This window comes from Scleropages formosus, chromosome 5, assembly GCF_900964775.1.
Source record: "Scleropages formosus chromosome 5, fSclFor1.1, whole genome shotgun sequence".
Lineage (NCBI taxonomy): Eukaryota > Metazoa > Chordata > Actinopteri > Osteoglossiformes > Osteoglossidae > Scleropages > Scleropages formosus.
This window is the reverse complement of record NC_041810.1, coordinates 33143044-33252164: the sequence shown is the minus strand read 5'-3', so window position 1 is coordinate 33252164 and position 109121 is coordinate 33143044. Positions and strand designations below refer to the sequence as shown.

General features: G+C 43.7%; 2 protein-coding genes across 3 annotated transcripts; one reads left to right on the top strand and one right to left on the bottom strand.

The window, feature by feature from the left end:
• The first annotated feature begins 27680 nt into the window (after positions 1–27680).
• Positions 27681–43565, top strand: LOC108932987 (glucose-6-phosphate isomerase-like). Its single transcript, XM_018749758.2, has 18 exons — positions 27681–27885; positions 30604–30694; positions 31328–31396; positions 32458–32577; positions 32914–32997; positions 33114–33260; positions 36607–36678; positions 36795–36839; positions 36933–36986; positions 38278–38338; positions 38633–38676; positions 39439–39591; positions 39760–39889; positions 41839–41915; positions 42296–42424; positions 42778–42853; positions 42986–43052; positions 43207–43565. The coding sequence occupies exons 1-18, from the start codon at positions 27767–27769 to the stop codon at positions 43328–43330; spliced, it is 1662 nt and encodes a 553-aa protein (XP_018605274.1). The 5' UTR covers positions 27681–27766; the 3' UTR covers positions 43331–43565.
• Positions 43566–56974: 13409 nt separating this feature from the next.
• wtip (WT1 interacting protein) lies at positions 56975–97646 on the bottom strand. Of its 2 annotated transcripts, XM_029252369.1 has the most exons (8): positions 94548–97646; positions 79158–79259; positions 66117–66184; positions 63555–63617; positions 62897–63027; positions 62134–62185; positions 61903–61971; positions 56975–59096 (listed from the first exon to the last, which is right to left on the bottom strand). In XM_029252369.1, exons 1-8 carry the CDS (start codon positions 95830–95832, stop codon positions 58950–58952), a joined length of 1917 nt encoding a protein of 638 aa, XP_029108202.1. In that variant the 5' UTR covers positions 95833–97646; the 3' UTR covers positions 56975–58949. The 2 variants fall into 2 exon arrangements, with proteins under 2 accessions (XP_029108202.1, XP_029108203.1); XM_029252370.1 differs by lacking the exons at positions 62897–63027; positions 63555–63617 and having other exon boundaries at positions 59020–59096.
• Positions 97647–109121: the final 11475 nt, after the last annotated feature.

The window sequence follows — 109121 nt, the reverse complement described above, 5'->3', positions numbered from 1 at the left end:
CAAATCAGCCAGCCGTATAAAAGGCTAAATCGTTGTAAGAGGCTTAACACTAAGTTGCTTGGGGGAAAAACAAGAGTCAGATGAACCTATTTCTAATATGACACTCAACTCTCTACCTGAGCCTTAGTCCAATCATGCGCCCCTTACATAACCATATATTTATGGACTATAGTCTAAAACGTTAAGCTTTATTCGGGCCAAATTTCTGATTTTCCAATTCACTACATGATACTGTTGATAGTGATAAAAGGAATTTCAAGCTTTCAAATGAAACCTGTTTTTCCACTTCTTTTTTTTTTTCCCCCCATCGCATCAGTGGTCCTTTTGAGCTGAAGAGGTTACAGGGTTCATACATCATTCTCCCCACCACAACAGCACTTCAAAATACTTATCCTCGAGCAGGTCGAGAATATCACGGTTTGTATCCCAGCAGTCAGTACTCCAGTGTGATTAATAAATATTTGCACAAGAACTGAACACACACACACAGTTACGCTCGCAGGACCATTAGAAACAATTACGAGGCAGAACACGAAATGACACGGACCGACAGAGTTAAACGGGCTGTTTACACGCAGGAGCCGAACACTCATTTTTCAGCCATGAGCTCGCGAACAGCACGGCCTGCAGTAACAATCCTCGGTGGAAAACAAATTTGTGCAAGCTCCTTTCGCCGCATCTGAAGACAATACTTCTGGACTTCCTGCTTGAAAGGAAATGTTCCACCAACATTGTTATACATACGCCGTATAGCGGGGCTCTTGCACTCATTCCCCGGAGCACCGCGCGAGCGCAGCTTTCCACTCCACACCTTTCCCCTTGGCCAAAAGTCACTCACTTGTATGCAGCATTTGCTGAAAATCACTATTGGGAAATGCGTCATTTATTAGGAACAGTTTACATCTGACGTGTGATGTACATTGTCACTGGATTAAAAAAAAAAAAAAAAAAAAAAAAACTGCACAGTAATTTCAAACATGGACTGGATACTGACCTTAACATCCATGGAAAATTGCTCAGTCTTGACCCCTGTAGAAGTCTGTTTTATTCTAGAAGTATCACACTGGTTCCCCATCACCACATTAGAATGCCCAGGAGGACTGGGTACTGGTTTCTTGGATCCCCAGATGTGTATCTTTCTTTCCTTCTTTGCAGTTTGGAGTTTTTGTTTTCCTCTCCTCAGCTGCCATCTGTCTTATCCTAACAATGATAAGCACAGCCACTAGCTGTAACTCTGTCGGATCTTTCCCTGGAACTTTCTTTAGCGCTCTCCGTCACCTTGGTGAGAAGGCTGCTTTGTGAAAATACAGTAAAGTCTCATTTATCCGACTTTAACAGGAGCAACAATAGGTTGGATAATCAAAAACACTGAATGATACAGAAACGTTGTATGCGAGACAAAAGAAATCCCTAAGTCCAGCATAGGTTTGAAAATTTGTTCATTATTAATCACTTGTCATAGTGATTTGAATCGAGTTTATCTGTCTACTTTTAAGCTTCACATTTTTGATCAAATGAAAGAACCACTTTTTTTTTCCTCCCCCACTTTCACCTTCGATGGTTTTTAGCACCCAAGACACACCAAACGACGGTATTGTTAAGCTGTTAATCTCAGCACCGAATCATTATCGGGCTAAAAAAAATTAAATGACCTTCAACTAAATGATGCCACGTGGTGTGCTAGGCATGTTGAATATTCTGAAAGTTAATAACCAAATGTTGGATAACTGACATTTTACTGTACATTGAACTGAAATTGATTAACAAGGCTGTTTAAACCAAACACCTATGCGTACGCAGCTCTTTGGGTCCGACAGCCTTGCCATACAGATTGCAGAACGTCGTAGTGCAGATTGGGGAAGCTACAAAGAGCTACGACTTCAGCTGCCTGCAAGCATCTCTGTGCTGTGTGTCACAGCCGCACTGTCGCACATAACGTGGCCATTGAGCTCCGCGAGGCACGGACGCGTACGCGCCGAGTTCGCATATTTGCCGCCTCTGTTCCTCTGTCGCCGTGCAAATCCACATCCTGTCGCGATTTGCACGGCGAGGGAACGCAAAAAACTTCACCTCAGGATGAAAGGAACTTGGTCAAAATTCACTTTGTATCTCGGAGACATTCTTAAAGCAGTTCATAAATCGCTTAAACTCCGTCCATACAAGTACCGCCCGGTTCGGCATCAGAGTGGATGGAAACAAACAGAACCTTCTTTCTAGATTTCTCACTAAAGCAAATTATGTAGAAAGCTAAACAAACACTTCATTCTGATGTGGTGTAAAAACTGAAATGCAAAAAGCTGTAGGTTTACACGAGATCACCTCTGGCATGTCATGGCAACGCTCGTAACGGTTCTGCCTTTTGTTGGCACTCTGTGTACCGCCGTACCCCGCCGACCTTTACGTTCCATTCCCCTTCTTCAGCGAAGGAGGGGGGCGTCATCCCCGGCGACAGGGACGGCCCCAAGGGGCAGGGGTTTGTCCACGGCACCAGCAGGGCACTAGGCTGTCGCAAGCACAGCCCAGCAGGGAACAAAGAGGCATTTAATGAAAACACAGCCACCGCACTTGTAATATAATAGGCACTTAGTGGATAGGCCCACTCCCTGGGAACAGCACATTCACGGGCAGGCCCAAGGAACGCTGCGCTCCATCCCAAATCCTCGGATTAAAGCCACTATTTAAACCAGATCGTCGCAAAGTCGGCTGTTTACGGCGGCAATTAAGAGAAACCGAGGACCAACTACTACACAAGAAGACTACGAGGACTGTGACTGGCTTTGGGTGCATTAGTTGCACTCTTTGTGTATCGCTGACAGGAAGGGAAGTGACCGATCACTGAAAAGAATCATTTACGTTACTTCATTTAGCTGACACTTTTCTTTAAAGCGACTTCCAGCGAATGCTACGTAACGTTACCAGCCCACACCTTACTTGCCTACGGTCACTTACAGCGCTTTACACGCTACTTGCAACCGGTCACTCGTTGTTACACAACTGAAACACACTCTATCATTCACACACTACGGGGGAACCTGAACAGCATGTCTTTGGACTGTGGGAGGAAACCAGAGCACCCAGAGGAAACCCATGCAAACTCCACACAGACTCAGCGGGGATCAAATCCACATCCTCTCCCGCCACCCAGGCGCCAGGTCAGCAGCGCTACTCGCTGTGCCACCGTGCCAAATGCTCTGCTGTTATTCACCATGTCTAAATAAAAGCATTAATAAGAAGACTTATGTTACCGAATCATACTAAATATTACAGCATAGGTAAGTACCGTTCGTTAAGACACATAAGTCGAAATGAGCAGTCAATACGCTCTAAGTTTTATTTTTATAAGTAAGAGAATCACAACAATTTATTTCAAGCAGATGGATGGGTTAGGACTGAGGCTTGTCGGGGATTCACAGGCTGACAATTTTTTTTTTTTAGAAAAGCTCATAACTTCAAAGTATACAAACAACTTGTACTAAATGCAGACACTATACTAATATATACATAATATAATCAGTCGTAGCAACCATTAATGACACAAACAATTAACAAATTAGTGTGGGAGTGACACAGAGAGAGAGTGTTTCACTGATGTATGGATGAGTAGTCCCTTGTAAGTAGTGTATCTAGCAGTGTAAGTCACCTTGGTGAATAAGGTGTGTAGGCTGGTAACACTACATAGTATCCATTGTAAGTCGCTTTGGAGAAAAGCATCTGCTAAGTGAATAAATGTAAATGTAAACAAATAAACAACCTGTACAATATCCAAAACAACACAATAACAATGTAATCCAGGTAATGCTTACCCCAACTCTTCTGCTATAGTAATACATCTCATAACAGGACAAACTAAAATCACTGCAATTGCAGAAATGAAAAATAGGCAATATGTTAAGTTTACTGACAGCATTAAATACATCCGGATGTTCACCAGATATGATTTTTACATACTTTAAAGCACTTGCACAAATATGAAACTGCTCAAAAAACATTCATTGGACATTACTACTTTCCAAAGGAGACTTCAAAGGTAGGGGAATAGAGCATCTTTCTACTTCATCCAGACACACCCAACAACCTGTCATTAATCTGGGGGGGGTTAGCTGTGAGACTCCACAATTAATGGTGGCACAGCGAGTAGAACTGCTGTCTCACAGCACCTGGGTGGTGCGAGAGGACGTGGATCAATCCCCGCTCAGTCTATGTGGAGTTTGTTACCTCCGGGTGTTCTGGTTTCCTCCCACAGTCCAAAGACATACTGTTTAGGTTCACCCATAGTGTGTGAGTGACAGAGAGAGCGTGTTCCACTGATGTATGGATGAGTGACCCATTGTAAGTAGTGCATCTAGCAGTGCAAGTCACCTTGGTGAATAAGGTGTGTGGGCTAATAACACTACGTAGAGTTCATTGAAGTCGCTTTGTAGAAAAGTGTCTACTAAATAAGTAAATGTAAAAATAAAGACTGATGCCTGTGTCACCTGAAGATTTATTTATTTACTTCAGAAAGCAGGCACATCCATATTATCAGCAGTTGTCAAATAAGGGTTCACCACTCACGCGGACAGCAAACACAATCCACTTCTCCCCACAGCGGCCAGGCTAGCTGTACGAGCATCCGCTCTCTTCCCACTTCACCACCAGAAGAGAAACAACTTCCAAGAACCACAAACTCCTATGCAAAAAAAATCCCCTTGCATGCATAAACATCATTAGGCTCAGAATTTGGTCTATGAAGAAAGAAACGGCAAGTGTGTCTGGCGTGCAGACGTTTGCTTGATAGCAGCGCATCACCCGTAAACTGGAGAAAGTGTAGTTCCTAAAGCTTGGCTGTTACATTTGTTATGTTTAATTCACAGCTGAAGGGATGTCTCAGAGAAAAATTAAACACACTCAGAAGATCATCATTAATTATGAGACACATTAAAATGGGAGTTAGATGTAGAACATCTCGTGAGCTAAGTCATCGGCAGATGTCCATAATCTGAGAACTATACAAAACAGGCCAGCACCTCAGATGTCTACTATACATGAACAATAGGAGCTGCCACCTGGGATGGAAAAAAAAACCACTGAAGTGCAGCAGGACCTTATTTAGTGTTAACACCACACAGGTTCTGCTGGAGGGTGTGTCTCAAGCATTAGCTATGGCCAGGACCGCACCATGGGAAGACAGCCACAGTACCTTTCCTATACAGAGAGGCATTGCGCGGTCCGGCTCCAGCGGCGACATGGCCGAGGGACCGCGTACAAATTGCACCTTGGGGCAACACAGCTCTCGCGAGCAAGCAGCTGTCTGAGCGCTCCTTCTTCTGGCAAGTGCAAGTACCGTTTCACAGGAAACTTCTTGACATCTGTTGCCAGGAAAGCAAGTAATTAATTTCACCATAACTCGTTTGCATTTCTGCAAACAAACGAGCGAAAACGGAAAGCTTCATCGAAAACCGCTCATCGCGTTACGAACACTATTTTCTTACAACCGTGACCGTTCCGGGCCACGGAAAGCAAAATAACATGAGGTCAGATTCGAGGGCATAAACACCCAACCGGACAGCAAATCTTATTGATCTGATTATTGTCATTTTCACTTTCGGGAATACCGGTGGACAGCGCGGTGGCACAGTGAGTAGCGCTGCTGTCTCACAGCGCCTGGGTGGTGCGAGAGGACGTGGGTTCGATCCCCACTCAGTCTGTGTGGAGTTTCCATGTTCTCCCCATGTCTGGATGTATTTCCTCCCGCTGTCCAAAGACATGCTGTTCAGGTCCCCCATAGCGTGTGAGTGATGAAGAGAGTGTGTTCCACTGATGTATGGATGAGTGACCCATTATAAGTAGTGTATCTAGCAGCGTAGGTCACCTTGGTGAATAAGGTGTGTCGGCTGATAACACTACATAGAGTTCATTGGAAGTCGCTTTGGAGAAAAGTCTCTGCTAAATAAATAAATGTAAATAGTATGAGGTTTTCCGCCACATTTTATAAGTTTGTAGAAGTCCGAAGTGATCAGAAACAGGACAGGGTAACAGCGCTGTTCACACTCACACGCTGCACAATGGGTCTCACTGAAGAAAAGCAGGAAACGGGCAGGCTCACTGATGTTCAACCACAGCCCAGGCAGAGAAAGGGCCTACATACGGTCAGCTTGTCCATACTCCACTGCTGTTATCTGCCCAAACGCTCACTGAAAGGTCAAAGGTCAAGTCAAGCAGAGGTTTAAAACACGTGCTTGTTTTTTTTTTTTTTTGCCCCCATTAAAGCACCAACCTTCTGAAAAGCACCCTGGAACACTGTGTTAAATTCGATGAAATTTCATTGCCGGACCCCAAATTCATTATGGGAGTTCATTTAATTGCTGAAATTAATGCATGTTCATTAATGCAAGAGAAAAGTTAAAAGCTGACAATGAAATATTTAAAAAGAATGCTTACGCAAGCTCACCCTCTCACTATCCATCTAAGCGTACAGCAGCCTGCTGACGTTAAATCCAAGTCCGTTCACACCGTGCGCCTTTCACCACAACATCTCAAACCCTTTCCTGTGAACGCAGGAATATTTCTACTCTCCGATAATAAAGCGCTTCAAAACAAGACCAGAACCCTTCTGAAAAGGGACTCTCGGCACCAGGCTTTCCAACGCATTTCCTCAGCCACCCTACTTGTTCTTCGGAAAGTGGCATCAAACATTTTTTTTAAATATATAAAGGCATGTCAACATTAACTGCTAGCGAGAAGCTCGGATTTAAACATTCCATTCCGACGGTGCAAAATAAAACTCAGTTTACAGTAATAAAGCAACGCACAAGACGGCAGGGAAATTGATATTGTCGTGGAAAATGCTGCACTGTGATTATAAGTTATCTGAATAACACTTTCTGGCCAAATGAATTTAGTATGCATTCTATTGCAAAATCAGCATCTTGGATCAGAGTTTTGCATTTCCCAAGATTTTAACCTGATTAATTAGTATGCACTTCATTTTTTTCCGTTTCAAATGTGTATTTTTACCCGTACAGCCTTACAGTTTGGCGTTATTCAGAACGCGTTATCATCATTCTCTGTCGATAGTTGCCCCTCTGCTTATGTAACTGTATGCAAATTGTGCAACTTCACGCCAATGAAGCTTGAAATGATCAAGCACGAAAAAACCAGATGGTTTTCCAATGATCCTTCCACATTCTAAACAGTCCACCTGAATTCCACTAACAAACAAAACCGCAAAAAAATCAAAAATAACAAAAAAAAAAAAAAAAAAAAAAAGCTCTCGCTTGGAAGCCACCAGCAAAATTTTCAACACGCAGATGTGTTCCCAGAAACAGGTGTAAAAACACTCGGTGCTTTAATATTTTCCTTTCCTGTCAAAATCTGCAGAGACCACTTTCCAAGGCTGTAGACAGAGCACCAATCATTCAAAACAGGAAGAGTACAAATGCCTCATATTAATATTACTGACAAACGTTCGCTTTTGAAGGAAAGCAAACACTGAGATTAGCGAGTAAAAATTAAAGCGACAAAGGCTGCCTCGAACCCTGCATTCTCGCATGGGCAAATTTGCGATGTAGAGACATGAGCTGAGTGCAGACACTGAGCTGGTTTCCACGGTAACCCAGGGCCGAGTTGCTGCACTGCATAACACCACGCCGCTTTGGTACAACACACAATCCACTCCGGAACAATGTCTGAAAATGGGACTGTGCGGCACTCACGATGCCCCCCCTCTCCTCCACCAGCGTGACTCTGCCGCGGACCCACGCTCTTCCACCCTGTTTACCGCACCGACTCCACAGGAGGCGCCATCATCTTCCCAGCAGCCCCCTGCACAACATCAAAGCACATTTGCTTCCTTATAATCCACTCCTTCTTGATGTCAAACTGACTTCGCTATTTTCTGAAGAGTTCTCCGATTTCACACGCTTCCGCTAAATCCTGAATACCAAAGGTTACCAAATTTCATAATACACCAATCTTTCATTTTACAGAATTAATTTGTTCCTGAAAATGGCATGGATACCTAGATTTCAGATACCAAAAGCCCATTTCACAATATTTTTAAATGGCAAAAATAACACGTTTCCATCCCATTTGAAAACACCAAACCAATCCTGCGAAATACCACTAAAATACCAACAAACCCTATCAACCCATCCTTTCATCGTAACGTTATTCATTTACCTGACACTTTTCTCCAAAGCAACTTAGTCTTAAACTACTTACTATTATTTATTCAATATTACTCCTGTTCTGTGCTGCACCATGGTCTCCAGAGAATTGACATTTCATTCCACTGTATACAAGCTATATAGAGGAATGACAAAAACGACTTTAACTTGATTACAGCTGTGCAGTTTTACTGAAGCAATTTAGGGTAAGTACCTTGCTCAAGAGTACTACACTTGGCGGTGGGATTTGAAGCTGCGAACTTCAGGTCCAAAGGCAACAGCTTTAACCACTATGCCATCAGCTACCTCATAGAAAATGTTTAATGATTGTTATATATGCAACACTTACTGAGGTCATTAAAAGGTATGTTTCAAAACAATGTGTTATTATATCCAGTAGAGAGAAAGCATTCATTAATGAAATTTATATTAAAAATTAGTGCAAACAACTTAAAACTGGCAGTCATTCTTGCACTGCCACTGCACAAACATGTTGAACCAAAGCAAACATGAGAAAGAAAATTAACAGGAAACAGGATGGTGCAGTAGCGCCAATTACAGTATGTTACTGCACTTCCACTTCACCGTGCACAACTTTCACTTTTTTTGGACACACTTTTAGATGACTTTTGTAGCAACGATTTTCCATTTGAAAAACCGAAATCAAAAATTGGATATCAAAAGCTGATCCGTTATACCAAAACTTTGGATAAAGAGCCTGTAACTCAAGGGATGCTACTTTCAACATTTTTCAAATGGGAGTGTCTGTGTGTACAGAGAGAGTTTGGAACAATATCATCAAGGCATATCATGAACATAATTCAGAAAGTAAACCAAAAATTATTAAGTGGCTAATAAAAAAACCTGCTATCACACAACACGGGGTGCTAGATTAAAAGTCAGGGTGCAGATAGCTACATAAAATATATACATAAAAATAGAAGGGCAATAAAAAAAATCCACTTAATTTTACGCCATACTAGTTGCGCTCTGCTTTTTTTGAGAGAAGAAACAGAAATATTAACCACTTAAAATGAGTGGAGTAAATGTTACCAACACGGTGATTTTTTTTTATTTTTGGTGAGAAGTAGATCTTCTGGTCACAAGTGCAAATCCATGACCACCACACTACAACTACTAGAGTTGTTACTGTTCAAACATTGGGGACAAGTCTTAAGGACATTTCCTGTGCAGTTTGTATGAAAACACTAGTTTAATAATTTACCCTAGTGCAGAAACCTCCAAGTCAGGGACTCAGACCTATAGTTGAACTCAAAGTTTACGCTGCACTTGCAGCATAGGATGTCACCATCCAGGCTACTCTGCATGCTTGTTAATGCTGATTAGAATGAAAATAATGAGATTAGAAGGCAGGAGCATGTTCTCAAAGCACCATCAGATCAGGACACGTCTACCGAGCAGAACAAGATGAGAAGAAGCATCACCGCCTCCAACTTCTACCAGCAGATGCCTGGTAAGACCAAGGGGGCCTATGGTCCAAATTCAAATTACTTGTTATATTACACTAAGCGATTGCTTGGGTTTTCACCTTTATACAAAATAAGGAGCTTCTCCCTTATGGTTTGTGCAGAAGTAAAAGGCTTTCAGCATTTCAACAGAATTTTACAAATCATGATATGGAACTTCTGAAAACTTCATAACATTTGTGTCCAGGGCAAAAACCAGAAACCCAAGCTGCCACGGGGGCACAGGGAAATAATTCCATTATTACCTAAAACCACACAACCTCTGAAATTATGTATTATCCACCCATACCCTGACCAGCTATTTAGTGCCCTTACTACACCCATAGTGGAGTAATTTTTAGTTACACTGACAGCGCCATGGAGAATACGACTTATTTGACACACCACAAATGCACTTTTATCAGGCTGTGAAGTTTGCAGTCATTAAAGCAGAGTCAGGAGTGCTGAACGGAAAGGTAACGAATCTCTTGTGGATACAGGTTAATATATCCATCACTCCTTTAAGTCCGTAGGCTAATTAAGACAGATGGGAACATTATGATTTAAAACAAAGTAAACGTTTTCTTTCAATGGCCTCAGAACCCAAAGGAATTATTATCGATGGAGAAAAGGAGTGTTGTCGTGTTATTCTAACAGTCAAGAGCGCTGCTTTTAATATTCTGCCGAAAAGTACTGGTGACCAAACGCGGCTGTTCCAGACCTCAGGCAAGATGACTGCCCAAGACTCTTACATTACTCAAAGCTTTGCCATATGTGCACCAAAAACAAAAAGCAACACAAATGGACTGCGAGAGCCAAAAGGAGCACAGACGTGCCACAAAAATCCCACAAATTTAAATTCCAGTCCAGCAGCTTCTACGATACTCTTTCCCAGCACACAGCAAACCCTAAATAGCAATCTGGTACAAGAAGTGGCCATCATGGTGTTTCTGGCAAACATTTCTATTCAAAGACAAAACAACAAGAGATACGATTCCAGCTGCACAAAAAACAATGCCAATAGTCGAATATTACAACCTGAGTGGTGTGCATCATGCAATCAGACACAGACTACAAAAACAGACTTAACTATGACACAGCGGGTAGCGTGGTGGTTAGAGCTGCTGCCTTTGAACCCGAAGGCTGCAGGTTCGACACTTACCTCCAGCTGTAGTAGCCTTGAGCAAGGTACTCACCCTAAATTCCTCAGCTGTCTAAATAGGTAAATAAATAAGTAGCTTCATGTTGTAAGTCGCTTTGGAGAATAGCGTCTGCTAAATAAATATAACTCGCATGTGACGTCTCTGTGAAAATCCATTGTTTGGCTCAACCGACATCATTTACTTAAAGTCTTAAAAGTTAAACACGTTCGACTGTGAGGATGAGCTCCGGTGGCTTACGAAAATTACTATACTCACATACGTACCCAAAAAAAAGGTGAAGGAATACTCCACATGAAGTCTCGTTTTGTGAGTTTTTTTTCCCGGCCTTAGTTGTGTGCTGAATTGTCACAGTGTCATGACTGGTTTAATTCTGTTTGGCCTTAAGCTTTTTTTAAATAAAAATAAAAAAACACAAATAATGATTACTGCATTAAGGTTCAAAACGAACAAATGAAAAGACTGTAGCTTTTTCTTTCACTACTGAGTATAAATCTATTTCCAAACAGAAATGATACTACATATTCTCATGTATTATTGGGTTTTTTTTTTTTTTTTTTTTAATCCGGCCCACTACCATTCCCATTTAAGCTGGATAATGGAGACTCTACTACGTATGCATTATACCGTATTAAACTCAGACATTCTGAAAACCACCTTGCGTACATATTTATTCATGTTTGCCCTGCACATGATATCCATAAGACCACCACTATTCACCACAATGGACCAAAGGTGACGAAGAAGCCAATAATAAAGAGAACAATACTGACAGACTTCAAGGGAAAGCGTAAAGAAAAAAAATCACAAAAGGAAAAAAAAAAAAAAAAAAAAAAAAAACTTGTTTAACTATTAGAAAAAAGCATGTAAGTGAAGAGCAGCCATTCCCACTAGTGCCGTACCCAGGAACACTCCTCGGTGTGTTTGAACACAAGGCCGAACCCTTTTCTTATCTGCCTGGAGCAACCGAGCATTTTTACAACAGCCAGATAAACTTCCTGTTGCACCTGTTTAAGGGCACACCCAGCGCCACGGCTCACAAGCGTTCCGGCGACTGGGATACGATCAGACCCCAACAGGAATGACGAAACCAGCCGAATGCAAAAGAACAATTCAGCGAGTCTCACCTGAATCTGCTGTGTACCACACTCACACCCTCTGGAACACACATTTATTTATTTAGCAGACACTTTTCTCCAAAGCGACTTCCAATGGATACTATGTAGTGTTATCAGCCCACACACCTTATTCGCTGTGGTAACTTACACTGCTAGATACACTTCTTACAATGGGTCACTCATCCATACATCAGTGGAACACACTCTTTGTCACACACACTATGGGTTAACCTAAACAGCATGTCTTTAGACTGTGGGAGAAAACCAGAGCACCTGGAGGAAACCCACACGGACACAAGGAGAACATGCAAACTCCACACAGACTGAGTGGGGATCAAATCCATGCCCTCTCACACCAACCAGGCAGGGTGAGAGAGCAGTGCTACTCACTATGCCCTGTGCCACCCACTTACCCCATCATCGGTGGGTCTGGGGTTCGAGTCCCGCTTGGGGTGCCTTGCGACAGACTGGCGTCCCGTCCTCGGTGTGTCCCCTCCCCTCCAGCCTTATGCCCTGTGTTGCCGGGTTAGGCTCCAGCTCCCCGCGACCCCGTATGGGACAAGCGGTTTCAGATGATGTGTGTGTGGTTCCCTACTTGGTTTAATCCTCATCTTACAGAGAACTAGTCAATCAAAAAGAAAAGTAGGAATTAAAAGGAGTGTGTAAATGTGTAAATGATAGTTACGTTGGTATTTTAGTGTTCTAGTGATTTCTGACAAAATTTGGGCTTTTTTTGATGGGATGGGAACACATTATTTTTCCGTATTTTTCCTTATTATTATTATAATGGGAAATAAGCTTTTGGTAGCCAAAATTCCAATATCTGCACCATTTCAGGAACAGACTAATTTCGTAAATCAAGGGATCCCTGTAGGATCGGGACAACTCCTCAAGTTCATGGCTTTACATTTACACGTATTCACTGAGCACATTCTTCCTCAAAGAGACATACAGCTCAGAGTAATCAAAAGTGCATTTCACAGCAAAGAGTTGCAGAAGCAGAGACATGACTGTTGAAGCTCCATCCGTTTGTCCAAAACCACATTGCATATAAACCTACAGAACTGATAGGAAATACAGATACAGGCAATCCCTAGGTTACGAACGTCTGACTTACGTACAACCCGTGGTTACAAACCACTCCATTACTGGCCGGAAGTGAATTTTTTTCTCACTCTTAAGTAACAATCAAATGAAAACTTCATAACTGAGCCTATTAAGAATTTTACTTACAGTACATACAATAGTTGGTAAAAACAAATGGGCACTACTTTGCGACGCTCAAAACATTGCACATCTATGGCAGTTCGTTGGCTCGTGGCCGGGGCACGTGAGCCCAAGGTAGGACAAAGACTTCCTTCTTTTCAGTTGGACCACACTGCTGTTGAGTGTCTCATGTTACTGTATTTGGCTTTAATTTTTTTTGTTTTTACCCTCCTAACCATGGCACCAAAGCGTAAATGCTATGCACGTGATGGTGATGCAAAGGGAAATGATAACCCCACACACACACACACACACCATCTGAAACTGCTTGTCCCATACGGGGTCGCAGGAAGCCGGAGCCTAACTTGGCAACACAGGGAGCAAGGCTGGAGGGGGAGGGGACACACCCAGGACAGGACGCCAGTCTGCCGCAAGGCACCCCAAAGCAGGACTCGAACCCCAGACCCACTGGAGAGCAGGAACTGCTCCAACCCACTGCGCCACTGTGCCCCCCACAATTGAAACTAAAGTGGAAATAATAAAGCGAAAGGCGAAATGCCAGTGAATGTTGGGAAAAAAAAATATTAAATTTTCTTTAATGTACACACGCACGCGCACACACACTCTCTCTCTCTCAGAGAGCACTCAGCTATAAAAGACACTTCTCAACCTCTTCACAGTTGTGGAATCTCACCCGACAATTCCTCCTCTGCATTCTTAAATCTTTTCTCTTCCAAGTCCTGTCCCTCATCGTTCCCCAGTCCTGTTCCACATCTCTTTGATAACAACCACCCGCCTTGTCCCTCGACCATGATTTCGGATCCTCACCTCTGTTCAGTTTCGCCGATCGACCGACCGACCGACCACTCGCCCATCCCCGACCACGAGAACACGTCTAGTCCTTTGACTCTGAATAAATGATCCTGCACTAACTTGGATCCAGCCTTCTCCGTGTCCTCTGTTCACCATGACGGTAGTAACATTTATTATCTTTCTATGTCTCTCTCTATTATAAATACTGTAGTTAGATTTATTACGTTGTTTTATTATTACTGTATTGTTATATTAAAGATGTTTTAGTGTATCCAAAAGTGTTTATTCAATGTTTTTTATGAATAGAAAGGTACACAATATACGATATACTAAGAAACGCTTGACAAACTGACGTTACTCACCATACCTAACTGCTCCGACTTACGTACAAACCCGACTTAAAGACAGACTGAGGAATGGAACTCGTTTGTAATCCGGGGACTGACTGTATGATCGTTACAGGTTGTGATGGAAGTTTAAGGAAACATTAGATGAGGAGAGAAATAAGTGAGAGCTGAGTTTTAAGACCCTTCTTGAACAGGATTCAGCAGCTCTGAGGGCCAGAGAGGACTCGCTCTACCACACTGGATCTGAAATTGAAAACATACACACTTTCAATTTTGGACCTCTGTTAAATCTGCTCACTTTTACCTAGAGTAAATTACATCAAATAACCCAAACTTGGGGCACAGAGGTACTGTTTCAGACACTGGTCACCAAGTTAAACTCCAAAAACAAATTACTGGCTAATTCTGATAAAAACATGTGTTTGTCAAGTGCTAAACAAAACACACACCACCCAAGGGACTGCATCGGCTCCAGAGAGGATCTATGCTCCAGTAAAAGCACGATACAAACAAACACAGCCCAAAAGTAAGACCTGCACATTGACAGAAGACACATACCGAAAGAGACACCAAAGTCCTCTCCACTTGAGCTCTTGACGTCGCAGATCCCCAGCCTCCTTCAGGAAGGTGAGCTTCCCGCAGATGCACAAATTAATGTCCAACTGACAAACATGCACCTTTAGAACATGAGTACTGTCATCAGTGAAGGTAAAAAGGAGCTGCTGGAGAACAAGGGCCAAGTGTACACCTCACACCAGTGACTGAACTGGCTGTAATTATGTGTGTCAGACAACTTGTGATGGATACAGAAACTACCAAGAATTCGATGTGACACATTTCTGAACTCATATGAGCCAAGAGAAAGGAAATCCATGGCTGAAGAACAGCTCAAAAGTGGGCTCAAGTTCACACCACAAACAGCCCTGTGCCATCATGATCCTAAAGTCACAGGGGACAGCAGATTGAAGTGCTTCTCCCGTGGGTTTGTGGTCAACAACGGCAGTCAATAGGGACACGAAAGAGATGGATCTAAAGGTCTGCCTGAAGTCCCGGACATCAAGTAAAAACACAGATCTGTAGGTCCAGCGCAAGGAGATGCACACCTGGGAATACCTGAATCCATCTGGGAAAGGGCCGTGGCTCCGCCCATTTCACAGAGAAGCAGGAATTGTGCACTACGCATCATTACCGTGGAAACAAGCCATGTCTGCCAGCAATCAACCCAGCAGGATCTGTCAACATGTGGTGTCTGAAGGACAAGACTAAAGGTGAGTGTCCTGGCATATCCAATCATCAGGTTTGTCAAATTTCCAAAATTATACAGAAAGGGAAATCTAATTAATAATAAATAACGAGTGAATCAATGACTCCATGAAATTGTGTTTAAGGAAATTAAACACTCATCAACACCATCCTGTGCTTGATTAACTGCTTTTGTGTCCCACTTTTTTACAAAAGTAACTTGCAAGCAAATACCAATATAATTAGGTCACTGGGTTATTAGGAAATGGATTATGGAATAATAGCATCACTACCAAAGCTACGAGGGCCCGTTGCGCAGCTATTTCCTCTGCCGGAAGAGAGGACAACATAATACAGATATATTTAGAGAGCAAAAGATGCATCTAAAGTAGCCCTTTGCTGCATGGAAACTTACTGTACAAATACTGACCCAAAAATGAAAGTGTTCCATTTATTTATCTGACATTTTCCCTCCAAAGCAACTTACCATGTTAAGGTACTTACAGCGATTTACCCATTTAGACAGCAGGATAATTTTTACCGTGGTAATTCGGAGTAAGCGCCTTGAACGAGCGTACTACAGTAGGAGGTGGAACTCGCACCCGCAAACTTGAGATCCAAAGGCAGCCGCTTTAACCACTACGCTACCTGCCGCCCCCGAGCATGAGGTGCTGTGTAACTCTGGGCCTCGACCACTAACCGTGTGTCCACCTGTGGACACCTCCTGTGAAAGAATGTTTGTTTTTACTGCACTTCAGAGCCCATGTTCTGTTGCCTCCCGCTTCTCCTGGAGCACTAACTGAGCAGCGAGGTATCAAATAGCAGGGCACATTTTTTCTTACATTTCCCAGCATCGGGGACCCAAACAGGAAATACATTCCACAGCACTAGCTTCGAATACACACAAGATGCTGGTGCTGTGTGGTACACACCATTCCTGAGGGGGCGGCAGTGTGTAACGGCAGAAAACATGCCAACACACACACACACACGACCCCAAGGAAAAACTATGCATAGAGATACTCAGCAAATACCAGCATTGTGATATCACCATGGTAAAGGATAAGAAATTATCCAAAAGGACCGTGCACTCCGAACATGCTCCTTAAACCCCTTACATTACATTTATTTAGCTGATATGTACATCAGTGGAACACATTCTTTCTGTCACTCACACACTATGGGGGAACCTGAACAGCATGTCTTTGGACTGTGGGAGGAAACCGGAGCACCCGGAGGAAACCCACGCAGACATGGGGAGAACATGCAAACTCCACACAGACTGAGCAGGGATCAAACCCACGTCCTCTCGCATCACCCAGGCACTGCGAGACAGCAGCACTACTATGTTTCTCCAACAAGACTTACGGTGATGAGCTACTTACACTGATTTACCCATTTATATAGCTGGGTAATTTTTACTGCATCAGTTCTGGGTAAGGATCTTCATCAAGAGTCCCACAGCAAGGGTGGGGATTCAAACATGGGCCCTTTAAGTCCAAAATCAGTGGCTCTAACTACTACGCCATCTGTTGCCCTACAGGGCCATAAAACCTCATGACCCTTCACTGTGTGACCATGGTAAATATGGAACTGGGTTCCAACGGTTACGCCAGGACACGTGTGTTTGTGAAAAAACAGAAAAACCATACAGCAAGAGCCGCTTTTCATTTATGAAACAGACACAGTATTGTGCCGCTTTACAAACCCACACCGATACTGTAAACGCAAGGACACAGATGAGTCATTTCTCAGTGCGGACCGGGGGATAACCAGCTGCACTTCTTTACAGATGGGCCCAAAAACTATTCCGTTACATTTTACATTTATTCAATTCACAATAACACCAATCAGGTTAATTTAAAAGTATTCATCTAGCTGAAGCTCTTCTTTAATGTTAAGTTACTTAGAATGATTTACCCTTTTATAGAGCTGCGGAATAGTACCTTATTCAAGGACACTACAGCATGAGGTGAGAGTCAAACCTGTAGCCTTTAAGTCCAAAGGCAACAGCTCTAACCACTATGCCTCCTGCTGGCTTTAAACTGATACTGCAGCTGCCGGGACATTAAATCGGAAGGAACCGTTCGGCAGGACAGGTACACAATAACACACTACTCATTTAGGTAGTTAAGGGCTCAGTAAGACACAAGGGACTCCCAGAAGGCGCCAGCGCAGCGTCCGGGCGAGATGCCGAGAACCCGTGGCCCCTCTCGCAGGGACGCGGCAGCCTACCTGGGATTTGCAGGCACGGTCCTACACTCACCTCTGCGCTGGCTGTCACACTGAACTGAAGACTGACTGAATAAAACATTAGTTATGAAGAAAGGGGGAGGGCTGCAGGAAAAGCTCAACGCTGCTGTCGCTGGTACTACTTACCGAGCCGACCTGGGGAACGTCCCCTTGCTGCTGGCATTAACAACGGTACAAGGTGCACCCTGCAGTCCTTCTTCACTACCTCAGCCCCCAACAATCCTCCCAGTCCACCCTGAGTCCCCCAACAGTCCCCCAGCCCCCTAGTATTACAGTATCAACAACCCTCCCAGTCCACCCCCCAGGCCCCCAACATAACATCCAACATTCCTGCCAGTCAGCCCAGCAATCCTCCCAGTCCACCCTGCAGTCTTCCGAAATCCTGATTCCAGTCCACCCTGCTGCAGTCCTCCAGCAATCCTCCAACTTCCACCCCTGCAGTCCTCCAACAATCCTCCAGTCCACCCTGCAGCAGAGCAGTCCCCCCAATGTACCCATCATCAGTCCCACCCAGGGGTTCCGCGGCTCTCTCTCCGTCCAGCTGCACTGACACACTGCGATCCCCGCGCGCACTACTCACTGACTGCACCAGTGGGTTGTCGACGCCTAGGTGCGTCTGGTCTGTCAGCGCTGGAGCCCGAGTCAGTGTGTCACACGATTTTCCCCGCATTACCGTGCACGCGCGCACCGCTCCCAGTGTCACCTGTGCGGCGGAGCGCGGCGGCTCGTCCGTCCGCGCCTCTCCTCGCGAAGTCCGTCGTGCGTTCCGCTCCAGCGCGCTACCAGACGGCGGAGAGCCGCATCTCGCGTACCCGCGGATCCCACCCTCCTGACGGCGAATCCCTGCCCGAGCGCGCCGGAAGTGACGCAACTCCGCATCCACTCCGGGTCACGCGGGCAGGGGCCCCGAAGGGGGTTTCCCAGCGTCTGAGAGTGAGGCGATTCTGACGTGCGCTGAGTTCGCTTCGCGCGCTTAACTGTCGGCGATGTGAACATTTCACTCTGGTAAAAATACAGATCACAAACTGGGTTCACCAGCTTCTTCTAACTATGGTATTCACGACTCCTCCCTTATTTTATTGGACCGTACTTTTAGTTATTGTTGGGTCCGATTTAAAAGTACGCGAATAGTGTCCATTCGGAAGATGACAACAGTAAAAGTAGAAAGAAATAAATACTATGCCCGAAGTGCAGTTAAACGTTTAATCGACAGTAAAAAAAATGTGTTTTTTTTTTCCAAAAATCTGACAACGTCCAAAAGTAGTGGGTTACACCGAATGTAAAGACAAAAATGTAATCCATTCTGTAAAGTAAGACGTAGGATATATATGTCAGGTTATTTCTGCAGTGTTACACCACTGACATCCTCGTATTTTATACTTACATTAAATAATACTTGCAAAACTGTCAATCATAATGTTAAAGGAAAGGAAAGAATAATAACCACCTTGCCTCCTCCTTAAAATATTAACTTCACTGTCATTTCAGATTGCAAAACCCAGGGCTTACACTGCTCAAATATGTCGTGAAGCACTGCATTACACTTGCATGCGGTGTAATATCTTTTAAATGCCGATTTCTTACTTTAAACACAAAGCCTACCAGTAAATCAGTGCGGCTGAAAATCCCTTGTAATAAAAAAATATACCTAAAAAAAATAATAATACCAGGCATCAGGACACATTGTCAAGAAGAGGTGGGAGAGCAGCGCCCTCTATTGGTGGAGTTTGGTAGTGACGTCACTGCATGCGTCCTTGCTTTTCTATTTCTATCTCGATGCCTGAAATTAAAAATATTTCTTCAGTGATAAAGACATTTCTGTTTACGCGTAACGCTTTTAATCAAAATGTGTGTTTTTATGAAAAATAAATCTGTGTATAATCTTTGGTAAATATCTTATCCACAAACAAAACTGGCCAAATACTAGATTTAGGATTACCTTATCGAAAACTGAATTGGAGTAATATATGGTAAGACAACATGTAAAGAATAACAAAGGAAGCTGCAACAGATTACAGTTGTTTGAACTGTATAATTTGTCTGGAATATGGTTGTAGAGCCTGACAAAAAAGGAAAAAGGAAGTCATTAGAGCTGTACACATGTTATGTTTACAACGTTATTGTTGATTTATTTATATTTAATTATTAGAGAATCAGAATCAGAACGAGCTTTATTTGCCAAGTATGTTCACACATACAAGGAATTTGTCTTGGTGACAGAAACTTCCACAGCACAGACAGGATGACAGTGACAAGACACAGATGAGAAGATAGAATATGTGAATAAAGGATAAAAAATATATAAAAAATATAAAGTACACAATATACAAAAATAGTCACTAGACATTATATGTATGTACAGGTATGTTCTATACAAATGCAAGGGAATGTGAGTAAGAGATATGATGTGATAAATAGATATAAATATAAACAGCGTTATGTATTGCACTGGTTTACTCTCTAGGGGGGATTTAGCTGTTCATGAGGTAGATGGCCTGAGGAAAGAAACTTTTCTTGTGCCTGGCTGTCGTGGTGCTCAGTACTCTGTAGCGCTGGCCAGATGGCAAAGGTTCAAAGAGGAAGTGGCCTAGATGTGAGGGGTCTAGAATGATTTTGCTAGTGCTTTTACTGACTCTGGATGAGTACAGTTCTTGGAGAGCCAGGGGGGGTGTGCCAATGATTCTTCCAGCAGTCCAAACTATCTGCTGTAATCTTCTGATGTCTGATTTCATATCTGAGCAGAACCAGACAGTTATAGGAGGTGCAGAGGACAGACTCAAGGACTGCAGAGTAGAATTGCATCAGTAGCTCCTGTGGCAGGTTGAACTTCCTCAGATGGTGAAGGAAGTACAACCTCTGCTGGGCCTTCTTCACAATGGAGTCTATATGGGGCTCCCACTTCAGGTCCTGTGAGATGGTGGTGCCCAGGAACATGAATGACTGTTGCCACAGTGCTGTTCATGATGGTGAGTGGGGATAATGCTGAGGTGTTTCTCCTAAAGTCCACAATCATCTCAAACATTTTGAGCGTGTTCAGCTCCAGGTTGTTATGACTGCACCAGACAGCCAGCTCTTTAACCTCCTGTCTGTAAGCAGACTCGTCACCATCCTGAATGAGGCCGATGAGTGTGGTGTCGTCTGCGAACTTCAGGAGCTTGACAGAGGGGTCTTTTGCAGTGCAGTCGTTGGTGTACAGGGAGAAGAGCAGTGGGGAGAGCACACATCCCTGGGGTCACCAGTACTAACCGTGCAAGTCTTGGATGAGAATTTTCCCAGCTTCACCAGCTGCTGCCTGTCTGTCAGGAAGCTGGTGATCCACTGACAGATGGAGGTGGGCACAGAGAGTTGGGTTAATTTGGACAGGAGGAGGTGTGGGATGATGGTGTTGAAGGCCGAACTGAAGTCCACGAACAGAATCCTCACATAAGTCCCTGGTTTGTCCAGATGTTGCAGGATGTAGTGGAGTCCCATGTTGACTGCATCATCCACAGACCTGTTTGCTCGATAAGCAAACTGCAGGGGGTCCAGCAAGAGTTGTTTTTTATTGCTTTAAAATAAAAAATAATATTAAATATTACACGTATAAAAATATAGTAAATGTAGAAGTCATGTGACTCGTACTCCTCAATAAACATGATGCAGATTTTCTTTTTAAAAGGTAAAGTTTGATACACTGTTTTAGAGCTTTACAAAATAGCCTTACAAAATTAAAAAAATAGAAGTGCTTTCATAATTATTACTAAAGCACTACTACGAAATTATAACTAAGGCTTAGTTTAGATAAGCTCACCGATTGAAATGTAATTCTTAATGTCTAGGTCTACCTGTGTTTGTAGTTATGACAAAACACAATCAGATTCAGTCATTTTGGACACATCTACCGAGCTTTGTGCAGGAGGGAGAGAGCGTTCCAGGTCACGCACGTGGGCGCGGCTTTATGGGTTCTAAGTGGGGTGAAGTGTGAGATTGGAAGATGTTATGTTAGCGGATGTGGGAAAACAGCTGCAGATGCCACAGTGCATTGCAGTCACAGCATTGAGACCCGATCTTGTACTGTACTCTGAGGGCGCACGGGTACTGTACGTCATTGAGTTAACACCTTTCAAAGACGCGGGATGCCTTTGAGAGGAAGAAATTGAAGCACGCTGAGTTGGCCGCTGAGGTGAGGGAGCGAGGTTGGCAGTGCGCTGTTTAGGTGGAGTTGGTGCAAGAGTTTGTTGCAAAATCAACTACGTCGCTGCTGTTGGATTTTGGTTTCAGGGGTCGGGCGTTAAAAGCAGCGGTTAAAAACTTGTCGGAGGTAGCGGAAAGATCCAGTCAGTGGTTGTGGATAAGGAGGCAGCAGTTTTGAGGGATGCAGACTTGAGTTGGGGGGTATTCGCATGTGAATATCAAAATAGTTAGTGTTGTCGCCTCCATGTGCTGATGTGGTGTGTTGGTTGGTATTGGTTTGTTGGTGGTTAACGGATGGCCGGAGTGGGAGGTTTCTTGGGAGGAATCACCGGGATTGCACCATGAGCATGAGGGGGTGGGTCTGGGACTCCAGATCTCGCCGTTGAGCCTGGAGGTGTCGTGGGTTCAATTCAATGAAACATCAACGAAGGAAGGTGCCCACTTGACAACCCCAGCAAAGTGCTTGCGGTGGCCGGTGAGGAGGGTAGTACCTGTCCATGATGTGGGCAGATTTGTAGGTGGAGGGAGATATCCTGAGGTGGGCTGGGTGGTATATGCCATATAATATGGTTTTAGGAGGGATGGAGTACTAATAGTGGCATGGTTGGTTTGTGTCCAACCCTCTTAATTTTGGCACAAGGGTTTGAACATCTTTCCCTGTGTATTATTGTATATGGTAGTTAGGAATACTTACGTTACTGTGTTTTAGCGGAAAATGTGTTTGATGTAATGGGTTAGCGTTTGGTGACGTACAGGGAATATAAGGGGGTGTTTGCGTCTGCCGAGGAGGAGAAAGAGAAAAAAGCCTGGGGGCGCTAAGCAGCCTGGGAAGGCTGGCTGGACGTGCAGGTCCTGGAGGAAACGGGGTCTTCGGACTGAGAGCGTTATTTTCCTGTGCGTCGGTGTTCGAATAAAACGTTCGAAATGAACGCTGCCTCTGCGTCCTTCTTCGCCCCATCCAAACCCACGACACTGCGCTCCCTAATACTTTACATTGCTTGAGTTAACAAGATAACTGTAGTTTAAAGAACCATAAAATGCATAGTCACAGCAGTGTGGATAGTGACAATAGCACTGAGCTGTTGTTCCACACTTATATAGAGTAAAATATAGTATTTCACTATAATAAGCTACAGAACAGTATGTCTCATTGGGTATCATTTAAGTAAACCCCCGTTACTTCAAGTTGAGACATAACAGGACTTGTTTAGCAGTGAGTGACTGAACGAGCTCTGAGCTGTCTGCTTATTCATGCATATGTTTTCCAAGGGTATTATTTCAGTGAAAATAGAATTTAAATATAATCTGTAAACATACACTTTGAAGTGTGTGATCAAGTGGTAGCTAAGATAACTGATAACAAGAATGTTTATCACGCAGCAGGTTTCTCAGATTCATTTGAAACTCAACTTAAACATGCAGAAAAGGTTTACTTTAAGTAGTATTGCAGTGGTGCTGCAAAATGTGTAACATGGCTGAATACATTCTCATACCCAATTATTAGATTCAGTCTTCTCAGTTGTGGTGGAATGAACTCCCTCTCTCATTCAGAACTGCTGAATCCCTGCAGTGTTCAGAAAGAGCTTGATATCGATCTCTTTCAAACCTGCTTCTCTCCTGATCTCCTGGCATGTTCCTTAATTTGGATCACATAATCTGCCATGATCATCTATGTATTTCCCACCTGACAACCATTTCCTTAAGCACCTATTTGAGAGGCGAATGCCAGCATAGCAGGGGATAATCATACAAAGAAACAGAGACAAAAAACATAGAAACAAACTTTGATAATTTTGTGTCTCTATCGAGAGCTCTTTATCTGTTATCAGTTGCTCACTGATATACCCTAAACTGTGTCACAGTGCAGAAAACACACGCACACACGTTTTCTGAACCGCTTGTCCCATACAGGGTCGCGGGGGAACCGGAGCTTACCCGGCAACACAGGGCGTAAGGCCGGAGGGGGAGGGGGCACACCCAGGACGGGACGCCAGTCCGCCGCAAGGCACCCCAAGCGGGACTCGAACCCCAGACCCACCAGAGAGCAGGACCCGGTCCCACCCACTGTGCCACCGCACCCCCACAGTGCAGAAAACGATCTCCTTAATGAGTAAGTGTAATGTCAATATAAGGTTATTTGGTTTGAATCCCATACAGATCTGTTGCCTTCAGGAAGTGACCATGCAAACAAGCGGATATAATAACTGTGCCTTTAACATACAATAATCAGCTTCCAGCACTGAATAGATCACTTTTTTAGTAAGGAGCTCCCAGGAGGGTGGCATGGTGGTGCAGCAGTTTAGTGCTGCTGCCTTGCAGCACCTGGGCTCTTTGACTACAGATTTAAATCTGGCTTCATATGGCAATGTTCTTTGAGAACTGTTTTAATCTTTAGAGAATTACTTACAAAAATGTAATGAATCGTGCTGTCAGTCGTATCTTTTTAATGATAATGAATGAAAATAAAGAAATATTAATAAACAAGAATAACTACCATAAAGTCCATTTGTGGCACACTAACCCTGACAAAATAAATTGTAACCAGAAGATAACACCAACCCTTTTTTGAGATTGAAAGAATAGGGAGATACTTTCCAGAAATTATTTATCATCTGTCATGTCTTTGTGTATATGTATGAGCTGCTGCAACTTCACGGGAGCCACCAGGCTTCTAAATTTGTAAGTTTCTTTGGAGAAAAGCGTCAGCTAAATGAATAAATGTAAATGTAAATGTAAATTTCTGCTGGCTTTTGAAAATTCATCTCTGTATTTGTAATCCAGGAACTCTCTAAGCATAAATTCTGTGTTAATCAAAGTATTTTTCATACTCCCTCACTGTGTTCTCAAGCCTAGTGTCTTTGTAGTAGTTTGCCTCTACTATTCACCTGTTGTACTTGCCTTGTTTAAAATTGTTTCATAAATTTTGCTGTTTACCCTTAGGCTGATCTTGTGCTACACAACATTTCACAATATTCCAACCAGGATATATCATAATCTGATTTTTCTCTTGTGATTGTGTAAGAAGATTGTATTGGATTAACCCATCCATCCATCCATTCATCCATTTTTTTTCCTGCTTCTCCTAGTAGGTCGCGGTGGCAACAGGGAGAGCAGAGAGGCCCAGCCGCCTCTGTCCCCCCGCAACTTCCTCCAGCTCAGCCTGGGGGATCCCCAGCCATTCCCAGGCCAACTGTGAGATATAATCCCTCCAGTGGGTCCTGGGCCAACCTCGGGGCCTCATCCCAGTTGTCTGTGTCTGGTATACCTCCAAAGGGAGGCACCCAGGGGGCATCCTTATCAGATGCCCAAACCACCTCAGCTGGCTCCTCTCAATGTGGAGGAGTAGCGGCTCTACTCTGAGTTCCTCCCATATGTCCGAACTCCTCTCCTTATCACGGAGAGTGAATCCCAGCACCCTGCACAGAAAACTCATTTCAGCTGCTTGTATCTGCGATCTTATTCTTTTGGTCATTACCCAAAGTTGATTACCATAGGTGAGGGTAGGGATGTAGATTGAGCAGTAAACAGAGAGCTTTGCCTTATGGCTCAGCTCCCCCTTCACCACTGCAGTCCGGTACAGCAATCGCATTGCTGCCACTGCTCCCAGTCTGTGGTAAACTGGGGTGGTGGTCCCTATCTTTAAGAAAGAAGACCAGAGAGTGTGTGCCAACTATCAGGGTATCACACTTCTCAGCGTCCCTGGGATAGTCTATGCCAGGGTGCTGGAAAGGAGGCTCCAGCCAATAGTTGAACCTCAGATTGAAGAGGAACAATGCGGATTCCGTCCTGGCCGTGGAACACTGGACCAGCTTTTCACCCTGTCACAGATAATTGAAAGGGCATGGGAGTTCACTAATCCACTCTACATGTGTTTTGTCGACTTGGAGAAGGCCTATGACCGTGTTCCCTGGGAAATTCTGTGGGAGGTGCTTAGGGAGTATGGAGTACCGGGGTCATTACTGCGAGCCATTCGGTCTCTGTACATACGGAGCGAAAGCTGTGTCCGCATACTCGGCATTAAGTCAAGCCCGTTCAGCGTGGGTGTTGGTCTCCGCCAAGGTTGTGCCTTTCTCTCCACTCCTGTTTGTGGTCTTCATGGACAGGATATCAAGGCGCAATCAAGGCCAGGAGGGCATTCTGTGTGGAAGTCGTAAGGTGATGTTTCTGCTTTTTGCAGATGATGTTGTCCTTTTATTACCGTCACATGATTGCTTCCAACACGCACTGGAACGGTTTGCAGCTGAGTGTGAAGCAGTTATGATGAGGATCAGCACCTCAAAGTCTGAGTCCATGGTTCTCTCATGGAAAAGGATGGCATGCTCTCTCCAGGTATGGGGAGAGAATTTGCCCCAGGTGGAGGAGTTTAAGTATCTTGGGGTCTTGCTCACGAGTGAGAGGAGAAGGGAGCGTGAGATCGGCCGCAGACATTGGGTTAACCGAACATGGTAAATGGTCTTGGATTAATATGGCACCTAAATAAATGTAAGAAATAGTGTTCTAATAATCAGACAGAGTAGTATTCTAATAATAAGATGGATGGATGGGTTGAACAGTATTGCACTAGATGAAGATCAATAATTTATTATGAGGATAATTATTTCAGAATCAGAATCAGAACGAGCTTTATTGCCAAGTATGTTCGCACATACAAGGAATTTGTCTTGGTGACAGGAACTTCCACAGCACAGACAGAATGACAGTGACAAGACAGATGAGAAGATAGAGTATGTGAATAAGGGATGAAAAATATATAAAAATATACAGTACCCAATATTATATACAAAAAGTCACTAGTTACAAATGCAAGGGAGTGTGAGTAAGAGATATGATGTGATAAAAAGTTATAAATATAAATATAAATGTACATAGCATTATGTATTGCACTGGTTTACTCTCTAGGGGGGAAATTTAGCTGTTCATGAGGTAGATGGCCTGAGGAAAGAAACTTTTCTTGTGCCTGGCTGTCCTGGTGCTCAGTGCTCTGTAGCGTCGGCCAGATGGCAAAGGTTCGAAGAGGAAGTGGCCTGGATGTGAGGGGTCTAGAATGATTTTGCTAGTGCTTTTACTGACTCTGGATGAGTACAGTTCTTGGAGAGCCAGGGGGGGTGTGCCAATGATTCTTCCAGCAGTCCGAACTATCTCTTGTAATCTTCTGATGTCTGATTTCGTAGCTGAGCCAAACCAAACAGTTATAGAGGTGCAGAGGACAGACTCAATGACTGCAGGTAGAACTGCATCAGTAGCTCCTGTGGCAGGTTGAACTTCCTCAGCTGGCAAAGGAAGTACAACCTCTGCTGGGCCTTCTTCACAATGGAGTCTATATGGGGCTCCCACTTCAGGTCCTGTGAGATGGTGGTGCCCAGGAACCTGAATGACTCCACTGTTGCTACAGTGCTGTTCATGATGGTGAGTGGGGATAATGCTGAGGTGTTTCTCCTAAAGTCTACAGTTTAAAGTTTAAAGTTCTACTAAGAGATGTTTACTACTAAGTAAAGTACTAGAGTACTAAAATCTAAATTTAGTAAAATGAGTAAATATGTGAATTAAGAGAGTAAATGTAATTATATTAAACAAACAGGGTGATACCCACACGTTGCTTTACTGACCTTCAGGACCTGACCCTGTAACTGCGCTGCACCTTTAAGTCTGCCTTTTCCTCAGACAGACGTCACCGTGGGTGGGACAAGTAGCCACGATTTCATTGGACGATAAGAGTCAGGTGACTTCCTATTCGCCCGCGATCTAGGTTGTCCTTCATCGGCTGCCGACCTCACATTCATTGACATTCCGCTGCAGGTTGTGTGTCTTCTCGATACCTTACCTTGGTGATCTGTGTACGACATGGGCCTTACGAGCGATCCCGTGTTTCGCCGACTGGAGCAATGGTTTAAGTCTAATGCCGGAAACCTCAACATGAGGAACATGTTTGATGCCGATAAAGAAAGATTCGGCAAGTTCAGGTACGCACAAGAAGCATCCATGTTTTTAAAAAAAAAAAAAAAAAAAAAAAAATTTACTCTCAAATGGAAGTCAGTGAAAATCACTTATTATGGCAATCAGTGTCGTTTATTATATCTGTATCGTCTCTGGAACGGTTTAACATGATTGATTTATTTATGGTTTTAAACTATATTCGTATGTTGCTTTTTGCATATATTCTGGTTGGTCCGATGCGTTTTTGCTCACATTTAGCAGTGTATCGCGTTGTTAGTGTGTGCCAAGTGATGTGCATGGAGCTTGCCAGGCACGTGGGCGGGGCTTCGCGCGCCTACCTGTTAGAACGCATCATTCTTATGTTTCATACGCATCAAAAGACACGAGTTTGCAGTGTTTCGAAGTAGTGGACGAGTTGAAATGTAGTTACGTACATTATTAATGTTTTATAAATGTTTTAAAATTTTCTATCGTAAAATTCATATATATTGTAGTAACCGAGGCCTGCCTAGATTGAGAAAGGTCAAACACAAAGCTCAAATCCGTATTAATACTTAACATCATTCCATCAATCCATCCAACTAAAGACAGAAGAGCCGTGTTTGAATTTTTTGCTTAGCTTAGCACTAAGTCAGTTTAATTCGCTAGAAGCGGCCAGGCACCATGGCATAAGCACAACCGGTGTACAAGGGATGAATGTTATGAATTAGTCATTAGTCATTGAATACTGACAGTTAAGGCTGTAGACACGTGTCGTGTATGAGTGAAACTAGTCATGCTCTGAGGCCTTGCTTTGCGGTACGACGCTCCTCCGCTCTATGCGTGACTGTGGCTCTGCTCGGTGCTACGTGCGAGCGCGCACGCACAGCGCACGTCGAGCGCTCGCGCGGCGCGCAATGTACAGCGTGGTCGCGCGCTCCTGGACCACCGTACAGAGCGAGACCGCGCCATGACACGGTCGTGTCCTTCAGAATTGGTTTCGTTCTAACGCATCTTACATCTTATTTTGAACTCTGTCCTATTTTCCAGCCTTATTTGTGGCGAATGCGTTCCAGGTTTATGTTTAAATGTTTATTAAACTCTCACAAGAACGTTTCGACTTGAATTATTTTTTAATTCATATGGAAATTTCCCCAGAATTATAGGAAGGTTCATTTCTGAGGTGTAAAGTCATAATTTGGTATTTCTTGTCAAAAAAGAGAACCAAATTTACCCTGTGGGCCTTTATAACCAACAGTTTAATACAGTAGTAAAACAGAACGGAATAGCTAGTTTAAATTGTGTTCCTTTTTTCTGCTACATACCTCTAGCTGCACTAAATCCTATGTTTTCTTGCCTTAAAGTACAGCTAATATGAATAATATACACTGTCTGGCCAAAAGTCACCATCTGGATTTAATTAAGCAAATAGGTAAGAGCCTTCCATTGGATAATTACTGCAGTGATTAATATGTTTCAGCTGGCAAGTTATTTAAGCCTAACTGATGTGGTGAGTGGCTTCTCATTTCTTAAACAACCATGTTGAAAGACACATCCTGTGGTCATGGAAAAGATGTTACTCTATTTCAGAAGGGTCAAATTATTGGCCTGTGTCAAGCAAAGAAAATAACTAAGGAGATTGCTAAAATTGGGTTAAGAACTGTTCAACACATTTTTAAAACTTGGGAAGGATAGTGGTGAACCATCATTTTCGAAGAAGAAATGTGGTCGGGAAAAAAACAATCTTGAATGATCGTGATCAGAGAGAACTTAAACGTTTGGTGAAATCAAATTAACAAAAAAAAAAAAAAAAAAACAGTAGAACTTACGGCTAAGTTTAATAGTGAAAGTAAGAACCTTTCCACACGCACAATGCGAAGAGAACTCAAGGGATTGGGACTAAACAGCTGTGTAGCCCTAAGAAAACCGCTAATCAGAAAAAAAGGCTTCAATTTGCTAGGGCACGTAAAGATTGGACTCTGGCGCAATGGACAAAGGTCATGTGGTCTGAGTCCAGATTTACCCTGTTCCAGAGTGATGGGCACATCAGAGTAAGAAGAGAGATGGAGGAAGTGATGCACCCATCATGCCTAGTCCTGTTGTACAAGCCTGTGGGGACAGTGTTATGATCTGGGGTTGCTTCAGTTTGTCAGGTTTAGGTTCAGCAACATTATGTGCCCAAAAAATGAGGTCAGCTGACTACCTGAATATATTGAATGACCAGGTTGCATCAATGGATTTTTTTTTTCTTCCCTGATGACACTGGTGTATTCTAAGATGGCAATGCCAGGGTTCATTGGACTTATTAAATTCTGAAAGAGTGGTTCAGGGAGCATGAGGCATCATTTTCACACATGTATTGGCCACCATAGAGTCCAGACCTTAACCCCATTGAGAATCTTTGGGAAGTGCTGGAGAAGACTTTACGCAGCTGTCCGACTCTCCCATCATCAATACAAGGTCTTGGCGAGAAATTAATGCAACCCTGGACGGAAATAAATGTTGTGGCATTGCATAAGCTTATCGAAATGATGTCACGACAAATGCGTGCTGTAATCAAAGCAAAAGGCGGTCCAGCAAAATATTAGTGTGTGACTTTTTCTGGCCAGGCGATGTATTACCAAAGTAATTATAACAATTACACTTATGTCCTTATTACATTATATGTATATAACACTTTTTGTCCTCATGTGCTCTCAAGAGGCTGATAGGAATCCTTTGATGTAAAATGATAGTAAATACAATTTTGTTTCCTTTTTTGGCAGTTTAATCCTGAATACGGATGACGGAGACATCCTGCTGGATTATTCCAAGAACCTCATCAGTGAGGAAATCCTAAAGATGTTGCTTGATCTGGTAATAAATGGCTCCTCACTACATACTACATGCCTGTAACATGACAATGTGATGCCTGGGGCCAGGGTGTTTCCCTATCTGTAAAACCATATTTGTCACAGCTGGACAGTATTGGACCACATGATTAAACTCATTGCTTATTAACACAGAACCCCTGTGACGTTAAATCCCTGGATGCGATAGTTTAATTCTTATGTGTTGGTTGGGTGAAAAGTTTCTTTTTATAGATATGATCCTTAAGATGGTAGCTGAAGTAGCAGGGCATCAGATGGCATAGTGGTTAGTGCTGTTGTCTGCCAGAGGTTAAAGGTTCAAATGCTGCCTCCTGCTGCTGTGCCCTTGAGCAAGGTACTTACTGAAAACTACTCCAGTAAAAATTACCCAGCTGTATAATGTATATAGTGTCACATGGAGTGAAGATGATTTCAGGGCCACTGGGGACTGGTGATTTAACATGGTTCCCCCCCCATCCCATGTGGGATGTAGGAGGGCGGAAGCCTGTATATATCCCCCCCACCCACTAAATGCTTCAGCAAAAATGAATGTGTCATTTTACTGTTCCACCCCTTGTCGAGGGAAATTAGGTTATTTTTCACTTAGCAGCTGATTTCTTTTGTTGCTCTGTCCATGCAGGCAAAGTCCCGGGGTGTGGAGGCTGCCAGGGAGCGAATGTTCACTGGAGAGAAGATCAACTTCACCGAGGTATCTGGCAGGAGAGGAGCGTCCGTGGACTCCACTTTATTTTTGTTCTGCTCTGTTTGCTTTTATCCTGAGTATCTTACTCTGTAAAAAGCATTTTATATAAAATGCTCAGACTATGTTTGCAGGTAAAGAGAGGAACAGCAGGTGATATAGTGGTTAGAGCTGCTGCCTTTGGACTGGGGGAACTCTGGTTCAAGTCCCCACTTCTGCTGTTGTGCCCTTGAGCATGGTAGTTGCCCTGAATTGCTTTAGTAAAAATTACCCAGCTGTATTAATGAGGAAATCACTATAAGTAGCTTAACACTGTAATTTGCTTTTGAGAAACAGATAAAAGCAGGCAAATCTGCAGTGGAGTTTTGTTAGCTAATTTTCCAAAACGGTTTCGGAGCTTTTAGACTGAGTGAATAATTGGTATGTGGTTTAATTGAAGTGTCAGCTAATTGAATAAATGTAAAGAATGAATAAATGTACAGTTTTTCAGAGGTAAGACTGTTCTTCATGGTCACACTACTACTTTTGAGCTTGAAAACTGCTGTAACCTTCTGAATTCTGATCCCTCCCCTGCTGTGTAAGGCTGACTTTGCAAAAGGCTTTTATTTCAGCCAATGGAGAATTAAATGCAATATCGCTTTTACATTTATTTAGCAGATGCTTTTCTCCAAAGCGACTTCCAGTGAACCCTGTGTAGTGTTATCACATTAACTTTTGAATACAAGGTGTGGTACACTGGTTTTAATCACTGTCTTACGCAAGTCGGCTGTTTGCAATACTGATATTGCATTTGTTGGCGCCCTAGTTTTGTTCCACTGAAGGCACTTGAATTTCTTTCTAATGGTTACACTTACATTTCACAAGCGCAAACATTTCCATTTCAGCTGCCTGTTCCTCAACCGAGCACTGGCTTGAATGTTGAAATGGGGGTTGTACAGCACAGGGTTGTCAAGACCTTGTGGGGGTGAAATTTGCCACCTTATAAAGTGTGAATGAAGGTATATACTGTGTATATGGTGTGAAAGTGTTTATCCACCTGTGTTTAATCTCTCCGCTGCTTGTACTTGCAGGGCCGTGCTGTGCTCCACATTGCTTTGAGAAACCGTTCCAACGCGCCCATTTGTGTTGGTGGGGAAGATGTCATGCCCGATGTCAACAGGGTCCTGGAGAAGATGAAAGGTTTTTGCCATGTAAGATTATTTATAGTTGCTGATGACTGAGAGCAGCATATGCTGTTGTCATGCATAATATTCTAATTCGTTGCTTTTTTTCTTTCCTTCCTTTATTAGTCTCGTCTGGGGTTTTTTTGTCGTGATCTTGTGAAAATGTTTCTCTCCTTTTTACGGTAGTAATTTTGTATCTGAATGGTTCTAAATTGTAATTACTTCAAGACCAACTAATAAACACTTGGAATATACTAAATTTCTTTTTTAAATTCTCTTCTGATGCAAAAAGTGTTGCTGTTGGTTTGATAATGAAAGCAGAAGTGATCTTGCAATGGCTGGCTTGTCTCATCTGCAACACAGAAAGTGCGTAGTGGTGAGTGGAAGGGCTACACGGGAAAAGCAATCACGGATGTGGTCAATATCGGTATTGGAGGTTCCGATTTGGTAAGCATCACACTTGGCCGAGATGAGCTTTCTCTAGTGATATGAAGAGCAGTGCAACATTGTTGGCATCAGGGCTTCACATTCAAGCATAACCTCCTCCTCCATCCTTTCTTCAGGGCCCCCTGATGGTCACCGAGGCCCTGAAGCCCTACTCCACTGGTGGCCCTCGTGCCTGGTTTGTCTCAAACATTGATGGAACCCACATTGCCAAGACCCTGGCAGGCCTCAACCCGGAAACCACTCTCTTTATCGTGGCATCCAAGGTATCACAACCCCCATGTCATTTTCTTTCAACAGTGAATTAGCTGTTCAATGTTTACTGTACACTAGATTTTTTTCCACTGAGATTAAGTAGCTGCTCATATCATAGAGGACAGTACAGTTGAAATTGACAGTAAAAACCCAGTAACCTAAAATAAGGTTTCTCTAATAAATTTTAGTGATTTGTTGCTACACAATTCTTTTTGTGCACTTTATTTACCCCAAAGTTCTGCTTAAGTATTTTTTTTCCCCCTACTGTTAAGATACTGTCAATTCATGCCATCTAAGTAAAGATGAGTTGGAACTTGGTGCTGTGTTGAGTTGCCATGGTATAGTATTGTTTGTTCTTGATAAGCTCCATTTTCAGAAATGCTGATGTGTGATGACTTGGGAAATTTCTGTTGTGGCTTTGTATTGTGAGTTTCACAATGTGGCATGGTTCCAGGCTTGGCCAGCAGTGTAGTATGGCTCCCCGTTCTCTGGTTGCTAATGTACTGCCAACATGTCAGACACACCTTTTAGCATTCAGGCTAGGAAATGCATACACTGAGGTTGCTTTCAGATCAGATACTCAGTGTCTAAGTAATTTGTTCTGTTAAGTAGTATAGCAGTATAATGCCTAATGTATGTAATCCTTGACTATTATTCCACCAGTTTAGCAAGGACTGGCATGCTAGTAGATACTCTTAATTAACTATTTCTTTGTAATCTTACTGAACTTTCAAAAGCATAAGTACTAGAAGACTAGCAAACACGTGGTGTGGATGGCACTAAACAGGATGTGCTTTAAAGCTTAGTTCTCACATGCTTGCTTGTCAGTACAAGCCAGTAGAGGCTCAGGAAGTTGACTAGAAAGAAACTACAGTAAGAAGAGAAATAAGAAGGCAACCAGGCAGCATGTGTCTTATCTCAGTCCATGTTTCAAGGGCAGTGAATGCAAAATGTGTGTGTTGCCATCATGGCATTCTTCTCTTCTGCTTACTAGGGATTTTGATGACAATATTAAGTTTAATCCATTTTTTATAGAACATTCTGCTCACCAGATTGACACGAAACACTGAACAAAGTTACTGTAATTGATCCAATGTTAGTTAACTGTCAGGATAAGCCAGTTGGCAGCTGAAGAGAGGAAAACGAGAAGCTCCAAGCTGCAAAAAAAGGAAAAAATGTAAGGAGGGGAGGTTCCATCTCCAACTACCAGTGGCTGTCTGCCCCTTGTGCATATTCACATTAGAATGCCCACATTAGTTCTAAACCTTAATGTTTTGTTGTTATGAAGGGTCTAAAATTGCAATTGCGAAGTGGGCTTTACAAAGTCAAGTTTCCTGTCGTACCTTGCGTTTGAGTTACGGGAAGCTGGATTTCTTCCCAGTCAAGTATTGTCATTGCGGGGTGGATGTTAATTTAAATGTTGTTTCTCCCCTTTAAGGTCTGTTTCAGTTAATACTATAAATAAATGGGTGCGGTGGCACGGCGGATTTGCCTTGTGCCTGCTGTCTAACAGGTCTGGGGTTCAAGTCCTACTTTGGGGTGCTGTGCGACAGACTGGCATCCCGTGTGCGTGCGTGCGCGCGCTGCCCCGCCGGGCTCTCAGCTTGCCGTGACCTCGCTCAGGACAAGTGGTTTCTGACGGTGTGTGTGTGTATAAATAAATGATTAATCTTTATTTTGCATTATTTTGAAGAAGCTTTTATAGGCAGATGCAGATCAGTGGATTGTGCCTGTCTGTATTTTTTTTTTCAGTTGGATGTATGTAATCAATCTGGCTTTTTTTTTTTTTCCTCCCCATACATTTTCATTTCACTCTAAGCTCCATTTATAACAATTTAAAGAGTGAATTTTTTTTTCTTCGTGGTGTGCTCTAAGTCCTAGTATGACAGGGATCATAGACATACCCATGACCACCTGTAACAGAGTAGGCATCAGGACTTCTGAATGCAGACTAGTGGGTTTGGAACCTTTTTGCTGAAATGCCACACTGCCCAAATATTATTGAATTGAAGTGCTACTTTAGGATTTGCTGTAACCTCTGTTCTAATGAGTAAACTGTAATGGTGGGGGGGGAAATCTATCTTTCCTGTGTCATGATCATTGTCTCATTTTGTGGGTAGCTGACATATAGTGAAGGTTCCTTCATTGTCGGGATGTGATTAATTTTAAGAACTTATGCTGTTAGCTTTTGCTAATTTTTGGATGATAGCTTTTTTTAATTGGCTCAAATCGACCAGTAACATCTTTGCTTAGAGAAGTTGCATAACAAATATTATATTTTACAGTATTTAGCTTTTTTAAATGTCAGGGTTTACAACCATATTCCAAACAAATTTTACAGTTCAAACAACTCAACAGTGCTTCTGGCTTTGATTCTTTTCATGTTGTCTTAACTAAATCAGGACATGCTATGTTTTCAGTAGGGTAAATATTAGGTTAAGCATTTGATCATTTTGTTTATGGGTATGATGTTTATCAAACGTTATACACAGATTTATTTCAAAAAGTATATTTTGATTGTCTTTGCCCTCAACCACAAGAAAAATGTCTGTGAAATCCACATTTACGTTCAGGTATGTAGATGTAAATGTGCTATTTATACATTATATAACATTTATTGTAAATGCAGTCAAAGAATGGGGGTCATGGTTTCTTGTTGTAGAACATAAAATTCACATAAATCGTTTATGTCCATTCAAAATTCACTTGCATTTTACATTCTTAGTCCAGAGTCCTTAGTCCAAATTTACTAAATCGTTAACATGATTTAATAATGTGCTTTTTTTTTTTTTTTTTTTTTTTTTTTTTTTTTTTTTTTTTAATGAAACAGCTTAATTGGGACCACTGGAACCAAACTAGCTTTTTAAAAAGTAAAGTCATCTGTTAACGCACGCACATTTTCCAAAGTGAAGTAGAAGATGGGCAATTGACAAAGTATTCAGACAATAATATTGCAATATTGGTAAAAATATTTGTTTAAAAAAAAAACTTTAAATTAATTCTAGGAGATTTTAGTTTTTTTTGCTTTTTTTTGCCATAAAAAAATAATGGCAATTCCTTTTCCACACACCTTGCTTAACGGGGTAATTTCTGCAAAAATATTAACCCTTATTCAATTTGTTGTGAGGAACAGGTATATTTAACAGCCCTATAACATCCTAGGGATCCTTACCTCTAAGGGAAACCAACCTTTAGAGGTCTGTTGAATGTGGTTCTGCCTGTACAAATTTTGTTTGTGATTTAGAGGTAATGTTATGTAAGCTGTATTGCATTCACACTGTAGATCTCAGTTGTCAGGGTTCTGGTGTATTTTTGTCTCAGATGTTTCTTCAGTGATACCTGTTGCCCTCTTTTCAGACATTCACCACCCAGGAGACCATTACCAATGCGGAGTCCGCTAAGGAATGGCTTCTTCAGGCCGCTAAGGATGTGAGTGAACAGAACGTGATCATGTGGTTGTGACCACAAAGGCTAGGGTGGGGGGGGGGGGGCCTCATTTACGTACATACTCAGATTTCAGAATTAACATTGGTTTTCTGTCACAGCCATCTGTAGTTGCGAAGCACTTTGTGGCTCTCTCCACCAATGCGGTGAGTTGATGCTTTGCCTGCTTCTAATGGGATATGTTTTCTACCATGGACTCATGTCTTGTTTGGATAATCCCAGGTGTTTCTCTCTTGCAGCCCAAGGTGAAGGACTTCGGGATTGACACTGAGAACATGTTCGAGTTCTGGGATGTGAGTACCTTTTCACTGTAGTGATCAAGGATTCTTTTCGAACATAATCTGTAAGCAGGTGGTGTGAGGTTCTTACCATAGGCTTCCCTGTTACAGCAAAACATTTAACCTGAATAGCTCAACTTACAATTTCCTGCTGTATTGTTTTGGCATTGAAATTGTCCTGCTTTTTAGACAATGTTCTAAAGGAATGTTTGCGTAATAAATCTTTAACATTAGTCTTACTGTAAATAATGGGGGCAGCATGGTGGCACAGAGAGTAGCGCCTGGGTGGTGCGAGAGAACGTGTGTTCAATCCCCGCTCAGTCTGTGTGGGGTTTGCATGTTCTCCGTGTCTGTGTGGGTTTCCTCCAGGTGCTCTGGTTTCCTCCCACAGTCTAAAGACATGCTGTTCAGGTTCCCCCATAGTGTGTGAGTGACAGAGACGGAGTGTGTGTTCTATTGATGTATGGATGAGTGACCCATTGTAGTGGTGTATCTAGTGGTGTAAGTCACCTTGGTGAATAAGGTATGTGGGCTAGTAACACTAAATAGTATCCATTGTAGGTTGCTTTAGAGAAAAGCATTTAAGTGAATAAATGTAAATAGAAGAGTTGGTTCTCAGTGGTTGACCACTGTTACCAGCTGAATACAAGAAACTTTCTGATATAGTGCTTCTTAGTTCCTATGAGATGAACTGCTAAGTATATGGCACTAAGCAGGTAAATATGAACATATAGGTGCTTCTCAACTTGCGATAGGGTTTCGTTTCAGTGACCTCATCATAAGTACATTTTGCCATAAGTAGCAAACTGCCTTATACTATATTGTACAAATCATAAGGATATATAAACTATTAACATACTTGAATGCTATATTGTATAATAGGATTTAAAATATTTTTCACATCATGCATTAGTTATGTTAAAATACTACAGAATAATATGAATACACTAAAATATTGTTTCCAACTGCGTTTGTACTTAGAATGTTACAGCGTTTTTGTAAATGACATGCTGCTACTATAGATGCATTGACCCAGTCATTGAGAAATATGGTGCCTTGCAGCGGCACAGCCAGTCTGTTTTTCTTGTACAGCAAATGGAGCGATCAGTGTTAGGCCTTATGCCCAAACACTGAGACTCAGAAATAATGTAAGTTTGAAGGAATGGTCATCATAAGTCTGGGTTGTATATGTCAAGTCAAGGACCACCTATATAAGACAATCTATTCTTTGTTGGGTCTGCAGTAAAACACTACTTTCACCACTGTTTACTTCATGTATATATAATGTGATACGTTGTATTTCTAGTGGGTCGGTGGGCGTTACTCCCTGTGGTCTGCAATTGGCCTGTCCATCGCTCTGCATATTGGTATGTCTTTTTCATCAGTGTTCCATTCTGCTATAGATTCAGAGGAGTGTTTGTCAAACCATAAATGTAATGATACCTGTTGCTACTGTTACTCTTGGTATGACAAAGGTTTCTGACTGGCTTTCTGGTGACAGACAATTAAAGTTGTGGGGTGTATGTTTGTTGCCAACTGCTTTTTCTGTGACTTTGTGAGGGGTAAAGAGGCAAACTGATTTTCTAGAAGGTTGATGACCAGTTATGTGAAATGACAACCAGGTAAATATTGCCTTTTAAGTCTGAGATGTATCTTCACAGGGTTTGAGAACTTTGAACAGCTGCTGTGTGGAGCTCACTGGATGGTAGGAATTAGCTCCTATCTGAAGTTCTATATTTCTGCCTTTGTTTTGTCCTTCAAAAGCCGTATGGGTTTTTTTTTTTTTTTTTTTTTTTTTTTTTTTTTTGGACACCTAACAATAATACACTGGCTACTCATGTTATTAGCACTTAAGCAAAAATATTCTGAAGATATCAACATTATGCTTTTAACTGCATTTTTTTTTAAAGACCTTTTCCCAGTTGCAAAGTGAAAGAACTTCATTTATGTAGCCATCATTAGTTGGCAGTAAAATGCTCTCGGACACAATGAGTGTGTAGGACCAGAGTGATTAAACTTGTTCTCACAGTATTCATAGCTACTTTATGGTGTTTGTGAGTGTTGGTGATCAGTAACACGATCAAGAACGTTGGACACATTTAATTGAGCCGTCAGCAGTTGACAGGAATTTGTGAGGACAACGTAATTTTATGTTTGGTCATTTCAAATTTGTTTCAATAGTTTATTAAAAATGTCAGACTAATATGCTTTTTTTTTAAAAAAAAAAAAAAAATTATAGCTGTATCCAAGACTTTACAGAATGTAACTTTGTATGTGAATTAAGCAGCATTTTTAAGTTAGAAGTTGTAGAGATGGTCTTTTCCTCAAATGAGTTTGAAAGTTTGTATAATGGGTCTTCGATGGTGCTGTGGTACTCCATATGAAAGACCCAGGACTCAGCATTCTAATAGGAGTGAAAGAGGCAGAGTTTAAATCAAAACACCCTGATGCCCCATCTCTCTGGCAGGACAACCATTTCCGCAGCACCCCTCTGGAGAGTAACGCCCCTGTTCTGCTGGCCCTGCTGGGGATCTGGTACATTAACTTCTTCCAGGCAGAGACGCATGCCTTGCTACCCTATGACCAGTACATGCATCGCTTTGCCGCCTACTTCCAGCAGGTAGGCCTTCCCTGAGGGCCAGGAGCAGCCTGGGTGACTTGCAGGGGGCTACAGCACTCCCCCCCCCCCCATCTCATTTATTGTTGAAAAAAATGACAGCTCAGTCTGAAAATGGTCACTGATTTATGTGTAATACTGGTGAGATCTGAAAGATTCTTTCCTCTGCAGGGTGACATGGAGTCCAATGGCAAGTACATCACCAACCAAGGCACGCGTGTGAATTACCACACCGGGCCCATTGTGTGGGGAGAGCCAGGGACCAATGGCCAGCATGCCTTCTATCAGCTCATCCACCAAGGTAGGTGGATGGATGTGTAGTCACTCGGAGGACATGCTGTCCATTTGCTTATCTTTCATGGTGGGTAGTTAAAAGCTGGACAATGCTAATTAGCAAATTGTGGCTGTGAGATCAAATCAGCATTACTACTTATGGGAAAAAAAAAATAATTGGTGTAAAATGTAGCCAAAGTAGACACCCCTCGACTTGCGCAAATAGGCTGTTGCTCAATCCCTTACCTAAGTCAAAATATAGATATGTTGGATTCCCCCTCCATTACAGAGCCAAGCCTTCACATTTCCTTCGCATTTGTTGCAAACACAGGTTAAAAAAAAATTACACAGTATAATTCTCTAGTAGATCTCTCACACACACACATTGACTGAAACCGCTTGTCCCAAGTGGGGTCGCGGCAAATCGGAGCCTAACCTGGCAACACAAGGCGGGAGGGGAAGGGGACACACCCAGGACAGTACGCCAGTCCATCACAAGGCACCCCAAGCAGGACTTGAACTCCAGAGTCACCAGAGAGCAGGACCTGGTAAAAGCATAAATTTCAGTTAAAAAAAAAAAAAAAAAAAAAGACTACTGCATGCAGTATGTGTATGATATTGTACTGTGTGTGCTTAACTTATGTCTAGTAGTATGCTGCCACAAACAGGGTGCTGTTGCATAATTTATCATTTTCTCTCTGATATTGCACCTTGATGTTTCTTTGTTGTTTTCATGCTAGCTGTTCTTGTCAATAGCTCCTTTATATGTTCGGCATCCTTCGCTATCGTATTCAGTCGATACGGCTAAACCTGGTTCCCATGCTCTAGACGATAATCTTTGTCCACCTTCATCCTTCCTTATTCTTTTCAATTTCATATCCAAATTGATTGCTGTATGCTTGTGAGACTTATTTTTCTTCAAGCGCATGTTTACCATCAGGCAGTGTAAATAATGAAAAGGGTAGAAAATATGCCAAAAAAAAAAAAGCACTACACTGAGAGGAGTTGCGTTCACGCCTCAAATGCAAGAACTGGGAAGATGCAGCTTCCTGCCTTGTCTGGTTACGCCGACTTGCGTTTAACGTATTTCAGATGTTTCGCGTAAAATAGCTCTCTCTGTAAATGTGTATGTTAGAATTTTTTTTAATGGAAATCCGGATTTTAAGCAAGTCGAATTTACATACATAACAGGTTTCTGTATAAATTAGAGGAAGGGGACAATGTGGTTCTGGTTTCAGACCACTCAGTTGCTGGGAGGCACACAAAATTTAAATCTAAATGCCTCTTAAGGGAAGTGGGGTATTGAATAAAACTCCCATCTATGGTCAAATTCTCACAGCTCAGATCATATTTGGGGGAGGGGGAGGTGGCTGTAATTGGTTTTGCTATGGAATTGGTGTAAGTGTGTTACTAGTGTAATGGATGTAGCCACATTGACTCTGTCCCAGAATATCTAAAGCAAGCCATTGTACAGAATCAAATAGCTGTTGTGGAAGTAAAACAACCACGTAACAGGCTAGAATGCTATTGTAGACAATAATAAGCCTGTTCTTTCCTCATCTTCCATGACCCTGTTGTATAAGGGCTCAGTGTATCTCTATTGTAGTAATGGAAACTAAGAGCCTGTTATTTATTTGCACATCATGACCGTTTGTGTTAACAAGGTCTGTGCAGGGCTGAGATGTGTAACTGCCTGGTTGTGCACCTGATTGCAAATGACACATTCCACTTGTAACCCCCCATGGTGCCGTAGTGAACAGTTTGGGTTTAATTTGCCGTAAATAGATATGCTTCCTATCATTGTAATTCAGTACAGTTGACTTAATAGAAATACAATTTCAATAGCGTTAATAGAGGAACTCAGATGTGATGCTGTCGGTAAAAACAAATGTGTCCAATGTGTGGCTGAGAGCTGCACTCTACGTTCGCTGTCGTCAGCAGGCAAATGACACACTCTGTCCCCGTGTCCTTTTCCAGGAACACGTATGATCCCTGCTGACTTCCTCATGCCAGCTCAGACGCAGCACCCCATCAGGAATGATCTGCACCACAAGGTAGGCCCTCTTCTGCAGTGGTAAACGCACTGGGACTGGGATGGGCACGCAAACATGAGTGAAAACAAATGATTAGGAATGCACCGATTTGTGATGCACAAATACGATGGTGTACTGTGTGTATATAGTCAAGTGCACTAGTAGGTAGCTAACTGGCCACGAGTGGATATTTCTCACTCCTGGTGTAGTGAAGTTCTAGTGACCCTTTTCTCTGTTTCCTTTCATGTGGTGTGAGCTTAAATTAGAGTTGCACTGTAATTTGTCCTGTGAGGCCAGCAGATGATGTCTGTTGGTCCTTGCTGGCACACTGGTGACAGCTGTAGCAGTAGAAATGAAAGGTGGCATTGTGTGCTTGCTAAGCGATACACTATCTCTTGCAGATCCTCATCGCCAACTTCCTGGCCCAGACGGAGGCCCTGATGAAGGGGAAGACAGCAGAGGAGGCAAGGAAGGAGCTGGAGGCGAGCGGATTGAGTGGGGAGGCCCTGGAAAAGCTTCTGCCACACAAAGTGAGTGGGCTAACTGGGCAGTGGAACATCTGGAGCTGTACCTGGTAGCACTGTGGCTGGGGATATGGGTTCAAGTTCTAGGAGGGGCCCTTCTGTTGTACTTAACCTTAGTTTGGGTATCCTGCTGTAAACACAGATGAGGTGTTGGTGTTTCCTTAAGAGCGTAACTAGAGCAAGTAAAATGATCTGCTAGGCAAATACAATAAATACAGTAATTTGTCTTGTGCTTGTATGAAAACAGCAAAGTTACTTAATACAGCAAATGTCATCTTGACTTCTAATTACGTGAATCAGTGATATGATGTACAGTATTTAATGCGGTGTAACTGTGTTTTATGAAATTGTCCTTTAAGGTGTTTCAGGGAAACAAGCCCACCAACTCTATCGTCTTCAAAAAGTTGACACCCTTTGTTCTGGGTAGCCTTGTAGGTAAGTGTGGGACGATGTTGTTCCAGCCTGAGGGACCCTAATACTGCTACGCTGCTTCTAGACCTGTTCCACATTACTTTTGGTTTTACTCCTTATTTTAATTAATTTTTAATGGAGTAATTGTTTTTGCAGCTATGTATGAGCACAAGATCTTTGTGCAGGGTGTCATCTGGGAGATCAACAGTTACGACCAGTGGGGGTGAGTGAGTGTTTCATAGTACCTTTACTGCTTAGTTATTAGCTTCTTGGGAAAATTGTTTCTCTGCTGTCAGAAGTGCACATTTGTGGTTAGAGATGCATCTGAGGGTCTCCAGTGGTTGGTAACTGACGTGACTCCCGTTCCCTTGGGTTAGAGTGGAGCTGGGCAAGCAGCTGGCAAAGCGAATTGAGCCAGAACTGCAGGACACAGCAGAGGTGCACTCGCATGACTCCTCCACCAACGGGCTCATCAACTTCTTCAAGAAGAACTATGCCTGAGGGGGGGGCCATGTTACAGCCCCACGAGAATCAGCGATTGGACACCGTAGGCACCACCTGCTAACCTAAAGAGAGATCACTTTGTCTGTACCCATCTCTGATGAGTGTCTATATATACTGTAAGTCTTGACTGTAACTTGAGGGGAAAGCCATGAACCACGTGTGCGCCAGCAGTTGATTTAGACCCTGTCCCCACTCCACCTTGACCCACCACATTAAATGTTTACATGTGAAACACCTGGTGCTGTTCTGCTGTTTTTTCACTAATGAGCTGTTAGTGTAGTCTGGTTCAGAGGGTCATTAAATAGGACAGTTATTCCTGCAGTTCCATGGCCTACCACTAGAGGGCACATTAAGGAAACTATGAGGAGGGATTGTGTGAATGCGAGAGGTTTTAAGGCATTCTATTTGTTCAGTCAGTAGAGGTCAAGGACATTCAAGGCTCTGGCTCTGCAGGGAAATAGTTTCAAGGTCTCCCCTCCATCCACACTTACAACTGGATTCATCTGTTTATCATAAACTGTTCTACCCTGGGAGTTGCAGGGGACTGCGCCTGCATTAAGTGGTAAATTCTTTTCTTCGGTGTCAATCTCCACGTTCTTTCATGTCTCTAATCCTCAGGCCTCTGTGTTCTGGTCATGATGTCCTCTACGCTAGACACCTCTATATACATAAAATCAATCAACACCACTTTCAGTGACTCTTATGAGTTTTCACATTTTGTATACCTGTGCTCTGTCCAAGTGGATTTGGTTGCTGTAGGCAATGAATGGGTGAGATTATGATAAAAAGCAAAGAATACAAAATGCAACATGTAGGAGCATACACCCGGAGAAAGACTTGAATTGCTATAATTTTAGGTAAATGAGCTTCTATAGCCCATAAATCCCAAAAAACAAGTGTATAACTTGTAGTAATTACAAGGAATGAAGTTGGTTAAAAGGTGTAAGACAAAATTAGGTGATCTTTTTATAATTGTGAATGATAATGGGCTGCTCAATTTTGGATGGGAATATCAAAAATAGAACCCCCAAGGAGTTGTGAGGTAAGCGAAAGTGGTCTTTACAAGCACTGTTTCTTGCGAGTACGTGACTGTTACTATGGCATGAGAGAAGGTGGGATCGCCGCAAAACCTACAACTGGGTATCATGCCTGCCTCACATCTGCGCATAATTACTATAGTTATTGTGAACAAACATCTAACTGCCAAATGCCCAGCGATACCCTCGGTTTACAGTCAGAAGAGGCTTGTCGGATTTGTCGGGAGTTTTCAGCCAACAGGAAAGGTTCTGCCCGTTTTTATTTTATTTGTGCAGCGCAGTTTTGTCTAAGCTGCAGAAGCATGGTCCTAACCATGGTACTATTTCTCTTGAGACTTATACAGCAGAAGGTAGCATACTAGTTAGAGCTGCTGCCTTTAGCTCTGTAGCTTACAGGGTGGAATCCCACCTCCTGCTGTAGTACTTTTGAGAAAAGTGTTCACTGTTTAAAAAAAAATTACCCAGCTGTATAAAGAGGTAAATCATGAATAATTTCACTGTATGCTGCTTTGGATAACTGCACCATCTCAAATGAATAAATGTACTTCATTACCTAAAGTGCTGCTCTTGACAAAGTAAGCCAGAGGTCTGAACAACATGTGAAAATAAGGTACTTTGCTATTGTGCTAAAGTGTATTATGAAATAATGCTTCTGGCAACTGAGGGGGGGGGGGGGGAATCCCACAGGCCAAGATGATGGGAGAAAAAAGTTAACTTCCGAGGGTTTGAGTACCAGTGGCTGCCCACCCCTCCGGGGCATCCTAGTGTGTTACAATGGGCCAAAGTGGAGTAATTCTTAGCTGAGAGTTGCCTTCAGCATAGCCATAAAACGGTTAAGGTTTTTTGCAACAGGTTCTTCAGTGAATGGCTCCATATTCTAAGCACATGGACTCCAACAGCATCAGCGGAGGAGATGATCCGGCAGGTGTGGTATCGCGCTAATAAGAATGCTTCAGGACTTCTGTTTCTGGCGTCTTCTGCCAATGCGGCTGCGAACGCTGGCTGTGGATGAGACTGGCCTGTTGCTTGGCAACCGCACATTAGTCCAACCAAGCTCTTCTCTGCTGTTCCTCACACCAGAGCTGCAGACATGAAAACAAGAGCTTATGTTTTCGGAAGGGTGATTTTGAGAAAGGAAAATGTTCTGATGGAATTTACTAAGCCCCATCCAGCTGTGGGAGAAGAGCACACACACACACACACACTGGGGCAAGGAGAATTCAGGAAAACATTGACACTGGTAACATTTTGGTGAGCGGAAAGTACATCAACCTCTGCAGAAACTGTTTCAGGACAACGTTACTCTACTACATTTCAATATTGCATATCACATCAATAATGTAAGCATTTTAATGTATATCTCTCACATACATGCACCCCAGAAGCTCTAAATGCAGCATAACTGTAGAAGGGATGTACCTTCTACAGGTCTGTCATCTGTACTCTTGGCTGCAGTTTGACATTCTGCCCACTGGAGACCAGGAGAGGACAAGGTCAGAAGCACAGAGGGAGGATCATTTCTTCAGCTCTATGTGCACAAGTATTACAGACAAATTAGCAGAAGAATAATCTCAATTAATTACATATAACAAGTTGACAGTAGGGCAGCACAGTGGTGCAGCGAGTAGTGCGTCTGCCTCGCAGAGCCTTGGTGGTGCCAGAGAATGTGGGTTTGATCCCTAGTTAAGTGTGTGGAGTTTGCATGTTCTCCCTGTGTCTGTGTGGATTTCCTCTTCTCTAGGTGCTTCGGTTTCCTCCTCTGGTCCAAAGACATGCAGTTCTGCTGTTTTGTATTTAGCATGTCCGTGTGTGTGGCTACCCTGCGGCAGAGTGGTGTCCTTTCCAGGGTGTACCCCCTCAGCCTTGTGTCCGGCGCTTCCGGGATTGGCTCCAGATCACAGCATCCGTGATCAGGACCGGTGATTGGATGGAAGTTGAGGGTTAAGTAATTCAAACATTTACATTTAAAATATTTATAAACAATTTATACTTAATCTTAGGTACAGCATGTAAGGGAGATCTTAGGAAGATAAGGTTGCTAAGTTTATAATGTTATAATAGAATAATCTGTTGAAGGTCTTGGCTGCTTCTTATTCTTAAATATGTTTTTTATGCAATAATAGCAATAATCAACAATAATGCCGTTTCAAAATGTCACCACGATTCTGAAATCAGGTCGTCGCTGATGCGAGAACCTTTCTCAAATTTTTCTTCTTTAAGGCCTATTTCTATTGATTGCAATATTCCTCGTGCCTCTGTACATACGGAATATGTGATATTAATTTTTACAGAAATGTTGCAGACGCTTCCTGTACCCTGTATCTTTCGCAAACGGGTGCAGCCTGAAGAGGACACCAGCTCAACTCTGGCCTGACTGGCATTTGACCCTTGAGGTCTGGCCCTTCCCCCATGATCCCTAACCCCAGATAACAGCCCTGACAGGTTAGCTCCTGGTGTCCTGGAAGGAAGTGCTAATGCGGAGGGGTCTGACAGGGTTGATCACCATGGCAACAAAAAGCCAGTCGATGCAGGCTTTCAGAGCCACTGCATTTTACAAGACATTTGCGTTAAATTTATTTGGCCGATGCTTTATCCCCAAAACAACACATAATGACTAATGCTGACCTGACACCTTCGTCTAAGGTAACTACACTGCTAGAAACACTAGAGTCACCAGCCTACGTTCAACGTAACACACGCTAAGGACATCTTTCTCAGAGAGCAGTTCATCTGAAACACTCAGTCTTTGGACTGTCAGAGGAAATCAGAGCTCCCAGAGGAAGGCATTTTTTTGGCATTACATGGAGAAACAACATTGCCACTGAGAACCACTACGTGGAAGATTGTTCCCATCACAACAGACTGGAAGAACATCTCCAACGGTGGCCTGCATACTCCAAAAGACCTGATCCCTCACCTCCATTTCAAAGGTATCCTTGACATCCCTGATCTTTATTCACAGCTCTCTCTGCACTGGCCTCCCTTCCTGCCTCTCACCTGCCCTGAAGGTTCTCATCTTCTCATTGTGGCCCAGAATTTGTTATGGGGCAGCATTGCACAGCCTTGGTGAACATGATGGTGTTCACATGTAGTCCACAGAGCTCCTACCTGTATGTGCTCTCAAAGACCCTCAGAATGTCCTAACCCTCTGATGACCATTTTCTCAACACCCTCACTGTCGCAGTTGTGGTGGTGCAGTGGTCTTATACAGAGCTGCTTGAAAATATGTGAATCCCATAGGCAGGTCCTTATTCTTGCATAAAATATTAAAATACCTATAAAATCTAAATTTTAAACCTATACAATGAATAAATCATTATAATCAGGTGTGTAAATCTTACTTACCTTCCCTTGATTTAACCAATGCAACTTGGGGTTCACTTATTTCTGCATCTGTACTACTTCCATCTTTCTACTACACGCGACATGATTTCCACTAAAGCAACATATGGAACTGGTCATTACACACCATTATGCCATTATTATAAACACTGCTTCTCATTAAATAACCATTTCATGGTAAAACTAAGGGGCACAAGGGCTTCACATACTTTCAAGCAGCACCGTACGTGGGAATGCGGCAGACCAGGTTGAGGTTCGATGCGCCAAGTGATGCGTTGTCATAGAGCTGTTGTAACACAACCATTTGTAACAGAGGGAGCCTGTTTAAATTTTTAAAATGTTTAAATATTCATAAATCTATGCAAGCGGTCATGCAAACTCTTGTGAAGCAGTGAATTTTACTATTTTACACTCTGTTTACACTCTGCTCATGTTGTTTGTACAACATGGTGAATGTAACTCACATTTTACCTCGCCCTTCTGGCCATTAACTCGTTTTTAAAATAGAAAATGGGGCTCGATGGGTGCAATAAGAGTCTGAGCTGTGGTCTTATTTGCAGCAGCAGAGCAATAATTTATATCCCCCCGTAGGACACTTATTCCTTATTACTCCACTTTAAGCTAAATTCAAGTTGATGCCATAAAAAATTTCAAAAGACTTTTTTTAAAAGAGTGTTGCCTCAGAAATATATGTTTTTCTCAAAAATATAATCACCATATAACAGTCATACGCCTCTGTTAAAGCGCTCTGTGACACTGCATGAGAAGACATCGTCTGAACACCTTGTCCCATAGGGGGCCGCGGGGAGCCGGAGCCCAACCCGGCAACACAGGGCGCAAGGCTGGAGGGGGAGGGGACACACCCAGGATGGGACGCCAGTTCATTGCAAGGCACCCCAAGCAGGACCTGAACCCCAGACCCACCGGAGAGCAGGACAAGGTCCAACCCACTGCATCCCCCTCTGCATGAGAAGACCGCTCTATAAAAATAAATTGAACTGAACTGAATCCTCGGCACAGATAGAGGGGTCGGTACACACTTGCACTCCCGGGTCTTTAATATGTTAATTTAACCTCCATTATGCCATTCCTCCTTTAGCTGCAACCAAAATGACTGAAATTCTTCCCCTGGGGTAAAAATGCACATGAATAAATCCCCTACAGCTATTGCGCCGTCCATTTTTAAAGGTTATACCAAATATAACAGTTATTTATGAACTCTTAGTGATGAAGAAAAGGTCATAAAAGATTGATGATAAAAATGTTTCCCAGAGAATAAAGGTAGGACAGGATTTACCTGGTGCTAGAGTTTGCTGACCAGCGAAGGGCAACGGACTTCAGCAAGGATTCAAATAGTTAATGCGGACTCCTCCGGAGAAGAAGTCTTTGGCAAGGTGAAAATTTTTTTGTTACCACACACACTGTCTGAAACCACTTGTCCCAAGTGGGATCACAGCAAACTAGAGCCTAGTGCAGGATGCAGGGGGTCTGTCACAAGGCACCCCCAAGCAGGACTTGAACCCAGACCAACCACATATTAGGACCCAGGTAAGTCTGCTGCACCACCGTGCCCCCTTCTTGTTAACTATAAACTTGTAAATTAAAAGTGGGGAGAAACGACTATATTTCAGCTCACATGTCTGGGACGACCATGGCAGAGGGCCTTTGGACTGCAGCGCAGCACTACGCCCATTTGTCCTGCAGCAGATAAATGTGCAAAACAGAACCTTTGAACTGCCCGACCTTTCGTTTTGGTAACATATAAACAGAGGAACAAAATGTCAAAAGTCATTTGGCTCCCACAATGCACCAAAAACAAACAAGTGCTCAAACCTGTCCCACTGATGGTTTTATTACCATTTTTTGGTTTTCATTTGTTTTTCTGCATTCAATTTTTTTGTGTGAACATGCCTTCATTAATAAGAACTTGGCTGTTTTGCCACAAGTGAAAGGGGCCTTTCGGTCAGAACACACCAGTTCCCATGGATGTTGATGTTCTATATAAAGGCTGGTTGCGGTTCATGGTGGAAGAATCGTACAGCTACTGGAACGGCCCCCGGGGGACACTGTACTCTGGGTGGTCTCCGGCCAAAGCTCCGGGCTCTGTGCCGTGGTGGTGGCGAGCTTGTCGAAGATGTCGTGCGACGGGGTGCATTGGTGCCTTGGACCTCTCCGACAGCTTGGCTTTTGGGAACCGCCGACAGAGCAGATGGACAGAAGCCGACACCTTTGGCTCTTTGGTCCAGCTTGTCAACTTCATGAGAAACACAACATTTATTCGCGTGCAGATGTCTTTAGTTGATTTCGTAACCCAGCTACAGCAAGGACCACCCCTGCAAGGAGAAGCTTGATTGTATTTGTTTTCTGCTGATACTGGAACAAGGCGCAGTCGTTTGAGTAAATCACAGCCTCTCACTTTCACCCATGAAAAAATGTGAAGAAATGGAAACGGTGCTGGACTGGGACACCCCATGGACACTGTGGGGGGGGGGATTACAGTAAGTATATATTCAGCCTCTCGCTCCACTATCACTAAACTCCTTGTCAGGAGGAGATAAACCACTTCAATCAGGAGCACTGTGCCATGTGCCAACACCTTGTGGCACTGTCCATATAGTCCATGAAGTTAAGACCCCTAAAGGAGCAGCAGGTAGTGCAATGATTAGAGCTGCTGCCGGAAGGTCATGGGATCAAATCCCATCTTCTGCTGTTGACTCACTGAGCAAGGTACTTACCCTAAAACTGGTCCAGTGAAGGTGGGTGTCTGAATGGGTAAATAATTGTACGCTGCTTTTGAGAAAAGTGTCAGCAAGAAGAATAAATGTAATAAAAAGGGTTTAGTGAGTGCTGTCACTTGTGTCTGGTTGATTCACTGCAGAAATTCCCAGTATTCCCATTGTGGAGCTCACTGCTGGGAAAAATCACAAAACCGTAACCCTAAAAGGTACCGCTTCAGGATCCCACTGTTGTATCTTTCATTCCAGAAAAAAATACCCAGCTAAGGGCATGAATACAGAATATAAAACCATCAGTTACGTAGGAGTTTGCTAAGCATCCAAAATAATATTAAATAATTGCTTGCTCCTACTGGCGGTCCAGAGGGATGCGTTTCTGAACACAACTTCCATAGCAACCGAGCCAATACAGCGCACACACAAAGAGCTGCTAGTTTGCGTTTCACATGTGACCAGTGACACGTCTCTCAGCTGAAACCGCACCTCCGGGGCTGTGATCCAGAGCAAACATGTTTATTTGTGAGGTAAGCGTTAAATATTCATATACACCCCCGTCACGTGTGGCTGTTCAGGTACCACAACCCTGCACACATTTAGAATTTTTAAACTATTGACAGTGGCCATGCCTCAGCATCGTGGAAAACTGGCCCTCGCAGAGACATGCGGCAGCGTGGAGAAACGGGGCAATAAGGCTTGGAGCCCTGCTGGGGGCCGGACACAAGCGCCGATTACATAATGCAGCAGTGACGCACAGCAGGATTGGGGTAATGGACCAGAACAGGTCACCCAATGACACTTAGCCAGCAGACAAAGGCACGACCTGGTTGGTATCGATCCTCTTTGCTTGTGTTCCGAAGCTTCCCAAGTGAGGGTATGAGGCTCCAACACACAGGAAACCACAGCCCAGAATAGTGGAAAACAAAGTGACCCCTCCACGCTGGACCGTTTGACATCAGCACAGCAGGGGAAATCCAGTCCAGCTCAAATATTTGTTCATATTTTTCTTTTTGTGATCTTTGTTAACGTGGAGTCCGTCCTCACAGGGTGTATTACATCCCGGTGTGGCAGCTGCTCCATACGGGAAAAGAAATTCCTACAGAAGGTGGTCAAAACAGCTCAGGAAATCATCAGCACACAGTTACCAGCAGTCCAGTTCACCTACATCACATGCTGCCTCAGAAAGATGATGCGTATCATGAAAGATCGGTAAACGTCCTTCACCGTGTGCGTAATGTGATCAGCCTACGTTCCAGAACTTCGTCAAAAACACAAGCACGGGCACTTTTCTCTTTTCTATCGTCTGGAAAGCGGCTCAGGTCTATTCGAACCCGCACCGTTAGGTACAGGAACAGCTTTTACCCCAGTGCTGTAAGAGTATACAATATTCACCAATGAGCCATCTTTTGTAACTCGAGTTAGACTGTTCCCTCCAAGCACATTGGTAGATTACACTGTCACTTTAAGCACTCGCATGTTCCGAGTTCTCTGGCTGTCTACTGTTATTCATTGTTACCGTTATTTGTTATGATTAGCATTACTCTGTCATTGTTTTGTGCCATATTTACATTGTTTTTGTTCATAGTCTGTGGAGAAGCATTCAGGAAGATTTTCTTCATACATGTACATGGTACCTGTATCCATTACAATCTTGAAACTTAATTTTTTTTAAATTTTAAAAATTCATTTTATGAACAGCACCAGGTCATAGAAAAAAGGAGAGTGAAACAGTCTGCCAGGAAATTGCTATATTCCACATGCACAGAGCAAGAACAGGCAAATCTTGCAATATTTCTCAGGTGTGTTCATGTAACACTAACAAGCTCCAGAAAGGTGTCCAGACATTCTCAAATTAGTCTGAATTTCTGCTCAAATCAAAAGTTAAATTTTTCACACAGAACAAAATTAAACTCTTTGCTCATCCACATATTCGTAGCAAGAACTTCAGGTTTACACCATAGCAGTAAACCATGTGTGTAATGTGATCAGCCTACGTTCCAGAACTTCATCGAAAACACAATTCAGGTTATGGTTTAACAGTATGGGAATGGGGGTGTCAAATCTCAAACTTTTATTAAAGGTTTCTTGGAATGGATAATTGGTCACAAACTTACACCTAAAATATTTCTGAACAAAATCATGGTGGAACCACTCCGTCTACATGACTTGGACAAGATTCATATTTCGTGACAAAAACTGGATTGGATGGGGCAACATTTAAATTTAGATCTTGTGTTGTTCCACGGCTGAAACTAAAACTACCAAAACTAAAGCCTTTCCCATTTACTCGTTGTAGAAGAGACTGTTTAAGAGACCTTTTTTAAAATTTTCAAGAAACATTTTTGAAAGACCTTTTAAAATCCCACAAATTTACTATAGATGGTGATTAGGTGACCTGTTGACCTTTTTTTTACCTGGTTTATTCTGTATATAAATAAATGCTCATGTGTGAAACTGATACTGCGTGGAGTTTGCATGTTCTCCCCATGTCTGCCTGGGTTTCCTCCAGGTGCTCCGGTTTCCTCCCACAATCCAAAGACATGTTGAGGTTCACCCATAGTGTGTGTGTCTGATATATGGAAAAGTGACCCATTGTAAGTAGTGTATATAGCAGTATAAGTCACCTTGGTGAATAAGGTGCGTGGGCTGATGACAGTTCATTGGAAGTTGCTTTAGAGAAAAGTGTCTGCTAAATAAATGTAAATAGTCTATAAAGTGGTCATGATTGTAATTAATGTCATGTTACTATGTAACTTGTGAATCGGGTGTTTTACTCTTGGTTGTTCTAGAGAGGGTGAGTCATGGTGGTGGCAGGCTGAGCACGCAGGTTCGAACTTTCCCTTCTTTGGCCGCAGCTCCACCTCAAGACCCTGTCAAGCATCTGTGCCAAGGAGGTGATCTTCTCCACCGTTCCAGGACCAGACTGGAATCCATGTTAGAATCCACGATGTTCCTCCTGAAACCAAGGCTCAGCTATGGGGCAGGGTCTCCTCTCCTGTGGTGTCTTTACTGGGAAGGCTGAAGGGTGAGTGTCCATGTAGCTGGAACACACTCAGCAGACCAAATATTCTTAGATACAGAGATCACAACCTCATCTGACCAATCCAGATGTACTGCACCCAACTTCCATACTACACTGAAGAGTTGCACGAGTCACACTACCCCCACAGGGTCCAGTACTTTAACCTCTTCAGTCAAACCTCCCTGACTCCCCCTCCCCTCTGCAGCCTTACCATGATGGAAGCCTCATATTGCCATAGCAACATCAGGAAAAATCATGGGTTTCAGTGCACCAGAAATGTCATCCTGGTCAGAGGGCATGTCCACTGGGTTGAGGAGTTCCTCAAAGTGTTCCTTCTACCGATCAACAATCTCCCCAGGAGTGGTCAGCACTTCCCCAAGCTTGTTTAGCAGAGCCTGGGTAGGGTCACACTAAATGATTTGAAAGAACAACTCTGAGGCTACCCAACAGTCATTCTCCAAACTCCTCCCATCCCCCAGGTTTTACTTACAGCCACTGACTTTGCTGGGTAACCTTGCCCTGCTGGTACCTCTGAGCCACATCAGGAGATCCTCCAGAAAGCATTGACTGGAAAGCCTCGTTCTTCATCTCATGAGTGTCCCTCACTGCTGATCCTAGGGTTGCTCCTCTATCATAGAAAGCAACATATGAACCTAGTGTGCAGGAATATCAGGCAGGGTGTATATGAATACATTAGCTAGAGAATTGGAAGATGTGATACTAAAGCCCAAAGACATTTCATGAGGAATATTTAATGTTTTATCTAATGATTATGCATATCATGTGCAGTCACAACATTCATAATTTTAACAGAGCGGTCGTGCTATTTTTCTCATGAACATAGTCACTGGCACTCAGAAATCTGCCTTCAGCTCCTCTGGTACCACAGTCTGGTCAGAAAGAAAAGTTTTTGGATAAACAGTCTGGTCTGTTCCAGGTAACGGCACTCAATGCATCACTAAGTGATGATGGGGCAGCAGGGACTGGCATATTTTCCATTAATATTTGACAGAATTTCCAAGGAGGTCCTGAAGAAGAGAGAGAAGAAGAGAAAAAGAGGAAAAAAAAAAAAAAAGAGACTAGTGAAACATTAGACCCCCCCCCCCACATTTGGCAAAAAAATACTGTTTCTCTATAGTAAATCACTGCTGACCTGCCACTACTCACCACCTCCTGTCTTCTGTCAAAGGTGTCCCGATGGGAGCCTCAACCACCTTGGGTGAGGTCAGGTGTGAGCCCTTGAGGCCAAAAGTAGTCTTTCTACAACTCCACAGCCTAACACTTCCAACTTCACAATAGAGATTCTTGTTTTGAACAGCTCTCTTACCTCAAAAAAAAAAAAAAAAAAAAATATTTTAAGCTGCCATGGATGTAGAGGAATCTTTGAATATGTATTTTAAATGTCAAACAAGTATAAAAAAATTGAAAGTTTTCAAATATGTACTTTTTACTTATTTTTTTCTTCTAAAAAAGTTTTAAAAAGTATATAAAATGCATCTCAAAACATCTCATTCAAACCCAGTTCTCTCCTGATCTATCTGCTCCATACACCGCCTGGGAGAATAAATATTTTTTAAAAATTGCTCCTATCAAGGGGGTGCGGTGGCGCAGTGGGTTGGACCGCTGTCCTGCTGTCCAGTGGGTCTGGGGTTCAAGTCCCGCTTGGGGTACCTTGCGACGGACTGGCGTCCCGTCCTGGGTGTGTCCCCTTCCCCCTCCGGCCTTACGCCCTGTGTTGCCGGGTAGGCTCCGGTTCCCCGTGACCCTGTAAGGGACAAGCGGTTCTGATAATGTGTGTGTGTGTGTGCTCCTATCAATGCCATATGGAGCCACGTGTGTAATATACTCTGGCAAAAAATTTGGTGAAAAGTAGTTTATACCGCGTTCTGCGACACTTCAGAGAAAAAACACACACACACAATATCTATAGCCCCTTGTCCTAAGTAGGATCACAGCAAACCGGAGCATAACCCAACAACACGGTGCAAGGATGAAGAGGGAGGGGGAGACACACCCTGGACAGGACACGAGTCTGTCACAAGGCACCCCAAGCAGGACTCGAACCCCAGACCCACCACAGAGCAGGCCCTACCCAAACCCCCTGCGCCAACCACATCCCCTTAGAGAAAAACTTTTTTTTTTTTTTTTTAAAAAAAAAAAAAAAAAAAACAAAATTAATAAATGTAAATGTAGTAGGTTATTGAGTGGCTCCAGAGCATCTTGCACAGCTCATTGCTCAACAGTCCAGGCTAATGTGGCCCCATGAGATTACGGTGATTCGGCATGTATGCAAATCCCTTTGCATCTCAACACATTTTCAAAGAACCCCAGAGAAACACAAGTGGTTTTGCAAGCATCTTCTTAGAAGGTCAGACCTTGGTGGTGTCTAATTGGAGGCTGGTGAACAGATCAAGATCGGTTTAACTGTGGTGGACCTTAAACCCCAATTAACACTAATCTCAGTGTAGGTTCCCCCATCTTGGGCAAATTCAAGGGGTAATCCATAAATCCACTGCTAAATGGTCTACGCAGCTCATTCATAGCAGGTTAGATTGCCATTTTTACAGGCATCTGGGCAGAGCGTTTCGGCTCAAAGCCGACTGCATTTGCAACACCTCATTAGAAACACGAAGAACTCACCAAAGAGAGGACATCAATGACGGTGTGACGCTGACCTTGATGTAGAAGATAGACAAGCATCAGAAGCCCGATTCCCTACATAAGCTCAGGAGAGTGGACAGACAGACAGACAGACCCTCTGTCCAGCATGAAACACAAACTGTAACATGTAAAGGTTCATTGAAAACCCTTAAGAAGCTCAACTGGTACTGCTCCTTGCCTTGCATCCAAGCCCATGTTGCAGATGTTCTTATTGGGCATTAGGGTGGGACATTAGGGGGTTTCGAGGGAAGGGAGCAGCCACTTGACCTACAATCTGCTTCCGTGCGAGGACCTAATTACCCTGTGTAAGGACCAGGAGGCTGATGTATGCCTGATATCATTCCTGCGTAATCGCTCAGCTCCTCTAGGAGGGACACTGTGGGAGGGTACAACCCTGGGAGAGCCGTGCAGGCGGAGAGCCGACAGCTAGAACAGATGCCAGGGCTGCAGTTAAGTCAACTGCCATCTTGGAACACGGTGCTGGTTATTTGCAGGGCACGAGCACTTACTGGGATTTAAAGAATGACAAGTATTACAGCATGTTGTTTCTGGAATGATCAGATGGTGTAGCCCATCTAGTCCTTAAGTGATCAGCAGGGCAGCGCCCACCAGTGCAGTCTTGGGAGTCTCCACCTGAAACCTTGAACCTCAGGTGTCCCAGGAGCCAAGAGGATCAGTTTGCTGAAGAATAGACAGACTGTTCAGACACACAACTGACATGGTCACAAACAAGCACAGTGAAACTCTGAACCTGATTCATAATTTCCCCAGTTCTGATTCTTCTCATATCGCTGGTCGACAAACTTTGCAGATTAAAATGAAGGAAGCAATATGGTTTTAGTGACAACAAAACCACTTTATTCAAAAAAGTAGGTTATACCATCTAAGGTTAAATGACAGTTTTGACTTGACTCATTAAATAACTTTAGAATTTTGTTTAGATAAATAAATCTAAATATTCCGTTTGTTCCAACAAACGGTCTAGGGAACTGAACACTGAAGAGTCGTGGCTGACGCACATTCACTTTAAGAACAAACTGCAGGAGGAAAAACACCAGTGTGTTTGCATTCTGATCAGAGATAAAACTACTTTGCCTCTGCACAGGTAAATTACATGTCAAATATCCTACACAAATAATAATGAAACAGAGAAAGGCATTCTGTTATGTTCATTTTCCTCATTACAGCAACAAGTCGGTAACATTCATCATTTGAAAGGAACTATACAATTTTATATTCAATTAAATAACATTGTGACCTCTTTGCTTCTGTGGTGAGGGACAAAAAGTAGTGTAACAGAACAGTAAGTTCTGGATGTTAATCACAGCCTCTGCAAAGCACCAAAAGCACCTGAGCTTCTGTTTGCGCTCGCTGGCTGAACTGCGTGTGTTAAGCATCCAGTTAAGCATACATACATAAAACTGGTTTCGCAATTGTTTCACAAGTTTTTTTCAAACGCTGGTTTTACATACATTTCAGAGCTTGTCAATAACAAAGACAACATAATTGAGTTAAAAAAAATCCATATTTTAAAAATAAGGCACATTTTGCCTTTGGATATTTTTTCAGTTGTTCGGCTGATGATTTTGTTCAGTCAGTAGTAGTTCAGCAGTAGTACCCCTGCACCCTACCCATCCCCAACCCACCCCACATCCCCCTGTCCCCTGACTGAAGGATCGAGGCTCTTCTGGAATCAAGCTCTGGGATACCTGAATGAAGAATGTGTGGTTAACCTCTGCTTCAGATGCTACTAAGGAGGGTGTGAGACAGTCCTTCAAAACAACCCATAGCAGTCCACAGTGCTCTCCCACCCACCCATTATTCCTAGACATTCCTAGAAATAACTTCATGGTAATACAGCTATAAACCGTGGTGAATTTTACACTTCATGGTTTTGAAAAAAAGTGTGAGAACAAACAAGTAATAATGGTCATCAACTCGCTTTTGGGACATAGACAACGACCAAACTGTGAACCGCACTCTCCATTTAGAGAGAAGCGCTGTAACGGACCAACACTGAGCTCATTAAGACTGCGTCTGGATTTCTACACAGCTTCTCAAAAACCTATTTGGCCTCTGGATAACGAGCACCTTACACAAAAAGTCAGTTCTTATGAATGTTTCTGAAAAATACATTTAAAAAGAAATCTGTACAAGCCTATGTACATCTAAGACCTGCTATAATTAAGACCATTTGTGAATCATGTTCGTATCACATTAAAATAATCGTCCGCAAAGGTCAGCATCCTTTTTCCACAACCAACACCCTGGAAGAGCGTATAATTGCACAACACGGTCAACGATGCACAGTTAGAATGATGCAAAGTTCCTTTGCATAGCCAACAGGGAGGCAGTGGAGCTACCGTGTGCCCCGGGGAACGGCCCTGGGGAAGGTAGCTCTCTAAGTGCAAAGCTCCAGATGAGCAGCAGCAGCTCGTCTGCGACAGTGGGCTGGCATGACTTCTTTGCTGTGGAGTACGTGGGAAAGCAGCAGGTGCATCGCAGAATACATCTTCAGTAAGTAAGGAACCAAAGGAGAAAGATTCTCCTCCGTCCTGGTGACGTACAAAAAGAGCTCAGGGGAGGAGCCGCCGTCATCCTTGAAGGAAAGAAAGGCAAAGCCATCGTTTTCATCCCAGAACACAAAAGACCGCTAGTCCCAGTGGAACCACTCGTGGATCTGTATCTGGGCCTTACAGCTCTTGAGTAAGAATGATGTGCTTGCCCGTGACACACCAGTTCCCTCTTGCTGCCTCGAGAACATGGCCTTCCTGTTTCCCACCTCCACCTAGAGAGGTACCCAGTCCCAGCGTCGCAACCCCTCACAATTCAGTGACATGTACAGGGTAGCTAGGAGGCGGGGGTCCTGGTGCCTTCAACCGGCATAGGTGGCAGCTATGGCAGAGCAGGTGGTCCTCCAGGGGGTAACAGCGGTGGCCTTCCTCATCATTCAGCTGGAGACCACAGTCCTGGTGAATACACACAAAAAGGTAAAATAAATTAAAAGGGGCAGTGTGACAACAGACTAGAGGGAAACCAGCTAACATACTAAACACACAAACAGCATAGTTTAAAGAGGGCAAAAACAAACGGCATCCATTTCTTGTTTTGTTGCTTTGTTTCCTGACCCCTCGACTCCTTTCCATCTTGAAGAATCCATCACAGCATGAGGTGGCAGCATAAGCTTGGGCCATGTCTCCACCTCTCGGATGGTCAGCCATGCCTTGACGATGGCTTGTTAAAGTAAACAACCCAATGAAAGACATACTAGATCATTTCAAGAGGCTTCTGCTTTGTGTTGAGCAGAATCTGTGTAGGGTAGGATAGGAACTTGCAAAATAATACTTGCAATGCTGCCTTTCCATTTGGAGTTTCCCATAAGAGCTTTTCTTAACTACTGCTCCAAAACTAACTTTTTTTTTTTTTTTTAAATTCTTTTGAGCTAGATAGTTCCTCCTTTTCCTTTTATAGTTGTTGATTCTCCTTGTTTTGGATTAGTCACTGCAGGCCCAGCACACCCTGGTGTGTCACAGGCACCAAAACCTCAGGTAGGTGGGGGGGGGGGACCGGGTGGATTAATGGTAATCTACTGGATGGGGTCGTTTTAAGGCCACCAACACAGGGCAGCTCTAATTAAGGCTCTGCTTTGCTTTCCTTCAAAGCCTGTGCACTCTGCAGCTTGTCTAATGAGCCATCCCTTGTCCCTCAGCCCTGGGTACTGAAGGACAGACTGGACTAAGACCATGACACACAGAGGAAGATCTCCATGCAGCCTAGATTGTGGGAGAGATATACTTCAGTAATGAGAAATTTGTGCAGACAAGCAGACCTTCAGCACAAACACAGCAGGCCTACGTGAGACTTTTTGGGACCCATCACTGCCCAAGTTCTAGGTAACGACCTTGCTCATAATTCAAACACGGCACTCCTTGTTACAGTGAAACTATCACGGGAGTTTAAGACTGGACAATAAATTGGAAATTTAAAATCGCCAAACTCAGAGAGACAGAAAAAGTCAGACACGGGAAAAAAAAAATTAAAAAAACCCCACACATTTATAGGAAATTTGATTCATCTGGTGTATGAAAATGTATGTGTTCTATCACCCTACTGGAACCTGATCAGTCCCTATAGCCCTGCAAGAACGCTGTGCTATAAATGGATAAACAGTTCTAGGTGGTTAAGCACTGTAAGCCACTCTGGATAAAAGAATAAATAAATGTAAACAACACACCCAATGTGGCTGACAGACACTGGTGGAATTTATAAAACAATTCTCATAATGCAAAACTTACATTCCTAACATACCAATAGATGAAGAAATCTGGATGCAGACACACACACACACACACACACACACACACACACACACACACACACACACACATTTTCAGAACCACTCATCCCATACGGGGTCACGAGGAACCGGAGCCTACCCGGTAACACAGGGCGGAAGGCCGGAGGGGGAGGGGACACACCCAGGACGGGACGCCAGTCCGTCGCAAGGCACCCCAAGCGGGACTTGAACCCCAGACCCACCAGAGAGCAGGACTGTGGTCCAACCCACTGCGCCACCACACCCCCTCTGGATGCAGACAGGTGAATCATTTTGTGATTATCAAACAATTAATGAGGCAGGTAATGGGTATGTTTCTAGGCAGTGCATTTCCAAAATAATTTGCGCTTTATATCTAGTAGGCAGCAATGAAAATAGTGTCAACAACAGTAAATACCACAATTCCACTTCACTCGCATGACTTTCAAATGTCTTTTGAACATGGTTTGGCTAAATTTCATTATAATTATTTTCCATTCTGCAAACTGGACAGCAAGAAGCAAGCTACAGGACAGCTTACCAACTAGAGGTGGCATCAAAATAACTGATGGAGAAATGTTAAAGTAGTACATGTTAATGAGAGCAGAACTGACATATCCAGATAAATGGCAAGGATTTGCTAGTATAAACCTTTTAAAGAAACAGAGCTGGAGAGAGAATTACTCATTTATTGCATGAGCTTAACAAGCTTTGTAGTAAAGTCAAATCTTTTTACCTTTTTATTGGCAGTTCATGAAAGCACAGATAAGCTCAGCTTGCGGTCCATAATACTGATACAGATGTGTGTAAAAAATTAAAGGGATTATGATACACAACATTTTGTTGCTGCAGAGGTTAAGAATACCCCAGGTGAATGGCTTTGTCTATAAATTATGTCCATGTTCAGAACTTGTGTCTGTGTACAGATATTTCCTGTTATGAACATAAGTCAAAGTATCATTCTCTACTTAGCGAGAGTCATCCGAAAGCTGTTCGGAAGCTAGCCACAAGTCAGTCGCTCACAGTAGGTAGCAACAAAAATAAACTGTAAAAAATGCTATGGTGTGACTGTGATGCCTTCTCCATTCATTTATACTTTGTTTCAAAATGTAGTAGTGTAACGGTGCCAAACATATGAAGACATGAATGATACTGAGTCAGTATACAGCAGTATAGATGTACAGGTGAATATAGCCTTAAATTATTTAAGTAGTGCTTACCCACTCTGCTAGTTATCACCTCTGCTGTTAGACAAATATGCCACAAATCCTATGTATCATGCTGTATGGATGAGTGACACTACACTAAAATAATTTTTAATCCCACCCCAACAAAACTGGTAAATGATTGCAATTTGGCTTTCCACCTTTGTAGACTATCTCCATGTGGGTTATTCATCAGTGCTTAGTCACTTTGTGGGGACATATCCCTCAACATCCCACAAGTTTACTGTGTCTCACCTCACAGTGATAGCATTCCACATGGTAATCCTTGTCCATAGACACCACACGGATGGTCTCTTCTGAGCCCTAGGAAGACACACACACACACACACACACACACACACACACAGTGAGTTAAATCACTCGAGAAAAAAAAAAAAAAAAAAAAAAAAAAAAAAAAAAATTATGCATGCCATGCATAAGTGTCAGCATCACGTGAAAGGTGACATGCTTTTAACGGTGTATTACCTGGGCAGGAAGAATGGGCTGATTGCAGGAGGCACATTTGGGAGCAAAAACCCTAAGAGTGAAACAAAAAGCATAGCCTTTGTAAGAGTCTATAAGCACACCAATAGTATGATACAGATAAATCTATGTCCACAGACCTGTTCTCCTATCCCTCCTGGCTGGTTAATCAACACACACACACACACACACACACACACACTTATCTTCAACACTGGAACGGTGTTAGCCAGAGCTTCACTGAGTGTATAGCATTCATACATAAGCTTATCCAAAGCGTCACTTCAGCAGCTTTGTGATATAACTAAAGGTCAAAGGTTATTCATTCAGCTCTTGCAAAATATCCTCTTAAGCACTTATAAAAGATGAAGAGTCAAACACAGTGATACAATTACAGATTTGTACATTCTATGTACAAATACGTGAAAGGTAAGGCCACAGTTAATAATCCCATCAAGAATATAAAGCTTTGATCTTTTCAGAAGTTCATGTGTTGTAGTCACTGTCAACAGTGAAATCATATGTTATTTAGGTTCACCCTTAGTGTGTGAGTGTGTTCCACTGATGTATGGATGAGTGGCTCACTGTAAGTAGTGTATCTAGCAGTGCAAGTCACCTTGGTGAATAAGGTGTGTGGGCTGATAATAGAGTTCACTGGAAGTTACTTTTGGAGAAAAGCATCTACTAAAATAAACAAATGTAAATGTGAATTTAAAAGGTCAGCCTCTTCAACAGGATTATAGACAGAAGTGGTGAATGGCCTTACGTGTGGTAGTCTTTCACACAGTAGATGTTGTTCTCCACATCCACAGTGAAGGGCACACCATCCAGACCCTCATTGCAGACTATACAGCGGAAGCAACCAGGGTGATAAGACTTCCCCAGCGCCTGCAGAATCTGAAGCCGGGCAGAAGACAGATGATGACTGCGGGCTAGAAAGATCTAAGACCCGACAGGATATAAGTAATTCAGGAGAGGCCTTGGAACATGCAGCAGATGGTTCTACAAGCTAAAGCATAGTAGAGGAACAGAACCAAGACAGCACAGTCCAAATATAAACCCCAAAAAGTGCTTTCTTTGCATTTTAAAAGCACTACAGCAACTGGGGTTTGACTAGGGTACCTACTGCTCATGGGCTTTTTACAAGTACAATAATGAATAAGGACTGTGTAGCATAATACACTTTAGAAACAAATCATTTCAGCATTTCAACATATTTGGCTGAAGAAATAGGTTAAGTACTGAATATCTACCTTTGCAAGTCACCTTGTTAGTCAGTGTCTATTGACTGCCCAAGCAAAAGCAGTCTCCACCTTTGCGAAACTGCACCAAAAAATTATGCATATGGTATGACATTAGGAAAGAGGTCAGCAAGAGAAAGCTGAGGGATGATCACTGAGGAGACACTAATCTAGAACGCTCACCATTTCCATGATGAGGTGGCCACAGACAAAGCACTTATCCGCTGTTTGCTGGAAACCTGAGTACTGCAGGACACAATGACAACATCCAAAATGAGTTTGGTACTTTTTGCAAATCCACTCCAGAATGCTCCTGGAGATAACACAAAATATGGCAACACAAATGTATGGGTTCAACAAGATGCATAACAAACAAACAACCATTTTGCTGACTTTCAGACCTGAATATAAAAGCACTGGATGCGATTCATTTCAAGGAAGAGTTATGAATTATTGCAAGACTGACTGCAGGGAGCTTCCTGAGCAGTTGGGGAAACGGGTCAAATCATTTAATTTGTTTACAATTATTTACAGGTTGTCCTGTAAAGAATAAGACTACAAGTTACCATCGCTATGGAGATGAGCACGCTCCTCATACTGTTGGTTTGTAGCTGGCTGATAACATTTGTGTTCACCACTTGGCATGTATTTATGTTATCCATCCATCGTCAACAACTGCCTGTCCCAAGTGGGGTCGCCGTGAGCCAGAGCCTAACCCGGCAACACAGGGCGCAGGGCTGAGAGGGAAGGGGACACACCCACGGCAGGATGCCAGTCCGTCACAGGGCACCCCAAGCAGGGCTTGAACCCCAGACCCGCCACACAGCGGGCACCGGCTGAACCCTCTGCAGCACCGCACCCCCCCCGTATTTTTGTTATTCAATTACTTATTTTTTTTCCCCCCCTAAAAAGAACAAATCTTGCATCTGACAAACAAAAACAGCCTGGAAATACAGAAGAAACCCACTTATCCACTAATGATCAATGTGGGCAACTCACAGGCCATGTTTATTTTTTTTTATAGCTTTAAGTGGCATCAGCTTTAACCATTATATTTTCAATTATGCTGTTTACCTTTATTAATTTAGCTGATGCTTTTCACCAAAGCAACTTACAGCATTAAGCCACTTACAATTATTTACCCATTTAAATATCCATCCATCCATCTTCTGTCCCACTTGTCCTAAAAGGGTCGCGGTGGCAGCAGGGAGAGCAAAGAGGCCCAGCTGCCCAATTAAATAGCTGGGTTTTTTTTCTGGAGCAATTTTAGGATAACACCTTGATCACAGGCACTATAGCTGGAGGTGGGATTTGAACCTGCAACCTTTGGGTTCAAATGGAGCAGCTCTAACAAGCTCTCTCATTTACACAGTTAAGAGACTGGATATCTTACATCTGCAGTACAAATGAATTCATCCCTATAAGTTTCTCTAAAATTCAATTATGGCTTTGAGTTTGATTGTTTTAGTTTATTCCACCCTGACATTGTGATTCACTAAGCTGGTTGTCATTACGTCCCTGTGGCATGCCGAGTATGCCCGGATTTAGGAGTGACCAGGTGTGAGGTGGTACAGGGTGAATTTAAGTGAAAGAACCACATAGACAAAAGCTATATACACCAGGAGTGCTGGGCAGCGTCTGCACCCATAACACTCTGAACTCTAGTGCAAAACCTCCTGACCTCTGTCCATTTAAGAAGCGCTGCAAATAACCCCACAGGTGGGAGTGGCCACGCTCCACACGCCATAGTTCCGTGTCCCCCCCCCGCAGCAGTCTAACAGGAAGACCATCTGCAGAGCATGACCCTGAGATCATGACCTTCCCATAACCTGGACAGCAGGTGGCACTTCTCATGGAGACGCAGCCTTTGACCCGACAGCCCTATCCAGACACACCATCTGCATGTATCCCGAGCACAGGCATAAGGTGTAACCCTAACCCTCCATACGATCAAAGATGTAAGCATTTCCTGTTCATTAACAAATCCACTTAGTCTCATTCGCCTGCAGAAGTTCAAATCCAACACTGGAGCAATTGCTACCTATGGCCTGCAATTGTTACAGCCACAGCTTCGTGTGCAGTAAATCTCTTGTGCACTGGATCTTGTGAAATCCTGGGTTAGCGGCGATCAGGAGGATGCAGTATTCCGATACAGAGAGTGCTGGAATTCTGTTAACTAGAGAACAATTTACTTCGACAAGGCAGGCAGTTTCTAAACTGCCCTAACATTTCCCATCCAGGTACACTACGTGAGCAGTCCAACAGGCCAAAATACCTCCTAACCACTGTGCAGGTCTGACCAGCATCTATGACACGTGTTTGTTTGAGCTTACTACCAATAAAGCAGGCTCCACTAGTTGCTAAATATAAGGAATCACATACTTTTCCTGTTAGAGGCCTTGACTGTATAAACAGTTGAATTGGAAATATAAAATGTTTTGTGGGTTTGTTAAATAAGACTGTCTTTATTATTATGACTTAGATGAGGATCAGGTCACAGTTTAGGAGCCATGTATGCAGAAATCCAGATAATTCCAAAGGTTTCACAAACATTTTCTCACGTTTGTAGATACTCAGCACCTACATGGTGCCTAATCAAATGATGCTTTTCTCCACAAACTACTTCCTCAGTGCCACCCCCTGCTGGAATGAGAATGGAGCCCCTACCACTGGACCAGCCGTGCCACACTGCTGTGGTTTTTAACTCTTTCCGGTAAAAATCCCCAGAATGCAACAGTAACTTACCAAGAAATCCTCTTCACAGTAGACTTTGCCGCTGACATTGTAGAAAGCCTTTCCTCTGAGCCGTCTCCCTGTGGAGCACAAAAAGAATATTAGAAGGGACCTTAATTTCAGGCCTGTAGGTCTGATTTACATGCGGTGCAACCACTACCGTGCCGGATCTTAAGGTCCAAGAGAATGGAGTATATAGAGGTTTGCTTTCTACCAAAGGACATGAATAGACATTTTATCAAATCAACTTCTTTAACTTTCTATCTGGATTCCATGGGTGTCAGAAGTTTAAAGAGAGCAGAAGAAGCAGAAGCCTGCAACGTCCTGATCCGCAGATTCCACACGTCTGCTGTGTACAGTGGACCTGTGTCACCTTGGTCTTAAACGGAACAGAAATTAAACCAAGCCAGCTGTAGAGGCTGGTCCTCAGAGAAGCAAGAAGCCTGGCAGTTACTAATCAGCCAGAGATCAACATGGTGCACGGATGGGCTTGTTCACCTGAGATGCCACTGGCTCTCACCCACATCCCACTCATCAGCAGACCAGCGGAACAGCCGACGCAGCTTGACCCGAGTTCTCTCCCAGGCACCCAGCGTACAATGTACAAAAGACCGGGTCAAAATAAGCTGCAAAGGCAATTCTTTCCACCAGGCCCACCAGTCAGGAGGTAAGAGAATGTACAACACTCAGTACTGACCCTTGGCACTAGACTGCAACAGTATATAAACTTGAAGTTAGTACTGATTTAAAAAAAAAAAAAAGTGTAGTTATTTTTATAGGCCTTGCTTAAGACCTTTAAGTGGTACACAATTTAACCATTTCCACTGCTTGTGGCCATGCGTCAGCATTTATCCAATGTGGGGTGTGGCTATTGTACTAAGTCCCTCATTGTCATCATACTAGTTCAGCTGAAAAATACACTGAATCCATGCATTACAAATCTGAGTTTAAACTGTTAAATTAGAAAAATGAATCTTAGAACATTATTTCAAAGTGTTCTTTCCTGAAATTTGTGCGTTCAAGTAAAAGCAACCTGTGTTTGTGTTGTGGTGCCATTTAATGGCTGCACACACCTAATTAGAATAGGACTGTGGGACCTGATTTATATTTGACTCACTTGTAGTGAGTAAAGCTACTGACATCCCTGAGTGCTTGTGATCAGTAACAAGACAGCAAATGGTAGAAATGCTTATGAGATGAATTTGGCAACATTCAAACGCATCAAACAGGAATTTGAGATAAACATTTTTAGTCGATTTAAATGCCTTAATTTTAACATAACTTGACATTAATAATGTTCAAAAGTCTACATTTAAGCATTTCACTGTCACTCACACACTATGGGTGAACCTGAACAGCACGTCTTTGGACTGTGGGTGGAATCTGGAGCACCCAGAGGAAACGCATGCAGACACGGGGAGAACGTGCAAACTCCACACAGGCTGGGGGGGGAACGAACCCACGCCCTCTCACATCACCCAGGCACTGCGAGACAGTAGTGCTACTCGCTGTGCCACCATGCTGCTCATACATGAATTCAGCCCATCTGTATTTTTAATCTTATATTAATAGCATACATAATTTAGTGAAAGCTGATGAAAATCAGCCATTTGTTTATTCATTTAGCAGATTCTTTTCTTGAAGGCAACATATGGAGAAAACAAAAGTGCACTTCAACAGATGGAGATAGATGCAGTAGTGATCGACAGCACAGTCATAGTCCAACATTGTTTAAACGGCATATATTAGATGCGTAGCTGCATACAGAATTGGCGCTGTACAAGTTTTATTTTTAAACTAATATAGTGCAAGTTTATATGGAAGACTGATCAAGAAAGAAGTGGGTGCAAAAGAGTTTGAAAATGTTAAAAGGAATTGAGTAGTTCAGAGAGACAAGGAGATTATTCCACCACAAAGGAGCTAGAGCAGAGAACCTTCAAGCTTTTGATTCTAGATCTCTTGTAAGTAGGACCCCCCCCAAGCGGTGGTAGGTAGAGGAGCATAGTGAGCAATTAGGTTGTGTAGGCAACAGAAAGCAGATCCACTGATGGTCCTGTAGGCCGTAACTAGTCTTGAACTTGATGGAGGTTGCTATAACAATCCAGTGGAGAGACATCCGTATTCAATGAACCAGTCAGCAGCTGGGTCTGAATAAAAGTTTGTGGAAAATATGCCTTTTTTTATTGTAGTTTTAAAAAAATAAATAACACCGACTTTTGTCTAGGGTGTACCCTACCCCCTGCTTCTGGAATATAATTGTGAATCACTGTAATCCTGCATTGGGCAAAACCTAAATGGTGAATAAGTGAAGTGACATCCGCATGATGTACCATTGATCGATTGCAACAGTGATAAATGTGACATTGGAATTACAAAGAAACAGTTAAAAGCAAATTCCCGGTCCCTGTTGTAAGGTGAAGAGCCAGCACACGCCCTTAGTGACTATATTAACATTTAGGGTTATCTGAATGTAATAGTCCTTTGGAGCTGCCATATATAGACATGTTGGGAACCAGTTCTCCCTCCAAGGTTATGCCAGAGCTGCTCAGCATACATGCTACTTCAAAACCTTGTGGCAAGAAATACTTTGACATTAAAATAGCTTGGGAAGAACAGTATTAAAAAACACCAAAAGCAGGGGAAGAGAGAGGGGAGGGGAAAAAAAAAAAAAAAAAAAACGAACAGCACACAGCAGAGAACAAGAACCAGGGTGAAGTGAATTGCCTATGCTCAGTACGAACATGAGTGGCGTCTTTGGTCTGCTGAAGGACCATCCTGTGACCTGCCACACTCTGGCTGCGGACGGCGGGCTGCAGGGTCTGCACAAACAGGGACATTCCTTCGTCCTGAGGTCAGCGGCTTGTCCTATTCATCCACACCCAGGAGCTCGCCCCAGAGTGGGGGGTGGGTCTCACGGCCTCCCCTTTGTCTCGGGGGAATGGCAGAGTTCAGCTGGAAAGTTTGGCTCTGAAAGATGGGGGGGAACCATCTCCTAGAATCGAGTTCCCTTCGTAAGCGCCACAGCAACAAAGACGGGACAGGTAACTATATCAAGGTTTATCATATATATAAATGCCCCCTTACACAGTGTCTAAACCAAAGGAAAAAGACTACAAAAACTGGGATACAGGATGAGAAGCAAACACACAAAGAGTGTGGGCAGTGGAATTAATTCAATAAGCCATTTTTCAGAAGCACAGGATTACTTCATAAATGGCAAACAAAAACACATTCAACAGTTTATCAGCTTGACCATCGTAATTTCAGTCATGGTACAGAAAGGCTCTGCACTTATTTTACATCAGTAGCGATCAGTAACCGCCCAGGGGATCGTCCTGGTCTCGATTACTTTCAAGCCTTTTAGATGGGTAGACTAGAAAGTGCTATTGGCTCAGAGGAAACCATGCAGACATTTTCAGCCATTCTAAGGCCCTGGTTCTGAAAGTCTGGCCCAAAGACCCCCTGTGATGCCCAAATGTGATTCAAGTAGTTTGCAAGCAAAGAGTCATAACATCTGAGCAAAGTAATGTGCAACTCACTCTGATATGGGTCCATTAAGGACCTACATGGTTTTAAAATGTAAACAGTTAATGTTTACTCACATCTAAGCCACACATACTAAGTTATGTAATATGAGCTTTATTAGACCACCTTGTTCAACACACCTTCAAAGGCACTGTGCTTTACTTCTCTATGGTATTCCCAACATCACTCTGCTATGAAATTTTAAGTTTTTCATTCCAGATAAAAATAGAGTATATTCTTATGCTTGCACCAAGTGATCTTAATTTGCTTTGTAACAGTAAATATCAGTTCAGTGGCATCAATTCCCAACTATTAACTCATAAAAAGAGGAAATGACTAAATATTAAAATTGACAAAAAAAAAAAACCTCCAGTTTTGGTCCAGATATCACCACCTAGACATCTCCTCACAAGTGCACTCTTCACATAAACTTTTTAATTAATGAACAATTTCACAACATATGGAGTCATTAACAGTTTTATGAAAATATTAGCATTTCACATAAATACATTATTAAAGTATCACAACTTTAACATGGAATTTATGCTACAATGTGGGCCATAGGTGGTCCACTGTATCTGACTTTGCCAAAGTGGTCCTTGGTTCAAAACGCAGCAAAGCAGTGATCTCGGCTCAGTGTCTTCTCTTCCTCCTCTTCCATTGCTACCCTTCAAATGTAGGAACTAAACAGTTCAATGCAAATAGTGCTTATCTTCTGATTAAGAAATTTGAACTAATTAAACTAAACCACAACTGAATTGAACTCAACCATACTACCTGAAGAGTCACCATAGTTTCTCAGACACGTTCAACATGCTGACACAAAACTGTCCAGGAAGTGCGATCCATCTACATTCGTCACAAGCACTTTGCATGAACAGTCAGGTCCCAGTGACTGGGGAGGAACAGAATCAGGCTGTTGGAAAGGCATTTTCAGGACTCGGTTAACTAGTTACCTTCTCTAGAGATCTGCTCTCATCAGGCACCGAGGAATACTGAAAAACAGGAGTTAGAGGCTGAGCAACATCGCTATCTTTCCGACTCGTTTGACGGTCATCTGCGAACTAAGCTTTTTAGACATGCGCAAATGACAAAATGTGGAACTCGTCTAGAAAAAGACTGCATAACCTAATCACTGGACATTTTCATAATTGACGCAGAACAGAATTAAGTCATTGCACGACTCAAAGCCCATCCTTTCAGAAATACCGAAGTTCCGTCAAACTACCAAACGTGACCGACATGGAGGAGTGTCATATTTCATCCAGGAATGCTGAAGAGAAACCATATAGGTGTTTTCCTCATGAGCTAAAAGAAAGAATCAGACACCTCTCCCCCTAGCTCAAAACAAGCAGGTCTTTATCACCTGTAGACACTATGGTGGGGGGGGTGTCCTACTGGATACTGAGGGTAATGATTCACTGGGCTTGTCGCCTGGACTCAAGGGAGTATTACCACCCTGCCCCCATAGCAAGTACAGGCTTGTCAGTCTGCCGTCTCACTCCCTCCCTCCCAGTCATGCAAACACAACCCTGTCCATCAGTTCCTAGCCCATTCCCCACCTCGACTGGATTGGTTTGTGATTTCAGACAGGGTTGGACATTTTCCAGGGAAAACAGCTGGGAATTAGGGGTCTCGCTGTGGTCCTCAGTGAAGGACTGCAGGGACATGTAGATAACACTGCGTGGCCATGAGTCAGGGGTAGGCAGGAGTCGCACCTCAAAAGGCATGACTGGTCGGAACTGTCGCAGCAGGTGCCGCTGACCTCCTCCAGCAGGACTCTACCAGCAAAAGTACACAACCCAGGCAGTGACCACTGCCACCACTCATACAGATGGACAAGCAGCAAATTAATAAATAAAAAGGGAATTTAAATTCAATGCTTCTATATACGTAACACACACACACAGTATTACAATATGGGGTTTATGCATTATAGTTACAGGTAAGAAAGTGGCTCTGCTATTGTTCAGCGTCATTGTGTGGTCCTCAACTTCCAACTACATTCTGTTCCATGGATGTCATAAGTACAAATCCCCTTATACTATGTTATAGAAACCATAAGGATTTTAAACCATTAACACACTTGAACACAAGATTGGAGAAAATGTCCCATCTCTCAATTTCACACACAGAATAATAAGTACAGTACATTTTCATGATGCATTATTAGTTTCACTTTCATTTCAAAATTAGTTTTCTTCCACTTTTTTCCTACACCAGCAGCACATTCAAGTTATCACTTGCTAGCCACCATAAAAGTAACTTGCATAGAATTATGTCAATGAAACATTCTGCAAATAAAATGCTTTTATAACCAAAATGTAATCACTGCTAGACACACAAACACTGAGATCCAAATAAAAAAAAATTGGTGCCTTGTGATGGTGCGGCCAGCTAATGTTATTGTATGTTAGACTTTATGAACAAACATCAGGACTCAAAAATACAATAAGGGTGGTGGGACCATGGTACATTACATAAGTCGAGGAATGCCACGTGCATACAAATGTGTGTACAAAGCATTCCGACAGACTGATCAACAGTAATGGGTCCTGGTAGATACTGTACATATTCCACTGAACACTACACAGGACTATTGCAGTGTTCTTGGCTGGCAGGGCACCAGACGAAGAAGGCTACTGCAGTCATGTGACAGACGAACAGTCACACCTGGCCTTCAAGACCCCAAGAGGTGGTAAAATGAATACTCAAACTGTATTCCCTACCTAAGCACTGGTCATGCTATGATAATTATGTGGAGGAATTATCTTTGTAGAGTGAAAGACATAGGCAGTGACCTTGGGAACATTGTATCTTTAAATCACAAACATCCGTGAGTCAGATTATCAAAAAATGTCCAGGGTGTACCGTGAAATATTTTTCCTGGACAGACTCCAGACCATGCACTGAACAAGAAGTGATTGATAATGAACAAAGGAAGTATAACTGACAAAAAACAAGCTAGCAATAATTGTTACAAATACCATGAAATATTTTCATGTATGAAATGCTTTTGACATTTTAGTTAATTTTACCGTTTCCACGTGGGAACCAATTCTTCCATACAAAAGAACAGAACTGAACTTGCCTAAGAGTGACCTCTAAGAAATTAACAAACTGGTATTTTCATAATTGTAACATTTTATTAGAAACAGGCAACGGACCATAGTCAGAGTTAAGGAAAACAGAGAAAGAGTTGAAGAGTTCCAAGACTACGATCTCTGCTTTGTAAATTGTTTTAATAAGAATTGGTACCTGTCCTACTAATGCACTGACAGAGGCAGGGGAGCAGGACCTTGGATTGTCTTTAGTGATGATAAATGATCATTTTTATATGATGAAGTCTTCCCTGCCTGTACCACCCTCAGTATCCAGGAAACAAACAAAGCTCACTCACAGAATGTACCGCAGCATGCCTGCTCAGGATAACCCCGGGAACATCATATGTGTTTTAAATAAGGCCACAATGGGTACTTTGTATTTATTCTGGAATATCTATATAAGCTTACTGGAATAGGCTTTGTGCAAATATTTAAAGAAACATTTATCAAAAAGTATGTTCCCCCCCCTTTATGTTGTTGTTAAATCACAACCCAAATTCTCTTCTGGATGACATTCAAGATACACAGGAAAAGATATTAGACCCATGTGTATTTTTCAACAGCTGTACACAAGGACCCAGTTCAACCAGAGAGAACACCACCCAGCATAGCCAACATACATGTCCATGACCTGAGACCAAAAAGGTTAGCTAACTTTCTCAACCCACCTACAAAACCAAAACACACCCCAACAACAAAAACCAAACCTAGCCCAACAACAAACCAAGCCTAACCCATCAACAAAAAGCCAGGCATCAAACCAACCCACTATCAAAAACCAACCATCAAACCAAATCCAAACCAACAGACCAAGTCTAACACACCAACACACCCAGAAAACAGGCTAACACTATATACAATTCATTGGAAGTTGCTTTGGAGAAAAGCATCTGTTAAATAAATAGAAGAAGAAAACCCAATCACCACACCCACCAACAAAACCAAACAAACCAAGTCTAACCCACCAACCAAAACAAACAAACCAGCCAGGTACCAACATGAGCATTTTATTGAGATTATCAAGCGGGTACCTCCCGTTGTTGGTGTTTCATCGAATTAGGCCCATGACACCCTGCCATGGTCAATACCCTTCACCCTCAACAAATACTGCAACTCCACTAACTCAACCAGTTAAACCACAGCTCCATACAGACCTTCTAACTACACCACCTTATCAGCAGCAACTGCAAATGCATCACTCCACAAGTTTAAACTATTTTAATTAACAAGGCCACACCTCCTTAATTAACACCAGCTGCTTCCTATTACTCACCATCTGCCACTAATTTTCCACCACTACACACCTCCCTCTAACCTGTAACCCCAACTACCCTGCTTTCTTTTCAACCATAACCACTGACTTGCCTTCTCAGCTGCCTCAGACAGCTCTTTCACTGCTGCCTTTAATGAGTGGCCTCTAATATAAAACTCCCTCAACAACTCCATAACTGATTTAGTCACAAACCCTCTAACAATCTCACCTGAGCCCGCCATCAACGGTCCCTTGCGTCTGCTACCAGATCTGCATACTTTAACAGTTTCCACTCGTATGCCTCCCCAATAGCATCCTCGAAAGGCACTGTTAACTCTACAAAGTACACAATACGCTCACCCTCCAGATATAACACTATGTCTGGATGCAATGAAGTAACCACAATGACCTGCGGAACCTGGAGCTGCTTGCCCATATCAGCCCACTTGCCCACCTACCAGGGCATGTCTGCCCTTGCAAAGTGCTACTCTCTCCTGCACACACAAAACCAATTGTTTTAGCTAAACTGCCAACAGGCAGAGAATTCACAACTTGCCGCTTGCTCTCAAAACCACCTGCTAAACATCTAAAAACTTGATTACGGCACCCAGTATAATATCCCTGCCCCAAACTAACCTTACACCCTGACAACATGTGCCTTAGTGTCACCACACCGCTATACAAAATACAAGAACCATCACCACCTGCCCATTGCTTAACATTCTGTGGCATTGGTAGCACATCCTAAGTTGCTCCAACAATAAAAAACTTAAGGCAACTCGCCTCATCGCCCACACATCTTGCCAGCATAACTTCCTCCTCTTCACACCTTCCCAGTTCACTTACTGACCCTGCTTAACTAATGCGACCGCCTTTGCACACCTCACCTCCTCTTCCTGCCCTTAGACCTGCTCAACAACCAGCCACCGTCTCTCTGCCTCCAGCACAGCACTCTACAACCGCCGCATATGGCCAGAGCCAAACCCTGCCCCCTCCCTCTCTGCACATGCCCAACTACGATCAACAACATCAGCAACCCTTTTGTGCTTTGGACTGCATCTCTGGAGTTCCACCATCTACCTTTCCTTACTGACAGCACCACCTTTCTCACAATCTCATCTTTTGACTTCGCTAGAGTCAGCTCCACACCCAACTTTGCATACTTGTACTCCAACACCAAACTTGATACTGGCAGCTCCAACATGCCCTTACCATATAACGCTACACTGCTTAAACAGCGTGGCACCCCCAGCCATCTTCATACTGCTGTACTAATAACCTGCTCGAGCTTCTCCACTTCCCAGACAGAAAACTCATATACTGTAAGTGGCCACCTAATATGTGGCAAGAGCCCAAACTGCAGACACCACAACTTTAACTTCCCAGGGAGGAAGGACACATAAATGCTCTTTATGTCTTCCACAACCACCTCCCTTAGTGCCACATCCTGCTCCTAATCACTTACTACAGAGCTATACCATCTGCCCAAGCTCTTAACTGGCTTCTCCAGAATATAAGGAATTACTTCGTCATCAATACAAAACTTCTCCTGTACCACTTTCCCACCAGCAATCGAGAGACTCTTCGATTTAGTTGGCTTAACCTTCAGCTTAGCCCACTTCAAGTTGTCATTGAGTTTAGACAACAAATGACAAGTACAAGGAGCCATAGCAGTTGTCATGTCATCCATAAATGTTCTAATAGGGGGTAGGCATGTCTCATCCTGCAGCCTCTCACCACCAACAACCCATTTGGAAGCCTTTATAATAACTTCCACTGCCATTGTGAAAGCCAATGGCGAAATTGTACATCCAGCCATGATTCCAATCTGCAACTGATGCCAAAATGCTGTATAGCTTTCTGTACTAAAACAAAACTGAATATCTGCAAATTAGGCTTTCACCAGCCTCGTAACACTTCTAGGAACCTTAAAAAAACACCTGAACACCTCCCACAGCAAACTGTGCGGAACTGACCCACAAGCATTTGCTAAGTCCAAGAACACCACATGGAGATCTCTTCCCCTTCTTGAAAGACTGAATCTGATGCCAAATCCTACTGGTGTGCTCCAAGCACCCTGAGCATCCCGGAAGCCCCGCTTTCTGAGGTATCAATCAGCCTGTTGGCTTTCAAGTATGCTACAACACTGAAGAAAATCTTCCCTTCAACACTGAGAAGGCTAATAGGCCTAAACTGGCCTATCCCAGCCTACCCCAACAGCCCCCTTTTCCTTAGGAATAAAAATTCCTCTTGCTTGCCGCAATAACTTAGAAATGACCCCCTTCTTTCACACAACAGCCATCAACCTCCACAAAAATTTTAGTAGACCCGGAGTACATTTAAACACCCGGTATGGTACCCTGTTTGGGCCAGGTGCCGAAGAGTCCCTTGCCCACCGCACTACATCTTGCACCTCTCCCCACCTCAGGGGGGCACACATCCATTTCCCACTCTATCTCCCCTACAGGGGGATGTCTACCGGTAACTCTAGCCCACCATCATGCTCTAAACCAGAGACAACCTCACACAGATAACCATCCAGCTCCTGCTTTTCTACCCTTAACATCAAAGACTTCTTACCACACAGAGCCTTCACAAACTTGAAAGAATCTCTGAAAAACACCACCCTGGCTTGCCCTTTCTTCCTCCTCCTCCTAAGAGCATCCATCCTCCTTAATACAGCCAGTTTACTCCTTATACCTGCCTGCAAGACACAAATACCCTCCCTTACCCCCTCCTCAGCTTACCTCCATCACCTTTTAAGCTGCCTTCTCTCCAGGACAACCCTCTCTATTTCTACCAGCTGCCTTGACTTCACAACACCCAGCTGCTCCTTACTCCTTGCCTGCATTATCCCAAATCACTCTACCCCATAGTTGTAAAAAAACTTCCCCCAATCTATCTAACTTACTCTCTGCTGACCCCTTCAACTTACTCAGGATACCAACCAAATCATTATTTACAGTATCCCATACCCCAGCTTCTCTACCTGCTGGTCACTTAACCTTTGGCTGTTGCCCCTGTGACTTTTCCTTCCCCAGTTTAACCCTTCCTGTTTGCACAACCTCACCTGCCTGTCTTTCACCATCCTGGAACCCAGTGCCCAGTACTCCTTCCTCAGTGCCAGGGGTAGTGATATCCTGCAGACTTTGGTGTGAAACCTACAGCTAGACTTCAACTGACTGACTTGAGCTACTTCTCAAAAAGTAGGGATCAATGCAGGGCCCCTGCCCTCACACATCCTGGCATCTTCTCCTTCCCTGGTGAATCCTCAGGCCTCTTGCCAATGTCACCTTCCTCCACTCAGACACAAATCTGCAACTGCCTTCCATCACCCACCAAACTGGTTCTCCCCATGCACAACTTGCTGCTTGTAGCTATAACTGTTCCAAGATCAAAAGCCATAAAATCCACCTGAGAGCCATTTTACACCCTTGTTCTCACTGACTCTCAAGGTATTGTACTGTTTGATAAAATTATCACTCTACATATAGTGTAAAGGAAACAATTTTACTGTTATGGTCTTCACCTGAATCTCCTGCTTCACATATGTAGTTGATGCAAGAAAAGTTAGTGTCTGACCTACATAACAGCAATGAATTCTAGAACATGTGGTCAAGTTTTTGGAACTTAGATTGTGCTATATTTGCTAAATGCTGTAACCTTTTGCTCTTGTGTTGTATTATATATCCAAAGGTATTTGCATTTTCTCAACATACTCTCCATATTTTTGTGACCCAGTTCTCTTGTGCTGTTTATTAAAATATCGTAAAATAATGATGCAGCCACTACTGAAAACATTCTGATTTTGATAGAGTGGCAGTCAATAAAGACTCTAGAAAAGGACCAATGTTCTTTCACCTCCAGGGAACCATTATCCCCCCCTTAAAGTGATGTAAAATATGAGACCTGGTGGTAAACGGAGGTTGTGACTCAAAGAGAGCATTATGAACCTTTTCAGTTGTCCTGAACATAATGAGCATGTCTGACCAACCTGTGAGTCAGTGTCACTTGTCATGATTTCCAGCAAGACAGTGGTCTGGATAATGACTAATGTTGTCCAAGGTCTCTCTCCAGGCAATTTAGTAAAATAGGAAGAGGGCCCATCTTTACCTTAAAAATCAGCTTTTTAGCTGTCTAATAAAGACTTTTTTCTCCCAGCCAATGTGAATTAGAAAACATTACCCAAAGGACAGCAATATGACTGAGGATGACCCTCCTGTGAAATGAACCAGCACACTTGGTCACATTTGCTTTTATAACCAGAGATTTTTGTATTTTTTAAATTATAAAAAAAAAAAAAAAAAAAAAAAAAAAAATTCTGGAATAATCTAAAATTGCATAAAAACTGCAGTGACTTACTATGCTGTTGTTAATACTTCAGAATTACACTTCCAAATCAACTGAATCCAGGGCTTTTATGAATATTGAAGTTACAAGCCAAGGATTCCACCATTTCTTTAATATTTTTTCAATTGCATTCATTCTGTAAAACTTCAATACGCTAAACTTATAACAAGTGGTACAAAACAGAGGACCCAAACACAAACATGCAAGTATGCAAGCTAGACTGTAAAGTGCATGACAACAAGGTGTGGGTATGCAGTTCCCACAATGCAGCGCACCTTACAGTTTCTCTCAAACAGCAACTTGGCACAATTTTCAAATGTGCTCTCAGTTCATCGTGCCAGATAGGATGTTGCAAGCCTGTTCCTGATGTTGCAGGCAGGGCATATGAAAGTTAATGTGATATTAACAATTCCATACTCGATAGGTAAAAACTGGATATTGGGAGTTTGTGGACAGTGTAGAGGTTTACATTTACATTCATTCATTCATTCATTCAGCTGATGCTTTTCTCCCAAGCAAATTACAATGTTAAGCTATTTACAATTATTTACCCATTTATACAGCTAGCAATTTCACTGGAGCAATTTAGATAAGCACTTTGTTAAAGGGTACTACAGCTGGAGGTGGGAATCAAACCTGTGACCTTCCAGTCCAAAGGAAGAAGCTCCAACCACTGTATTACCAGTTGTCAGTTTAAAACCACACAAGAAGGTAGGGGGACTTCCCTCCATATTAAGAAAGCTTTGCTGTGACAAACAGAGTAAAAGGATAATGAACAACAACGTCTATTTGTTACGGTAAAACACAGACAAGGTGTCTTACCACAGGAACAGCAGGTGAAGCAATTTGTGTGGTACAGGTTCCCCATTGCTTGGCAGGCCTGGCTGGCTCCATACACACCCTTCCCACACTTTATGCAGATACCTGACAGACAGAGAAAGAAAAAATGGTGAGCATAGTGTCAGGGTCAACATACCAACCATATACTGACTTCAAACTCACTTCAAGGTCCCTTTGCGAACTTTGTTAGAATATGTGGAGCTTTTGGGTCTGTGACTGAGTATCTACACACCTGTATGTATGTGCACGTGTGTGTAGAGAGAACTAGTTTGCTGTGGAAGAGAAACATTGCAGAAGTTTCAACATGACTTTCACTGTTAATGGTATAGTTAGAACATTTCTACAAAAGGCCTGATGCCGTACAGCTCAGTGAAACTCTGGGGAAACCCAACACTTGGCAACAGATCAGTCACAAATCTATTTACCCCCCGGTTTCAAGTAGGTTGCCAGTTGCACTTTGTCCCAGGTGTTGGATCAGCTGACTCAGCCAGAGGATTTGTGACAGTCCCATGGGTGAATGGCAAATTGCAGCAGGATTAAATGACTAATTGTCTAGACATACACAAGGACTTAAGTTTGCAATAGGATGTTACCCATGGTACATTCCTAAAGTGTATAACGTCAACTTTTTCCACAGACAACCCCCAAAGTCTATATTTACAGTATATACATTAGACCATTGCACAGCAACCACATTTGCACATACATTTATGATGAAAAATAAAAAAGGAATGTCAACAGTTTCATGTTACACCATGAAATCTGGAGAATACAATCATGCTCATAACTGTTCAAACAAGAGTATGTGGAAGGGCAATTTAAGGAGTGGACACATAACTTGATGGCTTTTTTCCTGGCTAGTCTGAAGACGAGAGCCGAAACACAAACACAAGGCTTTCAACACGTACAAGCACTAGGGGCACCCATGCTCAGGGTGGACTTGACCAAACTTCTGCTTCGGCGCCTTCTTATGTTATATAAATACTGTGAACAGTCGCAGCAGCAAAGTAACGTGTGTTTCTGCGGAGGACAACTGACTGAAAGAAGTGCAATGTCAGAATGATGGGGCAATCATTACCACCACCACAGAATAAACTGAGCGTAAGGCACTTCAGCTTTGGAACGCCAGCCTATGATCACTCATGATACTCCCAATGTTCAGGTTATGCACTGAACATTCTGCAAAAAGAGGAAGGAACCCCAAGGGGAGTGACCACAAATATGTACAAGGGCAGGTTTCAGAATGAGCACTGGGGCCATTATGTTACAAATCTGATGGAAAATTGGGAGGACAAATCCTGCAAAAAAGATTCTTAATGTCAGTGAAGCTATATTATTTGAAAATGAGTCTGGCCTCCTTTAAGACAATCTTTGACCCTTACACATACAGGTCTTACTGAACACCCAAACATTTTACTGAGATTGCCCAGACAGGTATCAGACATCCAGGAAGGGTGTGGAAATCATCTTTGTGTATGAGAGCAAGAGGAGCATTTGTACATGTTCCTGTTATGGAGCAGCTGCTCCACACATGTATAAAAGTTTGTCGTTTGTAAGAATATGTAAAAGAGAATGGAGTGGAAAATATGTAATGCTATTATGTTATGCAATATCTAATATTGCAACTGAAAATGGTCAGAAATATGCTACTACATTGAGAAACAGATACTTTAGGTAAAATGGAACCTATGGGCAAGTTAGCAAAAGTGGAATTATGGGAGTTGGAGTTCTTTAAATGCAATCAGGCAGAGCCCATTTAAAAACAGACACATTGTTGATGTTACCTGAACTAAGCTACACATGTATGAAATATCAAAAATGCAAAAATGTTACTTAACTGTTTGTTGTACTTTAAATGTAAGGTGGAGATTTTTATTGTTAACTATGCCAACTGCTCAGTGGAATAGCTAGACAGCCTAATGTATATAGTTGCTTCACTTTCAGAGGAAGAAAGGAAAGAACACGAGTACTGCCATTAAGACTATGCTTAGTGTTTACGACTAGAGGAAATCTTACATTTTCACAGTCATTTGCTGAAGAAAATAACCCTATATGGATTCACACCAGCCTCACGTTTACCTCAATGCTTAGCCAACCAGGTCACATCCCTTTTAACTAGGTGCCTCAGGGGCAAGTGTTCTTGACCTGTGACACTACCTTACTGTTTACCCCAGAGGTGAACAATCAATCAATCACTCTGCTGCTTCCAAACCACATTACACACATTAACATCCTTCCAAACAACCTGAACACACATCCACTAGAAACTCCATGCTAGAGCTAGGTCAGGATCAAGAGCATATCAATGACATGTTTGTTGAGGATACTGCCTTTGTACTGAGGGGTGGGGTCAACAACAATGTCACACATGGGCTATAGTTGTGGATAAGAAAGCTGCTAAATGCCCCATCCTGCACAGACACAAACATATATCTAATGTTAGGGCTGAACTGCCCTCTTCCACAAATCTGATACAAGCAGTGGCAGATGTCACTTAAGGGACACTCAAGAAAATTCACTCTAAAAATAACAGCAACTACATTTTGTTCATTACTGGATGATACTTCACTACTGATTTGGTCTATGCAGAGCTTGCATTTCTGTCCATGTGTGTTCTCCAGGGGCTCCAGTTTCTTCAGAGAGTTCAAAGACAGGTTTAAGGTGAACTGGTGACTCCACAATGCCAATGGTGGAGACAGACTGTGTGTGATTGTCCTGCGATGAACTGGCAACCCGCATTCCAGGGTTTACAGAGCTATTTTCATAATACAAAGTCATAATTCTTAATTCTATAATTTGTGTCAAAGTAAAAATTTAAATGAGCTGATGCATCACAACAGGAATTCATCTAATGGGATTATTTCATAAACAGAATAACCTCCTCATATAAGAGACAGGCATAGTAAATCAAATCAGTTATTTATAATGATATTGTGTTTCAAGAGAACTGTTTTATTATTTAAAATGTTAGAGAAGACTTTGCCTTTTTACTTCATCAGCATCTTCTTGCACGTCCCAAATTGTTGTAAAGGGAGAGTTATGAGAGAATCCTGTTTTTTTTCATAAGCAAAAAGATTCCTACAACTATAAACATATTAAAGGGTTCAACACAGACAACTTTGAAACCTGGGAAAATGCACTAAACGGGCCAAAGTTCTTGTGTTCTAATAAATCCTGTTTTCACATAGCATTTTTCCTCTGCGATTCCTGAATAACTAATGCACCACTGCCATATAACACACAACAGGGGAAGAAAAAAATGAAAAGGCTGAAAAGCAGGAATTTCCCATGGCAGTAAATTCCAGCCTCCTACAATAATCTAATAACTTCCCTGAAAATTTCTCACAGAGTGGTATGCTAAACTAAATTCATACACTCCAAGCTTGACTATATACAGTATATGACACAAGTGGGCATGTAAACATACTTGAGTAATTACCATAATTACATGCATAAAAAAATTGAGAAAAAAAAAAAAAGAATTTTCCATTACCAATGCATGTGCATAGGATGCCACCAACCCTTCCTCAGCACCACGTTCTGATGGCTGGAAAATCCAATGGACAAGGAGGAAGGTCCTATGTCTTAGATGATGAACTTGGCTACCTTTAGGTGCATGCTAAATTTGCTAAAGAGGCTTCCACTATTTACCATACCCAGAACTAAGGGGTTTGCAGTAGAACTATGATGGTTTCATCAAAATTCTACTTTTCCATCACCTCATTTTTATGTTTTGCAGTTTGGGTAAACCAAAAGTACAGTACAAGGAAGACCAATTTAAAAAATTAAAAAAAAAAATACACCAAGTATCAAAACATTATTGTAGTCGAAACTAGAACTATTTAACTATGGCAACCAATGAACAATGTACACTTACATAAGATTTACTTATTTAGCTGTCATCGCCCCCCCAAAGCAACTTATAATGATTTACCCTTTTAAGAGTTGGATAATTGTTACTGAATGCCATCTATTACAAAAAAAAAATAAATAAATAAAAGAAGGGGCAGCATCTCAAACTTTGTGAAGCAATAAGAAATTCAATTTCAATCACACACACATTTTCTGAACCGCTTGTCCCATACGGGGTCGCGATCATCAACATGTATTTATGTTATGCAAAGAGACATTTATACATTGTATAGGGCACGTGATTAACAGTCATGACATAACTAAGCAGCCAAATAAATCCAGTAAGTATTGTTACTTAAGTAATTTAAGGTAAGTATCACGTACAAGTGTTCTACAGCAGAAGATGGGATTCAAACCTGAGCTCTAAGCAGAAGGCAGCAACCTTTTTCCTAATACCATTCACACACAAACTCTTTCCTGTCCTTCCTGATAGAAGTCAGCTCAGTGAACAGAAATCAAGAAGAACCTGAATGTTTCGGTATAGAAGCTGTGTCATTTTACACAGGTATAGACACTATTCAGGGTTCACACCGTGAACCTGACATTTCCGTTCTCTCTGTAGTCATGACACAAATGCACAGCTATGCTTTCAATTCAAACTATTCAACAAAAACATCCAACTGACAAATGAAAACCTGCCTGACTTTTTTTTTTTTTTTTTTAATACATGCAGCTGGTTCCGTCTTGGAACCAAAAAGCCTGTCAAATGAAACAAGACACCGTATTTGCTGTCAGGTTACCTTCATTTTGAATGTCCTTATTTTATTTTGTTTAGTTCTGCTATACATTTACATTGTTACCAAACCCTCTCAGCAAAGTACAATATGAGAATATAAAACAAAACAAGCTGATTAACACAAGCTCTGTTAAGCCCGCATTCTCTTAAAAAGACAGTAATGCTTGGAAAAGTTGGAGGAAGAAAAAAGGATGACAGGCAAACAGATGGGATGGACTCAATCAGTGGGACAGTCAACTAGGACACATTCCTCTCCAGCCTAAGGACACTAGTAGACAACATATTGAAGGTAATCTGATTGCCAAGAGTCAGCTTCAAATGAAGGGCAGAAAACAAGCAATTAATAATTTGCTTGGAGATACAGATTATCAAGATGAAACTTCCATGTGTAAGATTTCATTTCATGTATAAAGCATACATTTGACCCTTCATATTGCTATGATATCAGAAACCCTAAGTACAATCACTTCTTACAGTGAACCTTTTGAAGAAGCATGAAGGATTTACAGTTAAGAAGTACAAAAGCTGCTGGTAACACGGGTCATCTCTGGCACACAGCGTAATCACTACATCAAAGCTCACTTGACTCTTACCAATGGCTCTTGCTTCCAGTCACAGCTCACTTGTGACATGGAAAAGAGTCCTCACTATAAATCCCATGACTCTTTCAAGTTAATGTAATGTGTAAAGGTCCATGCTCTATGACTTTGAGATCATAACTGTTGAGCAACGGATAAACCTTCACACAGCTACTCATGTAAATTTTAAAAAAAAAAAAATTAGTAATGCCATTAGGAATTGTTGATTTTTGAATAAACCTTTATGCAGCTACCCATGTGATGTACATTGGTTCACAGGGTGGAAAGAAACTGACTGTGCTTAAGAATTATGCATCCGCAACAATGTTCTCTTTCTGCAAATGTAATGTACACACTGTATTCTGTTAGATGTACGCTGTGTTGGGGAAAAGCATCTGCTAAATGAATAAATGTAAGCTTAAATCACAGCCCTGTCACACTGAATAAGCCAACACCATATTCTGCTGCACTGTATTAAACTGGATATTTGCAGTTACTTTGTAATGGACATGGAGATGAGATAGCTAACCAGGTGGAGGATTTCCAATCCATCAATGTGGTACAGTCTCTAAAGAGTCTTCACATCACTTACCTGCCGGTGCAGCTCTAGCCATAGCTAATATTTGAACCCATCAATATAAAGCAGCTAATATTTTTTTTTTTGGGGGGGTATTTACAAAGTCATCTTTCAAGGTGTTAGAAGCAAAGTCTTCTCAAATTCCTCTTCCTAAACTCCACAGCAAAGACCCCCCAAATAAATAAATAAATAAATAAATAAATAAATAAATAAATAAATAACTTCACTGACAGAGGGCACAGCAACTGGGAGCTTTGGGAATAAAACTTACTGCTTCCAAATTCCCAGGGTCATGGCTTTTTATAGGATATTTTTATTTCATGGGAAAAGTGTTTTTCTTGAGCTCAATTAACCTAAGGGCCTAAAGAACTTAATTGTCATCCACTTGGAACTCACATGCCTGTTTGCTACAATCAATTGAGGTAATGACTTATTCAAAAACAAAGCACAATAAGTTTCACACAACTTTAAAGCAAACATTTTGTTATACCAAAGTTAAAGAAAATTTTAAAAACAGGACTCTTCAGAACAATAAGGCATCAGTAGGCTATTAGTGTAATTTATACAAGGTCTCTCAGTAACACTGTGAAGTCATATGTTGGCTTTATCTCTTTGCTCTATGCCTGTCTTCAGGTGCTCTGTGTCACTGCGTGAGAAGAGCGCTCTATAAAAATAAATTGAATTCAATATGTTAGTCAGTATCAGTAGTGCCAAAGTGGTGCCCAGAGCAGTGCATCGTGCTTAGCCAGGGCATCATCAGGTGCAGGTGGGACTACGAGAGTTACAGGAGTGATCGCAAGACATTTTCGTACCTACAGATTGGCCTTCCACTCCACAAGCACCCTGATGGTGGAAATCAAAAAGACACATCCTCTCGAGTCAGTTAACTGCACATTTCAGTATTCCCTTCAGTAAAATATGAAGCAGTCAGGGGCCACAAATAGTTACCAGCATTCTCTTCATTCCAGATACAGATTTAATAAAGAAGCATATTCTACATATATAATAATAACCAAACTCATATACTGCAAGTACACCCATCCCTCAAATTATGGGGTCTCATGCAATTAAAAAAATCATTACAACAGCTTGCAAAAATACCATTTTCTCATAAAGCAGGCTAGTAATGCAGTACAGATAGTTTTCCTTCCATGAATCCTTTGCATGATCCTGACGAAGACACTTGAGTAGACACCTCTTGACCTCACACGGGTCATTGCCAACACAAGTCCTGTGCCTGTATTATGTTCAGAGCAGTTATTCAACACAATAGAGTAAACATGAGGTAAAGACTAATAACATTTAACAGTATAGAACACAAATTCATTTTAAATATGTACAGAAACAATTATGCTTAGCGCAGGCAACATGGGAGAACAATGTCTAATCACAACCACTGTCAATCAAATATCAGCTGAAACAGATTAAAAAGTTAAGCGAGCTGATGTTTTTTTACAATGTTTACTGGAGCAATTCGGTAATTACGCTGCTCATGGGTACTACATCAAGAAGTAGGGCATGAACTTGGGTCCTTTGAATCCTTAAAGAAATAGACTAAGCATGTAACTATTTAAACCATAGTGATACACAAAGTGCTTTAAAAGGACTGACGATAGACTCAAGATGTGTTTGAAACGTGTGCTTTTATTTGCACTATTTACAGAAATGGTGACTGGTGAGGGATAACTGTGTAGAATTTCATACGGGGAACGTCCGGGGAGCGCATTGTCTCCGATTTTCCTCAGGGTTACAAGCCCTCCTTCTGCTGGGAAGGTCTCAATAAAAGGACATTGTTCAACATCCCTTTGTGTTACCGATTTCACTCATAAGGGAAATATTCCAAAAGGCACAATGTCAAGGAACAAATTAAACCCATTATGTGAGGGATGGGTGTGCATGCCTTTATTTCTCAGATACCCGTATGTGTTATAACGGAGCATCAGAATCTGTGTATTGCTGAGCTCTACTTATGTAATGGCATCCAGGGTACATAAAAGACTAGTGAAACAGCAGAAAAGAAAAAAGCACTGTTCACCATCATCAATCCAGGTCTGGAGATGAGCAAAACCACAGTGATCCACAATGCACTAGGGTATGGTTGAAAAGGCCATGGAGAAGGAAAAAAAGTCAACCATGCTGAAACCAGGATGTGGAGAACATCAGAATGCAACAGGGCTGGAACTCAGCTGACCCTCAACAAAGCTGGTCAACGTTCTTGTGCTTTTTCTGTGAACAAAAAGCAAATACACCGTCCCCATGGGAACTTAACCAGATCTTATCCAGATTAAGTGAAAAAGCCATATCTCCAAAGACATAAAATCCTGTCTGGAAGGATGTGGTTAGTATTTGCAAGACACATGGGGCACTGGAAATGGGAATATATAATCTATCCTTTATTCAAACCAGACTGTAAATTCCCTGAGCTTGAAAGGTTATAGGGGAGCAGCAGCAGTTTTTAACCAGACCCCAAAAAGGATCACTGTAACTGTAACAGTGACTGCTGGCTATACAAGCAGAACTTTCGCAGCAACAATGAAGTTCATCTTCATAAATGAGTGTGCAGATGCATGTGTAGAACTACTTTGTGATAAACAAGTGTTCATCCCTAACAGCTTTCTCTGAGTGGAAAACTCGTAGCGATGTGAAAAGTGGGAAAATGCTAATACCAGTCATGGTGGGCAGCACGGTGAAATGGTGGCACAGCGAGTAGCGCTGCTGTCTCACAGCCCCTGGGTGGTGCAAGAGGACATGGGTTCAATCCCCGCTCGGTCTGTGTGAAGTTTGCATGTTCTCCCCGTTTTTGCGTAGGTTTCGTCCCACAGTCTAAAGACATGCTGTTCAGCTTCACCCATCGTGTGAGTGACAAGCGAGAGTGTTCCACTGATGTATGGATGAGTGATTCATGATTGTAAGCAGTGTAAGTCACCTTGGTGAACAAGGTGTTTAGGCTAATAACACCACTTACAATTCATCGGAAGTTGTTTTGGAGAAAACCACCTGTCAAGAAAATAATGTATGTATTCAGCCACTTTACCAACAAAGTGCTCTCCTAACACAGGTTAAGAATAATATGTTTACCCCTACATGCTGAGGAACCCTATACTTCCGACTCATTGGCCCATCACTAGCCGGCCGGTTTGTATGTCAGGGCCCATGTACGATGTTTTTGGAGGAGCCCTTTTCAGATACACAGTGCTCCTCCAGAAAGAGCTGAGAGGCTGAAAAGAACTGTCATTCAGCATGCTTTATGCCTTCCATGAACAACAGGAGCAGTCACCCATATAAATAATGGAGCGTCGGGTGGTGGTGGTGTACGGGGGGAGACAAACGCAGTCCGTTTACCAAACTCCATGTTTGCGACAACAACGTGCGTTATTGCTGCAATTACTATTCCACGCAGGTGACCAGACTGCACCCCCAGCTTGCTTTGGCTAATGAGCAGAGCTTGCCTGCCAACTGTCTGGAATTGCCTGGTACCCCCACTGGCTGGTTAATGAAGGGGCCCATCAGGGGTGGGGGGCGTTTCTGTGGGCTGCACTCTTGCCTGTCCTGGCCAGCTGTTGATTCACAACTCCGTCAAAACAAGAACAAACAGGAGCCATGCATGGTTGGAGATGGAAGAAATGCAAGCCTCTTCACCCTACAACTGCGGTTTGTTACATGGCCATGAGTAAACCACATTCCACTCTCTGAGCTACTAATTAAATGTGGACAAATATTAGGCAATTTATTGGTAGAGGTAATGACATTCTACAGTTTATTTAAGACTTCTTTTAGAAACGGGAGTCCTGACTGCCATGGAATAGTGCACTGGCTGTGTATGTAGTAAGAAGTGCACAGAATTAAACCCCAGACACTATTTGCAAAGAAAAAAAAGCAAAGAAACCAGCCAGCAAATCCCTGATAGTTATCAGCATGACCAAAACAGAAGGCCTCATTCAACTCCGCTTCTTCCTTATTTCAATGTTAGTGCAGCCAAAACAGGCGAAAAGTAAGTTATCCAGAGAGCGTTGTTGCGGACAAGACTGAAGCCAAACCTCAAAGAGAACAATGTTCAAACAAACCAGCAGCATTTCCTTCATCATGCATTTTATTATTCTGCCAGGCATGAACTGAAAAAACATGGACATTTTCAGTCCGGGATGGGGAAAAAAATGTATTATTTAAAAATATCCCAAATTACCGAAAACAGTTGGGAAATGCTCTGAAACTACAATTCTACATTTCTTCTATGAACTAAACCCACAAACTTGCACCACTGTGCTTGAATTTCTGTGAAAACAGAACACACACACACACACACACACACACTTTCAGAACCGTTCGTCCCATACGGGGTCACGGGGAACCGGAGCCTACCCAGCAACACAGGGCGTAAAGCCGGAGGGGGAGGGGACACACCCAGGACGGGACGCCAGTCCATCGCAAGGCACCCCAAGCGGGACTCGAACCCCAGACCCACTGGAGAGCAGGACCCGGTCCAACCCACTGCGCCACCACGCCCCCGAAAACAGAACACTCACAGGCTAAACATTTCACCTTTTGAGAACAAAAACTACAATGGAAATAAGTAAAGCAGCAGGATATAGAGATATAGATTTGCATACACATACGTACCTCTTAGTTTACATTACATTTATTTACTTGGCAGACACTTTTCTCCAAAGCAACTTCCAATGAACTCTAACTGGTTATCAGCCTAAACACCTTATTCACCATGGTGACTTACACTGTTAGATACACTACTTACAGTGGATCACTTTTCCATACATCAGTAGAACACACACACTCTCTGTCACTCACACACTAGGTGAACCTGAACAGCATGTCTTTGGACTGCGGGAGGAAACCGGAACACCCGGAGGAAACCCATGCAGACATGGGGAGAACATGTAAACTCCACACAGACTGAGCAGGGATCGAACCCATGTCCTCTCGCACCACCCAGACGCTGTGAGACACTTGCTGAGCTGCTGTACCGCCCCAAGTGTGTTTAACTAGCTGGTAGTGTAGTGGTTAGAGCTGCTGCTTTTGGACCCACAGGTTGTAGTTCTAAATCCCACCTCCAGCTGTTGTACCCTAAAGTAAGGTAATTATCCAGCTGCATAAATGGGTAAATATTTTAAGTAGCTTAACACTAAATTGCTTTGGAGAAAAGCATGAACTAAATTAATAAATTTAAACTTATGCAGCCAGAAAACCTCATTATTACATCTACACACGACTCAACCAGCAGATCACACGTCATGTCCCCAGCAGAAGATTCACCTGGACAACGACACCCCCACCCAAAGTCATGTGGGTTGCTCCAGAAGCCATTACTCCACTGCCCAGCTGAACATAATTACCACAATGTTTCCTATTTAAGAAAGAGGAAACAGGACTTTGCTGGGAAAGCACAGAACAAAGACATTTTTTCCTCAGTGAATAAGCGAGACAGTGCCCTGTGAAAGGTGTGGCTGGGCTGACAAGCTGCACTCATGGATTAAACTGATGTTCTGCCAAGACACTGGCCAAGATGCTCTCACAGTGCTCCATGTGAAGGGGGCAGCTCGTAGTATAGTAGTTAGAGTTTCTGCCTTTGGATCCGAAGGTTGTAGGTTTGCCTCCCCCCATCCAACTGTACCACCATTAAAAAAGGAGCTTACCCTAAATTGCACCACTGGAAAAAACCACCTGTATAAATGGGTAAATAATTCTAAGTTGCTTTGGAGAAAAGCATCAGATAACTGAATAAATGTAAATGTATATTTGAGGCCTTGAAGACTGAGCATCCAGGAGCTCCCCACTAGCCCAATCACACAAATAATTACCATTCAAGTCTCACAAGAGTGAGATCTACCCAAGCTAATTGACCAGCAGGACCAATGCTGTGACCTGGGGATCCATCCTACCAATCAGGGCTCGGTTGCTCTCTGGAAAAAGTGAGCAACTCCAATCGGAGGGTGACTGTTAATGCTCCAGTTAGCTAAAGCACCAGACTGGATAAGTAACATGGTCCCCAGGAATATGAATAAATGTATTTCAAATATTTTCCTGCTAACTTGTGTAATAACACCATTCAAATTACCTTGCATCCAGACTAATATCACAAGCATCCTATAAGAAAAAAAAAAAGATGATATCCCAGTGCTCACTGTATACAGCCTCTGGCAAAGCACTAGGCAGAACCGGAGCACCGTACCTCAAAGAGGGCCAACACCCAGTGCAGAAAATTTTAGAATCGGATGGTCGAACCCAGAAATCACAGTATTTAGTTTCATGCATTTAACTTCACAGATATGGTGCATTCTCTGTGGCACATAACATATGCAAACCGCTGCAGAAAATTCCTGTGGCCAAACAGAGGCGGCAAGACAGGCAAAAGGCTGATCCTTAATCACTCCTGTCTTAGGGCTTTTCTGTCCAATCCTACAATCTTACACAGAGCTCAAGCGTTGCCTAAGACAGACATCGGTCAAAACTCCCGTCAATTCAAGCTTCTTTCATATGCTCTAAACCTCGACTTTAAAAGACACCAAGACACCACCTCCTTCGCTTGCAACTGCCAAAGTCAACTGAGTCTCATCATCCCAAGCACCAGGTTAAATTCCTCCATAAAACCACACTCTCTGCTGCACTTAGAGTCCCAACACCCATAGTAACAAGACATTAAACACGGGTGCAGACACAAGGATGACTATGATCTTCAGTCACGGTCTACACCCACAGTTCCCCTCAGCACAGCTGCCAGAGGAAAACAGGAAAAAACTAATAAACTTCCCAGCAATCTTGGGACAGATCACAACATGTCCACAATGTACTGGCAGCAAATCCCCGAGATGCCATCATATGTTTTTTTTTTTTTTTTTGTTACTCAACTCATACCATTGACAAAAAGGCACTTATGTTGTGCTTCAGTCTAAGACAAACCTAATATGGCAAAAAAAAAATCCCTTCACATCATATTGACAATGTCACTTCAATGTATTTTGTTTGTCCCATACAAGCTCTCAGACTACTTAATATGCTGAGGTTTTTCATGTAAATTCATGCTTCCTCTTTCCTTGTAAAAGTAAACAAGCCCATCCATAAAATATAATCCAAGCAGATACAGACAAAAAAGTAAAACAAATGAACAAACAGAACTGAGAATTCTGAAACCAATTTTGCACCACCTGACTCCAGTGAACTCAGAAAGCCTTTGAAGTTTGAAGGGCTTTCCTGTACTTCCAAGTAAAAAGATGTCTTTTAGACCATTAGTAAGGACTGATGCCCAACTTCAGCTGCTATGGTAAACTCCAGGATGGAAACAGTTGAGTGGAACATGCATCTTCTCTGTGATTTCCATTCTGGTCCATAAACTGTAGACAAGCAAGATCCCCATACCTACCTATGCTATGCTGATGATACTCAACTCTTCCTCTCTTTTCCACCTAGTGCGACAGACATCTCCACACGCATTGCTGCCTGCCGGACATCTCTTTGTGGATGTCTGATCACCACCTCCAACTCAACCTCTCCAAAACAGAGATTCTTTACCTCCCAGCTGGCCCATCCTCCTGTCACGATGTATTGATCAAACTGGACAACTCACTCATCCTGCCTACCTCCTTGGCTGCTAAGAGTCTGGGAGTAATGATTGATGCGAGTCTATCTTTCTCTCAGCACATCGAAGCCACAACCCGGTCCTGCAGATCCATCCTGCATAATAGTGGGATCCGTCCCTATCTCACAATTGACTCTGCCCAACTACTTGTCCAGGCATGGCGACTTCCTGTCTTGACTACTGCAACTCTCTCCTGTGTGGCCTTCCTGTTACTGCCATCAAACCTCTGCAGCTTCTACAAAATGCTGCTACACAAGTTGTGCTTGATTTGCCAAAGCGTTCCCACGTATCTCCTCTTCTCATTTCTCTGCACTGGCTTCCTATAGTTGCCCAAATCAAATTCAAGACCTTGGTTATTGTCTACAAATGCATCAATAGAACTGTTCCCAGCTATTTACAGGTCTTGATCAACCGCTACACCCCCACTAGACCCCTTCGCTCGTCTACTTCTGCTCGATTGGTGGTCCCGCGCACGAAAGGTAAAGCACAGAGGTTCTCGGTTCTGGCTCCATTGTGGTGGAACGACCTTCCCCTCTCACCCAGAACCGCAGAAACTCTGTCTACATTCAACAAGGGTCTGAAAACTCACCTCTTCTGGACCCATTTTGCCCAAGATCTCTCCAGCTCATGTACGGTGTAAATGTTCATGCACCGTAACTTCATGAGCATCACCAGATAAAGCCTTTATTCAGCCACTACTCCAGACTTTGTTTTTGCTTGCTTGTGTATCTTATAATATTATGGAAAAAAAAATTGGAGGAGGGTATCAAGATCTGTCTATCCTGTGTTTTATGCACCTACTTGAACGATGAACCTCGGTGCAGCAAGTGGTAGGCAACAAACTAGGTTTACTTGAGTCACATATCTGCAGGTATGTCTCTTTTTCTTAATGTAATGCATAAATTATACTTTTGCCGAGACGTATGTCGCTTTGGACAAAAGCGTCTGCTAAATGAATAAATGTACCTAATCCTTACCCTACTATGGAAAAATGGCAAAGGGCAGTGCTGTACAATGTTTGACACACCAATTCATACACACAAAATTTGCAACTGTGAAAAAAGCCAACTCTTTTCCTCATGTAATGATTTGCAAGCAGATGCTGAGGGCAGTGGGGTGGTTTATGTGGTTGCCAGGGTTACTCCAGGTTTGCAGCAACAACAAAAAAAAACTGTTTGTTGTGGGGGATGGAGCTACAGATGAGGATGTAACAATCCAAGAAGTAGCCTATTTATACCAGGAGCGTTCAGGTCATGCCATTGTCAGCACTGAAAGCCCTTTCCTTTCACTCCAGCTGTGTGTTACTGAATGAATGAATGTGTCTGCTCTTCTGAAACAACCGGTTGTTCCTTCACTTCTAAAAACCAAACCATCTCACTACAGTCAATGTAAATTTCAAATTGAGCCAATTGCAATGCCATCATTTGATTCCTGAAGCCGAAAACATAAATATGGATAAATTGTGTTCCAAATTAATTCTTCCATTTAAGTGCTCCACCTATTCATTTTGATCCCCTTTTTATTGCAACACTTATTTCCCATATACCAAACAAGACTTTTAGTGGCTGGTGGCACAGCTGTTTCACAACATCTGGGTGGTGCAAGAGGACATGGGTTTGATCCCAGCCCAGTCTGCGGGGAGTTTGCATGTCATGCCTGTGTCTGCGTGGGTTCCCTCCAGGTGCTCAGGTTTCCTCCCACAGTCCAAGGACATGCGGTTCAGGTTCACCCATAGCGTGGGAGTGACAGAGTGTGTGTTCCACTGATGTATGGACGAGTGACCCAGTGTAAGTCACCTTGAATAAGGTGTGTGGGCTGATGATACCACATAGAGTTCACTGGAGGTCGCTTGGAGAACGAACGGGCGTCTGCTAAATTAGGTAACGTAATATCTCCTGCGTCCCTGAACGTCGCACCTATCCGTCATTACCGATACCCCAGCGTAGGACACGGGAACGCGTCCTCACACTGCCGTGCTTACCGAAGTACTCCTTCTTCATGTGCAATTCCAGCTCCTTCTCCAGCTCTAGCGTGAGCGCCTCCAGCCTCCTCTCCACCTGGCTCGGACCGCTCTCCCGGCACGGTGTCACCTGGCAGGGCAGCTTCAACTTGTGCGCCGGAAGCGAACTCTTCGCGGGGCTCCCGTAGGTGAAAGGGGCCCCGTCCTGGCTGAGCGCGCCCTGGGGGTGGGGGTACGGCTGCGGTTCCTGCGCCGCGGGCACCGGCTGCACTTGAGCTCTGCCGTACACACAGGCGGAGTCCCCGAAGTCCTGCGCGGCCGCATCTTCCGGCAGCCCAGCTCCCAACATAGACGACCTGGGCGAAGGGAGCTGCAGGTCCGGGTACGCGCTCATGGAGCCCCTGGAGCTGCGCGAGCTCCTCGAGCTGTGGCTGGAGATGCTTGAGCGCGGACTGAGCACGCAGGCGGGAACCGCGCCGACTCGGGCGCTGCCATCCTGGCTGCATACGCTGGAGCGGGGGCTGGCCGTGCTGGAGCGGGGGCTCATGTGCCGCTGGTCGTAGCCCATGCTGATGCCGCTGGTGCGGTTGCTGCTGGGCTTGCTGGCGCACTCGTATCCGCTCAGGCTCGCCCTGGGGCTCGAGTGCTTGCTGGTGTCGCTGGCCGTGCTCGCGTAGCTGGACCGCGGGCTCAGCGCCACGCCGCCGCCGCCGCCGCCGCCGTCCCACTGCGCCAGGCTGCTCCGCGGGCTGGCGAAGCGCTCCTGACCTGGCACCACCAGGCTGCTCCGCGGGCTGCTGACGCTCGAGCGCGGGCTCGGCTGCTTGCTGTGCTCCTGCGAGGAGCTGCCGGACGCCACGCTCGAGCGCGGGCTCGGGGCGCTGTAGCGGCCGTATCCCGGCTTGTCGAAAGCGCTGCCCGCGCTGTAGCGGTGCCCCTCCAGCGAGAACCTCCTGTGGCGCTCGGAAGCGCCGCCGTAACACGGCAGTGCAACTTCGGAGCGCGTGCAGTTCGCGTCCTCGCTGAGCAGCGGCTCCCTGTGTGGCGGGCACAGCTCCAACGGGACCGGCGCGCGGCTCGTGGTGCCTCTCTGAACTTTGCTCCCCGCAGGAGGGGTGTCCAAGCCGGGCACCTGCTGAGGGGCCACCACGCTCCCGTTCAGCCGCTTGCTCCGCTGCTCGGAAAAGTCGAGCCCGGGCTGAGCGACCACTTCCCGCCGCAGGGAGTAGCTGCCGTCCCTGTAGGGCTCGTAGAGGGAGAGGTCCCGCAGCAGCCCGCTCGCCACGTCCTCCTCGAACTGCTCCATGTCGGAGCGACACAAGGCAAGGGCACTTTCACCGGGGAGAAGAAAAATCACAGCACGGCGCCTCCAGGTCCGAACAAAGGCATTGTTACTTCCTCGGACCTCTCCTCCAAAACGATGGACACCCTTGGAAGCTGCAGTCGCTGAGTAGCTCAACGGGTCAGTTCCCCGGCGCCTCCATGGCAGCGCTCTCCCGAGGCGCAGTCCCTCCTCAGCCCCACTTTCTCACAAGTTGAAAGGTCCACACAGTCAATGGCGCGCTGCGCGGAGGAATTTCCCCACGCGGGTCCCACAGCTCTTGTTCGAAAGCCTCCGCCTTGCCTTCCAAAACGCTTAAACTTAAAGCGCCGACATGGTGCTAGGGTGAGCAAAGGAGGTGCTCAGGTGAACGGCTTCCCCAGCTGCGAGCGTTTGTTGCAAAATAGAAAACTCGGGCTCTAGTTTGTGCGGTTGGAATGCGCGGAGGGACACTTGAAGGGAGAGCGCGGCTCTTTGGAATGTGGTTAATGCCTCAGAGGAACAATGAGCGCGAGCGGCCCGGCGAGGGGCGCGCGGCTCTACTGAGACACGGCGCGTCGCTGTGAACATCTGATCGCCGCTGAATTCATACATTTATTAGTGACCTGCGGAGCTGAACTGCCCTGGGCTCGATGGGTTGTACATTATGATAAATCAGAAGAACGTCTGTGAGAAGTGTTTTCCCACGCCCAGCGTAGTTTTTTTTTCCATGCAGGAACTTTAAGCAGTGTTCTCGTCCGTGTCATTTCCAATTATTCTCGCATACAACATAAAATGAAATTAATATTAATTAAACTGCAAATATTCATGTAGGTTTTACACCTACTTTTCGTACAGTTTATACAACCTTGAAAGTAGGCATATGCGGGATTTTTCATCTGAAGAAGGCCCATTAGCGCAACTTATAAAATATATATTTGTCACTCCTAACCATTCTCACCCTTTCACTTAAGAAAATCTTACACAGCCTTCATTATTATTCTTATTGAGAGCAGCTTTGCTTCCTAAACTCAGTTTAGTTACCTTTTCTATGTTTTCTCTTTAAAAAGTGAAAAAAATGCAGGTACTGCAGAAAACGTGTAAACGTGTCTCGCTGAGTCGTGGTGTACTTGCTACATCGACTCTGTTCTGATTGATTTTCCCCTATCTAAGCACCAATAATTAGTTCACAGGATCTTTATGTCCTCTGATTGTAAATTAATCATTAAAAACGAATTGCTCATTCACCTGACTACACATTCCTTATCTATATAACGTCATTATAGCATTAATGAATTTATTAATAATTTGACAGGCGTTTCGGTTACTTTCAAGATTGATTTTGAAACCCGGAATTACCATGTCACGCGCGGCCACCTTGTGGTTAACATTAACCTCTGCAACACCTCTTTCATCCAACGAACAGAGATGTTTTAGGCATTTTCTCGGCTGAGTTTCCCCGAAACGACTAACATTTTCTGCGCATATAAAAGTACGGACAAAAACAGAGTTTTCCATATCAAAGTAAAGTATTATCAAAGAAAAGGCTGTTTGTCTCTCACGCATCATTGAAGTAGCTGCTCATAGACATTGGAAATAGATGGGTTTTGTCACTAGTATTGAATCCTGAGGGATTCGGCAGTTCCGATGGAGAGAAGGATCTCATTCCACCACTGTGGAAGTACAGCCCAGGAAGTTCAGGTCAGGACTCAGCAGTCCACCTACATCTGAAGGACAAGGGACATTCTTTTGGGGATAACAATGTACATATTTTAGCCTTAGAAGACAGATGGTTTGAAAGAGGAGTGAAGGAAGCCATCTATGTAAAATTGGAAAACCGCTCTCTGAACAGGGGAGGTGGACTGAGACACAATTTATCAACTGCATATAATACAGTTTTAGCACCTGTCCCCAAAAAGTTTCCCACCCATTTACACCTTGGGTCTGGTGGCTCTGGCCATTAATGGGTTGTTAAGTACTGCGGATTGTAGAAAAACAGGATACCATCCATCCATCCATCCATCTTCCTCCGCTTTTATCCGGGGCCGGGTCGCGGGGGCAGCAGTCCGAGCAGAGTCCTCCAGACTTCCCTCTCCCCGCACACCTCCTCCAGTTCCTCTGGGGGAACCGCAAGGCGTTCCCAGGCCAGCCGGGAGACATAGTCTCTCCAACGTGTCCTGGGTCTGCCCCGAGGCCTCCTCCCAGTGGGACAAGCCCGGAACACCTCCCCAGGGAGGCGTCCAGGAGGCATCCGGAACAGATGCCCGAGCCACCTCAACTGGCTCCTCTCGATGCGGAGGAGCAGCGGGTCTACTCCGAGCTCCTCCCGGGTGACTGAGCTCCTCACCCTATCCCTAAGGGTGCGCCCAGCCACTCTGCGGAGGAAACTCATTTCTGCCGCTTGTATCCGCGATCTCATTCTTTCGGTCATGATCCAGAGTTCATGACCATAGGTGAGGGTAGGAACGTAGATCGACCGGTAAATTGAGAGATTCGCCTTACGACTCAGCTCCCTCTTCACCACAACAGACCGGTACAATGACTGCATTACTGCAGACGCCACACCGATCCGTCTGTCAACCTGCCGCTCCATTTTTCCGTCACTCGTGAACAAGACCCCGAGATACTTAAACTCCTCCACTTGAGGGAGCAACTCCCCCCTAACCCGGAGGGGGCAATCCACCTTTTTCCGACTGAGAACCATGGCCTCGGATTTGGAGGTGCTGATTCTCATCCCCGCCGCTTCGCACTCGGCTGCAAACCTCCCCAGTGCACGCTGCAAGTCTTGACTTGATGAAGCCAACAGGACCACAAGACGAGATCTCGCGGCCACCAAAACAGACACCCTCCGTTCTCTGGCTGCGCCTAGAAATTCTGTCCATGAAGATAATGAACAGAATCGGTGACAAAGGGCAGCCCTGGCGGAGTCCAACATGCACCGGGAACAGGTCTGACTTACTGCCGGCAATGCGAACCAAGCTCCTGCTCCGGTCATACAGGGAACGAACAGCCCGTAGCAACGAGCCCCGAACCCCATAATCCCGAAGTACCCCCCATAGGATGCCACGAGGGACACGGTCGAATGCCTTCTCCAGGTCCACAAAACACATATGGACTGGTTGGGCAAACTCCCACGAACCCTCCAGCACCCTAGTGAGGGTATAGAGCTGGTCCAGTGTTCCACGGCCAGGGCGAAAACCGCATTGCTCCTCCTGAATCCGAGGTTCGACTATCGGTCGGATTCTCCTTTCCAGTACCCTGGCATAGACTTTCCCAGGGAGACTAAGGAGTGTGATCCCCCTGTAGTTGGAACACAATCTCCGGTCCCCCTTCTTAAAAAGAGGGACCACCACCCCGGTCTGCCAGTCCAGAGGCACCGTTCCCGAACTCCACGCGATGCTGCAGAGGCGTGTCAACCAAGACAGCCCCACAACATCCAGAGACTTGAGAAACTCGAGGCGGATCTCATCCACCCCCGGAGCCTTGCCACCGAGGGGTTTTTTGACTACCTCAGCAACTTCAGCCAGGGTAATGGACGAGTCCCCCTCCAAGTCCCCAGCCTCAGCTTCCTCTACGGAAGGCGTGTCAGAGGGATTGAGGAGATCCTCAAAGTACTCCTTCCACTGCCCAAGGACATCCTCAGCTGAGGTCAGCAGCGCACCACTTCCACTGTAAACAGTGTTCATGGAACACCACTTCCCCCCTCTGAGTCGCCGGACGGTTTGCCAGAATCTCTCTGAGGCCGACCAAAAGTCTTCCTCCATGGCCTCACCGAACTCCTCCCAAGCCCAAGTTTTTGCCGCGGCGACTGCCAGAGCCGCGCTCTGTTTGGCCCGTCGGTACCTGTCAGCTGCTTCAGGAGTCCCATGAGCCAGCCAGGCCCGATAGAACTCCTTCTTCAGCTTGACGGCATCCCTTACTTCCGGTGTCCACCACCGTGTTCGGGGATTGCCGCCGCGACAGGCACCGGAGACCTTATGGCCGCAGCTCCGAACCGCCGCCCCGACAATGGAGGCGCGGAACATAGTCCATTCAGACTCGATGTCCCCCACCTCCCTCGGGACCTGGTTGAAGCTCTGTCGGAGGTGGGAGTTGAAGACCTCTCTGACAGGGGCCTCCCCCAAACGTTCCCAACAGACCCTCACTATGCGTTTGGGCCTGCCAGGTCTGTCCAGCTTTTTCCCCCGCCATGGAATCCAACTCACCACCAGGTGGTGATCAGTTGACAGCTCAGCCCCTCTCTTCACCTGAGTGTCCAAGACATATGGCCGAAGGTCAGAAGAAACAACTACAAAGTCGATCATCGACCTCCGACCTAGGGTGTCCTGGTGCCAAGTGCACTGATGGACACCGTTATGCATGAACATGGTGTTCGTTATGGATAAACCGCGACTAGCACAGAAATCAATAACAACTCACCGCTCGGGTTCAGATCAGGGAGGCCGTTCCTCCCAATCACGCCCCTCCAGGTATCACTGTCGCTGTCCACGTGGGCGTTAAAGTCCCCCAGTAGAACGACAGAGTCCCCAGTGGGAGCGCTTTCCAGCACGCCCCCCAGGAACTCTAAAAAGGCCGGGTACTCTACACTGCCGCTAGGCGCATAAGCACAAACGACAGTGAGAGACCGTTCCCTGACCCGAAGGCGTAGGGAGACGACCCTCTCATTCACCGGGGTAGACTCCAACACATGGCGGCTGAACTGGGGGGCTATTAATAAGCCCACACCCGCCCGCCGCCTCTCACCTTGGGCAACGCCAGAATAGTGGAGAGTCCACCCTTGATCAAGAAGAGTGGTTCCAGAACCCAAGCTGTGAGTGGAAGTGAGCCCGACTATATCTAGACGGTATCTCTCAACTTCCCGCACCAGCTCAGGCTCCTTCCCCGCCAGTGAGGTGACATTCCAAGTCCCAAAAACCAGAGTTGGCGCCCGAGGTTTGGGTCGGCCAGGCACTCGGCCCCGACCACTGCCCAAATCACAATGCACCGGCCCCTTACAGTTTCTCCGGCAGGTGGTGAGCCCACCGAAGAGCGGCTCCACGTCATGGCTTCGGGCTGAGCCCGGCCAGGCCCCGTGGGCATAGACCTGGCCACCAGGCGCTCGCATGCGATAAAGTGATAAGGAGACCAGACGTGAGTTAGTATGTAACCAGTTCTGGTGGTGACTTTTACTACTTTAACTTTTGACCCTTTTGCCAGAACCAGAGGTTCCTTATCACTGCCAGTGCCATCTACAGGATCTATTATTGAACAGCATTCACACACTGGTCAATTATGAACTGTTCTGCAACAACAGAGTGAAACGTGGGAAAAAAAAAATGTTTTTCGGTGCTGTCTCTTCCCTTTTTTTCATTCAGTTTTGAACCCACTACACTCTCCCCTATTTTTTGTTCCATGTTATCTACTCTATTATTTCTTCAATAAATATGGTCATGACAGTAAGAACTGCATGGACGACTGAGCATAGGGCAGTGGTAAGGGGTGTGAAGTGTGCACCAAGCCAAAATATACCACAGTGACTTCACGTCCGCTCTCCATGGTCTGTATGATGGCTGACCAAGGGAGTCATAAGTAAGTACTTCACTCGGCCTTCCAATCCTTTGAGATCTCCTTACATTCCCTTCTGTCGCAATCACATCCATTCTTCTCTCTACATTCTCTGCCTCTTTTCTTTCATCCACCCTTTCTGTCTCCAACTCATCTGTCTCTCTTTGATCCCCATCTTCCATTGCTTGCTGGTGACTGGGAAGCTGGGGAGACTGTACCTGTTCATCTTGAACCACACCTGTGTCCTGAGTTTCTCTGACGCTCCTGTCCGTGGATGGACAAAAATCACTGGCTGTTGTACAAAGGTTGGAGTGGTGTAGAGGGCTCTGTCGTACCTTGTCCAATTTCAGTGCCTGAGGTTCACAGGGTTGGTAACAAGGTATTTGTCTTTGAAGATTATAATAGTAAGTGTATTCTTCCCCATCTGAGTCATCAGTCTCTGGCTTACTGACAGGATGAGCTTATAAGTATCTTTTCTGTCTTACTCTCCTTGTCTCCTGTTCTGTAGGAACTTGGCTTTCAATGGGTAAGTCATTGATGGGCAGTAAGAGATTGCGGTGTAGTATCTTGGAAGTCTGGTGTGGTGTTTTACACCAAGAACGAATCATTGAGAGTTTTGTAAAAGAGAGGTTCCTGCCAGCCTGTAGGGTGTAAGTTGACAAAGGATAATTGTCATTGGTTATTTCATAAGTGAAGTGGGAATTGTTATTGGCGGCACTATATATAACGCGGGCTTTTTCGTGCGGGAAGAGACGAGGTTCTGCGGTATGAAGTGTTTGTGACACGAGCTACTGTTCTTAATAAACTCTTTTATTTGTGCACTCTGAGTATTCCAGTGCTTTGTTTCAGTAAAACCTCCAAAGAACGGTGTACCTTCCTTTCAGACCCCACATCTGGCTGCCACTTTCTGACTGTATCTTGTACACTGGATCATCTCCCACTCTCTCCATCACCTGGTGTACTTCCTTTTCCCAGTAGGCATGCAGTTTTCCTGGGCCGCCTCTCTCAGGCAGGTTCCTCACTAGCACTCGGTCACCTGGTTGCAGGGTAGCACCTCTCACTGTCCGGTCATAATATTTCTTGCCCTTGGTTGAAGATTTCCGACTATTTTCTGCCGCAGTGTGGTAAGCTTCTTGCATTCTGGCTGCCCACTTTTGAGCAAAAGTATGACTGTCTGATTTCCCAGTCTCCGGTTTGAAAATAAACAAGTCAATAGGCAATCGTGGAGCCCTGCCATAAAGGAGAAAAAGTGGAGAATATCCAGTTGCTTCATACCTTGTACAATTGTAGGCATGCACTATATGGGGCAGGTGTTCTTTCCATTCACTTTTCTTCCTCTCCTCTAAAGTCTGCAACATCTGAAGAAGCGTCCTATTCAACCTTTCCACTGGATTGCCCTGAGGATGATATGGAGTAGTATGTGAGCGAGTAACTTTTAACAATTGTTGTAGTCTTTCAAACAGGCTATTCTCAGACTCACATCCTTGATCATGGTGGAGTTTCTCAGGGAAAGTAGCCAAATCGAGGAATGAAGTCTTGGAATATCTTTTCGGCAGCTGTCTTTCCAGACTTATCCTTTGTTGGGCAAGCTTGAGCAAAACGTGTGAAATGATCAGCTAGGACTAGGACATATTCATATCCCCCTTTACTTGCTTCCAGATGCAAATAGTCTATGCTCACCAACTCAGATGGTGAACTGGTGGAAATGAAGCCCATTGGTGCTCTGTGCTGGGCATGAGGGTGCTTCTGTTTTATGCAAGTACATTTTCTTTATCTTCTCTTTGAGCTGCTTTAATGTTCTCTGGTGTAACAACTGAGACACTTCCCACCACTAGATTACCTTCATCCTCAGAGTTCATTTGCAAAGCTATTGCCCATGGAATATTGTAATCTCACCCCTTTACAGCCTTGCCACACTGCAGACAGCATTTCTGGGGACAATGTTTCTATGTACTCATTCAAATGGTCCTGGAGTTTAAGGATACCTTGACAGTGTGTCCGCATCCGTATTCATTTTTCCAGGTTTGTATTTTATGTCAAAGTGAAAATCTGATAGCTCACCAATCCATTGATGACCCACAGTGTTCAATCTGGCAGTGCTGAGGACATAGGTCAATGGATTATTATCTGTGTAAACCGTGAAAGTTGGAGCATAGCAAAGGTAATCACGAAATTTGTCACAAATTGTCCATTTAACTGCCAGGAATTCCAGTTTACCCGAGTGTAGATGGTAATTTTTATCTGCTGGCGTTAATGTCCTGGACCTATATCCGATGATGTGTAATATGTTGTTCTGCCATTGGTAGAGTACAGCTCCTAGTCCCTCATTTGAGGTATCCGTGAGCAATATAAAAGGCAGTTCAAAGTCTGGAAAAGTTAGTATGGGTGGATTGGTCAACATGTCAACAAGTTTTGAAACAACACTCTGATGTTCTCTAGTCCATGTGATAGCAGTTCTGGAATGTAGCTGCCCTTTGTCTTGCTTGTGACCTTTACCTCTCAGACTGTTGGACTGCATTTTGGTGGTTCTACCATTTGCATGTGATGGGCTTTGGAGTAGTTTGAACAGAGGCTTTGCCAGCGGAGAGAAATCTTGGATGAATGACCTGTAATAGCTGAAGAATCCAAGCAATGTGCGAACCTCTCCAACTGTGCGAGGTTTCCTGTCCTTCAGTGCCATCACTGCTTCCAGATCTTTTGGATCAACCTGAATTTCTTCCTCTGACACCAAGCGACCAACGTACCTCACTTGCCTTTTAAACAGCTCACACTTCTTTGGTCAAAACTTTATGCCATGTTCACACGTACAGTGAAGTACTTGTTTGAAGTAGTCCACATGTTCACTAAAGGTCTTTGAGTAGCAAAGATGATGTCATCTAAGTATGGGACGCAGCACTCATCTCTAAGACCCTCCAACACTCCTTCTATACATCTCTGAAATGCCGCTGAGTCATTTGTCAATCCAAAGGGTATGCGGACTCACTCATATAGCCCCCAGGGTGTGCTAAAAGCTGTAACATGTCTGGATTCTTTAATGACAAAGTCTTGATGATAGGCACTACCCTGATACAGAATGGAAAACCATGCATTGCCACCCAAGCTATCCAGCAGGTCTTGTATCCTTAGCAGGGGATGCTGATCAGGTATGGTCTTGCAATTGAACTCTTGAAAATCTACACCTCTGATGATCTCTTCGATTACATTGAAACCCAGCAGTGGGCAGTCCACACAACTTGGACTCACTAGCATGGGTACTTGTATCGTTATTTTTCCATGTTTGCTGCTAAATATTTCCAGCAGCGTTTGAATCCAGCCTTCAAATGGTATAGTGGTCCCGTTGGCTGCCATGACATGGAGCTGGCTGCCAGCTAACAAGCTCTCAAGGGATTGGATTCTGACCTCTGGGAAGGCTTGCTCAACCCATGACCTTCCTATGATGCTAACCTGAGCCCTACTGTTTAACAGCATGACTCCATTTAAATGACACGTTATCATACACACACACACACACACACACACACACACACACATTCTCAGAACCGCTTGTCCCATACGGGGTCACGGGGAACCGGAGCCTACCCGGCAACACAGGGCGTAAGGCCGGAGGGGGAGGGGACACACCCAGGACGGGACGCCAGTCCATCACAAGGCACCCCAAGCGGGAATTGAACCCCAGACCCACCGGAGAGCAGGACCCGGTCCAACCCACTGCGCCACTGCGCCCCCTGCGTTATCATACACTTACTGCCAATTAACTGGGCAACAAATTTCTCTTTGGTTCCAGGGCCTTGTCTTTGTGGTCTTTCTGCTTCCAGCGTTTCCTTCTGGAGACAGTTTACCATAACGTGGGACACATGGTGTACAGCGGTCACTGGTGGTCCCTCCTCAGCGACCTTCCCACGTTTAATGCTTGGCTTTTCTTCAGGAGGCAACCAACTGCCCTGTGACCCTCTTGGCCACATCTAAAACAGTGAGTGCAACTGCCCTGGTTCTGAGATATACACTGCTTGCACTTTCTCTTGGTTTCAGGTCCGACTAGCTGTCTTGTGCCTGATGAAGCCGCTAGGATGTGTTCTGGTCGCTTCAACTCAGCTACAGTATGGCCATCCTTAGTGCTAAACATCTCTTTGAATGTGCCCAGTTTAATTATCTTAAGCACCATTCTAATGACCTCTGTCTCAGTGACTTTCTCCTCTAACCCCTCATCAATCTGTCTACAAAGGTTGTTCTAACTCAAATCAGAATCAACATCAGAAATTTGACTGCCATGTATTTTGAATTCTCTGCAGGGAAACTATAATACAACATCAGACAGTTTAACCACACCCAGTACTTGTTCAGTTATCTGCCAGTGGCCTCATCGGACCAGTCCCAGAGGGTGCTGCAACTCCTGATATTGATTGTACTTGTGAGCTCGCTGCAGGGGGTGAGCCCATCGGCTCTATGAACTCCACTGGCTGTGTTCTCATTTCCATGCGACACAGAGTCTGTAGTTGGTGCTTGCAGTGCATCAATGAGGTCACGGAAGGCAAGCAAGCAGTGCCGTCTCTTCCCTTTTTTCATTCAATTTTGAACCCACTACAGAATCATTTTAGTGATGATGCCTTGACACCAGATTGTTCCACTGAGGAAAGCTGGACCTGGAGGTTGACTATTTGAAATGTTGTAGAGAGGTCGAGAAGAATGCCCCAGTAGATGAAAATTGCGTCAATCCACCTGCAAGTTTTCAGGGTAAAATTTGTGCAGTTGCTTGTGCCAAAGAGCCAAACATTCACGAGTCAGAATCTCAAGGCTGTCTGAAGAAGGTGGGACTCTTTGAACTCTGTAGTCCTGCTGGGAGATTTCACTGCTCACGTATAATGATGGAGGGATGTTGTACTTCAGAAGTACAGTCTGTCTGATCAGAATTAAAGTAATGAGCTGACTTTTAATGAGCTTTTGTGCTACTCATAGACTGGTCATAAAGAACACCCTGGTCTGAGCACTGTTTTAACAATTTTAATGAGCATGTTTCCATGCCTTCAGGGGGCATTTCCAGCAGGAATCCCAGCTCCAGTCCACATACCTGTACCTGATCACCATCATCAAGAAGAGGTTAAAAGGAACACCAGCAGAGACAGACTCCACGCGATCTTGAATGACACATCATGCCTACTCATCTGCAAAAGAGATGGTTTTCTCCCAAGCCTCTAGCCCTGCATCATCAATTCCAGTCACTGTCATCCTCATCATCCTTGTCCCATCTCCTGTGTTCTCTGTGCAAGCCTCTATATGAAGCTTACATGCTCGCCCAGTGTCCCCCTGGGTTTCCTCCCGGTGCTCTGGTTTTCTCGTACAGCCCGAAGGCACATGTTTCATGTTCAATGGTTACTCTTAATTGCCCGTAATTCTTGAATGATGAACGTGTAGTTGGAGCTATCCTGCGATGGACTGGCCTCCTGTTCATGGTCTACTCTACTTAGAATGATGTCTTTCCTGTGTAATATTTGTTATTAAGGTTTTAATTTAATTAAATATGGTAAAACTGCTTACTTTAAAAATAAAGCCTGGCTTACAGAGGTACAAACTGTTTTTACCTCAATGTACTGTGTTTACGAATCTGTTCATTTTTAGGTATTTGAGCCATGACACTGTAATGATTTTTCTGAGAAAATGGTCTTGTGTCAGTTGAGATAATCCACAAGAATCCATCTTCTCATCCGTGTCATGTCCACTTCTCTGACACCATACAGATGACATTAATGAGTATTAACTGCAAATATTCATGTAGGTTTTACACCTACTTTTTTGTACAGTTTATAGAACCTTGAAAATAGGCATATTAGGGATTTTGAATCCCTGATTCAATGTTTCATTAATATCATGATTTATTCATGGTATTAATGATATTAATGATTGTCTCCAGCAATGTTGTATCCATCAGTCTGAACTTCTGCACTGAAGCTCCTTTTGAGAATCTGGAGGATCCTTCTCAGACAGGTGTTAATAAAGGTCTGAATCTTCTTGATGGTGGTAACAGTTGTCCTCTATATTGCTGCTCCATTGAGTAAAACTGACTTCATGTTGGTGCTGAAGATCCTGATCTTGGTTGTGATGGAAAGGTCCCTGGATCCCCAAACATTCTTCAGCTGAAGGAAAGCTGTTCTTGCCTTGCCTATCTCTACCATTGGCTTCTGTTCCAGCCTACTCGTCAATGATGTTGCCAAGGTAGGCGAAGCTGTCTACCTCTTCCAGCGCTTCATCTTTCAGTGTGATGGGAATTGCATTGGTTGCATTGACCTTGTAGACCTTGCTCTTCCTTCTGTTGACGTTGAGGCTTAGTCGTGCAGAGTAGTCCGCAACTATGCTGGTCATTTCCTCCATCTGCTGCTGGGTGTGGGAGAGGAGAGCGAAGTTGTCAGAAAAGTCAAGATCGTCCAGCTGTGTCCACAGCTTCCACTGGATGGTGTTTTGCTTCTGCGGTGTGGATGTCCTCATGACCTAGTCTATCATCAACAGGAACAAGAAAGGCGACAACAAGCAGCCCTGCCTCACTCCAGTCTATACCAGGAAAGCATCAGTGAGTTGACCACTATGGATGACCTCGCAGGTCATCCCCACATAGGAGTTCCTGATCATGTTTTCGGTCTTTTCTGGCACCCCGTAGTGTCTGAGCAGCTTCCGCAATGGACAGGGGTGAGTTCTAATCCAGTGACTCCTCCAAGATGATGCGCAGTGTTGTAATCTTATCAAAGCAAGATCTTTCCTTGCGGAAGCCAGCTTTCTGATCTTGGAGCTGGTGGTCAACGTCATCCTTCATTCTGTTTAGGAGGATCCTGTTGAGCACCTTGCTTGGGATGGACAGTAGGGTAATCCCTGTGTAATTGCAGCAGGAGCTGAGATTGCCTTTCTTGGGGATCTTGATGAGGTTGGCCTCCTTCCAGCCTGATGAAATGTGTTCCTCTTCCCAGATCTTCTTGAAGAGGGGGTGAAGCATCTTAATCATGGTCTTGATGTCAACCTTAATTGTGAACCTCAACATGTTCACTCAGGCATTCCAACTCAAAATGTAATTCCACTTGCCTTGGTTGTTTTTACCACGTTTATACGAATGCATATTAAATTGACTTAAGTTACAAATTACTAACTCTGTTCTTTCTTCTTGTTGAGCACTGCCTTACTACATAAGACTTGAGGAGGTATGCCGGTGGTGACAGAAGAATCCCATGCTGACTGAAGATGACGACCAACTACCATGATGGATGAGACGTTCCATGCTGAGCTGAGGATTCAAGATACCATATAGCAACAATATCATTATTACTTGTTAACTGGCTTACAGTTGTTACTTAATCTAGAATGCCCAGGAGGGGTGGGCAACCACTGGCCCTTGGACCCCGAGAGGTTTTTTTCTCCCTCAATTTTCAGTTGGGAGTTTTTGTTCCTTTCCTCCGTGGCCAGTAGGCATACTTATAGCTCTATAAAAGTTCTATGTAGTCATTAGTCAACTGTCTTCTTTTTTTCTTATCTGATGTATTTGTTTTTCTTGCCTTATGCCTGTGTCACTACGTGAGAAGAGTGCTCTATAAAAATAAATTGAATGGAATAATTGCATCCACCAGAATGCTGTCAGATCTTGCTGCCTTACGGATCTTCTCCTTCGTGGGCACGTCGCAGTCTGTTGGCAGGTCACTGTCAGCTGGCCAGATATCTTGTGGGTTCTGGGGGGCTGGTCTGTTCAGCAGCTCCTCAAAATGCTCCACCCATCTTCT

Coding starts and splice junctions, on each gene's coding strand:
- wtip (XM_029252369.1), bottom strand. CDS start 95,832: ATGGAGCAGTTCGAGGAGGACGTGGCGAGCGGGCTGCTGCGGGACCTC. Junction 79,260..94,547: donor CATGAAGAAGGAGTACTTCG/GTAAGCACGGCA, acceptor TCTGTCTGTCAG/GTATCTGCATAAAGTGTGGG. Junction 62,186..62,896: donor TGTGTGAAAGACTACCACAC/GTAAGGCCATTC, acceptor TTTCACTCTTAG/GGTTTTTGCTCCCAAATGTG.
- LOC108932987 (XM_018749758.2), top strand. CDS start 27,767: ATGGGCCTTACGAGCGATCCCGTGTTTCGCCGACTGGAGCAATGGTTT. Junction 30,695..31,327: donor TAAAGATGTTGCTTGATCTG/GTAATAAATGGC, acceptor CTGTCCATGCAG/GCAAAGTCCCGGGGTGTGGA. Junction 42,425..42,777: donor AAAAGCTTCTGCCACACAAA/GTGAGTGGGCTA, acceptor TTGTCCTTTAAG/GTGTTTCAGGGAAACAAGCC.